Genomic DNA, 144,179 nt, shown 5'->3' with positions numbered 1-144,179 from the left:
TAAATGGGTCAATTGGATTAGTGGCATCAGTTTTGTGAATGATTATGAGAGTAAACTATATTATGACAATAAAATACATTGAATTGTGAAAATTATAATTTAAACATGCTCATAAATTTTGGATATATGACTTTCGTTGTTGCAAATTTCTTAAATTAACAATTAATTATTACTATGAGTAATGTGGTAAGTGTGAGATGTGAATGTCAGTAATAACTGTTAGTTATTACTATCAGTAAAGTCACCAGTAAATGTGAGACATTAATTGGAATTTGCAGATATCATTTTACATGGGTGGTTATTATTTGTTAATTAAAATTTAGGAGTTTTAATTTTATGGGTTAGTGGGGAAAACGTAAGGGAAATGTGGGAAAAACATGAGCATGAGTATAGGATTTGTACGAACAGTTATAGGATTAGTTGTGACATAAACATTTCTTAATTTTAGAAATGTAAAATTATAATAAAATAGTATTCAGACTTTTGACAATTTGGAAAGCTCCTTATCCAAAATTCCCTCTGCAATACATATTGATAGATATAGATGTCTTTTTTTTAGTGGTTCAATCTCATATTCGTGAACTATCTGCACAAAAACATAAAATTCTAGACTATACTAATTTTGTTATACCAACTCTATTATTCTTATTATTGTATTAATTGTTATGCTATTTCTCTCATTTTGTTAGGTCTACATTAATACAAGTTTAATTCTTATTATGTCTCGTGTTCCAGAAAATACAAATTATCCTATTTAGGTGGATACATCCAACAGATAATCAAATTGATGCTAAAAATTTAGAATGAATAAATTGCTTTTGCATAACGGTTGTAAAGGTTTCTTGAGACTTTATGAATTAGGTGTCTTGTGTTTGCAAAAAGAATTTCTAGCATATTTTTGTAATGGAAATGGACTTAAAACTTGCTATAGGTTATTTTCCTGTATTTCAATTTTATCGTAAAGGGTAATTTGCTGTTCAACCTAATTTTATTCTGATTTTATCCAACTAATAAATTAACTTACGAAAATAGATAATTTATGGGGGAAAGCCATAAGTAGCTGGTGCTTTATTGAAAAATGGATTTATTTTTATTTTATCCAATAAATAAATTTGTTTATGAAAAATGGGTACTCTGTTCTTATAATGGAAGAAAGTCATAAAGAGTTAGTGTTTTATTGAAAAATGGTATTTTATTTTGTCCGACAAATAAATTTTTTAATGGAAAAATGGGTACTCTGTTGTTATAATGGAGAAAAGTCATAAAGAGCTAGTGTTTTATTGAAAAACGGGTTTATTTTTATTTTATCCGATAAATAAATTCTTTTATGAAAAAATGGGTACTCTGTTCTTATAATGGAGGATAATCATAAAGAGTTAGTGTTTTATGAGAAAATGGATTTATTTTTATTTTATCCGATAAATAAATTGGTTTATGGAAATACGGGTACTGTATTCTTATAATGGAGAAAAGCCATAAAGAACTAGTGTTTTATTGAAAAACGGGTTTATTTTTATTTTATCCGATAAATAAATCATTTTATGAAAAAATAGGAACTCTATTCTTATAATAGAGGAAAGTCATAAAGAGCTAGTGTTTTATTCGAAAATGGATTTATTTTTATTTTATCCGATAAATAAATTGCTTTATGAAAATATGGGTACTCTGTTCTTATAATGCGGGAAAGCCATAAAGAGGTAGTATTTTATTAGAAAACAGATTTATTTTTATTTTATCCGATAAATACATTTTTCTATGCAAAAATGGGTACTCTATTCTTATAATGCAGGAAAGCCATAAAGAGCTAGTATTTTATTGAAAAACGGGTTTATTTTTATTTTATCCTATAAATAAATTTTTTAATGGAAAAATGGGTACGCTGTTCTTATAGTGGAGGGAAGCTATAAAGAGCTAGTGTTTTATTGCAAAATCGGTTTATTTTTATTTTATCCAATAAATAAATTTTTACAGGAAAATGGGTGTTAAAGAGGTGGTATTTGATGGAAACATGATACTTTAGGATACCAAAGGACAACAGTTAAAATACAATCACAGATTTGACATTTTAAATAGTGAAGAATCGGTTCCATTTGGATTACATATTTTTTGGGGTATTTTTCAAAAACAGCACTGTAGTACATATCTGCTATTCCTTTCCCTTTTAGACCAATTCTTTTGACTTATGTGCTTTCTGATAAAAAATTTTCATTTTTTTAAAATGCAAGAAACAATTTAATTCTGTATAAATCGAAAAATTTACTATGTCAACTATTGGCACTTTGCTCATTCTTTGGAGGTCTGATAAGAAAGCCGTGAAGAGTTGGTATTTTTATTATGAGAATTTTTTCCATAAATGGCCTGCTTTTTATGACTTTCCTTTATTATATGTCAAAGTACCAGGTTTTAACCAACATTTTACATCTATTTGTTTAGTACTTTAAATAATGATATTTAGTTGTATCCTTCCCTTTCAAACCAACTATTTTGACTTGTGGATTTTTGTGCTCTGCGCAAAAAAAATTTCGCTTACTTTTTTTTAAACTGCAACACAAAAAATTTAATTATGTATAAATTTCAAAAATATTAATTTATTCACATACGATCAAGTATTTATACAAGTATATAAACAGTACTTACCAAGTAAGGTACTCAGTTTTAATCATTAATAAAACATTTTAGTGTTATTTCAAATAACAATAAAATATGGGCTTGGCATAAGTTTTTTAAGCATAATAGAATATTTTTGCCACAAATTAGCATGTTTTTGTCATTAATCAAATTTACTATGTTATAAGTAAAAATGATTATTTATGTATAAAAACATACTATTACTTCAAATAAACTTACTCCCTCAAAACTATATTCAGGATAAAAATTGTAATTTATCTCTTTAAAAAGTATGTTTCATAATACTTTCAATTCACCTTTTGGGCTGCAAAAGTTACTAGTTTATTACGTTAACTTTCTATTTTAGATGACAAACTTACTTCCTTATTTTTTCGCATAATCCCATTCAAGTGGATAAGTCCAACAGGTAATCAAATGGTTGCTAAAATTATTATAACCTATTATATCATGTCTAAAACTGTTTTTTTACCGTAATGATAGTTACTACTCCATTTTTCCACATGCTTAAGCTCAACACTTGGTACTAAATTTATATATGTATATAAATTTAATGAAGGCTTGAATCCTTTCGTTTACCCCCACTTTTCCTTCTTCCAAATTATTATCCCCCACGCGTGTGCGATAATTATTTATTATTTCTTAAAATTTCAGTACCTTTTTTACACACATTTTTTGTCCAAGGCATTTGCAGCATTTTTCCATTGGTAATGGGTATATTTGCAAATACATAAATGCTTCTGGTTTTAACCTGCAATAACACTTCCGCCCAACTTGTACGGAAGTCAGTGTGCTTCTTGATTGTATCCGCAGACGATTCTATCTAATTTCCTCTCCACGCGCTATGCAATAATTTAACATCTCCGTTTGGACTGTATGCACCCCAATACATGTTGCTCTCTACCGGCCTTCCTATCATAGGCAGGTTCCTACCATAAAGGTATCCTCCCCTTCTCTCTCTCTCTCTTTAAAATTTTAACCTTCCCTTGACTTAACTTTGACAAAGCAAAAGTGTTTTCTCGTTATAGTTCGGTGCATTGGCCTACTGGGAGTGAGAGTGGATTCCCTGAACTGAACTTTGATAGAGTTTAGGACAGGCAAGAATCCTCTTTTGGTGTTTTTTCTGGGGTTCATCTCCTTGAATGTAATGGTTTTTAGGGGTAATTGTGTTCTGATTTGAGAAATTGCGGATGATGAGAATAAGGGAATGTAGCAAGGAAACAAGCAACAGAAAGAATGAGAGATGGAAATCCCTATTTAAAGGTTATTACTTTTTTATCCTTTTATTACTTAATTGTGGTTAATTCCTAACAAAGGATTTTATGTTGTCGACATTAATTGTGGTTAACTCCTTTTATCATGCTCTCAGGTCAAGAAAAAGGGTTAAGCACAAGAAAACCTCTATGAACTATTGCATCAGTTGCACTTTGCATGCCAAATTAACTCCATTCAAGTAATTGATTAAGTAACCGATTTATACTTCATTAAAAGTTCAAATGACAAAAATAGCCTTTTAGTGAGAAAAAGTTTTCACTTTAGATAGACTAATTTTTGTTTCATTATAAAATTCTAATTGAAAACACATACATAAAGGGGACAAAAGTGTTATCTCATAATGTAATTGGAATTAGATTTTTGGTTTGTTATTCATGGAATGATGGGTGTAGGTTTAAAATATACAAAATTCTTAGGATACGATATAATGAAAGAGAGGAATTTTTTAAAAATTGGACAAATTTTTATGAGCAATTGTAAGAATATTTGACAATTAAACACATGTTTTAGAAAATTTCATAGTTTTTTTTTTTTTTTGCAAGTTCATGAGTGGAGTTTTTTTTTTGTTCCTTTGCTTTTATTCATAGTAAACGTTTTGATAGAAATGCACACCATCTTGAATTTGTGGCTTTTCCATTACAAATAACTTTTTTGACCAGAATAATTTTACTATTTTGATTCAAAATGTTAACCCAGTACGTTTCAAAATTCTAGTAGGTGTGATATTTAAAACTTTAAGAGCGCAAAGTGAAATAGTCAGAAACATTAAAAGTTTCTAAATAATTCTGTCCTTGAAAGTTTAAATTTCTACGGAAGAAGGAATTATGCGTGCCTCCTAGCAAAATGGCTTCCCCCGGGAATGAGTTTTATGGTTTTCCTTTCTCTACTAACTCTTTTGTTGAATTAATTTAAAAGTCTTAATTGTATTACCTGTGATAGGATGTTACTCATAAAGGTCAATATGTGACTAATGTTAAATAGATAATACACAAAACATGTATTAGGCAGTGAAGCCATTGTTACGAGTCATTGATTGATTCCGTACGCCTTTGTTTTTTTTTTTTTTTTTTTTTCCCAATAGAATAATATACCTACTAGAAGCTTTTATTCTATCTCTTACTAGAAAAATGGCCATAAAGATGGGGAATAATTTCAGAAATCTCCCTTGAGGTTTCCGACAAAATGGACAGTTTTCTTGTGGTTTTGACAATTACACTTACCTCCCATAATGGTGCAAAATTACTTCAATAACCCTCACAAAACACTTTAACCCATTTATAAGAAAACAAAAAGAAGATTCCTGATTAGCATTAAACCCGCAAACCAGTTTATTCCTTTCTACTCTATGGTATTCACCAATTTGCTAGTATTTATTTCCTCTTCCTCCTTAGACCAATTTCGAGCCTAACTAATTTACCAACAAATTTTCCTCTTCTTCATTGCCAAATTATCTTCCCCTTTCTCTCTTCTCATGAAAAAAATGTATAGAGATTGGTAAATAATCAATTTTTACATGCGAAAAAGTCAGAACTCATGTCAAGCAGTTAAACCATATTAATTTGATATGAACAATGTCAATTACACAAATAAATTGTTTTGCCAAAAACCCAAATGTGAAATTACTTTTCAATTTGCTTCTAATGTCATGATAATCTTTCTTTTCCTCTTTTTTTATTTTCTTTCTTGAGTACAAGCAACATATAACATAATTGCCAACATTTCTAGGATATGGTATTAGGTGTGGGATATATGGGTAAATCATAATAGGTTTTTAATGAGTTAGATTGGGTTTAAAATAACAAGTATGTTTTTTATTTTGATTATTTTGAATATCAGAATAGATTATTGATGGCAAGGCCAAAAAGGGAGAATGATATAGAGGCAACTTGGTTATGAAAGAATGTTGCTGAATAATTCTTCCTCCTTACCTTGGGGATGAAGAGAATTGATCTTCCAAGTATTGGTGAGCTAGTGATGGACGTTGGCTAGCTAAAGAAAGAGATGAAAGAAACTTTTTTAAAATTTGAAAGAGAGCATTATAGGATAGTCAAATGAAAAATTGGACAATACTATTGGATCTACTTTGTTACATAAACCATCAAAAGAATGGAGGTGGTTGTAATTTCTCAAATCTTAGGAGAGCTGTCTACTATTGTCAGAAGGTTTAAGGGAGGTTTCTGAAATTATCCCTAAAGACGGAGCATCAGAGGGTATTTATAGATTAGGTTGGATATCCTTACTTGTAAATATCAAATTCTTAGGGTTTATACATTAACTAAAATCTTACTATAGAGAATAATATCTATGACTTAATTGATTGATTAATTTGATTGAATGAAATATTAATTAATAGAAGATACTAATCCTTTTTTTTTTAACAAAAGATACTAACCAATCATCAATTGGTGAAAAATATTAATCAATCATTGATAAAATGTCGATTAATTAATCAGGATTCAATCAAATTCGGATCAATCACATGGGATAGAAGTACATACTCTTCAAAAGATATTATAAAGGTCAAATTCTTTCAAAAGCACAACAAATCACAAAGATTTGATCAATTGCTTCTCATTTATCTTTGATAATCTTTCTGAAAATCAGGCTCGGTGAGTACTTACCAATTGAAAAGTATTATGAATGTCATACTCTATGTGCCAGCAAAATGTCGCATTCTATATGCCAATCAAAAACCAATCACACGATTTTATCCATTTTTTGTCATTCCCAAATTTGGTAAAAGCTTAATCCATACTTAATTAGGATAACAACTTTAAAGGGTGTGTAGCTCTTCTGTTCCTTTCTAAGTTATGGTTAGCACCTATGTCATTACCGGCATTCAGGCAAACTATTAATCTATGCTCTCACAACATAACTTATAACCTGAAATACTAACTCGTGAAAATTATGTTTTTTTCATCGCTTTATTATTGGTTTAGAATTCTTATTTTCATCAACAAAATTTTGAGTTGTTAAAACTTTAAAAAGTGGACAAATGAAAAGAAAAATGCTAGGGATTTATTACGTTTCTGCCAAAAAGAGTATTTAGAATAAAATTGTGCCAATTTGAACCTATATAAGCCAATAAAATCAGCACTTTCCTTCACTGTTTTTATTAGTCATTTAACTCAGCTTAAGAGGGGTTATAAGTCTTAGCCACTTCCTGTCTCACATGTTCAATTTTACAATTACTACACAAGGAAAAGGAAATTCTTCTAAGACCAGTTTTAACGAGGTTATACCAAATTAATTGAAATCCCAAGAATATTGGAGATTGAAAGAATAGGGATTTTATCTTACAGCACATACCAAAAAATCACAAAAAGATTCTGTCACTGCCTATATAAATAAAAAAAATTTGCATGGTTGACCCGTATGCTTTAATTTTTTTTTCTTTTTGCAGTAGAAAATTCACTGTTGTGGGAGTTCTTAGTTTGTTCACCATGGGTGGATTTTTCTCTAAGGTATGTAATTTACCTTTGTCAATGACACAACTATAAAGTTCTTTTTCTTAATTAAATTTTATTTTCTAATGGCAGAAAGTTGAATTAGGTTCAAGTTTATTCATTGTGTTTTTTTTTTCCCTCAAAAGCCATCATCTTGTTCATGCATATTTGTGAATCTCCACAAGTTTATACTTAATTATCGATTTTTTTCCCACGAAGGCATAATGCTCAAGTTTATACCTTTAGGAATTTGATTTTAATTTCAACCTCTTTGGTGTATCATCCTATTAAGCTTTCAGATTGAAATTTGAAAGCAATTCTATTTCTTTCTAAGTGAAAGCAGAACCGCGCAAGGCTCTGTTGATTTTGTCTGTGGAGTTCTTAATGACTTGATTATATTTACCACCATTTCTGTAGGCTTTTCTGAAGATGTTTATACAATCATAAACGAAAAGCCCTTATGAAAGGACTCAGCCAAGGAATCTTCCAACCTTTAAGAGAAATTGACAATTATGGAAGTAATGCTATGCATTGCCTTATAGACTTTGCATGATTCACTGTGTATATCTCCCTTCTGCGTCCAAGAATTAATTATCCGAAGGTATCAACTAAGCATACAAATAGTTCTATTATTGCCAAATTCCATAATTAAAAGAGTAAAGGTAGAAATTACAGGTAGATTTTGTTATTCCTTTATCATTTGACTCGAAGAGTATTTGGAAATTATTTTTATATTTTACTGTACCATTTTTTGTGCTGTGATATGCATCAAAGAAAAAAATCTGAAATTTGTGCATATAACACAAGATATTTATTTTCAAATAATGAAGAATCGAAGCACATATTTATTTATTTTTAATTATATTTCTCTTATTCTTCGTTAAATGCCAAACTTTTTTAAATTGTTTCAATCAAAACATGTTTTACTGCGCCGGCATGGGAAACATGTAACGCCCCTCTAACGCCCCAAGCACCGAGTCCAAGTCCAGCAGCCCCTTCACCAGCAGCAGCCGTAATTCGCGCTCCAGCACCACCAGCTCTGGCTGAATCAACTTATTCTTAAGCACCCATATGCCCCTACGAGTAGCGTTGTGCAAAATCGAAAAATTCCGATTTATCGACCAAATTCGAATTGAATTCGGAATTTTGAATTCGATAATTCGAAATGGAAATCGGGATATCCGATTTCGAATTAGTCGAATTCGGGTCGAATTCGGTAATGAGATTTTTCGAATCGGAAATTTCGATTTTGAATTCACAATTCGAAATCGAAAGCGAAATTGAATTCGGAATTTCTATTTCGATTTCAAAACTGTTTTTCGTATATATATATATATAATATAATATTTATATTATAATAATAATTTTTATATTCATGAATTCGGTGAAATCAGAATTCCTATTTCGATTTCAATTTCATTTTCACACACATATATATATAATATTTTTTTATATATAGTAATATAATATTTATATAATAATAATAATTTTTATATTCATGAATTCTGTGAAATCGGAATTTACCGAATTCCAAATTGAATTCGAAATTGGTGAATTCAAAATCGAAATCGATTGAAAATTCTGATACCAAAATTTAAAAAAATTCCGATTTCAAAATTCCGAATTACCGATTTCGATTTCGATTCACACCCCTACCTATGAGCCCCAGCCACTGGCAGATTTAGTATTATTAGCCCACCCCAAAAGTATTATTATTACGAATGTAATTTTAATAAACTGGTACTTTTGCCCCCATTAAATTTTTGGAAAGGTAATAATTATATCTCTAGTTTTGTTATTTGATAATAATAGAGTATTAAATAAAGCAAAACTCACTTAATTAATCATTGGATTTTTCTAATTGGTGCTAACTGGGTATTCGTTTAACACATCTAAAATTCACCTAACCTACCATGTATGTACACATATTAATAATTATTATCCTTTCTTGCTTTTATATACTTTTCCTATTTAATCTTACATATCTTCCATTATACTTATTTACTTTTTTCAATTAATCTTATATTTTTAAAAATATGACACCTGAAATATATTTTAATGAAGTTGGATATCTAACATATAGATCCTTAGTCATTTAGTTCATTTGAAACTTGGTGTACTTTATTATCGATTCACTAAATAACTTGCATGGGGTGTTTTTTAAGGAAAAAAAAGGTATTACTTCGACACATCATGTGATGGTTAACTTGACTGTTTGCATCCTTAAATATATATATTAATCATCAAAAGTAGGTCAAATGCTATTATTATTTGTTATTCCTATTCTTACAGTCTTTGCCTTTTTTTTTTCTCTTAAGCACAAGGCTCCATTTTTTTTATTTGGTGAAATTTTGCAGTTGTTGTAGTGACTAGTGATGAACGAATGGGTTATCAAATGTTTCTTCGGCAATAATTATTTTGTTATTTAAGTTAAGAAAAATATACTTTTTGCAGTTGACAACGATGAAATTATAAAGCATTATAAAAATATGAACATCACAAGTAATTGCAGAAGGTACTGCCCCCACTACAAAACATTTCTAGCTAATGACGTTTTTTTTCCCTATTTGGCACCATTAGGACACCAAATAAAAATTAATATCCAATTCCCTAAATTGTAATATTTTCTCAAAAAAAATTATACTTTTGCCTAAAAAATAACTTCTGGCTGAGGGAGCCAAATAAACAAGCCCATTGTTAATTAGCTACCATTATTTTGTTTTCCTCTTTAGTTATCAGGCGCTAGTTTAATTTTGCTTTTTTTTTTTTGTCGCATGCTAACTTAATATATGGATGGAGTAACACACTTTTTCTTAAGATTTTACCAATTTTGAGATATATCTTCTTTCATTTTTTGAGGTGCCCTAACAACATCTTATGTTTGAGGGATCTATGTGTAGATTTATGGTAAAAGGTTGCTAATCTTGTCTTGTCTTCCGACATTCGTACTGAATTATTGTAAACCAACTTCGAAAGACCTTTGCAGAAAACATAGAAAAACAATCTGAGTTCTAAGTTTTTTTTTTGTTGACAAGAGAATTCGCAGCCGCTACTCGAGAGTTATCTAACCGAATTTCAAGTTAGATGGAACTGTATTTTGCATAATTCAATCCCACTTGTTTCTTTTTTTCCTTTTATGGGGAAATCAGAAACTTCTATTCCGCAATAGTCAGTAAATCAGCCATCATGATAAAGATAAGCTGGAAAAGCTTGGAGCATCAAACAATTTGATTGTTGGCAAACTCAGCATGTCTAGCAAAGATAGTGCGCCGCCTTGTCATAATTACAATTTAACATCGTAACTTATAGCCTGCAAGTTGCTCTAACAAAAAAGGCTACAATATTATTTGAACAATATTTTCAATTAATCTTCTATCCAAGCACACTATATTGCAGCGGCGGAGTTAGGACTTTATATAAGAGGTGCAATAATATTAGTTTAGACTTACAATGTGTTGATTTATAGATTTTGGACCAACTAAAATCTAGTTAAGCTAAATGTTTAGATTGATCACTAAATGCTTCAATAGTGAATCAATTTATTCAAAATCGTCTACAGCTTGAGATTTATCATTTTACAAGTCATCTAATTGTATAATAATTAAAGATATGCCTAAGAATACACGATGCAAAATTTTATTAGACATACACTTCACAAAGGTTTTATGAAATATAGAACATTTTTAAGTACATTATGTTATCATAATGGGAGGGGGGTGGTGGGAGCGCGTGGGGAGGAGGGAGGAGGGGAGGGGAGGGGTGGGTGGTTGTAAGATTTATAAAATTTTAAAAATATTCCATTAAAATTTTAAATTTTAAAAATATCCCAAAATATATTTTCAAAAACACCTCAAAAATTCCATTAAAAACATCTACCATAAAAGTTTTTCACCTACATTATTACAGTAAAATATTTTAAAAACACATTTAAAAGCAGCTAATCCAAACAGAGCCAAATTCTAGGAAAAGATTCTGCATTTTCATAATTTTCGGGGGTGTTTGGTTGCAATTTTGCAACTTTGTTCCTTCCTATCCTACCCTCAAAACGGTTACTTTTTATGACTAATCACCGCAACCACTCTGTTCTTTCTTTGACGGCTGCAAATGCAAATAAATAGCAGGACTTTGAGAGACTTGCAATGCAAGTTACAGTAGTAGTATGTCACTAATTGATTGCAAATCCAGTGGTCACTTTCATGCGACACCCAACCAAAACCCCCTGCCACAAAGACGCTTTTTTTTTTTTTTTTTTAGAATTAAGAGTAAAAGCCTTTTTAGTATCTCAAAATACAATTTCAGAAGATAAAAGCCAACCCCCTTTGGGTTGGTGGTGAGTCTGGTGACCGCTAAGATTTAAAATCAAAGATTCAATCATTGTTTTTCATTAATTTGTCACTATATGCGGCTGTCACTTTCGATGGTTTCCTCAGATAATAATTCAACTTCTGTCGGCTTTTTCCCCTTCTAGATCAGATTAGATTAAATTATAGAGAAAATATCATTACAGTGTAAATGCCTTTTTACTTTAGACCACAATGAATGGATCCATAGAAAGAAAGGATTTGGAATTGGAAGGATAACGGATTACTCACTCCACGTCGCACGGACCTCAATTATTTTGTAATAATTCAACAGGACGACAGCCTGGACGCCTGAGTGACAATTTATTACAGACAACCAAACCAAACCAAACCAATTACTACACTGTGAGTGAGTGAGTCCGTCTCTGTCTTGTTTTGCTTCCATTTACTGCAATGCCATGGTGTTTTGGAAGGTTGGTCGATGAATTGAATTGATGATCATGCTAACTAGGGGTGGGCAAAATTATTCGTTAATTCAAAAATCCTTCTTATCCGATCCGATCTGATTCAAAAATTAAGATATTTAATATGTATTATTTGAGCAGCTCAAAAGAGGGCCGGGTATCCACTTAAATATGGGACGGGTTAGAATCACATAATTAAAAACTCGCGGGTACCCAATTCACCCCACATGTATAATTTTTTAATTTTTTATACACATACTATAAATAATATTTTTAGAGCTAAATAAGCAATTTCATTGAACAAATTGCATTACAAATATGAGAGACTATAGTTTATTTATAAAATTCATTTATAGAGGTCATGATCTTATGTTTTATAGAAAAGATTTTAACTAATGTGGAACATATATTTAAAAAAAATGTGCTACTTATTTCAAATTTTTATTGATTTTGAATTCTTTTAACTTTTTTACTTTTTCTTGTATTCTCTTCGCATGCTCATTTCTTAGTGGGAGGCTTTTTTTGAGGAAAAAAATCTTTATTAAATCTTAGATAAATGTGTAAAATACATAATTAAATTAGTATAAATTATTTTTTTAAAAAAATTAAATGATAAGTGGGACAAAACAGATACCCATTGATTTGATCCTATTTCAGCAGGTAACCTACCCGCTAATATGCGGGGCGGATAAGAATTAGAAAATGACTAACTAGTAACGTGTGAGTCAAATCAGCCAAATGATGGACGGAATGAGTACCCGACTTGCGCCCACCCCTAATACTAACGTTGGTTCTTTTGTTGACCAAACTTAACATTATTATTGCATGAACCAAAAAAAAAAACATATTATTGCATGCGGTCGGTTCATTTGGAGGACGTTGCTTCAATCACCCACCCGAACCAAATCCTACTATTCATTTCGCCAAACGCTCACATCACATCATACCAATGCCCCTTTTTTTTTTTTTTTTTTTTTTTGAAAATACATTCACCGAAGCACACATTCCACGTCCATTTAATCTAACCCCGAATTCACCCGCTGAATGCATCGAGAGATGGCATGCAAATTCATATGCGTTTTTACTTTCACCAAATGTTAAGTACTACTAACTACCTCTTTTCTGCATTCCTTCCATTACACTAGCACATTACTACTTTTTTTCTTTTTTGTAATTTTATTCTAAATTTTATTTCTGGCAAAAAATGGAGAGATTTAAGAAATGAGGAGACAGGAAAGAAGATGTGTATCCGAAACCTCTACGCTAGCACATAGTTACAACCACTGCTAGTACTACTATAGGACAAAGCGAGAAAATGAAATCCAAAAGAAGAAGAAGAAGAGAGTACATGCACTTTTAACGCATGCATGTCAATGATGATCGAAAAGGACTTTTATTATATTATTATAAATATTGAAAAAGAAAATTTGATGTAACAACATTCTTTTTTTCTAGAAACAATAGAAGCTTTTATTGATATATCAAAATTATACAATATTTGAATAACAACTCAAATATCTTTACAAAAGTGTACCTTGACACTTAAGAAAATTTATTCATTTGGATACAAACAAAAGCTTATTCTAAGTGACTTCCAACTTGAATAAGCCCCACGTCTCTCTCTCTCCATAGTCCATTCTCAATAATCATAGAGTACACATTAGTTTTATTTTCTTCTTCCATTTATAAATAGGTCCTATGAGGGGCCTAAGGCCCTTACCACACAATACTAGTATTATTTTGCTTCAATGCATTCGCATGTACCTCTCACCAAACAAAATTAATTGATTAATTTGGACGCTGTTCACATCATATCAGTAGAATCACACTAAGGTCATCCCATCGAATTCTCTACTCTGGTCTCACATAATCGTGCAACCCTCAGTGTTCTCATCACTGAAATAATCGCAGCAGTTGTACCGATACCGCTTCCCATACCCGCACCCGCACCCGCACCCGTATCCATAGCTAACATAACAGGGTGGCGGGGGCATGGGCCGCCCGTACCCATAGTAACATGGTCCCCCGCCGTACCCTTCCGAACATGGGACACAGCAGAACCCCTTTGGAACTGGCGGGTGCAAGCACGGTTCAGGTGCCCTAGGAGTTTTTTTGGGATGCTTTTCTGGCGATGGCTTTGACTTTTCGTGCACTTCGGGCTTTGCGTGTACTATTGGTTTTCTTCCATGTTCTACTACTCTTTCTGGTACGATCTCAATGCTCTTGATGACTTTGCCACCCTTGCAACATAATTTGTCGCGGATTTTCTCCGGGCTACAGCACACCACGGTGATGGTCACCAGATTTTGCTTCTCATCATATACCTGGTCTCGGATTTCTCTTGTCCAAAAAAATTGAGCATCGCCCAAAAAAAAAAAAAAACTCAAATTCTTGTCCACACAAAATAAAGCCCCTAACTGATCACTAGTAGTTTCATAAGCCACACTACCTAACTTCTGCTGAAAAATGACCCCAAAAAGGAAAAAAAGAAATTGTAACTCATGGTGGTGCACATGCCTATGTACGTAGTCGGTGGAACGGTGGATGTCCTCCAACCAACTGTACTTGCACTAAAGAACTACTAGTATACTGGTGATGAAAACATAAGAGATAGAATTGATAATTATAAGGGACTCACGAGGAAATTTGCAGAGGATGTTCTTGACCTTCTTGTAGCAGCAGGGGCATTGAAGATCAACCTTGAGTCTCATTTCAGTGAACTGTATGGTTGCATATTATCGGAGCAAAATAATCAAACTCGATCCATATATATATATATATAACAATCAAGAAATGTAAAATTAAGATGTACAATTATATGGTACTACTAGTTTACGCTGAGACATGTGGTAAGAGATCTTAACATAAAACGAAGCATATCTGACGTTGTATGTGCTGTTATAGGCTTGCAATTAAAATTTCCAGATTGAGCAAACACTAAAAAAGGGGGGGAAAAAGATGCAAAACAATATCACGAACATTTGAGGGATGGTTTGGAAAGCTAGCAAGAGAATTGGCTTACCTTCTCAGCCATAGTTGATGAGGGAGGCAGTCAGCGGCGATGGGTGGATCTGATCAAGAATCCGCAGCCCAAATGATAAATGTCGGAAATGAGAAGTTTTTTTTTTTTTTTTTTTTTTTTTGGGGTGGGGAATTGTCGGAGAAGGAAGAGTAAGGAAGTGGGGAAGGGATGTAAGCAGCAATATACTAAACTCGATGCTGATAAACGGCTGAATCAGATAGTAGGAGCCTATTAGGTAGAAAAAAGTGCGAGGACTTCATGCAGAAATATAGCAACCGGATAGCATGCAGTACTAGTGGAAATGAAACCAAAGGTGCGTTGAATTTTGATGCCATCATCAAGATTGTCAGCTTTCTAGTAGTATGACGTAAGGTAAGGCAGGCATATAGTGCTGCTAAATAGTTCAAGCAGCTCGAAAACAAACTCAATTGAATTTGACTCGATAAGGTTTGAACTCAACTCATGAATTTTAGTAAACGAGTCAAGTTCAAATTAGAAATTTATTCGGTTAATTAGTGAATTGAGTAAGTTGGAATCGTTTGTTATTCGAATAGCTGACTTGGACTCAATAAGGAAGGACTTATATGTCATTTCATAAGTCAGAAGAATAGAAACTGGAAATTATAGGTTTCTTGAACTCGTGCGAGTTCGGCTCGTTTGTGGTAAACGGGTCGAGCATGAGTTCGAACTCGAGTCATGTCCCATTTGGCGAGCCGAGTTCGAACGCATTCCAAGACCCGTTCGTTTAGTCAAGCGAGCTCGAGTCTAGCTCGACTTAAGCACGAGTCGAGTACGGCGGTCAAATACTCGGTTCGATTAACAGTACTAGTTATATACAGTGGGGCTAATTCCTTAGATTATATCTGAAAAGAAAAAAGTCGATCAAATATTGCTCTGACAAAGATGATGTACCAAACTATACCTGCCGTGTTGACGAAATACGGTAAGGCAAAAATTTTTTTTTTTTTTTAAACATGGCTGACACTACCTTGCTTAGTCAACATTGTAGCACAGGTCAATTAAAAAGAAAGGGCTTGACAGATTCTTTTCTGGTAGAGGATATCACGATCGTGCAGGTTTTGATCGGATTTTTAAAAAAAAATTTGGCCTTTGCCGTGCTGAGTCAGGGGTGTTTTTTTTATTATTATGAGCGGGTCGGATGTTGAAGAGGGTGGAGAAACAGTTTTGGAGGTTATTCCAGTAGTTCTGATGGCAGTAGGACTCAACTGATTTTCAAGTGCTCGTCTTTTTTCTTTTTTTTTTTTTCCTTCTCCTTGTACTACATTGAATGATTGCCATTTTTAACATCATTCTCATGAGTTATTAGATGTGTAAATTGTTTATGAGTACAAGGTGTAATTTACTGGGCACATAGTTATTGGTATATGCATTTGACTCTCTTCTTCAACAATTGATCTATTTTTTTTTCCAACTATAATCTAAGGAATTAGCCATATATATGGTGGCTTTGAATTGCAGAATTGTGCGGAGGAGTGACACTGTATCCTCCCTTCATCAACATCCATACTCCATTGCTGGCTTTGATAAGCCCACCTCTCACCTTGCAAAAAATTACCTCATCATTCACATATTCTCCCAATTCCCACAAAAGCACGACTCTAATCACGTAAGGTCTTAGAGTAATGAAGGTGAGGTGCTTATTATTTTCTACTGATAAGGTAGTTTGATTGATTTAGTGATGGACATTAAGAGGGAGCCTATCCATGCATCTCCCCCACATGGGCCAACCATCCACATGGTGCTATCACTATATATATTTTTTTTGGGTGTGGTAAATGTGCAAATGATTTAATTTCTAACTCTGCATATTTGTTAAGTAGACTGTTAACAACACATTTCAAAAAAAAAAAAAAAAGTACTCTAATCATGCTGAGATTTAATTAAGCAAACATTCAAAGAGGACGCGTAATTCAATAATGGTCCGACGAGTCAGTACTCTAATCATGCTGAGATTTAATTAATGGTCACAAAATTATTATTATTTTAAAGATAATTTTTTCTATACTGACATGTTTAGATTATACTACATAATATGAATACAAATCTTACATATGCGACATACATTCAAAATTGTTAGTATAAAAAAATTACTCCCTCCCCTCCGTCCCAGAAAGTGTGTCGCGCTTTGAAACTTGTAATTTTTATTAACAGTGCAAGACTTTTAAATGATTTGTGTTTAAATTCCGGCAATACCCCTTGACTTTCAATGTTTTCATACGTGATTGAATGATAAAAGGGCCATAAGTTGTGATAAGACATGTGAGACCCAAAAGAATAAAAAGTCTCCACACTACTTTAGGGGAAAGTGTCATGCACGATTGTTGTTTGCATTTCACGTGAGAATCACGAACTATCAAGTGCAGTGTTGGTACTTGGGAAGTGCATAATTGGGTCCACTAAAAGATAAGAAAAGGCTGTCACATTGAAGGGTATGGAGCGGAAATGTGTGAGAGTTTTTATTGCCAATTTTAGTAAGTGATAATCATTTTGGGACGGATAAAAAAGGAAAGTACGACAATATCAATGAGACAGAGGGAGTACTATATTTTCAATGTACAAATATTAATCCTTATTTTAAGTAGACAATGTAAGAGTTTGCTAGCTAGCTCCAAAGGCTTTTTATTTCTATGTTTCCTGATATGCTCCTAAAATTACATTTACCTTTACCGGCAGCCAAAAGAAAAAAAAAATGTAAATGGTACAAAGTACGAAAGAAAGCCAAAAGCAAATGAGGAAGGCTGAGGAAAGACTTTTACACGCACGTTTAACGCATGCATATCAATGATGATCATTGATCAAAGGACTTATATTATATTAATAGGTTTGTTTGGACTGCGATTTATTTGTCAAAATATATTTGTTTACATAATTATTATAATTTCCAACACACCTTTTTATCTTTTTAATTATCTTTTTATCTCACATATATCACATCACAAAAAATGTTACAGTAAAAATATCTCTAATAATTCACAATCCAAACAAACCCAATTATTATTATTATAAACAATGAAAAGAAAATTTGTTGTAAAGACATTCATTTGGGTACATACCAAAGCTTATTCTAATTGACTTCCAACTTGAATAAGCCCCAATGTCTCTCTCTCCATACTCCATAATCATATACACATTAGTATTATTTCTTCTTCCTTTTATATTATAGGTCCTATGACCGGTCTAAGGCCCTAACTACACAATACTAAGGAGTATTATTTTGCTTCAATGCATTTGCATGTACCGCTCACCAACTGCTCACGGCTTTGCTTGTACTGGTTCCTTCGTCTGCGAAAATGGGAGGAATATGGCATGCGTGCAATGCATGCACATGTGAAGCATCAGTTTTTTTTTTTTTTTTTCCCTCCAAAGAAAAGAGTTGGGCCAATGGGCCACTTTACTTCTAGGCTTTTGCTGGGTTTTCACTTGGATTTCATTTGGATTTTCGATGGGTTTTTGTATGGGCATTTTATGGGATTAGAAACAAATGAAAAACTTTTACTATTTTTCCTCCATTTGAACATCCATTTTTCCTTTCCTTTTTTTTTCCTTTTTGCATAAACTTACAAAAAAAATTAAAATAATTACTTAAATAATTTATAAGTGAAAAATAAAAATAAAAATAGTATTTGAAATTGAGAAAATTTTGGTTTCTACAACAACTATTACTAGAGAACAAAGTGAGAAAATGAAATCCAAAAAAGAAGAAGAATAAGAAGAGAGTACATTCACTTTTAACGCATATCAATGATAATCATAAAGAACTTTTATTATATTATTATTATAAACATTGAAAAGAAAATTTGATGTAATGACATTCATTTGGGTACATACGAATGTTTATTCTGATTGATTTCCAACTTGAATAGGTTTGTACATAGGATTGCAAACAAACCGAACAAAAACTTGACTTGAACTCGATCAATATCAAGTTTGAGTCGAGCTCGAGATGGCCAAATTGAACTCTAGCTCGAGATCGAGCTCAAATATTAAACTTGGCTCGCGAGCTCGAATATATATATATATATATATTTATTTATTTATTTTAATAGTAAAATTAAATATATGTCCCTAATTTTTAATTATTTATTAAGAAAAAATATTATTTTATTCATTTTTTAAAAAATAAAATATTATTTTTAATTTTTTCGAACTCAAGCTCAAACTCGACTAGAATTTGAGTCAAGCTCGGGTTCAAGCTTTAGATTGGCGGCTCGTGGAGCTTGAACTCGAGTTCGAGCTTGATAAATTAATTGAAGATCCGACTCGATTAGGTCAAAACCAGAGTCGACTCGATTCGTTTACAGCCTTACCTACACATCTCTCTCTCTCTCTCTCTCTCTCTCTCTCTCCATAATCCATAATTATATGCACATTATTATTTCCTTCTTTCTTTTATAGGTCCTATGAGGGGCCTAAGGCCGTAACTACATACTAGTATTATTTTGCTTCGATGCGTTCATTGTATGTACTGCCCAACAAGCAAAATTAATTGATTAATTTGGATGCTTTTCAGTTTTCATATCATATCTTACCATATAGTAGAAGAATTACACTAAGGTCACCCCATCAAATTCTACTCTCACATAATCGTACAGCCCCTAGTGTTCTCCTCATTAAAATAAATCGCAATGGCAGTATGGGTACCCCTTCCCATACTTGTAACCATAACTATCAGAACAGGGTAGCGGGGGCACCGGCTGCCCGTACTCGTAGTAGTATGGTCCCTCGTTGTACCCTTGCGAACATGAGACACAGCAAAACCCCACTGGAACTGGCGGGTGCAAGCACGGTTCAGCTGGAACTGGTGCTAGTGGCGGCGGTGGTGGGATTATTGGGGCCAGTTCAAATGGGGGCCTTTCGGGATGTTTTGGGTTTTCAACCACAACCACTGGGGGCTTCTCGGGCTCTTTGGGCTTACCTGTCTCTTTGAGCTTCGCGGGCTCCTTAGGCTTCTATGGCTCTTTGGGCTTCTCGGGCTCCTTGGATTTCTCGGGCGGCATGGGCTTTGGTGGCTCCATGATCTTAATGCTCTTAACTTTTTTTTTTGGTGAAAATAGGGATTAAACATTAATAAACAACAGAGTTTCGCCCTATCTATTACATTGCAAAAGAGATAGTGCGGGGAAACAGATCCCTTTCAAGTCCTCATCATAGACAAAAGCGAGGTCTTGAGGACAATTAGCAAAAGTTACAAAGTTGGATTGTAATCTGCCTCCCATTCTTGCGAGTGCGTCCGCGCATCTATTTGCCTCCCGGTATATGTGGGATATTTTAACATGCCGCAGCTGCGAAAGGAGGAATCTGCAATCCGAAATGATAGAGTTCACAAGGTGATTAGGATTGGCAACAGCTGTTAACAAAGTAATAATGGGCCTGTTTGGAAGCTAGTTTTTTGGCCAAGTTTTTTACCTACAAGTTTTTTAACAACTTTTGCTACAGGAACTCCAAAAAATCTTCTCAAAGTTTTTTACCTACACACTTCAAAATACCAATAACACAAAAAAAAAAAATTCAACACAAAAAAAAAATTTCTTTCCCTTTTTTTCTTCCTCCACCCCCATCCCAACCCGCCACCACCACCGGTGTCGACCACCACCGCCGTTTCGTCCCCCATCGTGCGGAGATGCACATGGCTTGTTGATGGCTATGGAGAAGGCGCATGCTGGGGAAACGGCAGGGGGGAGGGGGGAGGGCTGGGGAAAGGACGGGGGGTGGTGCCTGGGTCGGGTTGGGGAAATGGTAGAGGGGGGTGGCGGGGGGAGGGGGTCGCGCTGGGGCAGGGGGGTGGCAGGGGGAAGGGTCGCGGCAGAGGGGGGTGCCGGGGGGAGGGGGTCATCAAGTTGGGAAAGGGCAGGGGGAGTCGCAGGAGGAGGGGGTGGCGGGGGAGGGAGTGGGAAGGCAGATGGGGGGAAAAGGGGAAAGGGTGGAGAGGGGTGGCGGGAGAAGGGGTCGGTGCTGGGAAGGAACGGGGAGGCTACACAGAACGAAGAAGAAGAAAAAGGAAGAAGAAGAGAAGAGAGAAAAGAAAAGAAAAAGGAAAGAAAGAAAAAGAAAAAGAAAGAGAAAGAGAAAGAAAAAAAGAAAGAAAAAAAAAAAAGAAAAGGAATCAAAAAAGTTTTTCATTTTACAAAAACTCCTACAAAATTTTTCACCTTACAAAAACTTCTACAAAAAAAATTTTCACCTTACAAAAACTTCTACAAAATTTTTTCAAAAACTTCTACAGTGCACTACAGTAAAGTTTTAGACAAACTTCCAAAAAACTCAGGTTCCAAACAGGCCCAATAGCTTCGCAGTCAACTTCAACTTCAAGTTGAGAAATTTTTAAGGAAAGGGCTATTGCTAGTCCATCTCGGATACCCCAACATTCTACCAGCATGATGTTTGTAGAACCTAAGTTTCTGCAGTATCCTTTAATCCAACATCCGGAGGCGTCTCTGATAACACCTCCAGCTCCCGCTGGACCTGGGTTTCCTAAGGCTGAGCCGTCTGAGTTGAGCTTGAACCAATGGAGGATTGGGGGAATCCATCTGATAAGAATTTGGGATTTTCTGTGAGGGGGATGGCCAGAATTTGGGCCAAGGGAGTAGAATTCAATAGCCAACTTGATGCTGGTTTTGGTTGGTGGAGGTTGTGTTCTGTTGGGCTCAAATATCTTTTTATTCCTGGATTTCCAAATGGTGGAGCAAGTAAAGGCAAAGAGTGTGCCCCAAGGAATATTGTAGAAAGGGGAGGGTGTGGAAAGTTTACATCCTTCCCTAATCCAGATATGAAAAGGAATGTGTAGAGTGGATAGATAGTAGTTGGGATTGAGCTCCATCCAAACAGCTTGGGCGTGGACACATTTACGCAAGACATGATTAGTATCCTCTATCTGTCCTGGGCAGAAAGGGCAGATATTATCAGGGAGGATGTTTCTATTATGAAGGAGGTATCTTGTTGCTAGTTTGTCTTGTGAAGCTAACCAGAGGAATAATTTGGTTCGATGAGATGTGTGAGTAGTCCAAATCCAAGTGAAAGACTGGCTTGGAGGATGGGGTGTTTGAACATTGGGTTTGGCCTGAATATATAGCATACGAGTGATCTCATATGCAGATTTGAGACGAAATTCCCCATCTGGAGAATTCCTCCATATAAGGTTGTCTGTTTGTTTAGAATGGTGAGGTCTAGGAATGGCTTTTAACAGGTCCGTAATGGAAGGGGGTAATGCTCTTAACTAGTTTACCACCCTTGCAACATAATTTGTCGTGGATTGTCTCCGGGTTACAGCACACCAGGCGATGGTCACCAGATTATGCCTTTCATCATATACCTGGTCTCTGATTTCTCGTTAAAAAAAATTGAGCATCACCCAAAACAAAAAAAAAAAGAAAAACTCAAATTCTTGTCCATACAAATTAAAGCCACTAACTGATCACTAGTAGCTTCATAAGCCACCTAACTTGTGTGTTCAACTCGATTAACAATTATGGAGAAGGGGGGAAAAAATTTTGTAGCTCATGGTGGAGCACATGCCTATGTACATAGTCGGTGGAACGGTGGATGTCCTCCAACCAATTGTATACTTGCTCCAAAGAACTACTACTAGTATACGGGTAATGAAAACATAAGAGATAGAATGGATAATTATAAGAGACACACGAGGAAATTTGCAGAGGATTTTCTTGACCTTCTTGTAGCAGCAAGGGCATTGAAGATCAACCTTGAGTCTCATTACAGTGACCTCTATGGTTGCATATTATCGGAGCAAAATAATCAAACTCGATCCATATATATATATTAAGAAATGCTTTTCAGGCTCTTTGAGCTGTGACATTGATGCTCCTTTTATTAAAAAAAAAAATTGATACTCCTATATATCTTCGATCCGGATGAATTAGTGTAGCCCAATACATCAGTTCATGTTTGTTGATAATCAGATCTAATTAAAACTGATTCAAATCCAAAGAGAAATTTAGATATGATAATAATAAAAAAGTTGCAAATTTGAGAAACTTGTTTCTAAATTTACAAAATTTAAAATTTCATAAAGATAAAAATCTAAAGAACTCTCGTCAGGAAGAACTTATAAGAGAATAAAACTCTCACTAGAACAATCTAGAAGTGAAGAAACTCTCACTAAAACATTTTAGGAGAGAAAATTATTCATTAGAAAATCTTAGAAGAGAATTTATTCAAATAAAAGAAATTAAAAACTATAAAAAGTACTTCCCAGATTTGGTCTCTCTCCCACGAGAGAGATGAAAAAGATCTTCGTGCGAGCACGATGCAGGCAGAACCGGTGTTGATGGTAGTGGTGGTGGGATTACCGGGGCCAGTTCAGGTGCCTTGGGAGGTTCTTCGGGCCCCGGAATCTTCAGCCTTTCAACTACTCTTATGTGGTTTTTGGCTTGTTTTGGTTTCTCAGCCAGAGCCACTGGGGGCTGCTCGTGCTCTTTAGGCTTCTTCGGCGGCTCGGGCTTCCTGGGCTTCTCAGGCTTCTCGGACTTCTCATTTACTGGGTCCTTTTGGTTTTTCAACCACAACCACTGGGGGCTTAGGTTCCTTGGGCGGCTTAGGTTCCTGCTTAGGTGTCTCGGGCGGCTTGGTGGATAGCGCCATGATCTTAATGCTCTTAATGACTTTGCCACCCTTGCAACATAATTTGTCTACGGATTTCTACAGGTGCTACAGCACACCACGGTGATGGTCACCAGATTTTGCTTCTCATCATCTACCTGGTCCCTGATTTCTCTTGTCAAAAAAAAAAAGAAGAAAAACTCAAAATTTTTTCTTTTTTTTTTTTTGTGGAGGGTGGGGGAGAGGAAGAGTAGAGGAGTGGGGAAGGGATGTAGGCAGCAATATACTAAACTGATGCTAGTAAATGGTTGAAGAATTAGACAGTAGGACGCAATTGGGTAGAAAAAATTGTGAGGACTTTATGTAGAAAGATAGCAACCGGGCAGCATGCAGTACTAACTACAAGTATGGAAGGAAGGAGGGTGGAAATGAAATGAAAGGGGGCGTTGAATTTTAATGTGAGTTGTGCGGAGCAGTGACAGTTTATCCTCCCCTCCATCAACATCCATACTCCGTTGCTGCCTTTGAATTGATAAGCCCACCTCACCTTCCAAAATATATTTATATTACCTCATCATTCACGTATTCATAATCCCCACAAAAGCACGACTTAAGCAAAATTTGAGATTTGAGAGCCGGCACCACCTACCGCGTCGTTTTCCTTCATCCAACTCCAATCGAGAGAGAGAGAGACAGAGAGATCAGACTTCACCAGTACTGCAAATAGAAGGACTTCAACTTGAGGGACTTGCAAGTTATAGTATTATGTCACACTAATCGCAAGTCCAGTGGCGGTCACTTTGATGCTATACATAAGTGGCAATCAAACTCATTTAATTAAATTTACTCATACCCATCTATAAATAGGAGAGTATGGATATTTTAAGTTTTTACGTATAAGTATAGATGAGTTACCTAATAATACCCATTTAAACTCAATTAACCCATTAAAATTGTCTTTCCCCAAATCTCCTTTCTTCATCCACCCATTTTTTTTTCAGATTCTTAATTTTATCATGATGTTAACTACTTTTGTTTCATTATTATTATTATTTATTGATTTTATCTTTTTTTTTTTTTTCTCTTAGTTTATTAACTTGCTCATTTTTCAGCATTATCAATTTATGACAAGTTTTAGCCTTTTTTCCTACCTTTCCAAAATGAAAATTTTAATTTACACAAGAAAAAATGCTAGGAGTTCAAAATTTTTGGAATAAGTTTTCATGTTAGCTTTTATAGTTCTTAGTTCAAATTTCTATATTTTTATCGTTCAATTATTAAATAGTATATAATTTTGCGTTATAGAGTACGGATGGAGAAAAAATTGGTAATTAGGCTTATTGTGCATTATAAGCAAATATTTAAAACTAATGCTGGATGCAAAGGATGGTATAAATTGATAACTTAGTTTGCAAAAATGAATTTAAATGAGTTTATAAAAAGTTAAAATAAATGGGTTATAACTGAATAATTGGGTTACTTAATTCATTTTTTGATTTACCTATTTATACCCATCTAATTAAATGTGTATAAGTAGATTGATTCACTTATACTCATTATCCATTTTATTCCACCCAAACCTATCCAAATCAGCCATTTTGACACATCTATCCAAAACCCCCAGCCACAAAGTCGCATTTGAGAATTATGAAAAGCCTTGTTAGACCAAAATGGAAGGATTTGGTAGGACTGTCAATGGGGCTGGGCCAACCCAAACTCAGCTCATTCGCCCCGACAAAAAACCCGATAAGCCTGATCTTTTAGCAAGCCGATCTGAGTTTGAGCCTAAAAAATAGGCCCAAATTAAATATGAGCCGAGTTTGGACCTTATTAGGCTCAAACTCGATATAGGTCCGGCCCTTTAAATACCTATAGATATATAATATTTATATTTTGATATTATTTATAATTATATATCCAAATATATTATTACTAAATACTAAATATATATATAAATTACAAAATACAAAAATATATCTAAAGACTTTTCTTGAGAGCCAATATTAGTAATGCATAATTAAATCTCTAACTTTTCTTATTGGTTGAGTAAATTTTTGTGTTGGTATAATATTGATTGATTTCTTTTTGGTCTACAAACACAAATCATCAAACATGGTTGGATTCAAATCACAAGATTATAAAAAAAAAGTTTCAACTTTTAAAAATGTATTGGCTTATGATTGCATGTTTTATTACTATTTTTCATGCATTTTGAATGAATTAAATATAAATATTATTGATAACTTTTCGGTTTATATACTTTTTAAGAATTATTATTTGTTCATGTTTAGTTTTAATATTATAATCTTGTAAATGTTAAATTAGTTTTACAACTTGATAGCTATAGTAATTATATTAAGAAAATTATGGAGTAATAAGTGAGTTTGGACTAAACTCGATTAAGGCTCACAATCCGAATATTATGCGAGTTGAGTATGAATTTCATATTTATGAACCTGAAACTCATAGCTCAAAACCCAAAAATATTCTAAATTAAATGAGATGTGTTTGAACTTATGAAAGCCCAACTCATTAGGCCTGATTGACAGGCCTAGGATTTGGAAGAACAACGAATTACGTCGCCCCTCAATTATTTTTTGCAATAATGGACGGATTGGCATTCTGGACCGTTGACAATTTATTACAGACAACGAAACCAAACCTAAATTAATTAATTAAATCTAGTAGAGTGAGCGAGCGAGGCTGTCCGTTACTATATACTTATCTGGAAGGTTGGTTGATCATTGATAATGATCATACTAACGTTGTTTTTTTTGTTGACCACATTTTATTATTACATGGGGTCGGTTCATTTGCTCCAATCAACCACCGGTCCCGAACCAAACCCTACTCATTTCGTCAAACGCTCTCATCATAATTCATATATACCAATGCCGTTTTCCGAAAATACATTCAACCAAGCATCCATTGCATTGCACGTCCATTTAATCTTAACCACAATTTAACTAAATTCAACCGCTGAATGCATCGACCATTTAAGATGGCATCATGCAAATTAATATGCGTTTTCACTTTTACCAACTGTTTGTTAAGTAATACTAGCTAGCTCTTTTCTGCATTCCTGTTACACTAGCATATTACTACCTTTTTTGTAATTTTTTTAATTTTATTTCTGACAAATAACTGTATTTCTAGAGAACAAAGCGAAAAAATGAAATCCGAAGAAGAAGAAGAAGTAGAAGAGAGCACGTTCACTTCTAACGCATATCAATCATGATCGTAAAGGACTTTTATTATTATATTATTATTATTATAAACAATGAAAAGAAAATTTGATGTAACGACTTTCATTTGGATACATATGAAAGCTTATTGTAATTGACTTTCAACTTGAATAAGCCCGCACATCTTTCTCTCTCTCCCACCCTCCATAGTCCATAATCATATACACATTATTATTTTCTTCTTCCTTGTATAGGTCTTATGAGGGGCCTAAGGTTCTAACTACATAGTACTATTACTTTGCTTCGATGCATTCATTGCGTGTACCACCCACCAAACAATAATATTAACTGATTAATTTGGACGCTTTCAGTTTTCATATCATATCATACTATATAGCAGTAGAATCACACTAAGGTCACCCCATCAAATTCTCTACTCTTCTCCTCTCACATAATCGCACAGCTCCCAGTGTTCTCCTCACTGAAATAATCGCAGCGGCTATATGGGCACCCCTCCCCATACCCGTAACCACAGCTATCATAACAAGGCGGCGGGGGCACGGGCTGCCTGTACGCATAGTAGCATGGTCCCCCGTTGTACCCTTCCGAACATGGGACACAGTAGAACCCCACTGGAACTTCTTGGTGTAAGCACGGTTCAGGTGGAACCGGTGCTGGTGATAGTGGTGCAGGTGCCTTGGGCTTTTCAAGTACTATACCTTCGGGTTTTTCGGTTTCTTTTGGTTTGTCAACCACAGCCACTCGGACCTGCTCAGGCTCTTTAGGCTTCTCTGGCTCCTTAGGTTTGTCGGGTTGCTTGGGCTTTTGCAGCTCCACGATCTCAATGCTCTTAATGACTTTGCCACCCTTATAACATAATTTGTCGCGGATTTTCTCCGGGCTACAGCACACCACGGTGATGGTCACCAGATTATGCTTCTCATCATATACCTGGTCTTTGATTTCTTTTGTCCAAAAAAATTGAGCATCACCCAAAAAAAAAAAGAAAAGAAAAACTCAAATTCTTGTCCATACAAATTAAAGCCACTAACTGATCACTAGTAGTTTCATAAGCCACACTACCTAACTTTTGTTGTTCAACTTGCTTAATAATTATGGCTCAGTGGCCACCAAAAAAATCCCTCTTTAGACTATGAGTCAAGGGTTCAAACTCAATCTGAAGTGAAAAAAATTCAAAGGTGATGTCAGAACATCTCTTTGATGTAGTTTAGTTTGTATACTTGCTAATTTCTTACATATCCTCTTTAGGCTCCCCTTCTCTAAAATAGGATAGATTAGATTATACAAATGATATTAATTGTTGCCGGCAAAAAAAAAAGTCGCTTAATAATTATGGAGAACGGGGGAAAGAATTTGTAGCTCATGGTGGTGCACATGCCCATGTTCATAGTCGGTGGAACGGTGGAACGGTGGATGTCCTCCAACCAACTGTACTTGCTCCAAAAAAGTGAAAGAACTACTGCTAGTAAACTGGTAATGAAAACATAAGAGACAGAATTGGTAATTATAAGCGACTCACGAGGGAATTTGCAGAGGATTTTCTTGACCTTCTTGCAGCAGCAGGGGCATTGAAGATCAACCTTGAGTCTCATTTCAGTGACCTGTATGGTTGCATATTATCGGAGCAAGATAATCAAACTCGATCCATATATGTATATATATGACAATCAATAAATGTAAAATTAAGATGCACAATTATATGGTACTGCTAGTTTAGCTGAGAGATGTGGCTAGAGATCTTGACATAAAGAGAAGCATATCTCACGCTGTATGTGCTGTCATAGACTTGCAATTAAAATTTTCAGATTGAACAGACACTAAAAAAGAACATTTGAGGGTTGGTTTGGAAAGCTAGCAAGAGAATTGGCTTACCTTCTCAGCCATGGTTGATGAGGAAGGCAGTCAGTGGCGATGTAGGGCAGTGGGGAAGGGATGTAGGCAGCAATGTACTAAACTCGATGCTGATAAATGGCTGAATTAGATAGGAGTAGTCAATAGGTAGAAAAAAGTGCGAGCACTTTATGTTAGCAACCGGATAGCATGCAGTATTAGTACGGAAGGAGGGTGGAAATGAATTTTGATGCCATAATCAAGATTGTCTGCTTAATTTATAGTAGTATACTATAAGGTAAGGTAAGGTAAGGTAAGGTAAGGTAAGGTGGGTGCATTAATATACTATAATATATGGGTGTATTAATATACGGTGGCTTTGAGTCATGCGGAGGAGTGACGCCCTATCCTATTTAAAGTTATTAATGTAAATAACCACTACATTTTTAATATATAAAATATTAATTCTTATTTTAAGTAGACAATGTATGAGTTAGCTAGCTAGCTTCAAAGACTTTTTGCTTGTATGTTTCCTGATATGCCCCTAAAATTACATTTACCTTTACCGGCAGCCAAAAGAAAAAAAAAAAAAGGTAAATCGTACAAAGTATGAAAGAAAGCCAAAAGCAAATGAGGAAGGCCGAGGAAAGATAGCTGCTCACAATCAAAACTATGACCAATAATGATAGCTGCTCACATAAAGCTTCATATTTTTTTGGGTGAGTGGGGAGTACTTCTAGAGTTGTCCATGCTATATTAATTAAGTTGGGATGGAAAGAGTGCAGAATAGAGTGGAAAGATAAAAATGTATGTATATATATATATATATAAAGAAAAAACAAAAAATTCTTTTGGTTATTATGTACTAAAAGGTTACAAATATTGTGAGCAAAATTGAACAAATAGCTTTTCAAGACCATTTACCATAACCACTGTCATAAACCCCCTTTTTTTTTTGGAGGTTTGTTTTGTGTGTGTGTGGGGTGGGGGGGGGGGGTGGAGGGGAGCAAAAATTGAAAAGAATTTGATAGAGCAGTGGTGAGAACCTGCTAATTAATTAACTGCTTTTATCACCGATTAAAAAACAACAATAGGTAACACGGCCTTGTTAGCTACCATACTACTGTACAGAGCCATCAATCCCATAAATTAAAAGACTAGGCCAAAAGTGTTGTTGTGCATGCGGTGTAATCACAATGTACACATATTAACTAATAGAGTAAATCTTATATACATTGACAGTGTATTCACTGTTAACGTTAAATGAATGATAATTATGCAAAATTTAAATTTTGTATAGTTATCATTCATTTAACGTTGATAGTGTATACACTGTCGGAGCAGGAAAGATTGATTCTAATATTAATGACAATTATTATGATACCTTGAGCTTATATACTTTTTCTATTTAACTCTATTTAAAAAAAAAAAAGATTGTCACCTTCGATGTATTGTTCTCCTCGATGCATCTGGTCAACTTATCAAGTTCTTGAATTGGTGCAATTGAGAATCATTACGTTAAGAAGACAACCACAGAATCTCTCATCAGGCATTATGCCTAAACCCAGCAGTCGATCAAGAGTCCTAATAACCCCATCATCTAGACTTTGCTGGGTTTAGGACTCTTGATCAACTGTGGATTCAGCCTTGATCGACTTTGCCGATCAAGAGTCCTAATCCACAGTCGATCAAGAGTATATGCGGTTGGCCTTCCCATAACACTGCATCAGTGAAGTCAAGACATAGATATTAGGCTTCAAACATCTCATTTAATGTGGATTCAGCCTCTTAGACTTTGCCGCTGCGGGAATATATATATATATATATATATATATTGTGATCATGGAAGAATACGCCCAGCTCTCAGAACCTTTCATATAGCTTCAAAAATTTCAACAGCTTCATCAGTAAATCCCACATCAGCAGACATCGACAACAGAACACTCTGAACACCAAAGGCGCAGTTAGGTAACATTATACAAAATCATTTCTTTCTTCAACTTAAGCCTTTCCAGAAAGTATCTGAACACCAAAGGCGCAGTTTCAGAGTTGGACATGTTATTGAGCACAACGGCAGCATCTTGTTCTACAACTTTGCCACCCAAATTACCCAAAATACTAATAACGTCAGCTTCTACAGGGTCACACGAGTCCAGTTGTTGGGAAGCTTGGACAAAAGAAGCACACCTGAAATCGTAGGAATTGCGCCTGAGCTTTGACGCCCTGGAGCTATCGGGGGTTGACCCAGATATAGCTTTTTGAGGAAGAAGAGATGGTTTTAGCATCTGGACTGGGCGGTGAGGAATTTGGGAAATTGAGGGTTGTGGCGGGGATTGTTGTTGTTGTTGGGAAGCCGGTATAGAGAGGGAAGGTTTTGGATGGGGCTCGAGAGGAGGAAAAGTGAGGGCGTTATGATAACATAATGTACTTAGAAAAAGTAGGCTCGTAGATTTAGGAGGAGGAACAAGACATCCCACTTAAAAAAAATGTACTTTTACAAAAGTTAGGAGGAACAAGAGCAGGGTAATACTAAATTTTTAAAATTTTTATAGGCAAATTAGAGTTTTCAAAAAATTGAGAGGGTGCAGTTGGGTAAATGTGGCTCCGCCACTCTTATGTTGCATACTCGAATTTCACAACTAGAGTCGGTTTGGACTTTGGGCCTTCAACTAAATATGAGAAATCAAATTGCGAAGTATTCAAAATTTTAACAATCAATAACGTTCAAGAGTAGAGTAGTGGCTCACTGAAAAAAGTGAATAACAATTTAAATCATGCAAAGAAAATTTGAGTTTAATTACCAAATGCTTCCTTAAGTCAAACATAGGAATGAACAAATAATGAACCATTCAGTTCTTCCAGCAGGCAACCATATAAAATACTTGCTAGTTACAACCATGTTCTTCAATGTCTATTCCTGATTCTATGCCGATCAATAGGTTAAACTATTCCAGATTTCTAAAGACAGCTGTTTCATTTCATACAAGTTGGCTCACAATATTAGTTGACTTTGAATTTTTCTCATGTTTGGGCTCTAATTCAGGGTCTTCTAGTAAAGATACTCAGTTTCATGGAAAAGCTCAAACTTGGAGAAGTCTCGAGAGCAAAATTTTACCATGACAAGAACTTAACTTCACATTTCCAGCTGAAAGTCTGACACCTTCTTTGAGGTTAGTACCTCTACAGCAGTCTCTAGTTTCAATGCATCAGTATTAGTCATCTAGTCCTTTCATTCAACATCTTTCCTCATACCTTGGATCCAGGAAGACGTACTTAAGGTATAACTCTAGCAGTTAAATTGACTCTTGCAATAATGAATCAATCGTTGCAAATTTGTCTCTGGACTTTACTTGAGTTGTTTGCACTGTTTAGCTATGCAATATCTGATATGCCCGTTTACTTTGATGATCCTCCGGTAGTCCATACATACAACCGGTTACCTGAGATTGAAAAGGAATGCAGCCCTTTTCTATCTTCAGCTTCCGAGTTAAAACCTGATGATGTTAGAGGTTATAAGATTAGAGAGGAGCTTTCCTTCTTCCAAGGTGACTGGACACAGGAACTTGGTAGATCACTGTTAGGACCTTTTGATGACAGTGATCTTCCAGGAGATAGTTTGTCTGTCTCTTCTCCTCTAAGACTTGTAGGATTTGAGGTAAAGGATGTTAATCCAGTCCATCAGTTGAAAAATGCTGTCAGTCTCCGCGGGGACTATGTGTGTTGGCATGGCCAGGAACAGCACTTTGCTTTATGATCCGCGTTCCAACTTCCATATGGCGCCTGGTATGTCTGTCCTCAAAATTGACTTTGAAGGAGTTTATATTGAAACCGAAAAAGATGGGGGACAACGTTTACACTGCATGTTGGGGAATACAACTCTGAGTTTCTGGACCTCAGCTCCTGGTACGTCAAGCTTTACAGTTTCTTTGAGCAACAACCGGCCCAGACTCTTGCAGGACGGTCGCGTGTTGTTGGTTCTTCTTTATCCTAATATTTTGAGTTTGACAAAAAGAGCAATTTTCGGAGAACTTAGAAGTTTGAATGAGCCAAAGAATCCTAGGTACTTTGATGTCATTCGCATATCTTCTCAGCTGAATCCTTTCTCAAGATACAAGTTCAGCTCTGAAAAGCTCAAGTCAAGACCTTGTGATTTAAGATTGTTTATGCAGGATCTTGATGAAGATGGCGCCAACAGATTTAACAAGACTGAATTCAGTATTGTCATGCGTAGGTTTTCAGGATATCTTTTCAACATTGTACCAAACTGGAGATTTTTCAACACTGGTAGACTCGGGCCTTTTTTCCTAGGACGAGGTACTCACAAAAATGTTAGGCTTATCATGCAGAAATTCATATGTGAAACTATGAGCAACAGCGCCAGGATTGCTGCACTTTTCAGAGCATTTCCTGGAGAGATGGAGTGCGATATAGCAGGTATAAGTACTGGGCTTTCAGACATGACAATTATTAGGTTAATGAGTAAAGAATTATGTTTCACATTGGTCTGAGAGATGGAGAAAAAGCAGTTAATATGTAAGTAAGGGTCCAAGATCTAATAACTTAAACTTTTGGGTCAGAGTTGGGTTCCTGACTTACATATTGAACTTTTTAGTAGACTCTCTCGAGGTGTTTCACCTTATCAAATTGGTATCAAGGCTTTAGGTTGCGAGACTGGACTATTCATGGGTAAGTGGATTCTTCTCGAAGTTGGACTGGTGGAAAATCTCTTCTTGATGGTGGATTGAAGTGCTAAGGAGTTTGGTTAGCTAGTGTTGGACCAGCTACGCTATGGTTTGGCAAGGGGTCCAATTGGTGTGAGATGGAGCCAAAGGTTGGCAGTAGTCCAAAAAAAATCCAGTTTGAATGTTGAAGAAGAGTGGGTTCATGTTTGAGAGAAGAAGTGACCTTAGGTGATAAGGTGGACTTGTGTTGAGTATTAAAGTGGGATCGAAAAAAAAAGATTTGTAAATTTGGATTTAATGTGGTTGTTACTCATGAAGGGGGAGGTTTTTTAGATTCATGAGTAAAGGATTATGTCCCTCATTGGTCCAAAAGATAGAGAATGAGCGGTTAATATGTAAGTAAGGGTCCAAAATCTAATGATTTAAACTTTTGGGTCAGAATTGAATTCATGACTTACAAAACCTAATGACTCAAACTTTTGGATCAGAATTAAATTCATGATTTACATATTGAACTCTTTAGTGGATTCTCTCAAGTGTTTCACCCTATCAACAATGGCTGTTGAAGGAATATAGCATCTTTGTCTCGTGGGATGTCCTAGGGTCAGTAGTTCTGGACTTCAAGGATGTGATTCTCAGATCTCATTGTACTTTCCTCATTCATTTTCCATCAAGCAGAGGAGCATCATCTTTGGAAGCATATCCACCATTAGCAGTGAAGACAACTCACATGATCCAATATTGTTCGAGTTGGAAATGTGTCCTTTAGATCTCCGATTTGTCCATAGTTGGTAGGGTAGTTATTTTCTTTTATACAATTACTCAAAGATTGAACTGGCTGAAGCTTTCTGGAAAAGAAGCCAAATTGTTGGATTGGTCAATCTTATCAAACCATTTTTCTTGTCCTATCCTGCGAAAATAATCCAGCTTCCAAGATGGTAGCTGATGTCAAAAGGTTGGTCCTGAGGTATTTAGCTTTGTGGAAAGCCAAAGATGTATTTGCTCATTATGAGATAAATTCTCTCTCCTATGACCTTCGTATTTCATGCTATGGAACTCCTGTATCTTCGTATAATAGCCATAAGCCTGACGTTTTCATTGAGCTTGAGGTCCTCGCTTTGGGTCCTCTAGCCATGGGTCGCCGTAGTCCCCGGTTGCACGAACATACAGCTTTTTCGGATAATCATGTCAAAGTCTCTAAATCTGAGGTCCTGAATGTTTCACTTCCTCTCATGTTCACACAAGAACCTCTCAAATTCACGGAGAAGGATTACAAGAATGTATCAAAGTTGTTTCTAGAGGGCGTATATGATCCGCTTGCAGGTGAGATGTACTTAATTGGTTGCAGGAGGGTCACAGTTCAAACTAGTACATTGAACCTTGAGAGGGGCTATCACTGTTTGATTGAGGTAAAAATTCTATACCCAGCTGAAGCACTGAGGTGGTTGGTCAATCCTGAAGCAGAAATTACCAGAATGAAGATGATTCCTTGTGTTTTCTGTTGGAAATAGTTAGTGATGAATCCTATATTGAAAGTGTGTGAAGAATGGAAGAGGTTTATAATCAAGTACACACTTATTCAAATAAATTTGGATGGTGGGAAATTTTGGAGGGAAGTTTCAAAATTGCAAATACATTTGTCATATTGACTATTAATTAGAATATAAATTTAATGGTCCAAAGATTGGCACTTCGGCGTATAATTTCGTTTTGATATTTCTTCTTAACTAAACGGTTTTCTTTTAGGGATTATTTCTAATGATATAACTCTTAAATGTCTGTTAAGTATCTATTCATTTTAAAAATGTGCCTACTCATGAAGAAATATGTTTTCAAAAAACATGACATTTCTTTTGGGGTATTTGAACGTTATAAATAAGGATGTCCAAATATCAGAAAACACACTTTTACTTTTAATTTTACTATTCTTCTACTTCTTTCAAACGAAATTCTCTAAAACCGTTCTTGGGAGAATTTCTACATACTGCTGTATGGAAATGCTGGTTGGCTTTGTTATTCCTAAATGGAATTGCCGAAAACCCGGTAGTAGAATAATGGGGGCAAATTTCCTTCACGAAAATGAATCTTCATGCCAAAGCCATTTTCTATAGTTATAATTATTATAATTTCCTATATGCTTCCATATAACGAACACCAAGAAGATGCAGTCTTAAGAAAAGTTTTTGAAGAGATCCTACGGAATCTGATGATCACAATTCACAGCATCGATTGCACTCATTTCAAGCCAGCTGCTTTACATGAAGAAAAATATAGATGGCATTCCTTATATATCTGTTGCCATGCTCTCCCTGCAATGTCTTGGCTATGTATACCCAGTGCTCTCCAACACCAAATTTCTGCTGCAAGAAAAAGAGTGCCAATTCCCATATGGCCTCCTTGGATATGACCAACTGTTGACTCTGCTTGATTACACTGCCAAGCTTCTTGTTTCAACTGCATTAGTGATGACCGCAACTCTTATGCGCAGGGTGACAGAATTTCGCAAACAACCTCATCCTGGTTCCCCTTCCAAACCCATAGGAGTTCCTCGAGATAAAAGGGTTTGCCAAATTATTGCTGAAATTCTTGTACCTGGGATGCTGAGTTATTGCCTTCTCTATAGGAGTATCTTAGAGAACGAGGACATGAGCAGAATTGGAGATGCACAACCGGAGAAAAGTTGGGCATACAAAACGCAGGAATTCATGGGCTTCATTCAAGATCTATTTCTGCTTCCCCAAATCGTTGAAAATGTGATATCCCATTCTCCTTTTAGACCCCTGCGGAAACTTTACTACATTGGATTTACTCTGATGAGGGTTGTTACACATCTTTATGACTCTGTAAGAGATCCAGTAACAGATCCCTACTCTGATGAGGCTGCATCTGTGAATTTGGACTTGCTTTTCCCTTCTAGAGCACACAATGTTGCATTTGTAGTCATCATGACTAGATTAGCGATAGCGTTGTACATACAGCAAGAGCGGAGCCACCAGAAGTTCGTCCCAACGGCAAGAGACAATCACAGCCAAATCTATGTAGTGAGTCAAGTTCTAGTGAGTGGTGGAATTTTTACTCATTTTAGACTACTTTTTGTATGCCTTCTGATTTCGTGTAGAAAAGTAGATTGATTTATCAACTTCAATTTCATTAGAACAATTATGATATAATGTTGATCAGAATTTCATTTACACCCAAGTTTGAGTTCATTCCTTCCTCCTACAGAAATTTAACATGATCTGTCTTTTTTGCTTTGTAGACTTTCTTATTCCCTCATATCTTATTTCTCCCCTTTGCCATTTTGCCTAGTAGATTTTTTTTTTAACTTTTTGGGTATAAAAAAAATTTGAGTGGTTCAATTAGTCACCACCATGTTTTCAAGATTATAAGTCGTTTACAAGTATTCTTACATATTATCTACCATACACTTTTTGCCCCACTAGTAATACTTATAATAACCCACATATAACATCTTTTTGATACTAAATTCGTTGTGAAATATTGATTGTTTACCTCGTAATGCAATATCTTTATGAATTTTAGTTGCTTTAACTGATTGTTATTATAAATATTATTTAAACGTGAACTCTTTGATCTAATGTTTCTTGAGCTTTTCTTGAGATTTTTTTTATGCATTACGGATCGGACTTTGATCAAAATTGTTAATAGGGATAATTTCAGAAACCTCCTTCAAGGTTTCTGATAATTTCATAGAAACACCTTTTAATATTGGAAATTGCATTGACCTTCCCCTTCACGTGGATGTGACCAAATGTCTCCATCAGGAGCCTTCAAATGACCAAATTACAGTCAAAACTTTGTGCCAAAAAATATTGAAAATATGAGAAAAAGAAATTGCTTGAAAATACCTTTCTTTGCTACTTGGCGCCAAATAACCGGAGGTATATATGCCTAATGTGCCAAGTAGCTTTTGTAATAGCATTATCTAAGAAAAACTAAAATAGCTTTTTAGAAAATAAAAAAAATAAAAAACTAGAGGCTCAACTGTTTGTGATTCTTCATCTGGTGAAGAGTTTGTGCAAAAAGGTGATTAATATACCACAATTTAGACTCCATCGAAATCATTAGAAGTAAAAGATCAAAACTTTTTCGGTTTATTAAACCTATTTACAAGTTTTCTAAGTATTGATTGTTATTAATCATGTTAATTCTTGTAACGGGTAAGATTTAAACTTCATAGAAGATCATGTGTTGTGCTTGTGAATGTGCCTCTATACTACTTGGTGATGATTAGAGATGGCTTGTTTATAGATACCTTCATTTAAAACCTGCATGAATTTTTTTGGCACCTTCACCAGCCTTACGTGCTGGCATGAAAAATCCATTCCACTACAATAAAAATGACATTTAGCGGCATTTAAAGATGTCAGTATAGACAATCTAACCTGACACTTTACCTTTTCTCACACCTCGAACGAGTGTCGTCCCTTCCAATGTAGGGATAGCCTCGTAGCATTCAAATGTATCAGGAAAACTATACTATTATAGCATCCCATCTGCCAACAAAAATCCTTTTTCTTGATAATCGAAAGTGTCAAGATAGCTATAGTACCACATTAGGATATTGCTTTAGATGCTGAGCTATGCTGACACTTTTAATTGCCAGGAATACATAGGTAAAGAGAAATTAATCACACCATACAATAAGACCGAGATCCAATGTGGAACAACAGATAATCTTTCACTTCATTCCTGCCACAATTATGTCAGATATACAAGTCTTTGAACTTTCCATTGAAACTATAAGTTCTTTCAGAAGAAAAGAAACTATACTAATGTACTATCTTTGCTATAGATGCCGTTCCGTACCTATAAAAAAATCAAACAAATAAAAGAAGGAGGACCACCATTGCCTAAATTCAATGACATAACAATTCAAAAAAAAAGGCAAAAAAAGTTGATATTTAACTCCATAGGTCATCCCATCCCTTGGGTCCCTCTCTTTTGACAAAGTTTATTATTGCCTGGATAGCTTCCTAAACTCGGTTGGATAGGGCATGGTTTCCCCATTCAATTTCAACTTTTTCTGCACCACCCATTGCTCTGCATAATCTAAAGACGTACAAGAAAATATAGACAAAAACGGCGGTTAGAATAACGACACAGATCAGGTGAAACAAATTAAATCATGTTCATCATATCTAACAAATATTAGACACACGATTAAAAACTTTGATCAGATTACAAGTCTTACCTCTCAACAAGCGCTTTCTTGTCAACATACTCCGATTCATGTTCATCGGCCATGGAAAATATGATCTGCAAAACACGAATATTAGAATGGCACTCTAGACCATTACAAAGCATCTTGTATAATCACATCACAACCAAGAAATGGTGATCATAGGCACACAGTAGCCGTATAAATGAAATCTGCAGGTGTAAATTCAGTTTACGTTCAAGCAATTCAACCTACTGGAAATCATGTCATGCTAGAAATATAGCCTTTAGTCTATCAAATGCGATGGAAAAAATTACAGATATTGGACATAACTATGTACTGCAATTTCCTACCTGACAAGGTGTGCGGGACATGTGTCCAAGTCTTTGCCTCAGCTGGTCCTCACTTAAGTCAGAGCTAAACAAGTCATCATCACCATTATATGCACAAAACGAATGATATCTACAAGACATGTTGCCATTTGGTGTCATTTAGGTAAGATGACCCTATTCAAACATAACTTTATTGGTAACCATAAGCCAATAACAGGTTTATCGATAACCATAGGCCAATAACGAGTTAACAATATGCATTTAGTCACCTATAGGCGGTCATAAGGACATCTGGATTTGCTTTTCACACAAACATAACCATAGAATTTGTCCAAGTTCAAAGTTATAAACTCGTACATCAAATCAAAGCACTTCTTCAAAATCAAATTAAGGGATCATGGTTAGAACCTCACCAAAGGCAACCACGACAAGGAAACAAATTAAAGTTTCGGCATTTTGTCTATATACTCTCTCACATGAAAAGATAACTTTTAACTTCTATCCAAACAACATGATAAACAAGTGCTGATTGTATCACCAATTCAACATCACAGATGCATCAGAAGATACAATCCCCATGACTCAAGCCTCTCAAATATCCATGTGAGACTCATTATTAATACACCCTTATGCTGCCAAAGCCTACCAGTACTTCTTATAACACTCAAGAAACTGAATCAGTTCCCAGTGATTACCAAGCACTAAATTAAATTATACAAGTCTACATTCGGGTAGCGAATAAAGCAAGCTATGACTTTGATAAAAATATATTTTACGTATTTTTAGTGTGTTTTATTAGTTAATTTTGGTTTGATTATTTAGTTTTATAACTAAAATAACTAAGGTTTTGGTAAAAATCTATATTTTATGTTAAAGTGGCTAACATTGCATTTCTATTGATTTTTATGGTAAAAACTTCATATTTTGTAAGTTTAATGATTCAATCATCAAATGAAGTCCATTGAGAAGATATTTGGATGATTGATGATGGATTAACGTGGTGAAAATAAAATATGAAGTGTAAAAGGAAGAAATGCAATTTGAGGACGAAAAAATCAAGAAAAGTCAGCTTTGACAACTCAGACATATTTTTATATTTTGACTATATCTGGAGCTACATATATTGGATTGAGGTGATCTTTATATCATTTTGAAGCTAAGAGATAGATCTAAATTCGGTATGAAAATATCAGAATCCAATTCAGCCGATTACTCAGTCAAAAAGTCGAAATACCAAAATTCAACACTGCTGTCCAAAGTTGAAAACAGGGGTTTGATCAGGTGTTAGTATTTCGGTCATATATCAGTGTACAAAGCTCCGATTTGGATGATTTTTGAAGAATTGGAAATCTAATTCAAAGTGCTAAAACTTTTGTGTTTTACACAAAAGCTAGTTCGGCATCCATCCTAGAGAAAATTGCAGTTGAATTGAAGCCAAAAACACAGAATTGAAAAAGTGAGTTGATAAAACGCGACTGCAAGCTGCGTTTTGTAGCCGAAATTCTGTAATTTGTTCAGCCATTTCTCTTGTGTTCAGACTACTTTCTAGCTATAAATTGTAAGAGAATTCGGTGCACATGCTTCAGAAGACAAAAGGGTAGACAATATGGCTTATTTTCAAGTAAAAAATATTTGTTATTGACTATCTTAACAATTTTAGATTTGGGAATCAAGTGTGGAAAGTTTGGCCAGTGGAAAATGAGCTTTGGAGTAGTTTATATGCAGAGACATTTGGGAGGTCTGAAAGGATCATACGGGAGAAGTTAGAAGAGTGCAGAAATGTAGTTCTTCCATTTCCTTAGTGTAGGATAGTTTTAACTAGTTAGTTCATCTTTCTTGTTTATTAGTTAGATGAAGAAGAGGTTGGAGGATGAAGAAGGCAAGGAGATGAACTCATGTGACAAGGGTTACATTTCTTTCCAACTCTTTATCTTTGTACTTGATTCCAAGTTTAGTTAATATACAAGTTCTGGAATTTATGTTATTTATGTGTCTTTAAAGTTTATGCCTTGGGTTCCGCAAGGTTCATCCACGGAGGGTGAGTCAGGGCCTAAGATCAGGCCGAAAGGCGTAGTCGATGGACAACAGGTGAATATTCCTGTACTACCGTTTGTCGGTCCCGAGGGACGGAGGAGGCTAGGTTAGCCGAAAGATGGTTATCGATTCAAGAACGTAAGGTGCCCCTACTTTTTCAGGGTAAGAAGGGGTAGAGAAAATGCCTCGAGCCAATGTTCGAGTACCAGGCGCTGAAAAACACAGGTCGTAGTAACCAGGGGTCGCAGTGACCATGCCCGGGCGACTGTTTACCAAAAACACAGGTCTTTGCCGAAAAAACAGGAGACTAAGGGAGCGAGAAAGTCGGAACCTAATCAAAATGAAAATATTCAGAAGTGGTTGAACTTCTATGATTGTTAGTGCTTATTATTTGGCTATTTGACTGCTATGAGTTGAGCAAGTTATTTAGCACTTTAGCTCTTTAAATTATGATTAATCTGGTACCATTAATTGTGATTATCTAAGGTGTTATTTCTGCAATGAAAATTGAGATTTAACATTAGTTCAATAAATGCTAAATATGGGGAGTACACTCACGAGAGTAGAGGTGCACCTATAGGGTTTTGGTGATTAATTTCATGTAATTTCATTGAATAAATGAACTTGTAGCTAATTTCATAATCATGAGAATAGGTATGGATTAGTTACGAGTATAATTGATTCACTACGAAAGTAGGATTTAAATGCATAAGGAAATTACACCATAACTAGCTTAGATGTAGTATTCAATGATCCAAAAATGGCAATTGCAAGAGTGGTTAGGGATATCATAATCTAAGGAGCATTCATTTGTTATTTTGTATAATTTCAATAGGTTAAATTTGTTATAATTCATTGATAGTCTAAATAATAAAGAAGCTTTAGTAATACCGGTAATTGTTCACTCTTTCTCGTGGGATCGACCCAATATATATCCTAAACTACTAGTTGACCTGTATACTTGCAGTGAACGGGTGTAATTCGATTTTTTAACTTGTACATACATGTAAAATACCCGTCAAGTTTTTTACGCCTAATCATTCTATGGCTTTATCAGCAATGATCAACTTAAAACTCTGAAAATTAGCTGAAACTTCAACAAAAATCCTGCACTGAAATAGAATACAAAGCATATAGGGGTGGCGAAGTTGATGTACCCGCTTGAGATTTATGGACTGAAGATAACCATTAATTACAACAACAGAATACTCAATCAATGCAGTCGAAGTAAAATCTTCAAGCAATGTTCTTTTTGACCCAAAGGCATACATCAAAAGCCCAAATCCACACTTGTTAATTATCCAACATAATCTAAAATTAGTACCCAACATTTCTACAATGACAGTCTAAATCAATACATTCACAAAAATAATTAAAAAACATTACATATATATTTATATCCCGTGTGAGAATCCGTAAAAAAATCCTAATCTTTTCCGAGGGTTTTATTTCCTTTAATAGCATGTTTTCTGCATTTCCTGGCTTAGGAAATTTTCCTGAGGAATTTTTATGAGTAATTATAGTTTTTAGATGATTTTTCTAGCCTTGGAGAGTTTTTGGAAAATTAAGAATATATAATGGACGTGGGACCCACTAGTGCGAAAAGTTCGGAAAAATTCGGCCAATTAGGTTAAATTTCGGATACTGTGTGAAATTTATCGGATGTTAAGAGATAAGTAGAGTATGTGAAATGATTGATGTGAGAGGAAAAAGAAGGGATAGGAATGCATTAATGGTAGTGCCAAGTGTCACCATTGCATTGGTTTTGACTTAAGATTTACTATTCCATTTTTTTGACTTTTGACCAAATTGGTTAAATATCTTAAATTTAACAAAAAATCACCATTTTCTCTTACCATTGTGGCCGGCTCTCTCTCTTGCAAGAAGGAAGAAAACTCTTCAATATTTCAAGCTTCCAACTAGCTCAAATCAACCAAACCAAGTGTTTGAACTAGTTTCTACTCCATACAATCTTACCATTTGGTGTTAGTGGTTAGTTTGGTGAAGTTCTTGAAGAAGCTAAGGTGTTCTATACCTCTACCTCTCTTGGTTACTAGGTGAGTGGTGTGTGAATTCCCTCTTACACTTAATGAAGCTTAAGTTATGCTTAGTAGTGGCTAAAGTGATGATATTTGTGGTTTATTTCTTGGTTTGAAGTGATTTGGTGAAGTTTTTATTTTTTTGTGGAATTTTCTGGTTTAATATGAATGTGATGTTGTGGTCATCTATGATGGTTGATAATGAGGGGTAATGACTCTAGTAGGTGTGAATTAGTGATAATTGCAACCAATTTTGGGTTTAGATTGAAATGAGAAAAATTAGGGTTTCATAACCCCCCTTTTCTGTCTGGCTTTGGATCATAGGGTTAGAGGCCGAATTGGCTTTTACTCAAAACATGAAAGTTGTAGGTATTGATAACTTTGAGGTGCCTGTAAAATTTCAGGTCATTTGGAGTAGTATAGAGTGAGATATGTCGATTTTACTGTTGCTGTTCTGGGTTGATCAGGATGGCAGAACTGCACTTGTATTTGGCTATTTTGACTAGAATTGCTTTGGATTTGGATGTTGGTGTCTTCTGATGAAATGTAGCTGGATGTCTTAGCTACCATATGCCTTTGGAATCAATGCATTTCGACCTGTATAGACTGAGTTGTACGAATTACAGCATAGTGTGATTTGTAAACCTGCAATTACGGTTCTGGTTTGGTATTCTGCATTTTTGACCTAGTTGTGCTAGGATTTGGACTGAGTGGCCTTCTACATTGTTGTAGCCCTGTCTTTTAGCTTCGAGATGGTGGGTTTTACACCCTCATCCGATAAGCGTAGCGCATTTTGTGCCATTACCGCATTAGGAGGCCAAAACTGTTTTTGTTGTTGGGTCAAATGAGTTACATTTCCTGATTTTCTGGTTTGCTATAATGCTTGTATATGTTTGTAAAACCCTATTGGGGTTGTGATTGGCATTGCTTTATGACTCGTTATCGAGTCTCATTGTACTTGCTTACGTGTTCTAGGGCGTGACGGTGGTTCACGACATTCTCCTGACGGAAGTGCATGAAATAGCACTTAATTGATTGGTGAGTATACTACTCACTTAAATGTTACAATGTGGCTTTGGTATATGTGAATTTGATGCCTTGACGGCTAATATGGCTATTGAAAATGATTGAGGTGAGGGTGTACTTGACCGCCCTCACCCCCTTGTGATTCCATTCATGACTATTTACCGTTTTACTGAAATACTGCACTTGCTATATGAGATATTGAATTCCATTCATGGAAAACTGATTTGCTGTCGTTTGGACGAATGTCCAACGGCCTTACTGTATTACTGAGCTCAACCCCGTAGGTAGTCAATTGGATCGAGCCGGCGAGAGCTTGGTCGTGAATATTGACGTGCCACGGGGACTGTACTGGGGAATCTTGTAGTAATGAGACTCTTGGTTCCGGTATACTCGAGTATTACCAAAATGATTGATTGGAGTGCGGGCCCGGTTGGGGTATGTTTGGTGGAAGGAATGGAGTGAAGTGAGGTCTACGGTTGGTACTCATAAACGTTGACGGAGAGTCAATGAGATTGGATCAAGGATGTAAGCGTGGAATTGGGCTCTTGAGAGCCGTCCGTATCCTTTTACCGACTTGTTTTACTTCTTAATTGTGTACTTGAAATGAAAGATTATGCTTATGTGATCTTTGTTGCTTATGTGGTAGTAACTCACTGGGCTTAAGCTCATTCCGTTCCATTTGTTTTCCTTACAGGAAAATGATCACTTTTGGAAGAGTTGTACTAGCAAGTTGAGCTCATGTAAATGTATCTTTTGAATAGCTCTTCGAATGAAACCCTAATGTGTATAGGGTTCACTTTCTTTTGATTGGCAAACCGAACATGTATATTCGTAATGAATGGTTTGATATGCCGCTTTGGCTTGAAAATGTTACATTTCAATGTATGTATATTTGGTTGAATTTCGGATCAACTCGTATTTCAAACTACAAAAGAAAAAATTTTGGCTACTCTCGGCCTAGTATCTGGATTCTGACATGGCCGGTACTGTTCATCACCGGCTTCGATTTTTTCTTCATTTTTTTTATTTTTATTTTGTGATTTTGACTTGGTTGCGCGCATCGGTAAGTTCCGGAACGTATTAGATCGACGTAAACTGATCCGTTAGTCCTAGCGAGAGTTGGGCAGGCAGTCCGCTAACCCCTTTGGTTCGCCTTAGGGGAAGGTGGGGCTGTTACATCCCGCCGCACCTTAACTCGCAAACCCATTCTTGATACGAGCTCTTGTAACTTTTGATTAATTCATCAACTTTTTTCTCATGTTTTTGCTCAATATTGGCCAGGGCTTCCCTTAGCTCCTACATTATTCAGTAAGGAAAAGGCCCAAAAAGGTAACTCTTTTTGCAGGAAACCACTAACCAAAATTTACATATAGAAAAATTGCAGAGTATAACCTGTTCATTGACGACATCGATTTCTGTGAGCTTGTGGCCGAATTTCTTACCGGAATTGCCTAATTCTTTTGCTAAGAAATAATTTCTGGAGAATCCGAATTCGTTCTCTTCGATGTCATGTTGTTCCATTTTCTGGTTTTGTCGAACCTAAACATGATGATGAGAGGGAAGAAGTAGGGGCGACGGGACGGCGGAGGTAGGGGACAGAGGAGAGGAGAGTGGCCGAGAGAGGCGGCGAGCAAAAATTGGTAAGATCCTGCAAAAAACATTATATCAGATTCAAGTAAACAACCGAGAGAAATCAATTTAGGACAAAAATTTATCTGCAATTACAGACCTTCAATGGGAAAGCAAGGGTAGTTTGATTGCAGAGAGATTCAACAGAAAAAACTCTGTGGAGAAAGCAATATTTTGGCCAAGAGTTTTGAGAGATTGTTTGCCGAGAGAGAGAGAGAGTTTGTGAGAGAGATAAGAAGAAGCAAAATTTCACTGGCAGGCAAAATGAAGTTTTGAGATTTCACTAAGCGTTTTGGCAAAGGAATCTTTCGCCAAAATCAAACGACCTCGTTTTGTGTTTTTTTTTTTTTTTTGTGTATCTCACATTTTCGCAAGTGTCAGGATAGAGAGTCTAAAGGTACATTATTATTTTTATATCAGATAAAATAAAAAAAATTAGAGTATATATTATTGAGTTGATAACAAGTGTCATGATAAAAGTGCTATAATAACACAAACCAGCAGGTGTCCTTATAGACATGTCAGAAAAGACCATTTTTGTTGTAGTGTTCCATTACCAATAGCTCTTGCAATGGATCTTCTTGGGCAGAGCAGTTAAAAGTATAGATTATTGTGTTTTTTTTTCTTTTTTGCAGTCATGAGAGGATTGGACTGGTGGCAATCTTTTGTCTTTTTATTTTATTGGCATTTTTTTCACCAAAAAGTGTAATTATTTTTTTTTCTACAGACAAGGAGGCTAAATTTGGAAGAAAATTATGTGTAAAGTACTTTGCTTCACTTTGAAGTTATTTTTATGATGGGGCTGACTTTGATATCAAACATGTCAATCAAGGGGAGGCAAGCGTAGTTTTCAATATTAAAAGGTATTTATGTGAAATATTTAGAAACTTCGAGTGAGGTTTCTGAAATTATCCCTTATTAATTTTCTCTTGTTTTTACTAATGTTGCTGTTCTTACCCTTAATTGTTAATATTATCTGAGTTGAATTTGTTAGCATTATGCTAAAATTCTTTATTATGAAGTGAGCTACACTATTTTTTTGCACCATTTTATATTTCGTATAAATATATACTTTTTTGTATATGTGTCCTTTGTGTTTACTTAATTAGGATACTTATGATATATCATATTTAACTATAATTATATCTATATGGCTATTCTTTGTCATCAATTAAAATTTCATTGGCAAAGATATCTGGATTTTTCCTTTTTTATTTATCTTTTATTGTTCCTATAATTTTGTTTGAATATAATGCCACATAAAGCACAAAACAACAAGGACTCAATTCTCCTATTAATCTTATAGAAAAGAATAAATTAAAGTTTTTTTTTGTTTTAAAAAAGACTTTTTCATTCATGTGAAAGACAATACAACCACAACAGTACCAAACCACTGACGAACTAGCCTCTCCTCCTACGGAAGCTAGGGAATCCTAATCTATCCATTCGTATATCTCCGCGGACCATGGGAGGTAGCATGGCAAAAGAAGTAAACAAGGAATCCTCACCACTAACGACACCCCATTTAGCCAACCTGTCCGAAGGTTTGTTAGCCTCTCTGTAGCAATATGTGATGGACTAGAATAGCCGCCTATGTTGCAACAAGTCATCCACTTCCAGCTGCAGTTGCCAGGGACAGGCTTGATCACCTGACATGATGCGAACCAAAGATAGCGAGTCCACCTCGAGGTGCAGCTCTAAAAACCCCCAAGCAAAGCACTGTTGCACCCCATGGGCTAGCGCCTTCAATTCCGCATGTAGGCTCATTGAGACACCAAAGAAACACGAAAAAGCAAGAACGAAGCCTCCTTGAGAGTCCCTGACCACGCCCCCTCCTCCGCTGGCCCCTGGATTTCCAAGAGAACACCCATTCGTATTGAGCTTATAGCCCCCATTCGGGGCCACCCATTTAACTTGCAAAATGGTGATTACTTTGGGCCGGGCCACTAAGGCTAAGTGCAAACTCTCCCACGAACCACCAGGCCACCCTATAGATGGAAACTGAGCATGGAGTAACTCCTTTAGCCTGAACAGAACTTGGTCAACCACCCCTCCCCCATCTGTCCTTCCCCCATTCAGCAATGCCCTGGTTCTCGCACACCACAATTCCCAACAGATGAGGAAAGGAAGTATACGAGAAACAAAGGCCACATACCGCTGCTAGGCCGGCCGGATCCACCACGACACAGCCATGTGACGAACCAAGTAGATACGGTCTGAGTTCCCTGCTTGAGTCTCGAAGGCCCTCCATACCTGCTGCGCAGTTTCCCCAGTACAAAAAAGGTGATTCAAACGCTCCTCCTGGGGAACAGTGCAACAGAAGCATCTAGAAGGCTCGTGGACTCCCAACCGGCGCACCTAGTCTAGTAAAGGCAACCTACTCGATAGCAAGCGAATCATGAAGAATGAAATAGTGATAGGGAGCAACCCATGCCAAACACAGGCGGCCCCGAATGACCCATGCGAGTAGCCTCAAACAACCGACAAGGCCGAGGCAATTGTGAATTCCCCGCTGGGGGTTAGCATCCAAACCATCCTGTCCTCCCCTAGGAGAGATGGCGGCCTACAAGCCAAAACAAGTCGTATCAGCTCCGGTTGCAACACCTAAAAAAGGGAGCGGATGTCCCACTCACCACCTATGATAGGGTGCATTTTAGTGAGATATTTTGGACATTATTTCATAATTATTTGACTAAATATTTTATTAATTGGGTGGATTCTACTCAGATATGATTTTGATGCTAATTGCAGGAATTTATGCTGAAAGGTGCTTAAAAGCAAATTCCAGAGGATTTGTCGTACGTGGGGCACTTCAAGCAATGGGGCCCTCTTGAGAAGCTGAAGAAATTTAATTGTAATAGACTTTATTTTATTTGAGTTTTAGGGAGTCTTGTTTTATTTTGAATATTAATTCCGAGAAGAGGAAATCTTTTCCTTTAATTTCGGGAGCTACCAACAAAAAGGGGGAATTGGACGTCAGTAGGGAAGTTTTAAACTTTCGTTTGGCTGAGGTTTAATTGCTGTTTTTCTACTTGTGCGATTTCGGTGGGCCGTAGCTTTGTAAAGAAAGTAGAAGACAATAGCCATTATTGTTGACTTTTGCAAAACAACTCTTCATGCTTGGATTGACCGACAATTGAGAAATGAAGCAATTGAGAAACCTTTCTCTCGTGTATCTTGCTTAGCAATTAGGAGAAAAGAATAAGGGTCGCAATTGTTGACTCTTGGCTTTGCTTTTCAATTGGCTTTGACCAACATTGAAATAGGGCATCAGACCCTCTTTTACGTTGGCTTTCTGGAGACAATTGGACGCAATAAAATCTTGTGCTTTTTCCTCCTGGGGTTGGCCGAAGTAGGTGAACCGATTTGCAAACTTTTCCCAATTCTACACGCGCGGTTTGTCCTCTATTAATGGAGGGCTAATTCTCTAATTCTAATCAATGGGGCAACTGACGAATTGGTTCAACAATTACTGTGAGATTTAAACCATTTTTAATTATTTTCTTCACTTTTTGATATTTATATGTTTCTTGCTTTCAATTGCTATAGTCTTGTGTATGATTGGTTAGTGCGCAATAATTAATTATTCATATAGGCTATTTTCCTAAGTAGGGGTAATTGAATCCGTAATTGTTCGTTATCTCTGCCTTAGTAGCAACTGGCGTAATTGGGTTTATGTCAGGGGAACATACGATCTAGTTTAAACAAACTCTCGTAGCGTGTTTGTTAGTTAGGATTGGACCTTTATAATATTTAATGCAAGTTAGAAATTAAATCCTACGATCGTACCTAGGGTTGATTTTGGGTTAGGAAAATAGCTAACGGTCGTACCTTAGCTATCGATAAATTAAGGAAGAATTGGTTGTTTATCGCGTGCATGACAACTATAACCAGTCTATCAATAAATGTTGGAATTATCTGTGAATCGATGATCAGTGCATGAACCATTTGTGAAGTGTACTCTTGGCTAGAGTTTCTCTTAATTATTCCTGTTAATTAATTATTTTCTGCATTTAATTTATTTAGTTGGTATTTAATTCTAAAACCCCCCTGTTTGTTTTGACTTGAAAAGAAATAAATTCCTCTCGCTAGTCCCTGAGGAGACGACCCTACTTGCCACTGTCTACTAGTTAGTGAAATCAGTTAAATAATTGATTCAAGTATATCGGATTAAGCAAACTCTTCGGGAACAGGGTGAATTAAGTAACCCATTGCACACCTAGAGTTCCTGCTCCAGTACTCGAATTGACTATTGACTGTTTCAGGTGGTAGTTAGGTTTTATTTATTATTATTGCACAGGTTCGGCACCTGTCAATTTTTGTAGCCGTTGCCGGGGACTAGCGTTTGAAATATTTATTTCTTTTTTAGTTCAGTTTTTTTTCTTTTTCTTGATATTTTTGCTAGTTTATGCCCCATTCTTCTCGCACAGGTGAATTAATATACGATCCTGAGATTGAGAAGGCAGCGCGTAGGCGAAGGCAAAAGACCAAGCGACGAAAAGAATGGCACTTATCTACTGCAAACGAGTCAGTAGAAAACGAATTTAGCATGGCCAACGCCCAAACATTAAGGAAGTTGGCTATCCCGGAGTTGACTCACCATTCCTTGTGCATCACATTTCCCACTTTGGCTGAGAATACCGCCTTCAAACTGAAGTCGGGGTTGATTCATCTCCTACCCTCGTTCCATGGTCTCTCTGGTGAAGAGCCCTACAAACACGTCAAGGAGTTCGAAATGGTTTGCTCTAGCATGAAATCTCCTGGGGTCACTGAGGAGTAAATTAGACTTAGAGCCTTCCCCTTCTCTCTCAAGGATGCAGCAAAAGATTGGTTATATTATCTACCTGCAGGTAGTATCACCATATGGGTACAATTGAAAAAGAAATTTCTAGAAAAATTCTTCCCCGCATCCCGAGTTGCGAGTTTGAGAAAGGAAATATGCAGCATTAAACAGTATCCCGGAGAGTCCCTGCATGAATATTGGGAAAGGTTCAACAAGTTGTGCACTAGATGCCCGCAACATCAAATTAGTGAACAACTGTTGACCCAGTACTTCTATGAAGGGCTCCAGTCAATTGACAGGAGTATCATTGACGTTGCAAGTGGAGGTGCCCTGGCGAACAAGACACTGAAGGAAGCATAGGAGCTTATTGAAGCCATGGCAGAGAACTCTCTGCAGTTTAGGTACCATGAGAGTAACTCCACTCGTAGGGTTAACAAGGTAGAGACGTCATCCATTCAGCAGCAACTGTCAGAGTTGACATCCGCTGTTAGACAATTAGCCATGGGAAACACACCGCGAGTGAAGGTTTGTGGAATCTGCACTAGCATGGATCATTGCACGGACACGTGCCCCCTTTTGCAAGAGGATGGAACGGAACAGGTGAACATGGTCGGAGGCGTGCCCGCACCTCGAAGGCAGTACGACCCGTATTCTAACACGTATAATTCGGATTGGAGAGACCATCCTAATTTCAGTTATGGGAACAGACCACAAAATTCATTCTCAAATCGTCCACCAGGGTTTCAGCAACCATGGCAATCGAAACCCCAGCCTTCATCCTCCAACGTAGGAAGTTTTTTGGAGGATATTGTCAAAAGTCTGACTACGACTACCGCCCAGATCCAGCAAGAGATTAGACAGCTCCAGCAGGAGACCAAATTATTGACCTCAAATATGGCTCAATTCCAGCAGGAGACCAGATCAGACATGAAAGATATGGAGGATCGAATAAGCCAAATGACAATTGCCATCAATCGCCTGGAGTCCCACGCACATAAAAAATTGTCATCTCAACCCGAGGTAAATCCCAGAAATGTAAGTGCCATGACACTGAAGAGTGGCAAAGAACTGGAGGGACCTAAATTGGAAAATTCGAAAAGCAAAAGTGAGGAGGAAATAGAAAAAAAATTGAAGAGGAAGGATGCATTCGCGAGGATCCTAAGGTACCATTCACTTCTCCACCCCTTATTAAATCTAACTTACCTTCTTTTCCTTGCAGGTTTGAAAAGACAAAGAAGGTAGAGAAGGAGAAAGAGCTTTTGGATGTGTTTCGAAAAGTGGAAATCAACATCCCCTTGTTGGATGCAATCAAGCAGATACCGAAGTACGCCAAGTTTTTGAAAGATTTGTGCACCCAAAAAAGGAAGTTAAGGAGTGATGAAAGAGTGGCGGTGGGAGAAAATGTGTCAGTTATGCTTCAAAGGAAACTCCCACCAAAGTGTAAGAACCTAGGTATGTTTACAATTCCCTGTAAAATAGGGGGTATTCCAATTAGAAAAGCAATGTTGGACTTAGGAGCGTCAATAAATGTAATGCCTAAAACTATTTATGCATCTCTTAATCTTGGGCCATTAAAAGGCACGGGCATTATAATCCAACTAGCAGACCGTACCAATGCTTATCCAGAGGGGTTAGTTGAAGACGTCTTGGTACAGGTAAATGAGTTAGTTTCCTGACAGATTTTTATGTCTTAGATATGGGAGATAAGAGGGCATTAAACCCGTCACCTATTTTGTTAGGCAGGCCATTTTTAAGCACTGTTAGGACAAAAATAGATATGAATGAAGGTACTTTGTCGATGAAATTTGATGATGAAACTGTAAATTTCAATATCTTTGATACGATGAAATACCCGGATAAGGCTAACTCTATTTTTACTTTGAGTGTTATTAAACCCCTTGTACAGGACACATTTGAATTGAATAGGAACGATGCACTGGCAGTGGCATTGACCAAACATCTTAAGTTGGGAGCAACTCTTGATGTAGAAATAAGTGATAAGTTATGCTGTGCAGTTGAAACACTGCATTCGCTCCCACTAATTTCTCTATGAGCTTACTTCTCTCTTTGTACCAGAAATTCAGACGAAATTGTTGTCTTCTATTGTGCAGGCACCTGAGTTGGAGCTCAAGCCTCTTCCAAAGCACTTGAAATATGCATTTCTCGGAGACAATGAGACGCTACTAGTCATCATATCTGCTCACCTATCACCAAGGCAAGAAGACAACCTTATTCATCTTCTTCGGAATCATAAGGAGACAATTGGGTGGAGCATAACAGACATCAAGGGAATTAACCTCTCCTTATGCATGCATCGGATGTGACTTGAGAATGATGTAAAACCGGTAAGACAAGTGCAACGGAGATTGAACCCACTAATGATGGAAGTGGTAAAGAAGGAAATACTTAAACTCCTGGAAGTGGGAATCATCTTCGCCATCTCAGACAGTCCTTGGGTGAGCTCAGTGCAAGTAGTTCCAAAAAAGTCGGGAGTAACCGTAGAAGAGAACCAAGAGGACGAGATGGTTCCGGTGAAAAAACCCACAGGATGGCGTTAGTGCATTGATTACTGGCGTCTGAATGCTGTGACAAAGAATGATCACTTTTCTCTCCCTTTTATTGATCAGATGATAGAGACGTTAGCTGGTCGGGTCTATTACTATTTTCTTGATGATTTTTCAGGTTATTTCTAGATCGCGATAGCACCGAAGGACCAGGAGAAAACTACATTCACATGTCCCTTTTGTACGTTTGCCTACCGGAGAATGCTTTTCGGCCTCTGCAATGCTCCAGCGACTTTCCAAAGATGCATGGTAAGTATCTTTTCTGAATATGTAGAAAAGATTATTGCGATGTTCATGGATGATTTTAGTGTGTATGGGGATAGTTTTGATGAATGCCTTGATAATTTAGTTTTAATTTTGAAAAGATGCATAGAGACCAATTTAGTCCTTAATTGGAAAAATGTCATTTCATGGTAGAGTATGGTATTGTTTTAAGCCATGTAGTGTCGGTTAAGGGAATAGAAATAGACAAAACAAAGATCGATATTATTTCTATTTTACCTTATCCCGTAAGTGTACGGAAAGTGCGTTCCTTTTTGGGTCATGCAGGGTTTTACAGGAGATTTATCAAAGATTTCTCTAAAATTGGAGCACTCCTGTTCAAGCTGTTGCAAAAAAATGTAGCATTTGACTTCACCGAGAAGTGCAAGGTGACATTTGACAAATTAAAGGAGTCATTGACATCACTGCCTTTATCCAACCTCCAGACTGGAGTCTCCCATTCGAAATTATGTGTGACGCGAGTGACTACGCAGTGGGAGCTGCGTTGGGGCAAAGAGTTGGCAAGGCAGCACATGCAATCTATTATGCATCAAAGGCATTGAATAGAGTTCAGCTCAACTATTCTACAACAGAGAAAGAATTACTAGCTGTGGTTTTTGCGTTGGAAAATATAGACCTTATTTGTTGGTTGCTAAAGTAACAGTTTTCTCTGACCATGCAGCCTTGAGGTATTTGATGACGAAGAAGGATACAAAACCAAGGCTCATCAGATGGATCCTGCTCCTGCAAGAGTTCAACTTGGAGATAAAAGATAAAAGTGAGGCAGAGAATTTGGTTGCTGATCACTTGAGCCGTTTGTTGTCACATAAGAAAGAACAACCATTGAGAGAGACATTTCCAGAGGAGCAACTCCTTGCTGTTAATTCGTCGGCACCCTAGTATGCTGATATAGTGAAGTTCCTAGTGACTAATCGATTGCCGCAGGTTGGCCAAAGGTTAAGAGAGACAAGTTGAAAAGTGATGCCAAATATTACATTTGGGATGACCCCTACCTTTGAAGACAATATTCGGATCAAGTACTAAGAAGATGTGTAAGTGCAGGTAAATTCCACTCCATTTTAAATTTCTGTCATTTGTTTGCATATGGAGGGCATTTTGGGCCCAAGCGAACAACTCGCAAAGTATTGGAGAGTAGCTTTTACTGGACCACTCTTTTTTAAAGATACTTACTTATTTTGTAAATCTTGTAATAAGTGTCAAAGGGTGGGAAATATTTTTCGTAGGGACCAAATGTTTCAAACCCCTATATTGTTTGTTGAAATTTTTGATATTTGGGGAATAGATTTTATGGGTCCTTTTCCATCATCTTTTGGTTTCTTATATATGTTACTCGCGGTTGATTATGTTTCTAAGTGGGTGGAAGCAAAAGCTACATGTACTAACGATTCTAGAGTGGTTGCGGAGTTCTTAAAATATAACATATTTGTCCGCTTTGAAATGCCAAAAGTTGTGGTAAGTGATAGGGGCACACACTTTTGTAATAAGACTATTGCTGCCTTGTTCCAAAAAAATGGCGTGCTTCAAAAGGTATCCGCACCGTATCACCCGCAGACGAATGGTCAAGCCGAAGTGTCAAACAGAGAGATTAAATCAATCTTGGAGAAGATGGTACGCTTGGACAGGAATGATTGGAGTTTGAAATTAGAAGATGCACTACGGGCATACCGCACAGCGTATAAGACGCCGATTGGGATGTCCCCGTACATACTTGTTTTCGGTAAGGCTTGTCATCTTCCCGTGGAGTTCGAACACAAGGCGTTCTGGGCAGTGAAGCAGTGTAACATGGATCTTGAAGAAGCGGGGGTCCAAAGAAAATTGCAACTACAAGAACTGGAAGAAATTAGAAATGAGGCATACGAGAATGCCACGATCTACAAGAAAAAGAGTAGAATCTTCCATGATCAGCAAGTCTCAAGGAAATCTTTTGCAGTGGGGCAAAAAGTCCTCTTGTACTACTCGAGACTAAAGTTTTTTCCTGGTAAGTTGCATTCCCATTGGATTGGTCCATTTGTCGTTTCTAATGTGTTTCATTATGGTGTAGTGGAGATCCAAAATTTAAAAACGGAAAAAAAGTTCGTGGTGAATGGCTATCGTCTCAAACATTATTATGAAGATTTTTCTGTTGAAGAAGTAGAAGTTGTATACCTCCAGGATCCAATTTATCTTCCTTGAGGGTTTCGACCATGTTTAGCCAAAAACGTTAAAGAAAGGCGCTACTTGGGAGGCAACCCAAGACTATTTATTTTAGTTTTCGTACATTTTTTGAAACTTTTATTAAGTGTTGGAATCATTTAGTAGTTTGTTGTTTTGTGGCAAGAAGTTGGCAGTTAGACGTGCCCGCGCTAAGTGGTCACGTCTAAGGAAAAGAGTTGAAAGGCGACGGTCAAAAGACTCTATAGCAGTTAAGCGTGCCCACGCCAGGTGGTCAGGTTTAGGAGAAGAAAATTCTCATCCGCGGTCAGAAGATTTTACGGTAGTTAGGCGTGCTCACACCAAGTGGTCACGCTTAAGGAACTCAATTTTCGAAAACTGGTCAGAAGACTCTGTAACAGTTAGGCATGCCCACGACAGGTGATCACGCTCAAGGATCAAAAATTTTGACGGATGGTCAGAAGACTAGAGGGCAGTTAGGCGTGACCACGCCTAAAACAGGGGTCCATTGAACCCAAAAAAAAAAGGGTGAAAAAACGAAATTGTCCTTATTCAAAAAAAAGAGAGAAAAATTTCAAAGACCCGAAGCCCTAATCTTTTTGTTCTTCTTCTTTCTTTTCTTTTTCTTTCTTCTTATTCCTTCTTTTCTTTCTTTTTCTTCTTCCCCTTCTTTTGCTCTTCCCGCCACCACAACTCGCTATCCGCCGACGCCCCTTGCTGTTCGCCGCCCCATCCAGCTCGCTCGACATCCTCCAGCTGCACAAAAGCTAGCCCGACAGCACTCGCACGCCAGTCACGCGACCAGCGTGCGACGCCTCCCTCGCTGCCGCCCTCGCCGCGCAGTGCCTGTCCAAGTGCTTGACTAACACGCGAGCTTGCAGCAGGCAGGGCGAACTCCATCGCGCGCCCTTCGCGAGCTCCAACCGCACATTTCTCCCTGCCCATCGCGCGCGAGTCACCGGGCGCGCCTTTTCCGCGCAAGCACCAGTAGACAGCGCGAGCTCACAGTAGCTCTCGCCCAGGCGAACTCCCTCGGGCGCACCAGGCGTACCAGCGCGCCAGCCCCTGCCCACGCGCACGGGCCAACAGCAGCTGCAGACCAGCATCTCGCGCGCGATCTCCTCACCTTGCGCCCACGCTCCACAGCCACCATCTCCAGCCAAGCGCGCACCAGCGCCTCAGCAGCCTCCCTGTGCACCAGCGCGTGCAGTTGCGCGACCCCAGGCGCAGTCCACGCACCGCACCAGGAGGCGCGCGACCTTCTTGCCACCGCTTTGCCGCCACTGCCTCTCCAAACCCCCTCCGATGATTTCTTTCTTTATTTTTCTGTCATTAATTAGTTGAGGCCAGATTAATAGTTTTTAATTAGTTGAGGTCAGATTACTAGTTTTTAATTAGCTGACGCCAGATTTTTTATTTGCTAGCTGAGGACAGAAATTTTGTGCTTGTTTGGGTGCTGTGATATATCTGTGGTTGATTGTTGACTATTTGTTCGATTTTGTGCTCAACTAGTGATATTTGGATATTTTTACTCTGGTTGCCCGTTTAATTAGTTTTTGGGAGGAGTTTTGATGTGTTTATCTAACTAATTAATTTTGCGGTTGAATTGGTAGTATTTGGAGAAAATTTTACTGTTTACATGCTTAATTAGTTTTTGGGTGAGCTTATTATCCGTTTCTGCAATTATTTTTTGTTGAGAGCTGTGTTTAGAACCCTTTGCTTTGTTTGGTGGCTGCCTACTACCGTCTTTTGAACACCATTACCTTGCCTTTGCCTTGTTAGCTAATATCCAATGACTAAACCAAAAACTAAAGGCAAGAACAAAGCTTCCACCTCCACCCCATAGCCTACGGTCTCCTTGAGTGGACCTGCCCTAGCGACTGGTTTGGGAGGACCCGGACCCGCCTTGGACGGAATAGAGAGGTCCATATCTCCTTTCCGGCCCATTTTAGCGGTCATTTGACCTTCACCCGGGCTGCCGGCAAGGAGCGGTACGCCTCGGCTTGCACAAGGAAGATAATTCTTTGTAAATATATCCATGACCCTACACTTGATCTCCTAAATCTGAGGGATGAGGTCACAAAGCATTTAGCTGACATAGGTTGGACCCGTTATGCTGCTATCATTCTACCTGCTTTTACTGAACTGACGTGAAAATTCTATGCTACTTTTGAGTTCAATATCCCCGATGAATTCTCCGTTACCACTCTTGGGGTAGTGAGGTTTAGATTAATGGGTTGAGAGTTCACCCAATCTATCACTGAATTTAATTTGGCCATTGGGTTCATTGATATTCCCTACTCCCAGAGTGAGGAATGTATGCACAGTCTGTGCGAGTACACGGAGCCATTTTTCTCTCATAACATTGGTTATTGGAGAGATTGTCGGTTGACCGACACAACTATGACCCCAGCCAGTCTAAGGCATCTTTTCTTAAGAGTCCCGTCTACCGTTATTTACATAGATTTATGGCTTACAGTTTCTCTGGTAGAAAGGATAGTTCGGGTACTTAACCAAACCCGAGTTCTTTTTCATTTGGTGCATGGTTACTCGGACTAAGGTCAATTTGGGTTGCTGGTTTGCCCTCCACCTCTGAACTGTGTTAAGTAAGAAAAATAAGTCATTAATCTTAGACTCATTTATCACTCAATTGGCTGTAAATCTTTGGGTTTTGGACTTGAATAATCATAATTTGTATCGTGCTTGTACTATGGAACCCCTCGATTTAGTTTGTTTGGAGAAAATGGGTCTTGCGCAACAGGTGAATGGCGTTTTTCAGTTTGCTTCCCCGGGGCCAATCTTTGTTACTCCGAAGCACAGAGCTTCCAAATCCACCGCCCCGGAGGTCGATGGTCCTTCCACGAATGCCCCCGGACCATTCTCTTCGGCTCCTCCACCGTCTTCCTCCACCGATAGCCAGTTTGCAGCTCTTCGGTTCCAAATGCAGCACATGGACACTCGTATGGAGCGTCAAATGGCCGGAATGGCCCAGAATTTAGCGCAGTACCTCCATTACGTGGGTTTCCGCCCACCCTTCCCTCCACAGCCGTAGTTCATTTCTACCCTCCTCCGTTTTAAGGGAAGTGTCGTTACCTCAATACCTCTGTTTTGATCTTTCTTTACTTACATTGGGGGCAATGTAAGGTTTAGGTGTGGGGGAGGGCTAACTATGCATTAGTTGTGTTTTGAGTTGTTTGGTGTGCATTTTTCTTGCCTTAGTAGTTAACGGTGATAAATGCAATTGAGATATGAGTATAAGTAGTAAGTTCATGCCATGGGGTGTTCTACTATTTCTCGATAATGAATTGATTGATGAATATGCTGAACTTGACATTAATTTGATCACTTGTGCAATTTTTTAGCCTAATTTTTTTCGTTTGTTTGAGTGGTTAGTGCACATGGTTTGTCATTCTAGAATTTGCTCGGTTATGCATGTCAAGACCACATTTAAATGAGTTTAATGCATTAAAATGATAGGGCACCTAGGATTGAGCCATTTTTGGACTTTCTTAAAAAAATCCGACCTTTAGTTCATTTACCATTAGGAAGCCAAGTTGAGCCTTAACCCTTAATCTTCACTTGAGACCTTAGTTTTTACCCGTAAACCCTCTTTTTAGACTTTTTTTTGAATCTCGTGTAAAGAAGTGCTTTGATTTCATTACATAGAAATGTGGAGTATTATTTGGGAGGCATTACATATATATATGAAAAAAAAGAGCAAGAGAAGGAGAGGAAAAAAATTGTGAAAAGAAGAAAAAGTGCAAGGAATCAACAAGTGGAGTTGATTTTTATGGTGTTGGAACATATTGAAAAAAAAAAGAAGAAAAAGAGAAAAAAAGGAAAAAGAAAAAAAAAGAGGCGCAATAGATGAATGAAAAAGAAAAAGAGAAAAAAGAAGAGAAAAAGAAAAGTTAAAGGTTGTGGCGAGGGCCAATTTTTATTTCACTTGGGGGATTGTTGAGGTGCCTTGAAGTCTCAAATGTGCAAGAATCTGTGTAATGAACTTCTGAGCATTTTCTTTATATTTTTACACCCTTTGAATCCTTTTTATCCTACCTTCTTACCCCAGCCCCGTTACAACCTTGCAAAGTCCCTTGATTGTTGCATTTAGATTCATAAGTAAGTGGTGGCGATATGATATATGAGCAAGTTTATGGTAGTGTCATTCTATTGTATTGATTTAAGAGCCATCTTATATACATATCCTATATACTCTAGAGTGAATGAGCGCACTTGAAACTGCGAGAATTGTTGATTTGGTATATTCTGATTTCGATGAGGTTATTGAGGAATTTGGAATGTCATTTTTGGTATGAATTGCTGTAAATTGCTTGGCATCTTGATTGCACTTCTGAATTAATTATGCTTGAGGGCAAGCATAGTTTGGGTGTGGGAGAGATTGATAGGGTGCCTTTTAGTGGGATATTTTGGGCATTATTTCACAATTATTTGACTAAATATTTCATTAATTGGGTGGATTCTACTCAGATATGATTTTGATGCTAATTGCAGGAATTTATACTGAAAGATGCTTAAAAACAAATTCCAGAGGATTTGTCGTACGTGGGGCACTTCAAGCAGTGGGGCCCTCTTGAGAAGCTGAAGAAATTTAATTGTAATAGACTTTATTTTATTTGAGTTTTAGGGAGTCTTGTTTTATTTTGAATGTTAATTCCGAGAAGAGGAAATCTTTTCATTTAATTTCGGGAGCTACCAACAAAAAGGGGGGAATTGGACGTCAGTAGGGAAGCTTTAAACTTTCGTTTGGCTGAGGTTTAACTGCCGTTTTTCTACTTGTGCGATTTCGGTGAGCCGTAGCTTTGTAAAGAAAGCATAAGGCAATAGCCATTATTGTTGACTTTTGAAAATCAACTCTTCATGCTTGGATTGACTGAAAATTGAGAAATGAAGCAATTGAGAAACCTTTCTCTCATGTATCTTGCTTAGCAATTAGGAGAAAAGAATAAGGGCCGCAATTGTTGACTCTTGGCTTTGCTTCTCAATTGGCTTTGACCGACATTGAAATAGGGCATCAGACCCTCTTTTACGTTGGCTTTTTGGAGACAATTGGACGCAATAAAATCTTGTGCTTTTTTCCTCCTGGGGTTGGCCGAAGTGGGAGAACCGATTCGCAAACTTTTCCCCATTCTACACGTGCGGCTTGTCCTCTGTTAACGGAGGGATAATTCTCTAATTCTAGTCAAGGGGGCAACTGACGAATTGGTTCAACAATTACTGTGAAATCTAAATCATTTTTAATTATTTTCCTCACTTATTGATATTTATATGTTTCCTGCTTTCAATTGCTATAGCCTTGTGTATGATTGGTTAGTGCGCAATAATTAATTATTCATATAGGCTATTTTGCTAAGTAGGGGTAATTGAATCCGTAATTATTCGTTATCTCTGCCTTAGTAGCAACTGGCGTAATTGGGTTTATGTCAGGAGAACATACGATCTATCTTAAACAAACCCTCGTAGCGTGTTTATTAGTTAGGATTGAGCCTTTATAATTTTTAATGCAAGCTAGAAATTAAATCCTATGGTCGTACCTAGGGTTGTTTTTGGGTTAGGGAAATAGCTAACGGTCGTACCTTAGCTATCGATAAATTAAGGAAGGGTTGGTTGTTTATCGCGTGCATGACAACTATAACCAGTCTATCAATAAATGTTGGAATTATCTGTGAATCGATAATCAGTGCATGAACCATTTCTGAAGTATACCCTTGGCTAGAGTTTCTCTTAATTATTCCTGTTAATTAATTATTTTCTGCATTTAATTTATTTAGTTGGTATTTAATTCTAAAACCCCCCTATTTGTATTGACTTGAAAAGAAATAAATTCCTCTCGCTAGTCCCTGAGAAAACGACCCTGCTTGCCACTGTCTACTAGTTAGTGAAATCAGTTAAATAATTAATTTAGGTATATCGGATTAAGCAAACTCTTCAGGAACAGGGTGAATCAAGTAACCCATTGCATACCTAGAGTCCCTGCTCCAGTACTCGAATTGACTATTGACTGTTTCATGTGGTAGTTAGGTTTTATTTATTATTATTGCACAGGTTCAGCACCTGTCAACCCGTCACAAAATCCGCCACCCGGTGATCCTGGAATTCCTCCACACTTCGGCATAGGGGCCCGGATCCCAGCCAATTATCATGCCAGAAGTCTATAGCTCCTGCCCGTACGATCCAACCTATGTGATCCTTCGTAACCCCCTCGACCTCGCACATACGTTTCCATGTATAAGAATTACCTATTCTCTCCTCTGCCAAACAAGGATGCATGTCCCTACAGTACTTGAAAACAATAAACGTAGCCCAGAGAGACCTCCCCTGCCTAAACTTCCACCACAACTTCATGGAGAAGGCCTGGAACACCTCAGACAACCGCCGGAGTCCCAGCCCCTCTTCATCCTGTGGCCGACACAGATCCTCCCACTTCATCCAATGAAACCGTGGGCCATACTCCAACTCACCCCACAAAAAGGCTGCCATAGTTCTCTCGAGCTCCCTTAAGGCCCCCTTAGGAGGCGCCGCCGCTGCCAGTAAGTGAATTGGCATGGAGGACAGAACGTGCTTGAGTAAAATCACTCTCCCCCCCGGCGATAGGATACGGTGCTTCCAAGATAGGATCTTGTGAACAACACCCTTGCACAGCTCCCTAAAGTGGTCCCTCTTCCATCTACCCACAATCAGCGGGCACCAGAGGTACTTGATGGGGAACTCCCGCTTTCGGAACCCTATCATCTGCCCGATAAGCTTACAGCGGTGCGACCTATGGCGTGGGTGCACTAAGAAATAGCTTTTCTGTTGTTTATCTTCTGACCCAACACTGCACAGTATCCCTCCAGAACGTACATTATCGATTGCAAAGAAGACTTCAATCCACTTGTAAATATGACCACCTCGTCTGCAAAAGACAGATGAGTAATCGCCGGGGCACCCAGGAGGAACCCTAAAAGGTTGGACCTGGCCCTGATCACTAATGCATTCAAGGCTCTAGAAAGAGCTTCAACTCCGATTACAAATAAGGCCGGAGATAGTGGATCCCCCTGCCTCAAACCACGTGTAGACCGAAAGAAACCTCGAGGTGCGCCATTGACCAAGACAGAGAACCACACGTTCGAGACCAATCGCCAGATAACATCAATCCAGGTCTCAGAGAAACCAAACCGTCTCAACACCTGCAAGAGGAAGCACCAGGACACCCTGTCATAGGCCTTCATCATATCCAACTTGAGGACCACATTTCCCCCTCGGGATGTTTTCCCGATATCCGTCACAAGTTCCTGAGCTAGCAAGAAATTCTCCGATATCTGACGCCCTTTAGCAAACTAAATTAAAGTTTGAAAAAACTAAATTAGAATCAAATGGTTGTTTATAGGTGAAGTAATCAAATGTTTTTGTTGTATTCTTGAATTTGGGTGAGATGAATTGTCATGTCAAATTAACTAAATTTCTGGTATGTTCGCTGGTTGCGTTAACATTTAATGCTTTCTTTTATTTCCTACTAGTTGTTCAACTTTTTAGTTTTGTTATGAATTTGAATTAAGTGAAGTGCAATGTTCATTGAATTTAAACCGTTTGCAATTTATCTACTTGTTGTGCCTGTTAATGAGAGTGCAAATAATTCATAATGTTCAATTATCTTAGGCTGGTTGTTTAGCTATCAATTGAAACTAGATTGGTAGAATAGTTGGGTTTTTTCTGTTTGCTTTTGTTTTTGTTTTTCTTAATAAAGATAAAAGGTACATAATTGTACAATTGGCTCATGACTTTTATATGAAAAAAATTTAGATGAATATGAACTCTTTTCTTTTCATACGTTTCTCTTTGTTCCTAAGAGCATCTAATTTTTTATATGATATTCTTTAGAATCTCAAATTGTGCTAATGAAAATTTTTTATGATTGGTTTGAGTGAGAAATTTTGACACATAATAAATGGAGATAGAGCGTTGTAAATAGTTTTAAAGGGAGAGTTTTCAATTTTAATTACCAACATTATTGAGATGTAATCAAGTGAAATATTTCATTTTTTTAATTATTACCACAATTAAAATACAATAACTTTAATTAGAAAACATGAGGGTAGGCTACTCTCTCCCTTTCCTCTTGTCTAACATTTTTCTACTTCTTCTCTTCTTTTTAGAAGGCCTTTTTCCTATGGACTCAGTTTTACTTTGTATTACTAATAAAGTCACTCCTATGATTTCTTAACAAGAGATTTCTATTTCTACGGGAGACTCCTAGTGAGAAATCTCTATTCTCTTAAGAGTTTCCAGTGAGATTTTTATGTAGTTTCTTTTTGGTTCTCTTATATATTTTGTTGTTAGAATTGAACTTATTCCAAATAGGCTTGTTAGATATGATCTTCGGTCTATCTTGACACATCTTATTTTCATTATTGGAGTTTAAAGTAATTGATTAGTTCGATTTGATAATTATAACATGTATAGAAGTGAGTTGCATCGATTTATCTTATTACAAGACATTTTGGAATTTCTTTGTATATTTCAGATTTGATCATAATTTTTGTATTATATTTCTTAAATTGCAGATTTGTTATTTCTAGTTAGTGCAGATTTGTGTGATATAAACTAAATCATGGTAAACGATTTGTAACAATCTCGTTAATGAAATTTGTTTTTTAATAAACAATACACAAATATAATTTAGGTATAATAGAAATTAAAATCCCAGAGTGTTTACACTCAAGGATCGACATAGGGGGACAGGCAGAGGCAGTCACCTCCCTAAAAATTTTCAAAAGTTTAAAATTCTCCCTATAATTTTAGTTGATATTTTAGTTGTCAACTAAAATTATATTATTTTGCCCCCTAAACATAATTATCAGTAATTCTTTTCATTATTTTGTCCACATTATCTTAATGAAGTGTCGTACACCAAACTAACAATTAGTTTTCTTATGAAAGTATACCATTAGTATTTATTTTATAATATAATTAGTACTACTTTTGAATGACAATTACAAAAAATATTGAGTTTTCTTTTAACCAAATTTCTTATAACAAACCAACTCTTATTTTCTTTGATTACTATAACTTTAAAATAGCAACTAAGGTAACATTGTACATGTTATATAGGAAATCAAAGATTAAATATATAAATATATATATTCAACTATCATACAAATTGAAAATTTTCAACTACGGTTTTGAATGCTTCACATTAATAGTGAATAAAAAAGTATAGAGTCTATTCCTTCCCATTTTTAATGTATTTTTTCTTTATTTTTTAAAAATTTCTTGTTCCTAATTATAGTCTATTGAACTTTCATTTTATATTTAGTATGTTTTATGTGCTATAGAAATTTTTTTTTTTTGCTATAATATCATTGATCATTCGCCTCCCCCTCCCAACTAATGCTTAGACTCATCATAAGTAATGAAAATGATAATGATAAAAGTTAACGCAAATTGATAGGAAAAATCACACGCTAACTAAAATTTACCATGAAAGAAGCATTAATTTGGCCATCAGCAGAAAGATCAATCTCGAGTAAATACTAATTGATAAACAAATAAAGAAAATTCAAGGGTCAGTGGCTAAATTGCTGCGAAGTTTCTTCGTACGTATCATCCATTTTCACATTAAAACTAATCGTTTGGTCAGCACATCCATGTTCTTGACAATATATATACATATATATATATATATATATATATATATATATATATAAATTCATGCAGGCACTAATTTAACACAATCAAATAAATGCCCAGTTTTTGCATTTAAATGGACAATTTAAAAAAAAAAACATCTTTAGTCGAACGTTATCTTGACTTTAATCACTTCCAAGACAGATCATTCGAATAAGTCAACCTGATTTGGCTAATAGGGATTGATGATTGGCTAGCTAAAGAAAGAGATGAAAGAAACTTTTTAAAAATTTGAAAGAGGGCATTATAGGATAGTCAAATGAAAAATTGGACTATACTATTGGATCTACTTTGTTACATAAACCATCAAAAGAATGGAGGTGATTGTAATTTCTCAAATCTTAGGGGAGCTGTCTGCTATTGTCAGAAGGTTCAAGGGAGGTTTCTGAAATTATCCCTAAAGACGGTGTATCAGAGGGTATTTATAGATTAGGTTAGATATCCTTACTTATAAATATCAAATTCTTAGGGTTTATACCTTAACTAAAATCTTACTATAGAGAATAATATCTTTGACTTAATTGATTGATTAATTTGATTGAATGAAACATTAATTAATAGAAGATACTAATCCTTTTTTTTAAATAAAGGATACTAACCAATCATCAGTTAGTGAAAAATATTAATCATTCATTGATAAAATGTCAATTAATTAATCAAGATTCAATCAAATTCGGATCAATCACATGGGATAGAAGTACATACTCTTCAAAAGATATTATAAAGGTCAAATTCTTTCAAAAGCACAACAAATCACAAAGATTTGATCAATTGCTTCTCATTTATCTTTGATAATCTTTCTGAAAATCAGGCTCGGTGAATACTTACCAATTGAAAAGTATTATGAATGTCATACTCTATATGCCAGCAAAATGTCGCATTCTATATGCCAATCAAAAACCAATCACACGATTTTATCCATTTTTTGTCATTCCCAAATTTGGTAAAAGCTTAATCCATACTTAATTAGGATAACAACTTTAAAGGGTGTGTAGCTCTTCTGTTCCTTTCTAAGTTATGGTTAGCACCTATGTAATTACAGGCATTGAGGCAAACTATTAATCTATGCTCTCACAACATAACTTATAACCTGAAATACTAACTCGTGAAAACTTATGCTTTTTTCATTGCTTTATTATTGGTTTAGACTTCTTATTTTCATCAACAAAATTTTGAGTTATTAAAACTTTAAAAAGTGGACAAATGATTATTACGTTTCTGCCAAAAAAGAGTATTTAGAATAAAATTGTGCCAATTTGAACCTATATAAGCCAATAAAATCAGCACTTTCCTTCACTGTTTTTATTAGTCATTTAACTCAGCTTAAGAGGGGTTATAAGTCTTAGCCACTTCCTGTCTCACATGTTCAATTTTACAATTACTACACAAGGAAAAGGAAATTCTTCTAAGACCAGTTTTAACGAGGTTATACCAAATTAATTGAAATCCCAAGAATATGGCAGATTGAAAGAACTTAGGGATTTTATCTTACAGCACATACCAAAAAATCACAAAAAGATTCTGTCACTGCCTATATAAATAAAAAAAATTTGCATGGTTGACCCGTATGCTTTAATTTTTTTTTCTTTTTGCAGTAGAAAATTCACTGCTGTGGGAGTTCTTAGTTTGTTCACCATGGGTGGATTTTTCTCTAAGGTATGTAATTTTCCTTTGTCAATGACACAACTATAAAGTTCTTTTTCTTAATTAAATTTTATTTTCTAATGGCAGAAAGTTGAATTAGGTTCAAGTTTATTCATTGTGTTTTTTTTTTCCCTCAAAAGCCATCATCTTGTTCATGCATATTTGTGAATCTCCACAAGTTTATACTTAATTATCGATTTTTTTCCCACGAAGGCATAATGCTCAAGTTTATACCTTTAGGAATTTGATTTTAATTTCAACCTCTTTGGTGTATCATCCTATTAAGCTTTCAGATTGAAATTTGAAAGCAATTCTATTTCTTTCTAAGTGAAAGCAGAACCGCGCAAGGCTCTGTTGATTTTGTCTGTGGAGTTCTTAATGACTTGATTATATTTACCACCATTTCTGTAGGCTTTTCTGAAGATGTTTATACAATCATAAACTAAAAGCCCTTATGAAAGGACTCAGCCAAGGAATCTTCCAACCTTTAAGAGAAATTGACAATTATGGCAGTAATGCTATACATTGCATCATATACTTTGCATTATTCACAGTGTATGTCTCCCTACTGCGTCCAAGAATTAATTATCCGAAGGTATCAACTAAGCATACGAATAGTATTATTATTGCCAAATTCCATAATTAAAAGAGTAAAGGCAGAGATTACAGGTAGATTATGTTATTCCTTTGTCATTTGACTCGAAGAGTATTTGGAAATTATTTTTATAATTTGAAAAATAATTTACAGGCAGAGATTACCATTTTTTGTGCTATGATATGCATCAAAGAAAAAAATCTGAAATTTGTGCATATAACACAAGATATTTATTTTCAAATAATGAAGAATCGAAGCACATGCTATTTCTTTTCTTTTTTTTTAAATTCTATTTCCCTTATTCTTCGTTAAATCCCACACTCTCTTTTAAGCTGTTTCAATCAAAACTTGTTTTAGTGCGCCGGCATGGGCAACATGTCTAGACCCTCAAACTCCCCAAGCACCAAGTCCAAGTCCAAGTCCAGCAACCCTTCACCAGCAGCAGTCGTAATTCGCGCTCCTGCACCACCAGCTCTGGCTGAATCAACTCATTCTTAAGGGCACAGCCAGTGGGCGGATTTAGTATGGTGGCAGTATGAGCCCACGCTAAAATATTACTATTACGTATGTAATTTTAATAAAGTAGTAGTTTTGCTTCCATTAAACTTTTGGAAGGTTAATAATTATATGTCTAGTTTTGTTATATGATAAGAATTGAGTATTAAATAAAGCAAAATTTTGGTTTTCCTAACCGGTGCCAATTGGATATTCGTTAACACATTTAAAATTCACCTATCATGTATGTGCACATATTACCAATTATTATATTTTCTTTCATTTATATTCTTTTCCTAGTTAATTTTGCCTAACTTCCATTGCATTTATTTACTTTTGTCAATTAATCTTAGATTTCTAAAAATATGATACTTGAAATATATTTTAATGAAATTGGTACTCGTCAGATAGACCCTTAGTCAATTTAGTTCATTTGAAACTTGGTGTACTTTATTATTGATTAACTAAATAACTTACATGGGGTGTTTTTTAAGGAAAAAGAAAAGGTATTACTTCGACATATGATATGATGGTTAACTGGACTGTTTGCATCCTTAAATATATATATTTATATATTAATCATCAAAAGTAGGTCAAATGCTATATTATTATTTGTTATTCCTATTCTTGAAGTCTTTGCTATCTTTTTTTTTTTTTTTCTAAAGCACAAGGCTCCATTTTTTTTTATTTGGCGAAATTTTGCAGTTGTTGTAGTGACTAGTGATGAACGATGTGTTGTCAAATGTTTCTTCGACAATAATTATTTTGTTATTTAAGTTAAGAAAAATATACTTTTTGCAGTTGAAAACGATGAGATTATAGAGCGTTATGAAAATATCAACATCACAAGCAATTGCAGAAGGTACAGTCGCCACTACAGTACATTTTTAGCTAATGACGTTTTTTTCCCTCTATTTGGCACCATTAGGACACCAGATATTCACATACAAAGAGAAAATTGTACCCACTATTTAACCTTTAAAATTAATATCCAATTCCCTCAATTGTAATACTTTCCCAAAAAATTTATACTTTTGCCTAAAAACTAACATCTGGCTGAGGGAACCAAATAAACAAGCCCATTGTTTATTAGCTACAATTATTTTGTTTTCCTCTTCAGTTATCAGGGGCTAGTTTAATTTTGCTTTTTTTTTTTTGTCACATGCTAACTTAATATATGGATGGAGTAACATACTTTTTCTTGAGATTTTACTAATTTTGAGATATATCTTCTTTCATTTTTTGAGGTGCCCTAAAAACATCTTATGTTTGAGGAATCTATGTGTAGATTTATGGTAAAAGGTTCCTAATCTTGTCTTCTCTTCCAACATTCGTAATGAATTATTGTAAACCAACTTCGAAAGGCCTTTGCAGAAAACATAGAAAAACAATCGAGTTCCAAGTTAGATTGAACTATTTAGCATAATTCAACCCCACTCGTTTCTTTTTTTCTTTAGAGTAGATTTTATATACATTGACAGTGTATACACTATCACCATTAGATTCATGACACATGTCCAAAAGTTGAATTTCAAATTTAAATTTTACATAGTTGTTATTAATTTAATACTGACAATATATACACTGTCAATATAGGAAAGATCAATCCTTTTCTTTACGGGAAAATCAGAAACTTTTATTAGGCAATAGTCAGTAAATCAGCCATAATGTGAAGCTGGAGAAAGCTTGGAGAATCATACAATTTGACTGTTGGCAAACTCAGCATGCCTAGCAAAGATGGTGCGCCACCTTGTCAGAATTACAATTTAACATCGTAACTTATAGCCTGCAACTTGCTCTAACAAAAAATGTTTTCAATTAATCTTCTATCCAAGAACACTATATTGCAGCGGCGGAGCTGGGACTTTATCTAGGAGTTGCAATAATATTAGCTTAGACTTGCAATGTGTTGATTTATAGATTTTGGACCAACTAAAGTCAATTAAACATTTTGATCACTAAATGCTTCTATAGTGAATCAATTTATTCAAAATCATCTACAGCTTGAGATTTATCATTTTACAAGTCATCTAATTGTATAAAATTGTATAATAATTAAAGATATGCCTAAGAATATAGGATGCAAACTTTATTACACATACACTTAAAAAAGGTTTTATAAAATCTAGAACATTTTTAAGTACATTATGTTATCATAATCCGGCGGGGGGGGGGGGGGGGGGGGGGGAGGAGGGGAGGGCTAGGGTGGGTAGTGGTGGGTGGTTGTAAGATTTTATAAAATTTTAAAAATATTCCAAAATATATTTTCAAAAACACCATTAAAAACATCTATAATAAAAATTTTGCACATACAGTAAAATATTTCAAAAAACCCTCCAAACGGAGCCAAATTCTAGGAAAAGATTCTGCATTTTCATAATTTTCGGGGGTGTTTGGTCGCAAATTTGCAACTTTGTTCCTTCCTATCCTACCCTCAAACCGGTTAGGTATTATGACTAATCACCGCAACCACTCTGTTCTTTGTTTGCCGGCTGCAAATGCAAATAAATAGCTGAACTTTGAGAGACTTGCAATGCAAGTTACAGTAGTTGTATGTCACTAATTGATTGCAAGTTCAGTGGTCACTTTCATGCCATACCCAACCAAAACCCCCAGCCCAAATACAATTTTAGAAGATAAACCACCAAGAACTTAAAGTGGTGCGGGAGGTTAAGAATTCAATTTTTGCCTTTCACCAATTTATCCACCATGGATCTTCTGTTTCACTTTTTATTATATTACTATTTATCTTCCATAAATATTATATTTTAGTTCTTTTTTGTTTCCTTAAGATCCAACAACTATTAACTGAGTAAAAATATAAATAAAATAGCCTTAAAAAAGCAATGTATAATAAAAAAATAAAAAAATAGTAAAAAATTAATTAAAAAATCTCATTTTTATGCATTTTGATTTTTTGAATTTGCTAAATTTTGTGTATTACTCAGTTAATAGTTATTCAATTTTAAGAAAATAAAAAAGAAATAAAACATGATATTTATAAAGGAGAAACAGCAATATAATAAAAACTAGGATAGATAGTAGTATAGCAAGTGAGACAGAAAATCTGTTGCTCAATTTATCACTATATGTGACTGTAACTTTCGGTGGTTTCCTTTGATGGTAATTCAACTTTCGTCGGCTTTTCCTTCCCCTAAACTAGGTCAGAGTAGATTAGATTACCGAAATATTACCGTTTGAACAAAAAAAAAAAAGATTAAAAGCCTTTTTACTTTAGACCACAATGGATGGATGAATCCACTGAAAGAAAGGATTTGGAATTGGAAGGACAAGACAACGAATTACTCAATCCACGTCGCACGGACCTCAATTATATTGTAATAATCCAACAGGACGATAGGCTGGAGCCCTGAGTGACAATTTATTACAGACAACCAAACCAATCCTACATTAATTTATCAATCAAACTACACTGTGAGTGAGTGAGTCTGTCTCTTGTCTTGTTTGCTACTGTATACTCCATTTACAGCCATGCCATGGTGTTCTGGAAGGTTGTTGGTTGATGAATTAGAAAATTGATGATCAAACTAACGTTGGTTGCTCTTTTGTTGACCAAACTTTAACATTTGTTATTGCGTGAACATCAAACTTTAACTACTACTACTACTACAAGAGAGCAAAGCGAGAAAATGATATCCAAAAACAAAAAAAAATAGAAGAAGAGAGTGCATCCACTTTTAACGCATGCATATCAATGATGATCGAAAAGAACTTATTATTATTATTATAAACAATAAAAAGAAATTTTGATGTAATGACATTCTTTTTTTTTTCTTTTCAAAACGATAAAATTTTTTATTAATAAGTCAAAACTATACAATATCTGAACATTGACACAAACATAGTTACAAAAATGTAACTTGACACTTAAGAAAGCTTATTCATTTAAGTACATACAAAAGTTTATTCTCTCCATACTCCATAATCATGTATACACATAAGAGGGGCCTAAGGCCCTAACTACACAATACCACTAGTATTATTTTGCTTCAATGCATTTGCATGTGCCGCCTGCCAAACAAAATTAATTGATTAATTTGGACGCTTTTCATATCATATCATACCCCTCCTCTCCTCTCCTCTCCTCTCCTCTCACATAATCGTATAGCTCCCAGTGTTCTACTCACTGAAATAATCACACCAGCTGTACCAGTATCCCTTCCCATACCCGTACCTGCACCCGCACCCGCACCCGCACCCGTGTCCATAACTACCATAACAGCGTGGCAGGGGCATGTGCCACCAGTACCCACAGTAGCATGGTCCCCCTCCGTACCCTTCCAAACATGGGACACAGCGGAACACCACTGGAACTAGCGGGTGCGAGCACGGCTTGGGCTTTTCCGGCACCGGGGGCTTCTCATCGGGTTTAGGCTCCTTCTTGGGCTTTTCCGGCACTGGGGGCTTCTCGTCGGGTTTAGGCTCCTTCTTGGGCATTTCCGGCACTGGGGGCTTCTCGTCGGGTTTAGGCTTCTTCTTGGGCTTTTCCGGCACTGGGGGCTTCTCGTCGGGTTTAGGCTCCACGATCTCAATGCACTTAATGACTTTGCCACCCTTGCAACATAATTTGTCGCGGATTTTCTCCGGGCTACAGCACACCACGGTGATGGTCACCAGATTTTGCTTCTCATCATATACCTGGTCTCGGATTTCTCTTGCCCAAAAAATTGAGCATCACCCCAAAAAAACTCAAATTCTTGTCCACACAAAATAAAGCCCCTAACTGATCACTAGTAGTTTCATAAGCCACATTACCTAACTTCTGTTAAAAAATGACCCCAAAAAGGAAAAAAAAAAAAGAAATTGTAACTCATGGTGGTGCACATGCCTATGTACGTAGTCGGTGAAAAAGTGGATGTCCTCCAACCAACTGTACTTGCACTAAAGAACTACTAGTATACTGGTAATGAAAACATAAGAGATAGAATTGATAATTATAAGGGACTCACGAGGAAATTTGCAGAGGATTTTCTTGACCTTCTTGTAGCAGCAGGGGCACTGAAGATCAACCTTGAGTCTCATTTCAGTGAACTGTATGGTTGCATATTATCGGAGCAAAATAATCAAACTCGATCCACATGTGTATTAACACTGACGGAGCCAAGGGGATTGATGGGGCCCGTGGCCTCTTAATTTTTGAAAATTTTAATTCATAGTGTGTAAATATATGCGTAAAATTAAAGTTGGCCTTCCTAATTTTTTATAATTTTAGTTTATATTACGAGATTTTATATATGTGTGCGTGAAAATCATTTTGAGCATAACATCTTGAGATAATTTTATTATGAAAAATTTTGGCCCTAGAAAAAAAAATCCTGGTTAAATCACTGTATATATTTGTAACAATCAAGAAATGTAAATTATATGGTACTAATAGTTTAAGCTGAGAGATCTGGCTAGTGATCTTAACATAAAACGAAGTATATCTCACGTCGTAGGTGCTGTTATAGACTTGCAATTAAAATTTCCAGATTGAGCAAACACCAAAAAGGGGGGGGGGGGGGGGGGGGGGGGGGGGGGGGGGGGGAAGGATGCAAAACAATATCACGAACATTTGAGGGATGGCTTGGAAAGCTAGCAAAAGAATCGGCTTACCTTCTCAGCCATGGTTGATGAGGGAGGCAGTCAGTGGCGATGGGTGGATCTGATCAACAATCCGCAGCCCAATGCTAAACGTTGGAAAAGAGAAGTTTTTTTTTTTTTTGTTTTGGGGGGAGGGGTGGGGGGGTGGTGGGGGTTGTCGGAGAAGGGAAGTGGGAAGGGATGTAGGCAGCAATATACTAAACTCGATGCTAATAAATGGCCGAATCAGAGAGTAGGAGCCTATTAGGTAGAGAAAAGTGAAAGGACTTCATGCAGAAAGATAGCAACCGGATAGCATGCAGTACTAGTCTAAATGAACCGAAAGGGCGTTGAATTTTGATACCATCATCAAGATGTCTGCTTTCTAGTAGTATGACGTAAGGTAAGGTAGGTATTAGTGCCGGTAAATAGAACGAGTGGCTCGAAAACTCGATTGAACTCGACTTGATAAGATTCGAACTCAGCTCATCAACTTTAATAAACAAGTCAAGTTTGAGCTAGAAATTTCTTCAGTTAATTAACGAGCCAAGCAAACTCGAATCATTTGTTATTCGAATAGCTCACTTGGGTTCAATAAGGAAGGATATATATATATATATATATATATATATATATATATATATCATTTTATAAGTTAGAAGAATAGAAACTGGAAATTATAGGGTTTTGTTCTCGAACTCATGCGAGCTCGGCTCGTTTGTTGTAAACGAGTCGAGCATGAGCTCGAACTCGAGTCATATCCTATTTGACGAGTCAAGTTCAAACGCATTCCAAGACTCGTCTGGTTAGTCAAGCGAGCTCAAGTCTATTGAGTTCGACTAAATAAGGCTCGAACTCAGCTCATCAATTTTAATAAACGAGTCAAGTTTGAGTTAGAAATTTATTCAGTTAATTAACGAGCCAAGTAAACTCAAATCATTTGTTATTCGAATAGTTCACTTGGGCTCAATAAGGAAGGACATATATATCATTTTATAAGTCAGAAAAATAGAAACTGGAAATTATAGGTTTTCGTTCTCGAACTCGTGCGAGCTCGACTCGTTTGTTGTAAATGAGTCGAGCATGAGCTCGAACTCGAACCATGTCCCATTTGGCGAGTCAAGTTCAAACGCATTCCAAGCCTCGTCTGTTTAGTCAAGCGAGCTCAAGTCTATTGAGCTTGACTAAATAAGGCTCGAACTCAGCTCATCAATTTTAATAAATGAGTCAAGTTTGAGTTAGAAATTTATTCAGTTAATTAACGAGCCAAGTAAACTCGAATAATTTGTTATTCGAATAGTTCACTTGGGCTCAATAAGGAAGGACATATATATCATTTTATAAGTCAGAAAAATAGAAATTGGAAATTATAGGTTTTCCTTCTCGAACTTGTGCGAGCTCGACTCGTTTGTTGTAAATGAATCGAGCATGAGCTCGAACTCGAGCCATGTCCCATTTGGCAAGTCGAGTTCAAACGCATTCCAAGCCTCGTCTGTTTAGTCAAGCGAGCTCAAGTCTAACTCGAGTTAAGCACGACGGCGGTCAAATACTCGGCTCGATTAATAGCACTAGTTATATATGGTAGGGCTAATTCCTTAGATTATATCTGAAAAAAAAAGTCAGTCAAACATTGCTCTAATGAGAATGATGTACCAAATTATGCCTACCGTGTGCTGACGAAATACGGCAAGGCAAAAAAGTTTATTTAAAAAAAAACGACTGACACTACCGTGCTTAGTCAACATGGTAGAACAAGTCAAGGAAAAAAAAAAGGGCTTGACAGATTCTTTTTTGGTAGAGGATATCACGATTCTGTAGCTTTTGATCGGAATTTAAAAAAAAAAATGCTGTCCTTTGCCGTGCTAAGTCAGCATGGCAGGGGTGTTTTTTTAATTATTATGAGCAGGTCAGATGTTGAAGAGGGTGAAGAAACATTTTTGGAGGTTGTTCAAGTGTGTATTGAACTGTAGTTCTGATGGCAGTAGGACTCAACTGATTTTCAAGCGCTTGTCTTTTTTTTTTTCTTTTTGTTTTTCCTTCCCCTCGTACTACATGGAATGATTGCCATTTTAAGCATCATTCTCATGAGTTATTAGATGTGTAAATTGTCTATGAGTACAAGGTGTACAGTTTGAGAATTTATAAAATATCTTCTATCGTTTCCGGAAAAAAAAAAAAACACAAGGTGTAATTTACTGGGCACATAGTTATTGGTATATGCATTTGACTCTCTTCTTCAACATTTGATCGATTTTTTTTTCAACTATAATCTAAGGAATTAGGCAAATGGTGGCTTTGAATTGCAGAATTGTGCGGAGGAGTGACACTGTATCCTCCCTCCATCAACATCGATGCTCCGTTGCTGGTTTTGATAAGCCCACCTCCTCACCTTGCAAAAAATTACCTCATCATTCACATATTCCCAATTCCCACAAGAGCAGGTCTTATAGTAATTATCCATGCATCTCCCCCACATGGTGCTATCACTATTTTTTTTTCTTTTGGGTGTTTTGGGGTGTGGCAAATTGTGCAAATGATTTAATTTCTTACTCTGCATATCTGTTAAGCAGACTGTTAACAAAACATTTCAAAACAAAAAAATAGGCACTCTGTTAGTGTTAACAATATCCCCCCACCAAGCCCTCACAGGAGTGGTCCAGCGGTAAGCGGGTTCTTAAGGACCCTTGAAGTCCTGGATTTGAAACTTACCCTGGACTACTTAAACCTCTGTGACTTGCCCGGGGTAGGGGTGTGCAAAATCGAAAAATTCCAATTTACTGACCGAATTCGAATTGAATTCGGAATTTCGAATTGAATTCGGAATTTCGAATTCGGTAATTCGGAATGGAAATCGGAATATCCGATTTCGAATTGGTTGAATTCGGTAATGAGATTTTCAAATCGAAAATTCCGATTTCGAATTCACAATTCGAAATCGAAATTGAATTCGGAATTCCTATTTCGATTTCAAATATGTTTTTCATATATATATATAATATAACATTTATATTATAATAACAAATTTTATATTCATGAATTCGATGAAATCGAAATTCCTATTTCGATTTCAATTTCGTTTTCACACATACATATATAATATTTTTTTATATATATGTAATATAATTTTATATAATAATAATAATTTTTATATTCATGAATTCGGTGAAATCGGAATTTACCGAATTCCGAATTGAATTCGGAATTGGTGAATTCGAAATCAAAATCGGTCAAAAATTCTGATACCAAAATTTCGAAAAATTCCGATTTCAAAGTTCCGAATTACCGATTTCGATTTCGATTCACACCCCTACTTGGGGCCGTGGTGCAGCACTCCGGTTTGATGTGCCGACTCGGATCCTAAGGATCCGAGTCGAGGCATGTTTCAAGTTACCCAAAAAAAAATATATTCCCCCACCCAAAACAAGGCGCTGCGGAATTTAATTGGGACGCTTGTTATATAAGCAAACATTCAAAGAGGATGCGTATTTCAATAGTAGTCGGACGAATCAGTACTCTAATCATGCTGTGATTTAATTAATGGTCACAAAATTATTATTATTTTAAAGATAATTTTTTTTACGTTAACAAGTTTAGATTATACTACATAATATGAATTCAAATCTTACATATGTGACATATATTCAAAATTGTTAGTATAAAAAATTACTACATTTTTAATGTACAAAATATTCATCCTTATTTTAAGTAGACAATGTATGAGTTTGCTAGCTAGGTCCAAAGGCTTTTTGCTTCTATGTTTCCTGATATGCTCCTAAAATTACATTTACCTTTATCGGCAGCCAAAAGAGAAAAAAAAAAAAAAAAGAAGTAAATCGTACAAAGTATGAAAAAAGCCAAAAGCAAATGAGGAAGGCCGAGGAAAGACTCTTACATGCACTTTTAACCTATGTTTTCAGAACCGGACCGGATAGCGACTCGGCCAAGATCAGGGGTCAGGGGTCAATGGGTTCGACCGGGGGTCGATAGGGGTCGAACCGGATGACGTCATAAATAAAAATTATTTAAAAATTAAAATATTATATATATCATATCTAATAATATATTGATATTAATAAATGTATATTCATATATATTTGATGTTTCAAATATATTTAACAAGAAAATACAAAGAAATTAGAACAATCAAGTAGCAATTTATATTATTTAATAAATATTAACAAGTTTAGAATTAAAATTATGAATTCAATTGAAAAATAACATCAAATTGTAGGACAATATTTATAAAGTATCAAATATTTGAGGTATACGAATAAGTTTTAACAATTTAGGGGGCCAAAACATAATATTATAAAGTTTGAATTTTTTAAAAAAAAATTACTGTTGAACCGGAAAAACCGATTTTTTTCCGATCAAACCTGGATTTTGACCGGCTTTGACCGAGTTTTAAAATTTCCGGTTTTCTAAGTTGACTCGGACCGGTTACCTGGCCGGTTCCCGGTTCGACCGCCGGTCCGGTCCGAGTTTGAAAACAGAGCTTTTAACGCATGCGTATCAATGATGATCATTGATCGGAAAGGACTTTTATTATATTATTATTATTATAAACAATAAAAAAAACATTTTGAGGTAACGACATTCATTTGGATACATACGAAAGATTATTGTAATTGACTTCCAACTTGAATAAGTCCCCACGTCTCTCTCCATACTCCGTAATCATATACACATTAGTATTATTGTCTTCTTCCTTGTATATATTATAGGTCCTATGAGCGGCCTAAGGCCCTAACTACACAATGCTAAGGAGTATTTTTTTGCTTCAATGCATTTGCATGTACTGCCCACCAACTGCTCACGGCTTTGCTTGTACAGTTGTTTTTTGTTTTTTTTTTTTTATCAATACGATAGATTATCCTATACTAAAGGAGAGGGAGAGGACCTAAAAAGGTTCAAGGATAATTTGAAGGGGACTGAACTACCATCGAATCAGACGGGTGCATTACGCACCCGCTTGTACTAGTTCCTTCCTCTGCGAAAATGGGAGGAATTCATGTACTGTTATGAAACAACTAAAAGTATGGATGTCCCTTTGTATTTCTAAGAGAATTAATTCTTGATTTATTGCTACGATATGTATAAAAGTTACAATCCATAAATCTATTTATGTAGCGGAGAAACCGTTTCATAGGGTTCTTCATATTCTTGTACTAATGGGTGTTTAGTATAATTGATGTACCTTTAATCTTGTAGTACATATATATAGAGGTATATTGACATCTTTTTGGTGGACTTTTGTATTAGTTGGAATACAAGAAAATCACTCTTCATTGCTCTACTTCTTTCTCCAATATTTTACTTGATATTATAGTAGTTTATTTTATTAATTTTACAACATTTGCTTGTGAAACATCAATTTTTTTTTTCTTTTAACAAAAGAGTTGGGCCAACGGGCCTCTTTACTTACAGGCTTTTGCTAAATTTTTTCTTGGACTTTGGATGGGTTTTCGTATGGTCATTTAATTGGGTTAGAAACAAATGAAAATCTTTTACTATTTTTCCTCCATTTGAACATCCATTTTTCCTTTTTCGTTTCTTTCTTTTTGCATAAACCTACAAAGCAAATTTAAAATAATTACTTAAACAATTTATAAGTGAAAAATTAAAATAAAAATAGTATATTTAAAATTGAGAAAAATTTGGTATTTACAACAACTACTGCTAGATAACAAAGTGAGAAAATGAAATCCAAAAAAGAAGAAGAAGATGAAGAGAGTACATTCACTTTTAATGCATATCAATGATAATCCTAAAGGAATTTTATTATATTATTATTATAAACAATGAAAAGAAAATTTGATGTAACGACACTCATTTGGGTACATACAAATTAGGGATGGCAACGGGGCGGGGTTGGGGCGGGGGACCCCTCCCCCGTTCCCCGCCCCGTCCCCCGCCTCCCGCTCCCCCCACCCCGCCCCGCCTTGCCCCGCTTCCCCCACGGGGGCACCCGCGGGGTTAATAAAATTTTATTATAATTAAATTTTAATAAATAATCAAGTACTAAAATATCAACACATCACCAAATTATTATTCATTGTAATTTTACAATTGAAACTCATAAAAACAATCAAACAAAAATTATTTGAATACAATCCAATATGATGAAATAAATATAACTAAAATAGTCAAATTTTCACTTTTAGTACAAATGCAATCACTAATTCATCATTGTGTTTGTGCTTTTTTTTGAGAAAAAAGTGTTATTCTATTAAGTGTAATTAGAAATTTAGTATAAATGTATTAGTAAATTTAGTATAACTAATTAATAAATTCTATTAGTAGACATGTATAATTATTCATATAATTGATAATATCAATTATATTACATAAACTAATATACATTATATAATACATCTAACTAATAATATCATTATCATAAGTTTATAATAATTAACTTACATATAATATATAGTCATTTATATATATATATATATATTTTTTTTGCGGGTGGCGGGGCGGGGGATGGGCCGGGGGAGTATACCCCCGCCCCCCGCCCCGTTTCTAAGCGGGGGGAAAAAATTCCCCCCCCCCCGCCCCCGCCCCACCCCGTGAGCCCCCCGCGGGGCAGGCACCCGCCCCCATTGCCATCTCTAATACAAATGCTTAATCTAATTGACTTCCAATTTAAATAGGCCTGCACTCTCTCTCTATTTCTCTCTCTTCAGAGTACATAATCATATACTTTTTTTTTTCCGGAATCGAAATTAACACACACACACTTAATGTAAACGAACGCAGAGGTAACACCGAATACACCAACCCAAACGAGCAATCTAAGGTGAGACCTACGAGAAACATCCATCCAGCTAATTGATGACAGGAGGATGCTCCATGGACCTTAAACCCATAGTACGTAATCATATACACATTATTATTTTCTTCTTCCTTTTATAAGTCCTATGAGAGGCCTAAGGTCCTAACTACATGCTAGTATTATTTTGCTTCGATGCATTCCTTGCATGTACCGCCCAGCAAACAAAATTAATTGATTAATTTGGATGCTTTTCAGTTTTCATATCATATCTTCCCATGTAGTAGAAGAATCACACTAAGGTCACCCATCAAATTCTTTGCTCCTCTCACATAATCATACAGTCCCCAGTGTTCTCCTCACTGAAATAATTGCAGTGGCAGTACGGTTACCCCTTCCCGTACCTGAACTCGTACCCATAACCATAACTATCATAACAGGGTGGCGGGGGCGCGGGCCGCCCGTGCCCGTAGTAGCATGTCCCCTGCCGTAAACATGGGACACAGTAGAACCCCACTGACACTGACGGGTGCAAGCACGGTTCAGCTGGAACCGGTGCTGGTGGTGGTGGTGGTGTAGGCACCTTCGGCTTTTCAACTATTATAACTGGGGGTTTTTCTGAAGGCTTTTAGGCGGTGGTTTGGGCTTTTCTGGCTCTTTGGGCTTTTTCGGCTATTTGGGTTTTTCAGGCTCTTTGGACTGTACCATTGATATTCCTTTTATCACAAAAAAAAAAAAAAAAAATTTGATACTCCGTTATATCTTTCATCCAGATGAATTAGTATACCTCAGTTCATCAGTTTGTCTATTGACAATTAGATCTGATTAAAATTGATTCAAGTTCAAAAGAAATTTAGTTCTGTCAATAATGAGGAAATTATAAATTTGAGAAAATAGATTCTAAATTTACAAAATCTCAAATTTCACAAATATTAATATCTAAAAAACTCTCATCAGACAAAATCTATAAGAGAATAAAACTCTAATTAGAATGATTTAGAAAAAAAAACTCTCACTAAGACATCTTAGGAATCATTCTAAAAGAGAATTTATTCAGACAAGAGAAACTAAAAACTATAAAATGTACTCCTCTGAGGGAAAAGACTAGATTTGGCCTCTTTTTCGTGGGAGAGATAAAGAAGATCTTGGCGCGAGCACGATTCAGCTGGAACCGGTGCTGGTGGTAGTAGTGGTGGGATTATTGGGGCCGGTTCAGGTGCCTTGGGAGGTTCTTCGAGCGCCAGAATCTTCGGCCTTTCAAGTACCGTTAACGGGGTTTTTCTTTTGCTTTCTCAACCACATCCTTAGGCGGATTAGATTCCTGGGGCGGCTTAGGCGGCTTGGGCTCCTCTGGCAACGCCATGATCTTAATGCTCTTAATGATTTTGCCGCCCTTGTAACATAATACGTCGCCAATTTTCTACAGACTACAGCACACCACAGTGATGGTCACCAGATTTTGCTTGTCATCATATACCTGGTCCTTGATTTCTCGTCCAAAAAAAATGAAAAAACTCAAATTTTTTTCCTTTTTTTTTGTGGGGGGTGGGGGGGGGGGGGGGGCGTTGAATTTTGATGCGATTGTCTGCCTTGTAATAGTACATAAGGTAATAAGGTATATATGCTGGCTTGGAAAGGGGTGCAATCGGGTTGAGTTCGAGTTGATGGGTCGGGTTGAGATCCGGATATAACAGAAAACCCGTTGATCGAACCTGACCCGTCAAGCCGAAACGGGTTAGGATACCTGACACGAATCCGAAAATTTCGGGTTGGCGGGTCGACCCGAAATGACCCGAAACTTAATTTTAATTTATTAATTTATCACTGTAATTTCTAATAAAATCAATTTCTCACAAAATTAATTACATAATTAAGTAATAAAAATTTAAATAAATAATTCCAAACCAAATCTAAAATAAATTAAACACCATAAAAGTGTTTTATCCCAAACCAAATATAAAATAAATTAAAATAGTATATAAGTAAAAAATAATATAATATATTATTTGTCCAAATATAATAATTTCAACTTCACACAAGTTAAATAAATTCATTTAGGATTAAGTAATTAATGCCTTCGAAAAAAAAAAGAATAACTTAGTTTAGTATAGTTAGATAAAATAATTTTTATGTTTATTAAATTATTTTTAATTCGTAAACGGGTCATATTACGTCACCCACGGGTTGACCCGAAATCGATCTATTTTCTTTTCGGGTTCATCGGGTTCGACCCGATTCTGACCCAAACTTTTGAAACCTCAACCCAAACCCATTAATTTCGTGTTAGTTTCGTGTCGTGTTTTCGAGTCGTGTCGGAAATTGCCACCCCTACTTGAAATTGCTGAGTTGTGCGGAGCAGTGACAGTTTATCCTCCCCTCCATCAACATCCATACTCCGTTGCTGCCTTTGAATTGATAAGCCCACCTCACCTTCCAAAATATATTTATATTACCTCATCATTCACGTATTCATAATCCCCACAAAAGCACGACTTAAGCAAAATTTGAGATTTGAGAGCCGGCACCACCTACCGCGTCGTTTTCCTTCATCCAACTCCAATCGAGAGAGAGAGAGACAGAGAGATCAGACTTCACCAGTACTGCAAATAGAAGGACTTCAACTTGAGGGACTTGCAAGTTATAGTATTATGTCACACTAATCGCAAGTCCAGTGGCGGTCACTTTGATGCTATACATAAGTGGCAATCAAACTCATTTAATTAAATTTACTCATACCCATCTATAAATAGGAGAGTATGGATATTTTAAGTTTTTACGTATAAGTATAGATGAGTTACCTAATAATACCCATTTAAACTCAATTAACCCATTAAAATTGTCTTTCCCCAAATCTCCTTTCTTCATCCACCCATTTTTTTTTCAGATTCTTAATTTTATCATGATGTTAACTACTTTTGTTTCATTATTATTATTATTTATTGATTTTATCTTTTTTTTTTTTTTCTCTTAGTTTATTAACTTGCTCATTTTTCAGCATTATCAATTTATGACAAGTTTTAGCCTTTTTTCCTACCTTTCCAAAATGAAAATTTTAATTTACACAAGAAAAAATGCTAGGAGTTCAAAATTTTTGGAATAAGTTTTCATGTTAGCTTTTATAGTTCTTAGTTCAAATTTCTATATTTTTATCGTTCAATTATTAAATAGTATATAATTTTGCGTTATAGAGTACGGATGGAGAAAAAATTGGTAATTAGGCTTATTGTGCATTATAAGCAAATATTTAAAACTAATGCTGGATGCAAAGGATGGTATAAATTGATAACTTAGTTTGCAAAAATGAATTTAAATGAGTTTATAAAAAGTTAAAATAAATGGGTTATAACTGAATAATTGGGTTACTTAATTCATTTTTTGATTTACCTATTTATACCCATCTAATTAAATGTGTATAAGTAGATTGATTCACTTATACTCATTATCCATTTTATTCCACCCAAACCTATCCAAATCAGCCATTTTGACACATCTATCCAAAACCCCCAGCCACAAAGTCGCATTTGAGAATTATGAAAAGCCTTGTTAGACCAAAATGGAAGGATTTGGTAGGACTGTCAATGGGGCTGGGCCAACCCAAACTCAGCTCATTCGCCCCGACAAAAAACCCGATAAGCCTGATCTTTTAGCAAGCCGATCTGAGTTTGAGCCTAAAAAATAGGCCCAAATTAAATATGAGCCGAGTTTGGACCTTATTAGGCTCAAACTCGATATAGGTCCGGCCCTTTAAATACCTATAGATATATAATATTTATATTTTGATATTATTTATAATTATATATCCAAATATATTATTACTAAATACTAAATATATATATAAATTACAAAATACAAAAATATATCTAAAGACTTTTCTTGAGAGCCAATATTAGTAATGCATAATTAAATCTCTAACTTTTCTTATTGGTTGAGTAAATTTTTGTGTTGGTATAATATTGATTGATTTCTTTTTGGTCTACAAACACAAATCATCAAACATGGTTGGATTCAAATCACAAGATTATAAAAAAAAAGTTTCAACTTTTAAAAATGTATTGGCTTATGATTGCATGTTTTATTACTATTTTTCATGCATTTTGAATGAATTAAATATAAATATTATTGATAACTTTTCGGTTTATATACTTTTTAAGAATTATTATTTGTTCATGTTTAGTTTTAATATTATAATCTTGTAAATGTTAAATTAGTTTTACAACTTGATAGCTATAGTAATTATATTAAGAAAATTATGGAGTAATAAGTGAGTTTGGACTAAACTCGATTAAGGCTCACAATCCGAATATTATGCGAGTTGAGTATGAATTTCATATTTATGAACCTGAAACTCATAGCTCAAAACCCAAAAATATTCTAAATTAAATGAGATGTGTTTGAACTTATGAAAGCCCAACTCATTAGGCCTGATTGACAGGCCTAGGATTTGGAAGAACAACGAATTACGTCGCCCCTCAATTATTTTTTGCAATAATGGACGGATTGGCATTCTGGACCGTTGACAATTTATTACAGACAACGAAACCAAACCTAAATTAATTAATTAAATCTAGTAGAGTGAGCGAGCGAGGCTGTCCGTTACTATATACTTATCTGGAAGGTTGGTTGATCATTGATAATGATCATACTAACGTTGTTTTTTTTGTTGACCACATTTTATTATTACATGGGGTCGGTTCATTTGCTCCAATCAACCACCGGTCCCGAACCAAACCCTACTCATTTCGTCAAACGCTCTCATCATAATTCATATATACCAATGCCGTTTTCCGAAAATACATTCAACCAAGCATCCATTGCATTGCACGTCCATTTAATCTTAACCACAATTTAACTAAATTCAACCGCTGAATGCATCGACCATTTAAGATGGCATCATGCAAATTAATATGCGTTTTCACTTTTACCAACTGTTTGTTAAGTAATACTAGCTAGCTCTTTTCTGCATTCCTGTTACACTAGCATATTACTACCTTTTTTGTAATTTTTTTAATTTTATTTCTGACAAATAACTGTATTTCTAGAGAACAAAGCGAAAAAATGAAATCCGAAGAAGAAGAAGAAGTAGAAGAGAGCACGTTCACTTCTAACGCATATCAATCATGATCGTAAAGGACTTTTATTATTATATTATTATTATTATAAACAATGAAAAGAAAATTTGATGTAACGACTTTCATTTGGATACATATGAAAGCTTATTGTAATTGACTTTCAACTTGAATAAGCCCGCACATCTTTCTCTCTCTCCCACCCTCCATAGTCCATAATCATATACACATTATTATTTTCTTCTTCCTTGTATAGGTCTTATGAGGGGCCTAAGGTTCTAACTACATAGTACTATTACTTTGCTTCGATGCATTCATTGCGTGTACCACCCACCAAACAATAATATTAACTGATTAATTTGGACGCTTTCAGTTTTCATATCATATCATACTATATAGCAGTAGAATCACACTAAGGTCACCCCATCAAATTCTCTACTCTTCTCCTCTCACATAATCGCACAGCTCCCAGTGTTCTCCTCACTGAAATAATCGCAGCGGCTATATGGGCACCCCTCCCCATACCCGTAACCACAGCTATCATAACAAGGCGGCGGGGGCACGGGCTGCCTGTACGCATAGTAGCATGGTCCCCCGTTGTACCCTTCCGAACATGGGACACAGTAGAACCCCACTGGAACTTCTTGGTGTAAGCACGGTTCAGGTGGAACCGGTGCTGGTGATAGTGGTGCAGGTGCCTTGGGCTTTTCAAGTACTATACCTTCGGGTTTTTCGGTTTCTTTTGGTTTGTCAACCACAGCCACTCGGACCTGCTCAGGCTCTTTAGGCTTCTCTGGCTCCTTAGGTTTGTCGGGTTGCTTGGGCTTTTGCAGCTCCACGATCTCAATGCTCTTAATGACTTTGCCACCCTTATAACATAATAAGTTTTTTAAAAATTTAAACTACAATAATATTAAAAAAAATTTCAAAGTTTTTAAGATATACACTTCAAAATATTAAAAAAAATACACTTCAAAAATTTTTTTTAAAACTTCTACAATAAATTATAATAAAATTTTAGACAAACATCCAAAAAAATTCACTTTGCAAACGGAGCCTACATAGTACTACTATTATTTTGCTTCAATGCATTCATTGCATGTACTGCCCACTAAACAAAATTAATTGATTAATTTGGACGCTTTTCAGTTTTCATATCCATATAGTAGTAGAATCACAGTAAGGTCACCCCATCAAATTCTCTACTCCTCTCACATAATCGTACAGCCTCCAGTGTTCTCCTCACTGAAATAATCGCAGCGGCTGTACGGGTACCCCTTCCCAGGGTACCCGTACTCGTAACCATAGCTATCATAATAGGGTAGCGGGGGCACGGGCTGCCCGTACCAGTAGTAGCATGGTCCCCCGCCGTACCCTTCCGAACATGGGACACAACAGACCCCCACTGGAACTGGCGGGTGCAAGCACGGTTCAACTGGAACCGGTGCTGGTGGTGGCGGTGGTGGGATTATCGGGACCGGTTCAAATGGGGGGTTTTCGGGAATTTTTGGTTTTTCAACCACAACCACAACCACTGGGGGCTTCGCAGGCTCTTTAGGTTTATCTGTCTCTTTGAGCTTGGCGGGCTCCTTAGGCTTCTCTGGCTCTTTCGGCTTCTCGGGCTCCTTGGGTTTCTCGGGTGGCTTGGGCTTTGGTGGTGGGGGTAGCTCCACGATATCAATGCTCTTAATGACTTTGTCACCCTTGCACCATAATTTGTCGCGGATTTTCTCCGGGCTACAGCACACCACGGTGATGGTCACCAGATTGTGCTTCTCATCATATACTTGGTCTCTGATTTCTCTTGTCCAAAAAAATTGAGCATCACCCAAAAAAAAAAGAAAAAGGAAAAACTCAAATTCTTGTCCATAAAAATAAAAGCCACTAACTGATCACTAGTAGTTTCATAAGCCACACTACCTAACTCTTGTTGTTCAACTCGCTTAATAATTATGGAGAAGGGGGAAGAAAGAATTTGGAGGCTCATGGTGGTGCACCTGCCTATGTACATAGTCGGTGGAACGGTGGATGTCCTTCAACCAACTGTACTTGCTCCAAAGAACTACTACTAGTATACTGGTAATGAAAACATAAGAGATAGCATTGATAATTATAAGCGACTCACGAGGAAATTTGCAGAGGATTTTCTTGACCTTCTTGTAGCAGCTGGGGCATTGAAGATCAACATTGAGTCTCATTACTGTGACCTGTATGGTTGCATATTATCGGAGCAAAATAATCAACCTCGATCCATATATGTATATACATGACGATCAAGAAATGTAAAATTAAGATGCACAATTATATGGTACTGCTAGTTTAGCTGAGAGATGTGGCTAGAGATCTTGACATAAAGAGAAGCATATCTCACGTTGTATGTACTGTCATAGACTTGCAATTAAAATTTTCAGATTGAACAAACACTAAAAAAGAACATTTGAGGGATGGTTTGGAAAGCTAGCAAGAGAATTGGCTTACCTTCTCAGCCATGGTTGATGAGGGAGGCAGTCAGTGGCAATGTAGGGGAGTGGGGAGAGAGGGGGTGGTGGGGGGAAGGAAGAGTAGGGGAGTGGGGAAGGGATGTAGGCGGCAATATGCTGATAAATGGCTGAATTGGATAGGAGGAGTCAATAGGTAGAGAAAAGTTTGAGGACTTTATGTTAGCAACCGGATGGCATGCAGCACTAGTACGGAAGGTTTTTTTTGGGGGGGGGGGGGGGGGGCAGCAGTGGTGGGAACCCTGCTAATTAATTAACTGCTGCTATCACCGATTAAAAAACAACACTAGGTAACAAGGCCTTGTTAGCATGTATGGTAATACTACTGTACAGAGCCATCAATCCCATAAATTAAAAGACTAGGCCAAAAATCTCGTTATGCATGTGGTGTAATCATGCCGTGCACATATTAATATTAAAAGTAAATTTTATATATACTGACACTACATACACTATCACCGTTTAATTCATGATATGTGTGTAAAAATTGAATTTTAAATTCAAATTTTGTATAGTTATCATACATCTAACGGTGATAATGTATATGCTGTTGTCAGTGTTGAAAAGATTAATTCTAATATTAATAACAATTACTATGATTACCTTGAGCTTATATACTTTTTCTATTTAACTCTATTTTAAAAAAAAAAGATTGTCAAATTGGGTAAATGTGGCTCCACCGCTCTTATATTGCATACTCAAATTTCAGAACTAGAGTCGGTTTGGACTTTGGACCTTCAACAAAATATGAGAAATCTAATTGCAAAGTATTCAAGATTTTAACAATCAATAACGTTCAAGGGTAGAGTATTGGCTCACTGAAAAAAGTGAAAAACAATTTAAATCATGCAAAGAAAATTTGAGTTTAATTACCAAATGCTTCCTTAAGTCAAACATAGGAATGAATATGAAGGTCATCAAACACTAGGTAACGCGGATTCACAAATACAATAAAAGAATAAGTAAATGATAACATAGTGAACCATTCAGTTCTTCCAGCAGGCAACCATATAAAATACTTGCTAATTACTACCAGATCTCTAAAGACAGCTGTTTCAATTCATACAAGTTGGCTCACAGTGTTAGTTGACTTTGAATTTTTCTCATGTTTGGGCTCTAATTCAATTTCTTTAGGTGGGGAAAGAGAAGAAAAAAAAAACTTGTAATTTCATGGTATGATACAATACATCTATATCTGCAATATCAGCTCTGATCTTAGGGAGGGTCTTCTAGTAAAGATACTCAGTTTCATGGAAAAGCTCAAACTTGGAGAAGTCTCGAGAGCAAATTTTACCATGACAAGAACTTAACTTCACAATTCCAGCTGAAAGTCTGACACCTTCTTTGAGGTTAGTACCTCTACAGCAGTCTCTAGTTTCAATGCATCAGTATTAGTCATCTAGTCCTTTCATTCAACATCTTTCCTCATACCTTGGATCCAGGAAGACGTACTTAAGGTATAACTCTAGCAGTTAAATTGACTCTTGCAATAATGAATCAATCGTTGCAAATTTGTCTCTGGACTTTACTTGAGTTGTTTGCACTGTTTAGCTATGCAATATCTGATATGCCCATTTACTTTGATGATCCTCCGGTAGTCCATACATACAACCGGTTACCTGAGATTGAAAAGGAATGCAGCCCATTTCTATCTTCAGCTTCCGAGTTAAAACCCGATGATGTTAGAGGTTATAAGATTAGAAAGGAGCTTTCCTTCTTCCAAGGTGACTGGACACAGGAACTTGGCAGATCACCGTTGGTACCTTTCGATGACAGTGATCTTCCAGGAGATAGTTTGTCTGTCTCTTCTCCTCTAAGACTTGTAGGATTTGAGGTAAAGGATGTTAATCCAGTCCATCAGTTGAAAAATGCTGTCAGTCTCCGCGGGACTATGTGTATTGGCATGGCCAGGAACAGCACTTTGATTTATGATCCGCGTTCCAACTTCCATATGGCGCCTGGTATGTCTGTCCTCAAAATTGACTTTGAAGGAGTTTATATTGAAACCGAAAAAGATGGGGGACAACGTTTATTCTGCATGTTGGGGAATACAACTCTGCCTTTCTGGACCTCAGCTCCTGGTACGTCGAGCTTTACAGTTTCTTCGAGCAACAACCAGCCCAGACTCTTGCAGGATGGTCGCTTGTTGTTGGTTCTTCATTATCCTAATATTTTGACTTTGACAAAGAGAGCAATTTTGGGAGAACTTAGAAGTTTGAATGAGCCAAAGAATCCTAGGTACTTTGATGTCATTCACATATCTTCTCAGCTGAATGCTTTCTCAAAATACAAGTTCAGCTCTGAAAAACTCAAGTCAAGAACTTGTGATTTAAGATTGTTTAGGCAGGATCTTGATGACGATGATGCCAACAGATTTAATAACACTGAATTCTGTATTGTCATGCGTAGTTTTTCAGGATATCTTTTCAACATTGTACCAAACTGGAGATTTTTCAACACTGGTAGACTCGGGCCTTTTTTCCTAGGACGGGGTACTCACAAAAATGTTAGGCTTATCATGCAGAAATTCATATGTGAAACTATGAGCAACAGCGCCAGGGTTGCTGCACTTTTCAGAGCATTTCCTGCAGAGATGGAGGGAGATATAGCAGGTATAAGGACTGGGCTTTCAGACATGACAATGGCTGTTGAAGGAATATGGGATGCCTCCAAAGGGCATCTTTGCCTTGTGGGGTGTCCTGGAGTCAGTAGTTCTGGACTTCAAGGATGTGATTCTCAGATCTCATTGTACTTTCCTCATTCATTTTCCATCAAGCAGAGGAGCATCATCTTTGGAAGCATATCCAGCATTAGCAGTGAAGACAACTCATATGATCCAGTACTGTTCGAGTTGGAAATGCGTCCTTCAGATCTCCGATTGGTCCATGGTTGGTATGGTAGTTATTTTCTTTTATACAATTACTCAAAGATTGAACTGGCTGAAGCTTTCTGGAAAAGAAGCCAAAGTGTTGGATTGGTCAATCTTATCAAACCATTTTTTCTGTCCTATCCTGCGAAAATAATCCAGCTTCCAAGATTGGTAGCCGATGTCAAAAGGTTGGTCCTGAGTTATTCATCTTTGTGGAAAGCCAAAGATGTATTTGCTCATTATGATTCTCTCTCTTATGACCTTCGTATTTCATGCTATGGAACTCCTGTATCTTCGTATAACAGCCATAAGCCTGACGTTTTCATTGAACTTGAGGTCCTCGCTTTGGGTCCTCTAGCCATGGGTCGCCGTAGTCCCTGGTTGCACGAAGATACTGCTATTCCGGATAATCATGTCAAAGTCTCAAAGTCTGAGGTGCTGAATGTTTCACTTTCTCTCATGTTCACACAAGAACCTCTCAAATTCACGGAGAAGGATTACAAGAATGTATCAAAGTTGTTTCTGGAGGGCGTATATGATCCACTTGCAGGTGAGATGTACTTAATTGGTTGCAGGAGGGTCACAGTTCAAACTAGTACATTGAACCTCGAGAGGGGCTTTGACTGTTTGATTGAGGTAAAAATTCGGTACCCAGCTGAAGCACTGAGGTGGTTGGTCAATCCTGAAGCTGAAATTACCATCACAAGCCTGAGGAATGAAAATGATTCCTTGTATTTTCATCCAATAGAACTCCAGACCTCTATGCTTCCGTATAACGAACACCAAGAAGATGCAGTCTTTAGAAAAGTTTTTGAAGAGATCCTGCGGCATCTTATGATCACAGCATCTATTGCACTCATTTCAAGCCAGCTGCTTTACATGAAGAAAAATGTGGATGGCATTCCTGATATATCTGTTATCATGCTCTCCTTGCAATTTCTTGGCTATGTATACCCAGTGCTCTCCAACACCAAATTTCTGTTGCAAGAAAAAGAGTGCAAATTCCCATATGGCCTCCTTGGATATGACCAACTGTTGACTCTCCTTGATTACACTGCCAAGCTTCTTGTTTTAACTGCATTGGTGATGACCGCAACTCTTATGCGCAAGGTGACAGAATTTCGTAAGCAACCTCATCCTGGTTCCCCTTCCAAACCCATAGGAGTTCCTCAGGATAAAAGGGTTCGCCAAATTGTTGCTGTAATTCTTGTACCTGGGTTGCTGAGCTATTACCTTCTCTATAGGAGTATCTTTGAGAACGAGGACGTGAGCAGAATTGGAGATGCACAACTGGAGAAAATTTGGACAAACAAAACACAGGAATTCATGGGCTTCATTCAAGATCTATTTCTGCTTCCTCAAATTGTTGAAAACGTGATATCCCATTCTCCTTTTAGACCCCTGCGGAAACTTTACTACATTGGATTTACTCTGATGAGGGTTGTTACACATCTTTATGACTCTGTAAGAGATCCAGTAATAGATCCCTACTCTGATGAGGCTGCATTTGTGAATTTGGACTTGCTTTTCACTTCTAGAGCACACAATATTGCATTCGTAGTCATCATGACTGGATTAGCGATAGTGTTGTACATACAGCAAGAGCGGAGCCACCAGAAGTTCATCCAACGGCAAGAGACAGTCACAGCCAAATCTATGTAGTGAGTCAAGTTCTAGTGAGTGGTGGAATTTTTAGTCATTTTAGACTACTTTTGTATGCTTTCTGATTTCGTGTAGAAAAGTAGATTGATTTGTCAACGTCAACTTCATTAGAACGATTATGATATAATGTAGATCAGAATTTCATTTACACCCAAGTTTGAGTTCATTCCTTCCTCCTAAAGAAGTCTTTTTTTGTTTTGCAGACTTTCTTCTTCCTTGATATCTTATTTCTCCCCTTTGCCATTTTGACCAGTAGTTTTTTTTTTTTTAACCTTTTGGGTAGAAAAAAAATTTAAGTGGTTCGATTAGTCACCACCATTCTCTCAAGACTATAAGTCGCTTACAGGTATTCTTACATATTATCTACCAAGATAGTCCTCACGTATCCTTACTTTGATAATATGACTAGAATACACCGTCTTTGTTAAATAAGTGGCTCGATCTTATCAACTAAACTTACTTGTTTCGTTTTTTACTAATAGATACACCATTTACTTTTTGCCCCGCAAGTAATACTTATAATAACCCAAATGTAACATCTTTTCGATACTAAAATTCGGTGTGAAATTTTGATTGTTTACCTCATAATACAATATCTTCACGAATTTTAGTTGCTTTAACTGATTATTATTACAAAAAGGTGACCAATATACCACAATTTAGACTCCATCGAAATCATTAAAAGTAAAAGATCAAAACTGTTTTGATTTATTAAACCTATTTACAAGTTTTCTAAATATTGATTGTTATTTATCATGTTAATTCTTGCAATGGATAAGATTTAAACTTCATAGAAGATCATATGTTGTGCTTGTGAACGTGCCTCTAAGCTACTTGGCACTTGATGATGGTTAGAGATGACTCTATTTATAGATACCTTCATTTAAAAATTGCACGAATTGTTTTGGCACCTTCATTAGCCTTACGTGCTAGCATGAAAAATCCATTACATTACCAATAGCTCTTGCAATGGATCTTCTTGGGATAACAATTAAAATCATAGATTATTTTTTTTTCCTTTTTTGCAGTCGTGAAAGGATCAGACTGGTGGCAATCTTTTTCCTTTATATTTTATTGGCATTTTTCTCACCAAAAAGTGTAATTAATTTTTTCTAGAGATAAGGAGGGTACATTTGAAAGAAATTATGTGTAAAGTACTTTTGCTTCACTTTGAAGTCATTTTTATGACAGGGGCTGACTTTGATATCAAACATGTCAATCAAGGGGAGGTATTTATGTGAAATTTTTAGAAACTTCGAGGGAGGATTCTGAAATTATCCCTTATTAATATTCTCATGTTTTTACTAATGTTGCTGTTCTTACCCTTAATTGTTAATATTATCTGAGTTGAATTTGTTAGCATTATGCTAAAATTCTTTATTATGAAGTGAGCTACACTAATTTTTTTGCACCATTTTTTATTTCATATAAATATATACTTTTTTGTATATGTGTCCTTTGTGTTTACTTAATTTTTTTTTGTCAAAATTGTGTTTACTTAATTAGGATACTTATAATCTATCATATTTAGCTGTACTTATATCTATATGGCTATTCTTTGTCATCAATTGAAATTTCATTGGCAAAGATACCTGGATTTTTCCCTTTTTATGTATCTTTCATTGTTCCTATAATTTTGTTTGAAGATAATGCCACATAAAGCACAAACAACAAGGCCTCAATTTTCCTATTAATCTTATAGAAAAGAATAAACTAAAGTTTGAAAAACTAAATTAGAATCAAATGGTTGTTTATAGGTGAAGTATATGAAATGTTTTTGTAGTTTTCTTGAATGTGGGTGAGATGAATTGTCATCTCAAATTAACTAAATTGTTGGTATGTTCGTTGGTTGCATTGACATTTAAGTGCTCTCTTTTATTTCCTACTAGTTGTTCAACTTTTTAGTTTTGTTATGAATTTGAATTGGATAAAATGAAGTGCAATGATCATTGAATTTAAACCATTTGCAATTTATCTAAATGTTGTGCCTGTTAATGAGAGTGCAAGTAATTCATAATGTTCAATTATCTTAGGCTGGTTGTTTAGCTATCAATTGAAACTAGATTGGTAGAATAGTTGGGTTTTTTCTTTTTGCTTTTGTTTTTGTTTTTCCTAATAAAGATAAAAGGTACGTAATTGTACAATTGGCTTATGACTTTTATATGAAAAAATATAGATGAATATGAACTCTTTTCTTTTCATACGTTTCTCTTTGTTCCTTAGAGCATCTATTTTTTATATGATATTCTTTACAATCTCAAATTGTGCTAATGAAAATTTTTTATAATGGCTTTGAGTGAGAAATTTTCACAAATAATAAATGGAGATAGAGGGTTGTAAATAGTTTTAAAAGGAGAGTTTTCAATTTTAATTACCAACATTGTTGAGATGTAATCAAGTGAAATGTTTCATTTTTTAATTAGTACCACAATTAAAATACAATCTATATCTATATAAATTTGAGAAGGTATTTTTAGCAACAAGCCTTCACAATCCTTCCCACTCTCAACTCTATTTTTATAGCATTTTATATTTAATTTATTTCGAAAAAAACATCATGAGCACATTACACCCCCACGTTTTTCTCAAACAAGAAGTTAATTCTAACTAAACATTCCCACGTTCCCTCAAACAAGAAGTTAATTTCAACTAACTCTCCTCACACATCTTCCCACTGCAATTAAACCTCTTCTAATCCAATTCCATGAGAAGATTGAGTAAGATCTCTTTCCACTTGCTGTTGGTATCCTTATTAACCCACGCGTGTCAGATGGTCGTCATGCCACTACTGATTCCCATAAAGGTAATTCAATTTATTTTCACTTTATTTTATTTAAATTTTATAGTTTATCAATAAATATAGCACATTGTGCAGGACCGTCACTTTATACTATTCGAGCAAGCAAATTGTATGTCAATTACTACTTGGATTTTGCTCAATACCTACACAGTTGGTAAGTTTTATAAATACCAAAATATTAAATTATTAATAATATTTCATACTCTTGCGAATATATATTTGAAAAATTTGCAGGTTTGAGAATGATAAATGTGCTCAGAAATTAGTGACGTGGTTGCGGTCATGCAGTTTTATAATGTCCCAAGCATTATTGATATCAAATGCTAAAAAATTATTGATATCTGAATATGCAGTTATACCTACGGTACAATTCCTCTCAATTAATTAAGTAATGAACAAGTATCTACATGTAGTTTCGAATTAATAATTGTAATCTAAACATTCTTTGGATTGTTTTAGATTAAATATTTTCGGATACTTGCTTACATTCAAAGTATCAACATAGACAATATGTTCCATGAGTTATGCAAAAATTTTGGACAACTATGTCAATCTCATTTTGCAAAAATGGTGTGTATCCATTGTAATGACGTAGTCGGCACTATTGTCAGGTAATTATTTTCATATATTTTGAATTTTAATATAATTTTACATCATACATCACAATTTCTTCTTAACAGATACAGTGTTAACATAGAAGTTAAAGATTTCAGTGGTAACCTATACCTCGCTTTTCAAGACAGACATGCACAATTCATGTTTCGTTGTGATGCTTTTTATCTTAGAGATTTAAAAACAAAGGTATACATTATTTATATGTATATATTTTTATACAATATTATTTACAAACTATCTAAAACAAAAGATAATTTTGAATTATGTATGCTTTTAATTGTCAGGAAAATGGAGGTGCATTGTTCGACCAACACATTAATTCATGCAAAAATCGTGCATTCTCATTTATAGTACGAACTCCACAAAAATCAACAGAATTAATTAAATCCCCAATACTGGCGTTCGTACTCAGAGTTGATTGGTGTGAAAAATATTCACGCCTTCGTAGAAGATTATCAAATTGAAGGCAAAATGTTTGTAAGTATTTCATTTATTTATCAAATTAAATATTTAATTATATTTAATTGGACCCTTATGTCGCTCAATTTATGATATAAATTTCTATTTTCTTTCAGGATCCAACCTTCATCAAAGTGATAGTTTATAAATAATAGAGATGTTTTTATCATATATTGAATTATTGTTACAAAGTTTCATTTTTTTAAATATACTTTCATGTGCCCGTGATTATAACATTTTACTATTTTTAAATTCCTCTATAGATTGTAATTTTTTTCAAAAATGTAATCTACTGTGCATAGCACGGGTATTTATACTAGTAACTTTAATTAGAAAACATGGGGTAGCCCACTCTCTCCCTCTCTACCTATCCTCTTCTCTAACATTTTTCTATTTCTTCTCTTCTTTTTAGAAGGCCTTTCTCCTATTGACTCAGTTTTTACTTTGTATTACCAATAAAATCTCTCCTACGACTTTTTAGCAAGAGATTTCTATTTCTACTAGAGATTCCTAGTGAGATTTTTGTGTAGTTTCTTTTTTGTTCTCTTATATATTTTGTTGTTAGATCGGAACTTATTTCAAATAGGCTTGTTAGATCTGATCTTAGGTTTATCTTGACACATCTCATTTTCATTATTGGAGTTTAAAACAATTGATGAGTTAGATTTGACAACAATAACACGTACAGAAGTGAGTTGCATTGATTTATCTTATTACAAGACATTTTGGAATTTCTTTGTATATTTCAGATTTGATCATAATTTTTCAAATGTATTATATTTGTTAAATTGTAGATTTGTTATTTCTAGTTAGTGCATATTTTTGTGATGTAAACTAAATCATGCTAGACGATTTGTAGTAATCTTATTAATGAAATTTGCTTTTTAATAAACAATACATGAGGGTAATTTAGGTATAATAAAAATTAAAATCACAGAGTGTTTACACTCAAGGATGGACACAAGGGGATGGGCAGGGGCAGCTATGTCCCTATAATTTTAGTTGTCAATTAAAATTATATTATTTTGCCCTCTAAACATAATTACCAGTAATTCTTTTCATTATTTTGTCTAAATTATCTTAATGAAGCGTCTTACACCAAACTAACAATTAGTTTTCTTATAAAAGTATACCATTAGTATCTATTTTATAATTAATTAGTACTACTTTTGAATAACAATTACAAAAATATTGAGTTTTCTTTTAACTCTTCGTTTCTTTGATTACTATAACTTTGAAATAGCAACTAAGGTAACATTGCACAAGTTATATATATACTAGTTTTTGGCCCCCGCGCCCAGCGCGGGTAGCCCGTGACGAAGCCAGGGAGTTAAACTTAATTTTCAAATGATTGCTGTAATATGAAAGAGTATTACTACAATTAAAAGTCAAACAATATTAGAATAGCTCCAAGTGAACACAAATACTGAAGTGTTATCAGAGTTGAATCTTAAAACTTGTATCATAATCACTTATCACTTGCTGCAGGCATGCTCTTCTTCCAGCTTATTTATCCACAAAAAAAAAAAAATCAAATCAGATAAGCTGGGTAAAGGAATTAAAAAAAAAATCCCTTGACAGGCGATAAAAGTAAGAATTCTTGTAAATGTTTTTCTAAAAAATAACTTGGATGAATATTTGGTGCAATATTAGTGCGACATTTAAGGATAACATTCCCTAAAGCAATAAATAAAAATTAAGGAGATTTGGTGTTTCCATAATGAAAAAAAAGAGAAAAAATTATTTTTCTTCACATATTTTTAAAGCTTTGCAATTGTAACATTAGAAGAATTCAATGTAGATAGCCAAAAGAAGAAAGAATGCGTTAGATTTATTAGAAAACAAAGGAAAGTCGGTCCAAAAGAAAAGGGCACATTTTTGGGATTATAGTAAATCTTGCACTTGCTTATACAATATGCAAGCGTTTAATTGTTAAGCATATAAACCACAGAAAAAGAATTCTAAACATAGGATAAGAACTCAAGTCAATTTGTTTTCAAAGTTTCATTTGCAGTTTGTCTTAGAAGTGTTTGGATATGTTAATACTAATATAACTATGTTTTCAACCATGTTAATACTGTTTGTGCAAAGTATTTAAATAATTAAGAGAAATGTTAGCGCAAGCCCTCCTTTATGTTATTATACTTCATGAAATGCAGAAAGGTTTATGTTGGATTTGACAAAGTTGTGTTTTGAAAATGTAGATAACTTAGCAATACATATTTTAAGAGAGTCTGAGATTTACAATAACGGTTGAATAAGTTGAGATTTATAAGTCGTTTTAAGCTTAACAACTTAACAATGATATTCATCACATATATAATTAATTCGTAAGATTATCAAGAAATAATTTGCAAATTTCAATAATAGAAAGGCTACAAGTGAACATAAATACTAAAGTCACAACCTATTACCCTCAATCTTAGTAAGTATAGAACATGCTTTGTGCTCTCCGCAACATGCCTTGAACCACAAATTCGAACCATAGTTGAGGATTTAAAATAATTGTTTCTTTTTTATTTTTCTTTCAATTTATCTAATTTTTAATATTTATTTTAAGATTTAAAATAATTATTGATTTAAAACTATTTATGGAAGCAAAGATATGATTTTTTTAAAATAATAAGCAAATTTTTTTTTTTATTTTTTTTGATTGCTTCAGGGTTAATAAAATAAAAATATGTTTTTCTTTAATGCAACATGGCCTCAATAAGGACATTTTCGATATTAAGGGGGTTTTTGTTAAATGTTTGATCATTCAAAGGGTGAGACCGTTATTTGGACAAATTACAGGGATTAATTGGTAATATGATCAAACCTCAGGGGAGGTAAATGTAATTAACCCATAAGAGAATGATTGATGGGAAGATGAGCTGAAGAGTGAGACAACGATGAAGAAATGAGAGAAAAAATGGGCATTTTTTACTCCTGGGGCTCAACCCCATCGGGTAATCCCGATAAGGTAAAGGAAAAGAACAATAAAAGAGCACACATATGGTCAAAATTATAAGAAAGGCTAACCAAACATTGATAAACGGACACACAAGTCTCCAAATTTACGGGCAAAACCTGACCACCAAGGGCATTATAGAGAAAGAAAATGTAAAGTCAATATCAGAAAATTCAGGAGCCACAAATTTGACCTTTATGCCACATTAGAAAGACCGAAATACCCCGTGAAGTCATTCGAATTATCATCGAAATCGGCTCATGGTTGCACTGTAGGGCGTTGCTCCTTTTATATATTTTAGATTAGATTAGATGTTAATAATTAATAATAATAAGGGAAAGACATTCTGGTAGGCTATTGTAAGCCATTGAGGGGAAAAGCTCCTGTGTTGACTTTTCCTTTCCTTGGTAGCAAATTGAAGTCCAGCCGCAATTGTGGACTTGTAAAGGAAACATTCTCGTAGGCTATTGTAAGCCATTGAGGGGAAAAGCTCCTGTGTTGACTTTTCCTTTCCCTTTCATAACTCTCAGTTTTTTGTATGAGTGTTTTGATAAATGGACCCTGCGAAGACACTTCAAAAGCCGGCAACTTTTGAAGTGCTCCGCAGCACTTAACTACTAAACCCCCCAAACCCCCCCAAGCGATGTGGGAACTTAACCCCACAGGGTGTCCTGCTGCTAAGAAGTAAAGACCCCCCAGACTCCCCGAGACAGGTTTTTCCCTTTCATAACTCACAGTTTTTTGTATGAGTGTTTCGATAAATGGACTCTGCGAAGACACTTACGATAGAAACAGGCCCATGCTGCACTGTAGTAAATGAACGTTCTCCCTTTTATATATTTAAGATATATATATATATATATATATATATATATATATATATTCATATTCAAGTATCATACAAATTGCAAAAGTTTCAACTATGATTTTGAATGCCTCACATTAATAGTGAATAAATTAAAAAGTATAGAGTCTATTCCTTCACATTTTTAAATGTATTTTTCTTTATTTTTTAAAAATTTCTTGTTCATAGTCTATTGAACTTTCATTTTATATTTAATACGTTTTATGTGCTATAGAATATTTTTGCTATTATATCATTGATCATTCACCTCCCACTCCCAACTAAAGTCTTGGGCTAATGCTTAGACTCATCATACTTTTTCTTATAGAGTAATGACAATGATAATGATAAAAGTTAATGCAAATTGAAAGGAAAAATCACACACTAACTAAAATTTACCATGAAAGAAGCATTAATTTGGCCATTAGCAGCAGAAAGATCAATCTCAAGTAAATACTAAATTGATAAACAAATTCAAGGGTCAGTGGCTAAATTACTGCGAAGTTTCTTCTTACTTCTCATTCATTTTCACATTAAAACTAATCTTTTGGTCAGCAATATAAAGTCATACACCTCCATGTTCTTGACAATATATATATATATATATATATATATATATATATATATATATTTATGTATTTATATATATATATCAAATAAATGCCCAGTTGTTGCATTTAAATGGACAATTTAAAAAGAAAAAAAGCTCTTTAGTCGAACGTTATCTTGACTCCAATCACTGATTCACTTCCAAGACAGATCATTCGAATAAGTCAAACCTGATTTGGCAAATAGCTATGGAGTCTTCGGGAATAAGCTTATATATTTAACTAGGCATTAGGTAGTTTCGTTTCGTAGTAATTTGACCCTAACTTTTAATCAAGGAATTGTTTAATATGGATGACCCGGGATCCACGGTACCATGATCTTCTTGTGATATATTTTGTTTTTGAGGGGAATCTTGTAAGATATTTTATTCCTTTTGAATTTGGGCAGCAAAATTTGACATCAAACTTTAGACCAATTCAATACTTAATAGTTTATGTGGGAACACCACCTTTTTTGACTGCAACAAGTATAATTGCGATTTCCAAAAAAAAATTTTTCAACCACCTTTTTATTTGTAATGAATCTTTTGTCTCGCTGGTGCCATCCTGTGTCCTATTTTTTATTACATTGCTAATTTTTTTCACAAAGAATGTATTTTAATTCTTTTTTGTTCTTTAAAATCCAATAACTATCAATTGAGTAAAAAATAAATACAAAAGTTAAAAATATATATATAATAGAAAATAAAAAATATAGCAAAAATTCATTAAAAAAATCTCATTTTTTTTGTGTATTTTGATTTTTTGAATTCATTAAATTCATACAATAGTTTCAAAAAAAAAAAATAGTATATAATAGAAAATAAAAAATGTAGCAAAAATTCATTAAAAAAATCTCATTTTTTTTGTGTATTTTGATTTTTTGAATTCATTAAATTAATACAACAGTTTCCAAAAAAATAGTATATAATAGAAAATAAAAAATATCGCAAAAATTCATTAGAAAAATCTCATTTTTTGTGTATTTTGATTTTGTGTATTATTCAATTAATACTTGTTGGATTTTAAGGAAACAAAAAAAAATTAAAATACGATATTTATGAAGGAGAAATAACAATAGAATAAAAAGTGAGACAAAGTGTAGTACAAGAAGTGAAATAGAAGATCTGTTGCATTTTTTTATCTCACATACATCACATTAAAAATGTAATATAGTATTTTTTTTTATTCAAAAAATTATCCCAAATAATCTACAATTCAAATACACTCAACGCCGTTGATGTTTGAAGGGATAACCCACTTGGAACAAAGCCTATAATTAAGTATAAAATGTAGTTCTGACGGTAAAGCAAGATAATGTATTAGTGCATCCCTCTCATGGACTGGTACCTTCTAGTCTCCTTGCCCCAGTTGGACCTCTTAGCATAAATTAAAGTGGGAACAGAGTGTAGATGTTTCCGCTCGACAAAAAAGAAAAAAAAGCAATCTGCTTAATTACTTGGGAAAATAACCCACACTATCATACTATCAATATAAACATTTTAAGTCACTCAAATTTGATCCCTCGCATTTTAGAATTGTTGCATTTTGGTCTCAATCTTCACTTCCATGTCTGGGAGCAAGAAGGGAAAAGACAGAGGAGCCTTTCCCCTTACAAAAGAACCCACCTTTTGGCTTATGAAATATTACACATGTAATTGTAATTTGACAATATCTTAATATTTTTTTAGGAGGCAATATCTTAATGTTTCAAGTTTTGGTATGTTAAGGACTTTTAAGTCTTAAAACTGTTTGTTCCATAAAAATTCTTGAAACTAAGAAGTCAACTCTATCCAAAAAAAAAAAAAGTAACTAGAAGAGTTCTTATCATCTCGAGTCAACCAACAAAACAGAAGAGGATCAAAAACAGGAGTGGCAAAACCAACACAAATCTCCACTTTTGGACATATCTCAGTTTTGTGTTCCTGTTGTTGCATTTTTAGCTATCTTGAGCTAGTTGAAGATATCCTTTCCTCAAGGTGATTGTTTGGTCATATACTGAACATAGGCAGCAAGAGAGGGGAGCAAAATAAAAGCTAATGGGCAATATTCTGTGCCTTGAGATTCATCATCTATGGGGTCTACTAGTGCTGCTTCTCATTGTTCCAGTTGCAATTTCATACCCACACTTTCGTGATGATTTTCCAACACTAGACAATCCTTCAAACACATATTCTTATGCTCGTTTCCCAGAGGTTGAAAAGCATTGCGGGTTTCTTATTTCATCTGCTTCAGAGTTACCGCCCGACGATAATAGAAGCGGAAGAATGAAGAAAGAGCTCTTCTTCAGGAATGGAGATTGGAATCAGGAACCAGGTGGAGTACCATTATTGCCAATTGATAGCAGGGAAATGCCTAGTAACACTTTTGGCTATGGCCCTCCACTCAATTTAGTCTCTTTTTGGGTCAACGATGTTGATCCGGCTCGTAGAGCTAAAAACACAGTTAGTGTGAGTGGTGTAATGGAAATTGGAAGAATCAGAAGTGGTTCTTTTTCATACAAGCCTTACGATTGGTCCCCAAAGCTCTACCTGGAGCGGGGCATTAATAAGCTCACAATTATCTTTGAAGGTATCTATCTTGAGTCCCAGGAGAATGGAGGGAGGAGATTGATGTGTTTGTTGGGGAATGCAACCATTCCAAAGGATTCTACTCAGAAACTAGATTCGTGTGACCATGGAGATCTGCAGAGTCCATGCCAGCCAAAAGTCAACAACCTGCCCTCCACCTTGCAGGATGATCAGATCATTCTTGTTCTTGAGTATCCCAAGACCTTCACTTTGACCAGCAGAGGCATCTCTGGAGAATTGAAAAGCTTAAACCAGGGGGGAAAACCAGCATACTTTGATAAAGTTCACATATCCTCCCAGCCAGGGGATGGATCGACGTACAGGTTTGGATCTGAAAAACTTGTGGCAAGGGCCTGCAGTCCTTATCCTTATCCTGATTCTTTGATCAATCAAGAAGTTCAAGATGTTGAGATGTTTAAAGGACATGATTTCTGTGAGGACTTGAGGCAATTTGTTTGGAACGAAGTGTTTGAATTTGCATCCACCTGGAAAAATGTTGTCAGAATTACAAATGGTAGCAGCAAGATTGGCCCTTTCTTACTTGGCAATGAGATAGAAGCTAGTTATAATAGTTCTGACAAACTCAGGCTTATGATTCAGGAATTAGTCTGCGAGCCTGGCACTGATCAAGAGGGGTTCCAGACCGCAATGGTATCTGCTGTTTTCAGAGTGATACAGAAATCAGAATACCTCTATAGGGAAGAAGAGAAAAGAACAGGGCTTTCCACCATGACACTTTCTTCAGAGGGAAGGTGGCATTCTTCTCATGGGCAGCTCTGCATGGTTGGTTGCATTGGACCTGCTGGTTATCTTTCAGATAGATGCAAGTCTCGGATCACTCTATACTTCCCTCTTACTTTTTCTATCAAGCAACACAGTAGAGTGGTGGGTACCATAAGCAGCATCAATCCAGCAGATGGTCATGCTTCTCTTATGTTTCAGAAGTTGACTACTCCCATTGAGTTTACGAGTACGCACCCGAGGGACAATCACTTCAAATGGTCATACACCTACACGAAGCTAAAGCAGGCAAGGGAGTTCCAGAGTAGAAGCCAGCCTTCCAATTGGGAAAGAATTTTGAGGAATTCAATTCTCCAATATCCAACATCTAAGGGCGAAGATATTGCCAGTTTCTCTTTCCTAACTGATGTTCTGTCAATTGAAGTCCGGGCTGCTCCACAGACTTTGACAAACAGCCAGGCTCCGAAGACTAATGTCAAAATGGTGCTTCTGTCCATAGGTTCATTGTTTGGACGCTATGATCCACACTCATATCAAGAAAATCCTGAAGCTGAAAAGGCCTTCCATTCCATTTCTGAAGAAATTGAAGTCTCAGGGCATCTCAAAGTTGAAGGTGGTCAATTTTCTAATGTTTCTCTTTTCTTTGAGGGGATATATGATCCAACCCTCGGACAGATGTATCTGATCGGCTGCAGGGATGTACTACAGTTTCAAGGCTTCAATAATGATGACAGAGACCTTGAAGGAGGGATGGACTGCTCAATTGAAATCAAAGTGGAATATTCTGCAAAAAACGCCAGGTGGTTATTGAATCCTAATATCAAGTTTTCAATCAACAGCCAAAGAACTAAAGAAGATCCACTTTATCTCTCTCCAATAAGCAGTAACACCTTTCTGCTTTCCTATAGCAAGAAGTTTGATTTTTTAATGGTACGGAAAGGCTTCGAGGAGGGGCTTCGTGTCCTGTTGCTTGTGATGGCAATTCTCTGTATTCATGGCCAATTACGTTACACTGAGAATCAGGGACACACCACGGCTTATATATCATTGGTCATGCTTGGGCTCCATGCTCTTGGTTTCAGCATCCCATTGATCACAGGTGATGAAGTGCTGCTCAGATGGAAAGAATTCGCACCATACAAAAGCTCAGCATATGATCAATTTCAGAACTTTCATATATTTCAATCTCTTGACCTTTTCATCAAGTTTCTAATGTTGATTGCACTTCTGGAAACCGCAAAGCTTCTGCAGAGAGTCTGGGAATCGCGAAAGCTACGGAAAGGTCAAGCTATAAACTTAAATCTAAGAATTCCAAGCGATAAATTGGTTTTCCTTTTATTCTTGCTCATTCATATGCTCGGATTTTTCACCCTTCACACCATCCGCAGAATATATGGAATTCCATTACTATTGCAGTCAGAAAACAGTGTTGCAAGTGCTAACATCAGAAGGCTGCAAAGATGGTGGACAGAGTTGGAAAACTATAGCGGGTTAGTTCAAGATTGCTTCTTGCTACCACAAATCATTGGAAATGCTGTATGGGGAGTCCAAGGTAAGCCTCTCAGAAAACTGTACTACTTGGGATTCACGACTATCAGACTGGTGCTCCAGGCTTACGATTATGCAAGTGATCCTGTTCCAAATCCCACCAATAGCGAGCTTGAATTTGAGTATTTGGGTGTGGAATCATATTACAAGCATGGCAACGTAACCATTGGCGTAATTGTGGTTATATTGGCAATGCTGCTATATTTCCAGCAGAACGGATGGTGTAAAATTAGGCCAATACACAAGTTAGAGGACGGTGAAAATGTGGAATCCAAGCCTGATAATATATACGAAAGGCTGCTTTCTGAGTAACTTGTAAATCTTCCTTAGCTAAGTGTTGAGGGGGCTGGCTCCGGTGTGCTTCTTTCGTTTGTTTTGCCTGTACTCATTTTAAACCCACTCTTCTCAGCTGAAGGAAATGTTTTGAGTATGTTATCATTATTATGCTGTCTTAGCAGAAATTTAGCCACATATGCAATGTACTTTATGTTGAAAACCAAGATCCCAGTCATTTTAATGCAAAGAAAGTGAGTAGGAGTTCCTGCAAAATCTGTGATGGAAGATGGACTTTGCTTGATTAAGTTGGGAAACGTTTACTCATCTAATTAAGCTGCCTTTTCTGCTTCTTGAACACAATTGAAAGGAATTAGTCAAAGAACGCCATCCACATTTGCCTTATGAGCCCAAACTCATGTTTGTTTTATCTTTATATGCTAACTGGAGTAGATTCAGAGGAACAAAAACTCACGTTTGTATTTCCTTTAATTAAATTATTTTTGGGAATACAAGTGCATGGGCACACACACACATATATGGGAACGGGACAAGTACAGTTGGGTTAGGTCAGATTAGGTACGATTAATATATTTCACGTATAATGTGGGTCCATACTTATAGAGATGGATATATTTTTTGCATTGATATGGTATACACAAATAAAATTTACTAGGAGAGGAACACTGTGCTTGCGCATGGTGGTAAAATTTAACCATGCCCAAGATTTAAAGGCACCGATGAATACTATATATAAAATAGTATGTTACAAACTGTTTAAGTTGGTCATAGTTTTAAATCTTGGCTTGGCCTCAAATGAAATATAAAAAATGTAATTCTGGTGAATTACATTTAAGTGATCATGTGAGGCTTTGATTGGGAAAGAATGTGCAAATAACTGCATCAGGAGTTTTCCAATTGGAAAGAAAATGTGAACCTGATTAAGGTATATAAATGTTGCAGAAAGTTTATGCATTAGATAAGTTGCAATGGACCAAAGATATACCTTATCTATTTTGTGAGTTCATTTATAGGCCTTTCTTAGTAAGTGCTAGAAAATACACTGCTCATTCAAGGAAGTAGCGGTTGCAGTACAATGAACCAGAGATGTTCTCTATCTGTCTGGTTATCCAGTTAATCTTGAAGTCTGCTTCAGAGGGTGTTAGATAGTACAATGAAAAAGCAAGAAAGAGTTATTTAGCATGCCTCAGAGAGTACATTGAAAGGAACGAACAAATACATCGAAAATGCCAGAACAACCTGTTTGTTTGATTACAAATGCATTTTGTGATATGTCAACATAAGAAAATTTAAGCCAACCCCCAGCAGATGGCTTTGTGCTCAGCAGAACATGTTTCAGAGTTCTAGAAGTAGATGGCTGAGACTTATCAAAGGTGATAAAGTAGGTAGATTCTCCTGTTAGTACACTTTGACAGCAGGCTAACAAAGATTAAAACAGACCTAACGAAATTGGCATGGCGAATTACTAAATATAGGGATTTGTTTTCATTCTGAAGCAATTGTAACACAAAACTTTGTAAAAATTCAGTTACTAAGTAAACCTGATGGTGATAATCTTTGAAGATGTAAACTTTATGACAGAGCTTTCTAAAAGTGGAGTGACCAATTTAAGCTACTGCCAGCATTCTCTGAGTATTGAAAATTGTTGCTGGCAGTTTTTGAAAACTAAAGGTCCGACAGGAATTCCGGGAAGATGCAAGACAATACAAATAAGATGTAGCAAAGAGTATACAAAAGTGCAAACACAAAACAATCCACTCCTAGAAGCAGAACTATCTGCAGCTCGAAATCTGTAACAATACTCATAGGAATGCATTGATTAAACAGTAGTAAGGGCTTCACTGAATGAAAACTATGCAGGAAAACAAAGCCAATGGAAACCATGAACAGCTCAAAAATGCAAGTATCACCAAAGAGTAGCCACTGGCAAAGCATTTTAAGAGACTTCTAATACAATATAAAGATGACAAGAACAGTTTTTTCTTTTTTTTCTTTTTTTTTTTTCCAAAAACAAAGAATAGCTGTACCTTGGCTATCAGATGGGATAGTAGTAACCGGACTGACAGAAGATGATGCATGCCTTTGAGTAGATTCTAATTCATTGCATACAGAGTCTAGCAACCATTCTAATTCATCACTGTCGATAGCATTTCTAGGCTCAGGGAAATAAGACAGACGACTTTCTAAATGCTGACCACTCACAACCTTAGGATGCTCAGCATAACAGTCCTGGTTAGAATCTCCAGGGACAGATACACCTGTTTCTATATGGCCTAATGGTGTTTTGCAAACATGACTCGCATGCTTTCTCTTACACGTGCGACCTTGAGCAGCAGAATCAGAAGCAGCAGAAGACATTTTATGTTTCTTTGCAGCATTAGCCTCTCGATGACAGTGCAAGAGGTCATCTTTTTTATCACGTGGCATTTTTGCATACCTTTGATGGCATTTGGTGCTTGTGTCCATGGAACTCACAGAGACTAAACTAATAGTGCGCAAACATTTTGTCATGTAAGGTAATGATTAGACAAAATATCTTCAACAAGACAAAAAATATCATCAAGGAATACCCAAAAAAAAAAAAAAAAATCAGCGGAGCAAAAGCTAAAGAGAATACGTAATTACGATATATAGTAGAAGAATTGTCAAAGTAAATTTAAAACCATCACACGAATTATCTATTTGATAGACTAACTTCTGCAAGCCACAGCATACTACCTTGAAGAAGCATAGCTTGCGAGCAAAAAAAATAAACTCCCCCTCCAGAAAATAAAAAAAAAAAAAACAGAAACAAACACCATATATTTCTAAAAGGAAACTTTCCTCTGAATAAACAGCATCAGGGTATAGCAAGCACGTAAACATGCAGCCTCAATAAATAACCAAGTTCATAAAGTTGGAAGGAAAGGAAGTACCTGGAATCCAGAAAACCAAGAGCAAAATATCTGGAAGAAAGGAAGACAGACAATGAGAACAACTAAAGAGTACAGCCTGATCAGTTTACAACTTCAGTGCGGAGAAACAAGGATGCGTAAAAACCAATAAGCGAATGCAAAGTAATGAAAGTAACTACCTTGGCTGCTTTCTTGGTTTTTCAAACATCTTCTGGTAACTCTTTCTGAAGTTTATTAATCTCCAACAGTTTTATTCATGTGAAAAGAGAATCTATATTGTCAAGTTACATAGTTCAATTGATTAAAATTTGAAATATGATGTCATAGAAGTGCTGATTCTTCGCACTCTATTGTCTCAAGTTTGGATTTTGGACGCAGTTTCCCTTTCTGCTGCAATCAATTAAGCAACTTAAGTTATTGATATAAAAAATTGTAAATTGGACAAATCTATTCTCTGCATGCAAAATTTCATAATTTCATAGACTACGAACGTAATCAGTCTGTTTCACTAATTTCAGTATTTAAAACTGTGGTTAAAGCGATATTGTTTTCTTTCTGGAACTCTGTAGTCATCCCTTCTCAATTCAGAATTTTTTCTAATGCATCACAGTTAACATTGCTTTTCTTTCCGTTCTCTGTGTTTGCCTATATATGTAGTTTCACCAAATCTCAGGAAGCAAGAAAATAATAAAATGCAAGACATGTAAACCACCATGTAGGATAAATGTGAAGTAGCGTGCAGATAAAAGAGAACCACGAAAAATATTCTAGATCACTTTTCACAGCTATAACAACGCGTCATCTGAGGAAAAATAAGAAGGGAAAAAAAAGAGGAAGATAATGAATAACTGTCTTCTGAAGAAACAACAGCAGTAGGCAGGAGGATGCTGAGGATAATGCGAAGGGCAAGAAACCAAAGCAGCAGAACACATGCAACAGAATAGAGAAGCTAAACACAGAACTGAACAATAAAAACGCCAAAAAAAAAAAGAGAGTAACATAACAGAAAACAAAAAATAGCTTTTCTTCCATGAAAAGCTGGGCAGAGAATGTTCTCCCGTTGGAAATCACAGAAAGAATTAAGTGGTCCAAATCTTGCTAATACAAACGAGGGCGGTGGAACTAAATGCGGAGCAGGTGTACTATTGACATCGAACATGTTTGAAGGCTGACATGGCACACCCAGGTAAGTGTGAGGAGAGGTCTTAGTAGTTAATCTGAAGCATTATCCCTAATGCTTTGCACTTGTCTCCTCTATTGAATTCTCTCGATTTTCTGCCATATACTTCTGGATGTATGATATGTGTCTTCAAAATTAAGTTAAAATGATCATGTTCATATCCCATCTAATAAATAAAAATACATATCATGTATTTAGATGTGCATTGTGAGAAAAAGAGAGAATTTCTCACCCATAATCCATCGGAGGAGAATCAAATTTATATGCTTTTTTATATAAGCACACTTATTTGTTTTCGGTCCCAAGATACAAAAGAGGGTTTTTCTCTTCATGAAAATCTCTTCTGCAGTCTTATCCTTGAGTTAATCTGGAAGCATCATCGATGAATTTTAGGCTTTTTATATAAATACACTCATTTGTTTTAGGTCTCAAGACACAAAAAGGAGCTTTCCACTTCATGCAAATCTCATCTGGATTTCATCTCAAAGCAAATTCTTCAACAAACAAAAATATCAATATACATGTGCAGTGCACATGGAGGAGAAGGACGATCATGATTTGGCAAAAACTCCTTGGCGCTTCATATTAATTTTCTAATGAGTATAACAAAATTATATAAATATACACCATATAGTGTAAAAGGTACAACAACTAAACAATTGTACGAAATCTCCAATTGTATCTGCCCTTGATCCCATAATAAATCCCGAGCTTTGCACGTGATTCTATTGTCCTAAAAATTTTATATTTTTTGATATTAAAATATTTTGACAAATGCTGATTGTTAACATCATAATTTTTTTTTCTTTTTCTTTAAAAGTGGTCTTTTGAAAATATCATTTACATCGAGACCATGAATCTAATATTTGTCAAAGTAGTTTTTGAACTACTTGGATAATATTGATACCCATAATGTCATTACATAAAATCATAATATTATGATATGTTATAAACAAAACAATATTGTTAAACAACGACCATACCTCTAGACACTAAAAGCTGAAGCAACCCATGGGAGCTTATAAACATCCATAAAACAAATATTTAGACAATAGTTTCGATTTCAAAAAAGACATTAGAGTAAATAAATCAGTTTGTTTTATTTTAATCATTCTAGGATGCTTTTCATGTTGTGCATTCATCTCCTAATTTCAATCTCCCGACGAATTCATTTATCAGTCAAACTTTAGATATGTCTAGGTTGAATGAACATCAATGGAGGAAGTTCCAATGAAATCATTTTATTTTGACAATTGAAAATATGAGTTTTGACCAAAATACTCAATTTTTTGACATAATTTCAATAAATTCTGACTACTTCTTGTACTTTTCTAAAAACAAATTGTATTAGTACAATTATAATAGGTTGATTATTTATAACTAGATTGTGGGACCCTTTTTTTCCAAAATTTGAGTGATAAATTTTCATGCCAAGTAAAACTTGAGTCTTTGTGCTGATGCTGTTCACATAGTTTACTGTGCCGATTTCATATGTTATATGAGTTATATTTTTTAGTCGACACTGTTCTAAAAAATTGTGTTAGTACTATAATAATAGGGGAATTTCGCCAATTTGGTCCCTATACATTTTCATTTAAACCAATTTCATCCTTAATGAAATATTTTAACCAATTTAGTACTTGAACTAGTTTTTTACTTCCAATGTAGGACTTTTTACTGCATTTTACTCACTTCGCATAGACCAACAGGGGTATAATTGTCACACTTCCTTAATCTGCTGCAATTATTCGAAAGACACAGATTAGAGATCATTACAAAAAGGGGCGAGCATCTGGGTTTGAAGACATTAGGTCTCATCACAATTTCCCAATTCTATCTGCAAAGATGCACATGTAAGATGCATCAAGGGAGAAAGTATTTCAATGGAGCATCAAGTTCGTGCAGCTACCAACACTCAAATCATAAGGATGAAGAAAGCAAAAAAATATCAGGGGTGAAGAGAGAGAAGGTAAATCAGTACAATGGAGATGAGACCGTGTTTTGTGATTGTAATGAACCATGTTGAATAGCTACTTCGTGGACATTGTCAAATCCAGGAAGAAGATTTCATGGCTGCAAGAATTATAGGGTATTTTTTCTATTTTGTTAATATATTACAGGGGAATTAATTTTTTTATTTTGGCAGTATAATCAAATATGGGTATTTAGTAGTAATTTCAGCTTTAGATTAATTCTGCAATCTAATTGGAGTATGGAGGCCGAATTAGACTTAACTCAAACCATGAAAGTTGTAGGAAATGATGTTTTATAGCTGCCTACAAAATTTCAGCTTAATCCGAGCACTGTAGCACATGAAAAGACAAAAATACCCTTGACTGCCATAGGTAGAGCTCTGTGGACAGTTTTGATATTTTACCATTCTGGCCGCATTTTTTTTCACCTTGCTCTGTGAGTAATTAGCATTTGGAAAAATACAAAAGTTTTAGTGCTATGTTTTAGCTTTCCAACGCCTTTGAAAATGCCTCAATCGAACTTTTGTAGCCTGAGTTATTGTCAGTTGAACGCAGTGCTGTTAACCAGCTTGGCGGTGAAATTCTGGTTCTGTAAATGATGAATTTGACTTGGATACACTATGAACTGGATTGAGTGGTCTTCATCAAAGTTGTAGCCCTTTGTCTTAGTTTCGAAATGGTATAAATTACACCCCAATCCAATAAGTATAGCTTCGGTTGTGACCGATACGCTAAGAGACGTCGAACCTGTCTTTTACTTTTTGCCTTAAACCTTATTTCCGATCATTTCTGTAGCACGGTTTTGTAATTGTATAATGTTGAGCCTATTGAACGGCCATTGTAATGAGACTCTTTGCGTGTGATTTTGGGACTGATTGAGGAAAAGAATGAAACCATAAATGGCTGAAAAATAGGTAAATACAAAGGGTGTGCTGCCCAAATTTGCGCTCTAAAGGTAGGTAGATATACTCGCAATTTGTGTAAGGATTTGAGAACGAATACCACTTGAACCATTTAGAATATTTGCGTCTTCTTTTATCAAGATATATAAGTTAGAACTTGGCCGACCTTGTACCCTTGGGAAAATGAAAATAACGATTAATAGAAATACATTTTTCCTCGTTCTTTCGATTCAAATGGTATTTTTAGGTATAATTACTACCAAGTCTTACCGTTTAAAAAGCGAGCAAGAGTTTTACGAATATTCTCTAAATGAATTTCAATTACTTGATTCTTGTTAAACGAAACGTTTAAATTTCGAATCTTAGTCGATTTTTAAAGTTCTTAAATAATGTTTTATCGCAGATTTGGACTCCAAACCAGAAGTACAACCGAGACATGATCACTAAAAGCACTACATTTTGGTGAGTGCTTCCAAATATCTGATTGAACTTGACATTTGTGTTTAACACTTGACCAATGTGATTACATGATACATAAGTGAATTGATAGGGTAAAAGTGTACTTTATCGCACTTGCCCTAATGTGATTTATCCTTGTTCATCGATTTTAATTGACTTGATATACATGCATATGAATTGTATCTTGCCTGGAATTCCAGAAACCCTGTAACTAGTTAGTCGAGTCGAGCCGGCAAGAGCCTAGTCGATTAGATAACGAACTCTGAATAGTTAGTGATGTCGAGCGGAGTGTTATCTCCTCGACTAATCGGCATACTCGAGTATTACCACCAGTGCTTATTATGGAGTTCGGGCTTTGTAAGGGGTTTGGTCGGTGGACGGAGATTGGAGTTAAGTGGTGATCTATTGGACTAGTTATCTTACTTGAAAGTTGACGGAGTGTCAACTACCTATCGATCAAGTTATGGTGGAGCCGATATATGAGCAATTGTATCCTTATATGTGAAATGCGGAATATTTATTGTTTGGCTATATGAAGTGTTATTACTCATTTCTTGACTTGTTTTGCTCGCTATTTCACTATCATGCTACTTTTACTTTATTTGATAGACAATTTGATATTTGGAACATCACTGAGTTTTAGTTCACTCCATTAGTTTTGTTTTCCTTACAGGGGTACGAGCGAGATGTGAGATGTGTACAGACTAACGTAGTCTAACTGTTTTGAATTTTGACTTGTACTTCGCGCTATCACTCGACTAGGGCGATTTGTACTTGAATTGTATACACTTTGAAGTATTTGGGTGTATAGAAGCTTTGTACCTTGGTTTGTGCATCCTTGAATATTATAAGTTTGAATTGCGATGTTATGTATCGTCTATGGATGTATGCTTGAGATACGAGTAAGTGAGTCCTGACAAGAGCTGAGCAGGCGACTCGCTAAACCCTAGGGTACGCCCTAGGGGGAGGTGGAGTCGTCACAGGTGGTATCAGAGTCTAGATTTGAATTGATCTGAGTAGATTGCGTGATATATACTTGTTATTCCTTAGTTATAGGATGGATATAATAGGCTAGGGTTTCACACTTGAGAATAGGCCTTTAGCCTCGATTGATATGTCTAACTTATTTCTTGTAATGTAGGCGATGGCGGGTACAGATGCTACTGGGGATGTTGGGCCATCTCAGCCTGTACCTACTGATCAGATACACCTTGAGGGGCTCGTATGTCGTGTACTTACCTACCAGAAGAGCCCCGGTGGGTCCGTGTATCGGTGGTCTCCGGCGCGCAAGATCCGGCGCTGCGACTGCTGGAAGACCTACTCCTACCCCTATCGGGTGGTCCTTGCAGTTGATGATGAGCGGAGACGATTGAGTAGCGCCAATCGTAGATACCAAACAGAGATAGAGCGTCTCCAGGCAGTTCTCCAAGTTCAGGGTACCCGGATCCGAGAGCTCGAGGTTTCGGTTCTTGAGGAGCAGGAGAGGACGAACGCCCATAAGGAGTAGGCTCAGGCGGCCAATGGTCGCCTTGTCCAGGTGGTTAGGAATGTCAGGAACCAGACCGACCGTATTCTGACCGAGTGTGGAGGACTAGTGGGAGATGTGGCTCAGGACTTGGTCGAGAAGGGTCAAGGGCCTGCGGCTCCTAGCGTGCCCGAGGAGGATCCCGAGGAGGATCCAGAGGAGGAGTCGACTACTCCTGCAGAGTCGGTTGGGTCGGCATCTAGCTAGACCTTTAGTAGGGTTTGAGGGATTTTTGTGAGGTAGTTAGGGACATAGTAGGGTGATACGTCGCTTTTGTTTTGGAATTTGACGTGTTAAGGTTGATGTATATAGTGCTCATTTTGTTCTATGTCCCTTGATTAGTATGAACCTTTGACTTGACTAGTTGGTATGTACAGTACTTTTAATTTGTTATGTGCCTTATTTTACTATATATATAAAGGCCATGTTTATTTTGAATGTGTTTTATTATCCCTGCTTTATGATTTGAAAATATTTTATCTGAGCTATAGCTTATTTTGTCTATATTTACATGATTGGTTAGTCAAGGATCATGGAAGGTAGAAGGAGTCACTGAGTTAGGATCAGGGAGCTACCCGAGGGTGTGGCTCTAATTGTGGGCGAGGGGATAGACAGGTCCAAGAACCAGTGCAAGAACCGAGAGGGGAAAGAAGTGGAACAACTGAGCCGCAACCTGGACCCCGAGTGGAAGGGGGGGATCAGGTGGCGACGGTAATTCAGCAAGTGACTAATATCCTTGCTCGTTTGGTAGAGCAACAGGGTCAAGACCCTGTGAACCAACCTAGAGATCCCGATATGAGGCAAGATAGGGCCCTAGAGAGATTTCAAAAGTTCTCTTCTCCTAAATTCCTGGGAGGGCCGGGCCCTGAGGGGGCGGAGAAATAGTTAGAGACCATGATCAATATATTAGTCGCTTTAAACTATGCGGAGGATAGGCAAGTGCAATTTGCTGTTTTTAGTTCGAAGGTCTGGCCAGGACTTGGTGGAATATAGTTAAAACTAAGTGAGAGAGAGAGGGAACCGCATGGACTTGGTTGAATTTCGTGCAGGAGTTTAACAAAAAATACCCATTCACCTATCGTTCAGGAGAAGAGAGAGGACGATTTTATTAAGTTTCGGCTGGAAACTTTGAGTGTAGCTGAGTATGAGACCTAGTTTACGAAGTTATCCAAATTTGCTCCTGAATTGATAGCTACGGAGCAAAGAAGGATAAGGAGATTTGTGCAAGGGCTCAATGTAGAAATACATGAGGCCTTAGTGGCGGCCCAGATCAATAGTTTCATTGAGATTTTGGAGAAGGCCTAGGGAATCGAGATTGCCAGGGCACAAGTGAGAAATGTTCACGCAAAACGAAAAGGGGCGCCTGATAGAAGTCAAAGACCGGCACAGAGTGATCGAAACATACCACCCCCTAAAGCCGATTGTGGAACTGGGGGTGGAAGGTTACGGGTACTTCGAGGGGAGGTACGTCGAGGGGAGGCCAAAGTAGAAGATAACAGGAGAGAGATGGTCCACAGGGGGGTTAGACCTCCACTCCCCGAGTGACGTATGGATATTGTGGGAAATCAAACCATATCGAAGATAATTGTTGGAGAAAGGCTCGGAAGTGCCTAAGGTGTGGAAGTACAGAGCACCAGATCGCTAATTGCCCGCTAATCAGCGATATTCAGTCTGCTGGCAAATCGAACTCGAAATCGACCAATGTAGGAGGGACCAGGTCAAGGGTACCAGTCAGGGTATATTCGTTGGACCAGCAATTGGTACTTGAGCCAATGGAGGTAGTGGAAGATACGATTCCTGTTTTCCATCGTTTAGCCAAAATTTTGATAGACCCTGATGCCACTCATTCTTTTGTTAGCCCTACATTTATGTTTGAAATTGACATGAAAGTTGAAAGGCTACCTTATGAATTAGAAGTAAGAACACCTACGGGTAACCAAACTTTACTTGCGAATGAGGTGTATAGAAATTGCGATATTTGGATTGGTGAGTGGAAATTAGTAGTCGACTTCATAAATCTAACCATTAAGGGGTGCGATGTTACTCTAGGCATGGATTGGTTAGTTCATTATCATGCTCGGGTAGATTATAGGATGAAGGTGGTCGAGTTTTGCATATCGGGTGAGGCAACTCTAAAGTTAGACGTGAGAGGTATGTTAGCCTCATTTGCGCTCATTTCGGAAATAAGGGTTAGGAAATTGCTTAGTTATGGAACACGCAGTTATTTAGCTTTTCTAGTTAACACCCCAGGAGAAAAGGTTAAGTTGGAGGACATGCCGGTGATTAGTGACTATCCGGACGTATTTTTGAAGGAGTGGGGTCATTGCCACCCGAAAGAGAAATTGAATTTAAGGTTGACCTAACATCCGGAACTACTTCCATTTCGAAAACCCCTTATCGAATGACACCCGTCAAACTTAAGGAATTAAAAATTCAGTTGCAAGACTTACTAGAACGGGGATTCATACATGAGAACGAGTCACCATGGGATGCTCCAGTGCTATTTGTTAAAAAGAAGGACGGGAGTTTAAGGTTATGCATTGATTATCGAGCTTTGAATGCAGTAACCGTTAAGAATAAATATCCTTTGCCCCACATCGATGAGTTGTTTGATCAATTACAAGGGGCGGTGGTATTCTCTTAGTTGGATTTTCGACAAAGGTATTATCAATTGAAAATCAGAAAGGAAGATGTGCCAAAAACGGCATTTAACACTCGATATGGGCATTTCGAGTTTGCAGTAATGCCTTTTGACTTAACTAATGCCCCAGTGGCGTTCATGGATTTAATGCATCGAATATTTACACCCTACTTGGATAAGTTTGTGGTGACGTTTATTGATGATATCCTAATATATTCAAAAACAAGGGAGGAACATGAGCAACACTTGAGGATAGTATTACAAACCCTACGAGAGCACCAGTTGTTTGCTAAATTTAACAAGTGTGAATTTTGGTTTGAGAAAGTGGCATTCCTAGGCCAAATAATTTCAAAAGATGGACTTACTGTGGATTCGGCCAAAGTGGAAGCTGTAGCCAAATGGAAACGGCCAGAGAATCCTACTGAAGTACGAAGCTTTTTGGGCCTAACAGGGTACTGCCGTCGATTTATAAAGAATTTCTCGAGAATTGCGGGACCCCTAACGAACTTAATAAAGAAACAAGGAAAGTATATTTGGGATGCTAAGTGCGAGAGTAGTTTCCAAGAACTTAAGAAGCAATTGACCATGGCTCCAATGTTGGCTTTGCCCAATGGGAAGGATAGCTATACGGTTTATACCGATGCTTCGAGAAAGGGGTTAGGGTGCGTTTTGATGCAAGATAGGAATGTGATTACCTACGCATCTCGAAAGTTAAAGCCTCATGAGCAAAACTATCCAACCCATGACTTGGAGCTTGCGGCTGTTGTGTTTGCTTTGAAGAAATGACGACATTATTTATACGGAGTAACATTTGAGGTATACACGGATTATAAGAACCTTAAGTATCGATTTTTCCAGAAGGAGCTAAACCTAAGGCAACGTCAGTGGGTGGAGTTCTTAAAAGACTATGATTGTACGATTAATTACCATTCAGGGAAGGCCAACGTTGTAGCAGATGCTCTAAATCGAAAGGCTCAATTAGCAAGTTCCATAGTGGGAGAGTGGAGCTTGTTAGAGAATGTATGTGAATGGAACCTGCGTATGAAGCCACAAAGTTATTTTTGAAAATATTGAGGTGAAATCGACACTGTTGGATCGAATTAAAGAGGGCCAAATGAAAGAACCGACGGTGCAGAGGTGGATAGAAAGAGTGAAGAAAAGGGAATTGCCTAACTTTAACCTAGATCCTGATGGGATTTTAAGGTTTCGCAATCGCGTCGGTATGCCTAGGGATAAAGAATTAAAGAGAAAAATTTTGGAGGAATCCCACATTTCTAGGTATACGGTGCATCCAGGTAGTGGTAAAATGTACTAAGATCTCAAAAGTCCGTATTGGTGGGATAATATGAAGGCGGAGATTGCCCAATTTGTACAAAAATATCTTACGTGCCAACAAGTGAATGCTGAGCATCAAAGACCATCGGGTCTGTTACAGCCTTTAGAGATCTCTGAATGGAAGTTGGAGCATATAACGATGGATTTCGTATCAGGGTTACCACGAACTCAAAAAGGTCATAATGCGATATGGGTGATAGTAAACCGATTGATTAAGACCGCACATTTCCTACCAGTTAATATGAAATATTTCTTGGAGAAACTTGCCAAACTTTATATAGATGAAGTGGTGAGACTACACGGGGTACCAGTGAGTATCGTATCCGATAGAGACCCCAGGTTTGAGTCTCAATTCTGGCAAAAATTGCAAGAGACTTTAGGAACTAAGTTGAACTATAGTACAGCGTATTATCCTCAAACCGATGGACAATCTGAGAGAACCACTCAAACTCTTGAAGATATGCTGAGAGCCTGTATTGTAGATTTTGGAAGGAGTTGGAGCCAGTATTTAACCTTGGTTGAATTCGCGTATAACAGTAGCTATCACTCTTCTATACAAATGGCCCCATATGAAATATTGTATGGACGAAAGTATCGATCGGCAATCCATTGGGATGAAATAGGAGAGAGGAAGATTATTGATTCGGCTATAATACCATGAGTTGAGGAAGCCTATGAAAGGATAAAGGTGATTCGTCAGAGGCTTCAAATAGCCCAAAGCCGACAAAAGAGTTATGCCGATCATCGGAGGAAGGATTTGGAATTTAAAAGAGGAGATAAAGTGTTTTCTAAAATGAAAGGATCAGTGTTTTCATTGATTTCAGAGGTTTATTCTTCCAATATGAATGGTTCTCCAGTATTTTTGTGCACAGGAAAAGGATTCTTGCTAACATTCGGTCCTTGTTTATCTCTCCTTCTTAAAACTATGTCTCTGACCTCAATCATATCTTGAATTTTATACTTAGGTGCCCAACAATTGATAGTAGAATATCCAGAAGCTCTAGAATGATATGTACAAATCGCTTGAGAATCATAACCAATAGGAATGCCCCCAGGGTAGGTTTTAGGAGGTATTGTACAAATTTTTCCTGCAGTTTTGAGCTGGTCATATAACTAATCAACGGGCCGACTTAAATTGGTGAAAGTTCTGTATGGGGTTTGGTTTTGGGTGTCATTAGTTTGTTGGTGGTTGTAGTTCTGATTGGCTGGTGAAGTAGGTCTTGGATTAAGGAAGGCGAGGTCTAGTTTGAAAATTAGGTAGAGGAATATGAAATGGTGTTGTGGGTGTGTTTGGGTAATTTGATCGGGGTCGAGGGTGGTTAATAGTGGTATGATAAACAGGTCGAAAGTGTGGCTAGCACGGGTAACGGCGTGAGTAGGTGGGGTATTGTTGGTATCTAAGTCGGAAAGAAGGGCCCTGGTTCCAGACAAATGAAGTTTCCTCCTCTTTCTTCTTGAATTGAAATTTCTGGCTACTGCTGCTTTGACTTTGCAACGCTTCTAGTTGTGATTTCAGAGTTGACACATTAACAATCTTTTCCGCTCTTACGAACTCATCATACTCCTCCAATTTGTTAGCAATTTCTGCAAATGAGCATCCAGTCATGCGAAAAATTTTCTCAAAATAGGGCGAGATAAATGTTCGAATAATTTCGTCCTCAATCATACGAGGTTCCACCTTGGCAGCCAGTTTCCTCCATCGATTTGCATACAACTTGTGATTCTTAAATGGTTTCCTTTTAGTCCCCTCAAGTATGGTTCTCGTCGGAGCAAACTCGCAATTATACTCGTATTGTCTTACAAATGCAGTTGACAAATCTATTCATGTCATCATCTCATCAGGCATCAAATTGAAATACCAATCTAGTGCATCGCCTTTTAAGTTTTTGAGAAACAATCGAACTTGCAGATTCTCGTTATCTATTGGCTTGCCTAATTTGGGTGCGTCTTGGGATTGCCCGTCCCGTCATACTTGCTGAATTTGGGTGCTTTAAAACCCACAAGCAATTGCATATCAGAAAATAGGCACAACTCGTTATAATCCAAACCTCCTTGTTTGCTCAAACCTTGATTCTTTCTCATGAATTCATCAAACTTATCCAACCTTTTTATCAATTGACGTGAATGATTCCCCTGCTTCAACTTTTCCTTGGACAGCGGTGTCTAGCATAAATGGTTCTGTAGTGGAATAATAATATAGTCCTTGAGCTTCAAGTGGCATGTTCAGACTAACAAGTGGATAATTTGGAGGAACTTGAGTGTAAGGAGGATTGGTTTGGATGTTGGGTGTATAGGTATGTGGTAAGTTATGAGTGGGATAGGTGAAAGTTTCATCAGGTGGATTGACGACATGTGGAGCAAAAGAGATTTGAGTATTGGGTAGGGGTAGTGGTTGTGGTTCAGTTTGACTAGCAGGTAAGGGATCAAACTAGACATCGCTGCTGCTACCAGCAACCAATTGATTAATCAAGCGCCGTTGTGCGGTCATTGCCATGTTTAACTCATTGAATCTATTTAGCACTTCGCTCAATTAAGCTCCCAGATTTGCAAGGTCAGTCGATGATGTCGTTACAGGCCTATCAGATGAATCAAGTTGTGTACTCATGTTTACACTATTTCTTGAAGCTCAGCTACGCGATCGTGTAATGATGGGGTTTTTTTGTGTAGTTATGTTTGCAATTACCTGAAAATTTAGGAAAAACCCTATTTAGATTCCCTTATTGATTAACTGTTGACAAAAGAAAGAAAAAGAAAAAGAAAAAGAAAAAGACACGAGTTAGTAAAAATTAAAGTAATTCGATGCATATCCTATTGAGGAGTCCTTTTTTGTGCCAAGGGTAGGTCTAGTATGATGCAACACCTTCAAAGTGGAACCCGTTTATCGAACTTGCTTTTAACCACCATTTTGTATGAAAGAAAAGTTATTTCAAACTTCCAAATTTCCATTTATAAATATTATTTACATCATTCCTCGGAGACGTTCTTGTACAAAGTCATTAAACCTCTTTAACCAATCTATTACAGTATCCTTGGATTCTCTGTCATAAGAATTTCTCATATGTTCCACTTCATCGTACAGTTCCCCGCATTTTCTTTTCAATTCTTGATGTTTCTCTTGTATCTTTTCACATGCCTCCTTATGTTTCTCTGTCATCTCCTTGTTAGCTTTGACGGACTCTTTTAGTTACAAAATTTTTCTGTCTTTGGCTTCAATAATGGCTCTCAACCTTTTGACCTCCTCAGATGGTTCGTCTTGCGATTCTTGCGTACCCAAACCCTTAAGCCAATCTTCACATTGCGGAGTTACTAAACCCTTTTACTTGAGTTCCAGAATGTACTTGACGTGCTCGTCGTCAGACAATGTCCCCCCAACCCTCAATGATAGGAATCTTCATCCAAATTTCATTTGGACACATCCTTTTGTAAAAAATAATAGTGCATTCGGTTAAATCAAATGTATGCGGTAATTCTTGAATACGGCCCAATTGTCGGAGTAACCTCTTCGGATTATATGCCATTATACCCTGGGTGTCCAGCAATGGAATGAACTCTAATACTTTGGTGCGAAGTAGGAGTTTAACACAATTAGTCCAATCTAAAACCCATCTAACATTCTGATCAAGCAAGTTCTTCAAGAAATCCACATATTTGGATGCATTACTCGGCGAACCATTTTCATTAACCCTCTTGTGATGCGTGATTATCCAATTATACCCAAACATCGGCAGACTATCGGGAATAGGTGAGCGTTTCATGAAGTGCTCCATATCCCATATGTGCAAAACCAAATTTGACCCATGAAAGAATTTTTCACCTCTCTGACATGTAGTGCAAGCTATAAAGATATCGGCTAAGATAGTCGGAACAATAAAGCATTGCCTATCTTTTATCCCTAGAAACAGATCAAACATGACTTTGGTGAGTTTAAAAGCTATCTTTTTGTCTTTCCTTGGAAAAAGATAAGTTCCGGCTATAACCAAACCATACACCCACACTCTTTTACGTTCCCACATTGCCTTAGCCGTAAATGAAAAATCTCCTATAATGCAAATCGGTTGAATAAGAACTTCACGTCTATGCTTTGGTCAAACCCCTGTATTACGGATTCCTTTAACCCAATAAAATGGCATAACTCGACTTTGTTAGACACAAACGGAAATATTACAGCAGTACCATGAATCGATAAATTAAGAAGGGCAGAAACCTCCTCAATTGTCACAGTCATTTCCTTCTTGTCTAGTCTAAATTTGGAGCAAATAGGGGTCCCACAAGTGTATCAAAGTTTCTACCAAGTAGCCGTCTGATTTGATATCTTTAAAATCCCCAATTAGTTCTAAGTGAGAGGCTACTTGGTTAATTTCACTAGGTTAAAGCAATGCGGACCACCTCTATACCTCAATCGGTGCTACTAACATTTGCTGGACTCATCGAGGGCGTTCCATCTAAAGACAAGAAGTTGGTGTCAAGTACCTTACCTACAGGTCCCACTTTTCCAGTTAAACTGGAATTTAAACGTGAAAATCCCAAAATAGGGTTAAATACCCAGGGGAATATAGGGTTGGCTTATTCTTAACATGGAATTCCCTCTAAAGTTTATGCATGATGCCAATTTATCAAAGTAATTTAAATATGCAATTTGGAGTGAAACATGACCTAAGTGACCCTTCGTATGTCAGGGTGGACCTAAAATGATGTGCAATTATTAACCTACAAATGCAATACATCGAAATTTAAACGTACAATAACCTATCTAAAATGGTAAGTTCTAAAGAGTATCATGCCAGAACTCTTATTTTCTAGCATTTATGAATACAATAGATGAGAAAACAAGGAAATATTAGTTCAACAAATAACATATAACACGTTGGGGCAATTTAGATGATACAAAAATTAAAAAAGGAAATTAAGGAAAGAGAGGTGAAATCCCTCCCTTCGTGCCTAGTGTTCTTAGTTGGGTACGGTTAACTCTATTCTAGGTGATTTCTAATATGGATGCATGAGGTTGGGTTCACTAATGCATCTAGACTCGATAAGGTTTTCAAGCTCCCAAACCTTTAGACCAAAGGCGAAGGGTCATCAATCCCAAGGCCTAAGAGTCGGTGGTTCGAGTGATCCCTCGGACATTGCTACGTGCACGTCATGCCACGGCCACATATCCAAGTAGATCGATTCTAATCCTAATGGGGTGAAATGGTGTGACAACCAGTAAAAGTAAAAAAATGAGGGGTTATAAAGTAAAACGTATGCACGTATGAAGTGCTCCTTTTGAAGGAAGGGATTAAATACCATCAAATGCGGGTGAAGGTTCTAAGGTGACTACCCCTCCAAGATGCAAGCGTGATATATAAACACTTTATTCATCACATACACGGATATCGAGACAATTGCGTGTGTTAAATGCAAGAACGGAGTACCGGCATAGGTCATCACCTTATAGCAATGTGCTATAAGGTGATGACCTATGCCCCTTGTTGGGTGGTTCGGGTGAGGTTTTAAAACACTGCAAAGTACTAGTGTCCAAACAAATCACTTAGTGTGATTATTCTTTAGGGAAAAAAAAAAAAGATATTTTAGTGTGTTTGGATATGTGATTATTCTTTTACACTCCTGATCCAACCCAAAATAATAATAATAATAAAAAATTAACCCTCATAGCAAAAGCAACAAATTGACGTGCCATCAATCACATCACAACTAATAAATGCCCGTAATTTCTATATGCTCTCCGTTAAAAACATGCAAATTTCTGTCGTTAGCTTTGGAACTAAATTGATAGTAGAAACACATATTATTGAAAGGGAGAAGAAAAATGAAACTACAGCTCTTTATAATGCAAATTGGAATGATGTAATACATATATCACACTAAACAACGAAGATCTAGAATTATTGCATCAGGCAAATCACTATACTAAAAAAATTGAACAATATAACATCTTTAAAGAGGAAGCACATATCAGAGTGCTTTACGATGCAGATCAGCTCTGAATCAAAGTTTCAAGAGTATCGGAGACTACCTCTACTTAATAGGATAGCGCAACTTTAATTTCTTGAAATTTTTACAGCATGCCAAAACTCATTGAAGAGATTTTTAATAAAAACGGATAGATATTTATGGTTTTTAGTTAAGAAAGAACTGAAGAGATTTTTTTTAGGGTAAAAAATATTGAAAATACAGTGAACTAAAGAGAGATTTTTTTTGAGGCAAAAAAGATTGAAGACTTAAATGGGATAGTATCTAATTAGTTGAGAATTCTGTGGGTTTTCATTGAGAAAAAAGAATTGGAGATATTAGACATTGCTTCTATATTGAAAAGTCTACCACAACTGACCCATCAATTGATAGTAAAAATAAGTACTATTGAAAGGTAAAAGAAGAACGAAATTGCAGCTATTTATATTGTAAATTTCAAAGATGTAATACATATATCACACTAAACAGCAAAGATCATTACATCAGACATCTTTAACTACAATCACCAACAGTAAAATAACAACCCCATAATAGGAGAGGAAGCACATACCGGAGTGCTTTACGATGTTGATCAGTTCTGGATCAAAGTTTCAAGAGTATCGGAGACTACCTCTAGTTAGTAGGACAGTGCTACTTTAATTTCTTGAAATTTTTACAGCATGCCAAAACTCATTGAAGAGATTTTCTAACCAAAAATGGATAGATATTGACAGTTTTCAGTGAAAAAAGAACTGAAGAGATTTTTTTTAGGGCAAAAAAGATTGAAGTTACAATGAACTAAATAGAGATTTTTTTAAGGCAAAAAAGATTGAAAACATAAATGAGATAGTATCTAATTTGTTGAGAATTTTGTGGGTTTTCATAGAGAAAAAAAATTGGAGATATTAGACATTGCTTCTATATTGAAAAGTCTATCGCAACTGGCCCATCAATTGATAGTAAAAACAAGTACCATTGAAAGGGAGAAGAAGAAAGAAACTGCAACTTTTTGTATTGCAAATTTGAAAGATGTAATACATACATCACACTAAACAGCGAAGATCCAGAATTATTACATCAGACATCTTTAAACTAAAACCACTAATCGTAAAGTAATAACCCCATAATAGGAGAGAAAGCACATATCGGAGTGCTTTACGATGCTGATCAATTCTAGATCAAAGTTTCAAGAGTATCGGAGACTACCTCTACTTAGTAGGACAATGCTACTTTAATTTCTTTTATAGCATGCCAAAACTCATTGAAGAGATTTTCAACCAAAAATGGATAGATATTGATAGTTTTTAGCAAAGAAAGAACTGAAGAGATTTTTTTTTACGGCAAAAAGGATTAAAGATTCAGTGAACTGAAGAGATATTTTTTTAAGGCAAAAAAGATTGAAACATAAATGGGATAGTATTTGATTTGCTGAGAAATCTATGGGTTTTCATCAAGAAAAAAAATTGGAGATATTAGACATTGCTTCTATATTGAAAAATCTACCGCAGCTAGCCTATCAATTGATATTAAAAACAAGTACTATTGAAAGGGAGAAGAAGAATGAAACTGTAGATCTTTATATTACAAAGTTGAAGATGTAATACATGTATCACACTAAACAGTGAAGATCTTGAATTATTACATCAAACATCTTTAAACCATAGCCACTAACCGTAAAGTAATAACCCCACAACAAGAGAGGAAGCATATATCGGAGTGCATTATGATGCTGATCATTTTTGGATTAAAGTTTCAAGAATATCGGAGACTACCTCTACTTCGTAGGATAGTGCTACTTCAATTTCTTGAAATTTTTACAGCATGCCAAAACTCATTGAAGAGATTTTTAACCAATGATGGATTGATATTGATGGTTTTTAACAGAAAAAGAACTGAAGAGATTTTTTATTACGGCACAAAAGATTGAAGATACCGTGAACTGAAGAGAGATTTTTTTAAGGCAACAAAGATTGAAGACATAAATGGGATAGTATCTAATTTGTTGAGAATTCAGTGGGTTTTCATCGAGATAAAAAAATTTGAGATATTAGACGTTGCTTCTATATTGAAAAATCTTCCACAGCTGACCTATCAATTGATAGTAAAAACAAGTGCTATTCAAAGGGAGAAGAAGAATGAAACTGCAGCTCTTTATATTGCAAATTTGAAAGATGTAATACATATATCACACTGATCAGCTCTGGATCAAAGTTTCAAGAGTATCAGAGACTACCTCTACTTAGTAGGATAGTGCTACTTTAATTTCTTGGAACTTTTATAGCACGCCAAAACTCATTGAAGAAATTTTTAACTAAAAACGAATAGATATTGACGGTTTTTAGCGAAGAAAGAACTGAAGGGATTTTTTTTACTGCAAAAACGATTGAAGATTGAGTGAACTAAAGAGATTTTATTTTTAAGGCAAAAAAGATTGAAAACATAAATGGGATAGTATATGATTTGCTGAGAATTTTGTGGGTTTTCATTGAGAAAAAATAATTGGAGATATTAGACATTGCTTCTATATTGAAAAATCTACCGCAGCTGGCCCATCAATTGATAATAAAAATAAATACTAATGAAAGGGAGAAGAAGAATGAAACCGCAGCTCTTTATATTACAAATTTGAAAGATGTAAAACATATATCACACTAAATAGTGAAGGTCTAGAATTATTACATCAAACATCTTTAAACTACAACCACTAACCGTAATATAATAACCCCATAATAGGAGAGGAAGCACATATCGGAGTGCTTTACGATGCTGATCATTTTTGGATTAAAGTTTCAAGAGTATCGGAGACTACCTCTACTTAGTAGGACAGTGCTACTTTAATTTCTTAAAATTTTTACCGCATGCCAAAACTCATTGAAGAGATTTTTAAACAATGACAGATACATATTGATGGTTTTTAGTGAAAAAAGAACTGACGAGACTTTTTTTACAGCAAAAAAGATTGAAGATACAGTGAACTAAAGAGAGATTTTTTAAGGCAAAAAGATTGAAGCCATAGTATCTAATTTGTTGAGAATTCAGTGGGTTTTCATCAAGAAAAAAGAATTGGAGATATTAGACATTGCTTGTGTATTGAAAAATCTACCGCAACTGGCCCATCAATTGATAGTAAAAACAAGTGCTATTGAAAGGGAGAAGAAGAATGAAACTGCAGCTCTTTATATTACTAAACAGCAAAGATCTGGAATTATTACATTAGACATCTTTAAACTGCAACCACTAGCCCTCAGGGGCTTGGTCTGGTGGTTGAGATTGCTGAAGATGGAGCCTCAGGTCCCTGGTTCGAACCTTACTGCCAGCAAGTTGTTGAGGGTGGTGAATAGTCTGCGGGGTCCACTCCCTGCGGGACACACCTAAAAAAAAAAAAAAAAAACTGCAACCACTAATCGTAAAGTAATAACCCCATAATAGGAGAGGAAGCACATATTGGAGTGCTTTATGATGCTGATCAGTTCTGGATCAAAGTTTCAAGAGTGTCGGAGACTACCTCTACTTAGTAGGACAATGCTACTTTAATTTCTTGAAATTTTTACAGCATGCCAAAACTCGTTGAAGAGATTTTCAACCAAAAATGGATAGATATTGATAGTTTTTAGCAAAGAAAGAACTGAAGAGATTTTTTTCACGGCAAAAAAGATTGAAGATATAGTGAACTAAAGAGATTTTTTTAAGGCAAAAAAGATTGTGGACATAAATGGGATAGTATCTAATTTGCTGAGAATTTTGTGGGTTTTCATCGAGAAAAAAGAATTGGAGATATTAGACATTGCTTCTATATTGAAATATCTGACGCAGCTGGCCCATCAATTGATATTAAAAACAAATATTATTGAAAGGGAGAAGAAGAATGAAACTGCAGCTCTTTATATTACAGGTTAATCACATTTCATCCTCTTAAGGTATACCCTATTTATCAATTTACCTCATAACCTTTAATTTTGCTCACTTAATCCCCTATAGGACAAAATTGTCCTTGCATAATTTTGACTTTTCATTTACCTTATTTTCTTTTCTTTTGTTTTTTTTGTAACGACCCCATCTCCCCCTAAAGTGTATCAAAGGGTTTGGCGGACCGCCTGCCCAACTCTCGCCAGGACTCACTCACTCGAATCACGTGTATATATCCATGGACCATAAATAATATCGCAATTCAAGCTTATAATTTACATTAATATAAATTCAAGGTACAAAGCCTCAGTATACCCAAACTGGTTCAAAGTGTATACAATCCAGATACAAAACATTCTATTCGAGAAATAGCGCGAGTACAAGTCAAAAGTCAAAACAACTATACTACGCTAGTTTTTACACGTCTCACGCCTCGCTCGTACCCCTGTAAGGAAAACAAAACTAACAGAGTGAGTCAAAACTCAGTGAAGTTCCAAATATCAATTGTCCATCAAACAAAGTAATAGTAGAGGTATAGTGAAATAGCGAGCAAACAAGTCCAATCAAGGAGATAATACTTCAAGTAGTCAAGAAATATATAGATCATGTTCACATGTAAGGATACAGTGGCTCATGTCTCGGCTCCATCCCAACTTGATCAATTCGTAGTTGACACTCCGTCAACTTTCAAGTAATAACTAGTTCAGAAAGAAAATCCCACTTCACGCCAGTCTCCGTCCACCGATCAACCCCCTTATCCGGGCCCGCACGGCACATGAAGCATGGGTGGTAATACTCGAGTATACCGATTAGCCGAGGAGATAACACTCCGCTCGACATTACTAGTTACCCAGGGTTTGTTATCTAATCGACCAGACCCTTGCCGGCTCGACTCGATTAACTAGCCACAGGGTTTCTGGAATTCCAGACAAGATAAAATTCGTATGCAAGTATAGTATTTCAAGTGAAATCATGGAACAATAGCAAATTTGATTAGGGCAAGTGCGATACAGTACACTCTTGCCCTAAAATTTCACGTATATAACATGTAATCACATTGGTCACGTACCAAATACAAGTATTAAGTGCAATTCGATATTTGAAAGCACTCACCAAAACAAGTATAGTGCTTTTAATGATCTCGTCCAGGTAGTACTCCTGGCTTGGAGTCCAAATCTGCGATAAAACGTTGCTTAAGAATTTGGAAAAATCAAGTAAGGTTCGAAACTTAGACGTTTCGTTCAATAAGAATCAAGAAATTGAAATTCACTTGGAGAATAGTCATGAAACGGTTGCTTGCTTTTCAAACTGAAAAGTTTTGTAAGATATATACTTGAAAATAGCTTTTGAGTCGAAAGTGCAAGGAAAATGGATTTATAGTGATTAGTACCGTTTTTTTTCCTAAGGGTACAAGTTCGGCTAGATTCTAACGTATAACCCTTGATAACCAAAGTAGCAAAAGTCCTAATGGTTCAAGTGATATTCATTATCAACTTTATCCAAGTCGCAAGTGTATTTCTCTAGTCTTTGAGCGTACATTCGAGCAGCATGCCCTTTGGGTTTACCAAATTTTCCAGCCATTTTGGCTTCATTATTTTTCTCATTCAAACCCAAAATTACACACAACACAAATCCATCTCAATAGCCGTTCAATAGGCTCAAGACAATACAAGTACAAAATTCAAGTTAATAACAAGTGCGGAAAGGAGCTTTAGTAAAAGACAGATTTGATAGGGTTTTGCAGAAAGGACACATCCGAGGCTACGCTTATCATATTGATATGCAACTTATACCGTTTCGAAACTAAGATGAAGGTCTACAACTTTCATGAAAATCACTTAGTCAAATTTCTAGTGTAATCCAGTCAAATTCCCAGTTCACCGAACCAGGTTCCAACAAATCGACTAATTAACTGTACTACATTTAAATGGTTATATCTCAGGCTACCAAAGTCCGTTTAAGGCGTTCTTTGAAGCGTTTAAAATCTAAGACAGATTACTAAAATTTTCAGGTTTTGGCAAATAGCTAAATCAGCATGGATCATAGTGAACAGATGGAGTCAACTAGATGAACTGTCTAAAACGGGTCACCGGAAATATCCTAGGGCAGCGAGGGTATTTTGGTCTTTTTACAGGCTACGTTTCTCCGATTGAGATGAAATTTTGTAGGCACCTATAAAATATCATTCTCTATAACTTTCATGTTTTATGCTAAACCTAATTCGGCCTCTAACATGATGCAATAAAACCGGACAGAACAAGGCTGAAATTTTCTAGAAATCTGAAAATTTTGGGATTCAATGAAACTTTCTTCATTTCTTGCCTCAATCCACCACCACAACCTTCTATATAAGCTTAGATACAACATATATCCTCCATATAGCAAGTATAGGCAGAAATCATCAAACCCTAACTTACATATATCACCTTAAAAATCATCACAACAACTTGTATCACAACTAATCTAACCAAAACATGAATTATATAACATCTTAATCAAAAATAAAAGAACCAAAGCTATGGGTTAGACCTTATACCTCAACAAAAGAAGCTTGCAAGAGTAATACCTCACCTCCTCTTGAAATTTTTTGTTCCCCTAACTTCCCAAAGTCACAACTCACAATTTAATCGGTTTAGAATTTTGGTTCCTCACTTGGATGGTGCAAATCAAGATGAAATGGTGAAACTCTTGCTCTCTCTTTCCCTCTCTCTTGTCTCGGCCAACCAGCAGAAAAATGGAGTGAAAATGAAGCCAACAAGATGATAAGAAGGTTGGACTTGGCTTGGTCAAGGAGCCATAAGGGTGTGACACTTGTCACCACCAAAGCCAACAAAAATTTCTTTTTCTTTCCTTGCATTTTTAGCCCTAAATTTCGGTCAAAGCCAACTGGAAATAAGGAGATATTTTGCTCAAATATTAATGAGCTTGTATGGTAAGAAAGTGGTGGTCAAGTGGTGCGTTTAATTGGTAGTGCACGGTATACATCGGTTCGCACCGTTTTTCCTTAAATCACACGTACTAGGGTTTTTACTTCCTATTCACTAACTTTATATCATTGCTTCTAATCACATATTATTTCTCACCTAAAAGTCACTCTTAAGCACCAAATTTGATCCTTGCTCCGTACCGGATAATTACAGTACGGATACACGTGAAAACCCTAACTTGCTCCAACTTGAAAATGAAAAGTGAAACCCTACTTTCTAGATTCATTTGCACTTATTGTGGAATGAATGGGTAGTAGGGCTATAATAAATGAATAATTTTCAAATAAAAGGGCATTTTTACGAAAAATATAAGGAATTTGCAAGTCCTCACATTTTTTCTCTTTCTTCTTTATTTAATTCTTTTTCTTTTCCACAAAAATCTTCACTTTAATGATTGAAATTAAAAAAGAGGAATTACAGAGATCTATTTTCTCCTTAAATGATTAAAAAAATATTCAAATCACTTTCCTAAAATACAATTTTTTTAGCCTTTCAATTCTTTTAATTTTGGATTTTTCTCTTTCCTTTCTAGTTTCTCATTTTATTCCCAAGAAAATATCTTAAGATGAAATTGTGACCTGATTAATAATCATCAATTGAAATTTGTGACACGTGGCATTATACAAAAAATGAAAATTAATTTTTGATGCATTTTAAACCTTCACCCAGAAATATGCAATTACAAACTCAAAACAAAAATTTTCATTGAAATGAAATTTTCTATTGGGAAGGATGAAAGAGAGAAGAAAAAGAAAAAGAAATAAAAAAAAGGAAAACAATTTCATCTTATGATATTTTCTTGAGAATAAAATGAGAAACTAGAAAGAAAAGAAGAAAATCCAAAATTAAAAGAATTGAAAGCCTAAAAAATTTGTATTTTTTTTAATCATTTAAGAAGAAGATAGATCTCTGCAATTTCTCTTTTTTAATTTCAATCATTAAAGTGAAGATTTTTGTGGGAAAGAGGAAGAATTAAATAAAGAAGAAAGAGAAAAAGAAATAAAAGAAAGAAAAATAAAGTAAATAAAAAGTCAAAATAATGCAAGGACAATTTTGTCCTATAGAAGGTTACGTGAGCAAAATTAAAAGTTAGGGGGTAAACTGAGAAATGGGGTATACCTTAAGGGGATTGAATGTGATTAACCCTATATTACAAATTTGAAAGATGGAATACATATATCACACTAACAGTAAAGATCCATAATTATTACATCAAACATCTTTAAACTACAAGCACTAACTGTAAAGTAATAACCCCGTAATTGGAGAGGAAGCACATATCGGAGTGCTTTACGATGCTGATCATTTTTGGATTAAAGTTTCAAGAGTTTTGGAGACAACCTCTACTTAGTAGGACACTGCTACTTTAATTTCTTGAAATTTTTACAGCATGCTAAAACTCATTGAAGAGATTTTTAACCAATGACAAATACATATTGATGGTTTTTAGCGAAGAAAAAACTGAAGAGATTTTTTTTTATGGCAAAAAAGATTGAAGATACAGTGAACTGAAGAGAGATTTTTTTAGGCAAAAAAGATTGAAGGCGTAAATGGGATAGTATCTGATTTGTTGAGAATTCTGTGGGTTTTCATGGCAAAAAAAGAATTGGAGATATTAGACGTTGCTTCTTTATTGAAAAGTCTACCATAGCTGGCCCATCAATTGATAGTAAAAACAAGTACTATTGAAAAGGAGAAGAAGAATGAAACTGCAGCTCTTCATATTGCAAATTTGAAAGATGTATACATATATCACACTATACGGCAAAGATCTAGAATTATTACATCGACATCTTTAATTGCAACCACTAACTATGAAGTAATAACCCTATAATAAGAGAGGAAACACATATTGGAGTGCTTTACGATGCTGATCGGTTCTGGATCAAAGTTTCAAGAGTATCAGAGACTACCTCTACTTAGTAGGACAGTGCTACTTTAATTTCTTGAAATTTTTACAGCATGCCAAACCCCATTGAAGAGATTTTTAACCAAAAAAAGATATAGATATTGACGATTTTTAGCGAAGAAAGAACTGAAGAGATTATTTTTAAGGCAAAAAAAGATTGACGATACAATGAACTGATGAGAGATTTTTTTTAAGGCAAAAAAGGTTGAAAACGTAAATGGGATAGTATATAATTTGCTGAGAATTCTATGGCTTTTCATTGAGAATAAAGAATTGGAGATATTAGACGTTGCTTCAATATTGAAAAGTTTATCGTAGCTGGCCATCAACCTGGACCCTTCGCACAACTATAACTTCTACTCGATTTCAAAACTCGTGCATGGGTTCAGACTTTTACTTGCATCTCTGGTTTGCCTACCCAACCTCAGTATAGGTTACTTCTGGATAGTCTTAACCACCATTGAAGAACCTCATAGCGCCATTTTAGAGCCGAAACAAAGCTAGTTGAAGCTTCAAATAATTGTCAAATCAGTCATCCCGCAGCATTTCTCTAGCACTTCCTGTGTTCTTCTTCTGCAATTGGTGGTGGGCTAGCCTATTTGTTGGAGAAAATGGGGATTACAAGTGTATGGAACTGACGAGTGCGGGGTATACATATAAATTAACTCATCCACAATCATGTTTTATATTTATAAGTTCATAAATACCCCACACGCGATTTTTCACAAGTATACGAGTTGTGTATTGAGTATAGGGGTATTAAGTGTCGATATCACAGGAAAGATTATCAATTACCAATGCTTTTCGAACTTCTTTATTATTTAGACTATCACTAGTGCAAGAAATTAAATATACACTATAAAAGTAACAAAAAGACAATAGAAAGCTCATAGAGATATGACATTCCTTACTATTCTTGCAAGTGAAGTTACTAGTTACGTGAATGCTATTATCTTGCTTAGTTATGGCATAATTTCCTCATGTATGTAAAACCTACTCTCGTAGTGAATCAACTATACTTGTAATTAAGTTATACCTACTCTTGTGGTTATGAATTAACTACAAGTTCATTTTTTCTATAAAATTACTTGAAACAAGTCACTATAGCCACAAAGGTCCTCCTCTACCCTCGTGAGTAAACTCCCTAGGTTTATCACCTCCTTGAACTAGTGTTAAATTCAAATTTTCATTACAAACTTAACACCTTAAAATTATCGCAATAAATGACTGGTTAATCATGATTAGATAAGCAAAAGTGATAAATAACTTGTTCAAAATAATATCATCAAATAATCAAGTAAATATCACTAACAAGATATAACAAATTTATCCATACTCTAGGCATAAATTTTAACTAAACATGAAAACAAACACCAAACTTGTATTATAGTTAAACATAAATTCAATTACAAAAGAGAAAGTGAGACGAGAGAAGTCATCCTTGTTACATGAGCTTCAAACTCTCCATCTTTACTCTTCAAATCTTCATCCAAATCTAACTACAAATACAAGAAGGATAAACTACACTAACTATACTATACTACCCTAACTCTAATGAACTAAGGAAACTCTAGTGAAAGCTACATTTTTGGTGAGTTTTTATAGCCTTCCCAAAGTTGTGAAAATGATCTCCAAAGGCTGCTATTTATAGAGAAATTCAAGAGCCAAATGAGTTGTTTCTAGTTGTCATTTTTTACTCTTGAAACTCCCAAGAGTTGTTTCTCTAACTTTCCACACTCTTCTAGGTCAGATACAACCCAAATTACTTGCTGGAATTGAGCTGGAAAGTTGTGTGAACAAAGAACAAGTTGCAGTAGAAAATGAAGAATACGCGACTTGAAAACGTGACCTTAGGTCACGCAATGTCTACCCACGTATTGCTTCTGCAGGTTTGCACTTTCTGGGCAGAATTCATCCTAGTTCTGTTTTTGATCAAATATCAACTAATATGAACTGGCTCTTGTGTAAAACACAAAAGTTGAAGCTCCTTGAGTTAGATTTCAAATGCATCATGAATCATCCAATTTGGAGTTTTGTGGGACCAATAAATGACCAAAATACCCTCAATTAGTCAGAACTCTTTTTCAACTTCCAACCATGAAAATGCACTTCTGTATTTTTACTTTTTGTTAATGAAAATGACTGAACTGGACTTCGATGTCCCATATCAAATGTAGATCTATCTCTTAGCTTCAAAATGGTTTAAGAATCACCTCAATCCAATGCATGTAGCTCAAGATATATCCAAAATACTACAAGGTGTCAAAACTGAAAAACTTCCTTTAATTGCATTTCATCTCTTGCACTTCATATTGTCTTTTTATCACTTCAAATCAATTATCTTCTCAATTCATGCCATTTGATGATTGAATTCTTAAACCTACAAAAACATGAAGTTTTCATCATGAAAATCCATAGAAATGCAATTTTTACCACTTAAACCACAAAATACATATTTTCACTAGAAACTTAGCTAATTAGCTATAAAAGTAAATAAAACACACCAAAACTAACTAATAAAACACACTAAAAACTCATAAAATATGCACTTATCAGGAACCTACTACAGAACTATTACAAGAATTATTTCAAGAACTTGACTAAACTAATTTTGGGGAATTCAAGAGAGTTTCCAAGGCATGTGATCACTCTCTTTAAGGTGTTATTTGCCTCCACTATCTTGCTTACTGGGTTGAAATGGCAAATTATCTTTAGGATACAATGGAAACAAAAACTAGTCTATAGCAAGTTTAAACTTGATTTTCACAAGAAAGGGATGCAAGAAATTGGTTTTGCAAATATAAGATACATTAAGCACAAGTTGCCACAATAGAGGTTTAGACTACCTCTATTTATAGGCAATCCAAGAGCAAAAGTACATATACTTCACTTAATGTCCATTTATGAATTTGGTACTCCAAGTTCATGAATTGAGTAGTATTACAAATGAACTAATGAATTTGAGAAGATACATCAATGCATCTGCACTTAATATTCATTTATGAATTTAGTACACAAAGTACATGAATTGAGTGGTTCCATAAATGAACTAATGAACTTGAGAAGATATACCAATGTACCAATGAATCTGTAGGAAATTCATAAATCAAAACTTCTAGACAGGAAAAGAAAAATCATTTCAAGTCATGATCAATTTTCATACTATAAACTAATTTCCAACATTTCCCCACTTAGTTTGTAGTATGAAATGCTAAACCAACACTTATGATATTATGCATAAAGAAAAGTAACTTTCGTGTTAAACTTTTTCTTATTGCAAATAATTCATAAGTTCCAATCAAATCAAGTTGGGTAGATTGCTTAAACCAAGATTTGAAATTAAAATAAAATTATCACATACATGAACTAATCAACTTGCATCCAACAATCACATATCATTTTTAGCACTATTATCGACCATGTGCTCATCCTAGTTCATGATCATGTATAAAAGATTACCCTAAACTTTTACTAGAAGCAGCACCATTTTTATGATCATATAGGTAAATTATATTTCTATCTCTAACAAATAAAGTACTAAAAAATATGTTTATTAAGAGAACACTTCTCAACCTGCTCAATTAAAAGTAATATGATGTACTACTAGTTAGAATGGTATACACAAAAATTGTAGTATTCACAATCACTTATTAGCAACTTGTTTTTACCTTTTAGACCTTTCTAACTACGGGTAGTACTAGAAGAAGGTTGGATTATTATTGCTAGTGATTTTAGACAAAATGGTTTTAATCCCATTCCCAATGTTGTCGAATTTCACCAAGTCTCTCACAAGAGTTTTAGTCAACGGATCCGCTAAATTATTATAAGTTCTTACAAACACTACTTTGACAACGCCATCATTCAACACTTGTCTAATATAAGTGTGTCTTAGACTTATATGTCTAGATTTACCATTGTACACTTTGTTCACCACTCCAAACATAGTGGCCTTACTATTACAATGCAATGCAATTGCAGGCATAGGTCGAGATCACAGATTTATATCAAGTAATAAATTTCTAAGCCACTCCACTTCTTTGCATGTAGAAGATAAAGTTATGAATTCAACTTCCATGATAGAATGAGTAATTACAATTTGTTTCTTTGAATCCCAAGAAATAGCTCCACTATCCAGCATAAAGATCCATCCACTAGTAGAATTTTGATCATCAATACTAGTTACCCAACTGGCATCTGTATACCCCTCAAGAACACTTGAAAAATTATTGTAAAATAGATCCAAATCTTTAGTTCTTCTAAGGATAACTAAGGATTCCAGTCACTGCTTTCCAATGATCCTTATTAGGATTCTTGGTATACCTAATTAGTCTACACACTGAATATGAAATATCTGATCTTTTACAACTCATTGCATACATTAAACTTTCAATTACACTTGCATATTCTAATTGAGCAGTTGGATTACCAGTATTCTCATATAATTTAAAGTTAGGATCAAAAGGAATACTTGCCTCTTTCACATTCAAATGTTGATTTTTTTTAAAAATTTTATCAACATAATGTGATTGTGAAAGTGTAAATCACCCACTATACCTCTTAACTTTGATATCTAAGTTAGTATCCACTTCTCCAAGATCTTTCATTTTGAACTTGACATAGATATACTTCTTAGTAACTACTACCGCTTGGTAGTTAGTACCAACAATTAGCATGTCATCTACATAGAAACAAATGATCATTCCATACTTGTCACTGCATGAATTTAGAATAAATGCACTTGTCAGCATTATTTGACAATTACAACCATTGTAACTTCTAGATAGTTGAGTTATCAACTCTTGAAAATTCTCGTCATATGTGTTATCCAATCTTTGTCTCTAAAATTTTATGACCTTGAGTGTATTCAACAAATCACAAATTTCAGTTAAGTCATACCCATTATTCTGAGATCACTTCTCATAACAAGAACTCCTCATTGTAGAGCAACCTTGAGTGTACTCAAACAAATTAACTTGAACATGATTTCATTCTTACTATAATAATGGAAGACAACTTTTAGTCTTGACTTAATATTTAGTTTGAGGCATTTTGGGCTGCTACTTTGTAAATTTGTTTGCACGAGGGTCTTATCATATCAAGAATAGCATGCATATTCATTCATTAAAATAAATAAATAAACATACTATAAACCGTGGATGATTATGGACTTTCCTAAACTAGTTTCCTTGAACTTTAGGAAACTAGATGGTCAATCTAAAAGGCAAAATATCTCCATGCCCTGTTCACATTTTGTATGTCGGCCATTTAGATATCATGCTGTATAATGAATCATTCACAATGCCTGTGCCTTTTGTGAGCCGGTAAGGGGTTATTATGCATTACTTTTTTGGGACAAGTTCAAGAAGGCAATTGTGTTACCTCCCTCGGTATCATTTGCTATTCACGTAAGGCCTACTGTCGGGAATATGTTGATGTCAGTGTAAATGAACTTCATGCTGAAGAGATGAATCTATAGGAATATCTGCATTTTGTGAACAGCTGGTGGGCAAAGAGTATGTCTTTCTAGATTTCTTAGTTATAATGTAAAGCTAATGTTCCTCCAAGTTTTACCTCCAACTTGATTGAGCACTTTACGTTTGCAGCGGCAACGACACTGGCCTTGTGCTGGACTTTGAACCATTCACTACATCAGTTCCCAAACTGCCCTAGTTAAATGTAACGAAGTCTAAAGGAAATGGAGTATGGTTCCTCTTCTTGAGTTTCTTTGATTCACCATTTGAAGGGCAAGGTAAACTATGACAGTCAATTACACTTGCTCATTCAATTAAAAGTAATAAATAGTGCTAGTTTCTCAGCAATACATTGAATTTTTTATGCACTTGTAGGAGGCTGATGAAAACTTGTATGTGACGTTTAATTATAAATTTGATAGTCGCATATAGACAATAACTATTCACCAAAATTTGTAAATGAAATTAGCTTGAGCAATAACTTAGTGTGTTTGTCCTTGACAGTTTCAGGTCGGATATGCATGAATTTGCATTTGATGACATTTTATAGTCTTTAGGCTTTTTGGAATTGGGCGCAACATCTTTGTTGTCTATTTGAACTCTTGATGCTAGATCTTGATGTCCCTTATGTAATTGTGTTTGGAATAATAATATTGATTGATCTGAAGCTTGGGTATGTGATGATAGATAAGTATTTGATTTGTTTTAGGATAAATTATACATAACTCCCCTATGGTTTCACCTATTATTATATATCTTTCTTAATGTTTAAAAATATCCACTTCGCCCCCTATGGTTTCATATAAACTGAAAATTTGAGAGAAAATAGCATCTATGACGTTGTTAAATACTAAATACGAGTAGTGCCCTTATTTAATACTAATTGAAATACGACTAGTGCCCTTACTTAAATACTAAATAGAAAAATGACCTAACCATCTTGCATAAAATCATAAGGAGATTAAGTAGAAAAATATAAAATAAAAAAAAATACAAGAGGGACAAAGTGAATAATCATGTAAATTATAGGGAGTTAAATTGATAGTATGATTCTTAGCATGTCTGATTCAATTGCCTTAACCTATGGTGCATTATGTCCATTTTTCACTTCACATGAAACTACATGAGCATATGTAGATATTTTAAAACCTTAGGGGATCATCTAGCATTGTATAAAACCACAAGAGATTATATGTAGTTTACCCTTACTTAACTAAGTGGCTAGGGATTTGATAGCAAAATTAGTTTCACTTGTATCAGGTTTTAAAGGATGTCAATAGGTTGGATCCAAAGCGGAATTACCAAGGTCCATATCCGGATCCGCCCCAAATGGGTCTAAATATGTAGTTCCAAATCCGAAACTATAATTTTAATGAATATAAATCTTTTTTCTTTTTCTAAAAAGAGTTAGTAACATATTTTAATGAATATATAATTCTTTTATTTAAAATATTTATGCTAATTGGATTAGGGTTCAAAATGGGTCAGAACATGTAAGTTTATGTTCAATCTATTTAGCTTATAAATCGAACAAATCTGGGTAAATGGAACAACGATCTATCCCGGATTTTAAAAAACGGACTAGATCCTGGTCAAGTGAAATGCAAGTCCCAAATGTTATAAGACCAAAACTACTATACTCTACCAAATGGACTTAAATATATTTTTCTTGTTATTGATAGCTGAAATTGACAATGAGGGTTCTGAAGGAAGTTTATCGAGGGCTAAAAAACGAGGTATTTGAATATGTGAAAGAGCGTGGAAGATGTGATTGAGTTTATTTGGAAAAATCCTGAAGATGCGAAGGATTTTTCCATATGAATATATAATTATTTTATTTAAAATATTTTATGATAATTGGATTATGGTTCAAAATGGGTCAGAACATGTAAATTTATATCTGATCCATTTAGCCTATAGATCAAACAAATCTAGGTAAATGGTAACCTATCCCAGATTTGAAAAAACAGTCTAGATCCCGAACAGGTGAAATGCGAGTACCAGACGTTTTAAGACCAAAACTACTATACTCTATCAAACAGACTTAGAATATATTTTTCTTGTTATTGACAGCTGAAATTGACAATAAGGGTTCTAGAGGAAGTTTATCAAGGGCTAAAAAATGGGGGTATTTGAATATGTGAAAGAGCATGGAAGACAGGTGATTGAGTTTATCTAGAAAAATCCTGAAGAGCCGAAGGAAAGGCTGAAAAATATAAGAGAGATTACTTTTCGGGATCCTGATAAGGATCTTTTTGCAAGGTAAACTTTCTGGAATTTTTTCTTTTGTATGAGGGACGAAAAAGCGAAATGTATAAAATTTTATAAGGACAATTAGATAGGAGGAAATAACTTTTTAAGAATTTAGAACAGCCATCTAATTATGGAAGAGAATTTTAGGGCAATATAACTATGGATGAGATTTTCAAAATTGACGGGAGGGGCAAATAAGTTACAAAATTAAATATATCATAAAATATGAAGCGTATTTCACCATCTTAAAACTTAGTGGCAATTGCCCAACCTCCACCTCAAGACAAAATAGCTTCACCCCTACTAGATATTAGAATTGTCAAACACATTAATAATAGAAAACAACAGCAACTATTAAACAAACAAGCAAAAATCATAGGTAAATTGCATGTGTACCACTTTATTTGTTTTGAAACTATACCCTCTCTTTGAATGAGCAGCTTTTTGTCTATTTTAGGAAAATTAAGTTTGTTTAAAATACCAATTACAGTGATACTTTAGTAGCAAGTCTTAGAAAAATATAAAAAGAAAAGTAAATTAACTATTAGTGGTGGTTGGTGATGGAGGTTATTGGCGGTTGATGAAGGATGGTAAAGGAGGGGAAAGATGGTTTTTCTAGAGGAGAATGTTTTTAACAATTTGAATAAATACCAACATTTTTTAAAAATATCTATATTGAGTTATAGTAAAAATTTAGACAAATATCCAAAACACACCATCCAAAAGAACCCATATATTTTTTGAGAATATAAGTTAAAAATCATAATGTTAACATAAAAGAATTTGTTCAGCCATATTTATAGTTTTTAACAATATTTGTTAATAATATGAAGATCTAGGTACTTACACTTATTTTATCACTTGATACAAGATTAAAAAGGCATGAATGATCTAAAGAAATTTATATAATATTTGAAAAACTAAACTGTCAAAACATTATGTTATTCTATAAAATATAGACATATATCACAAAATTCTAGTGTCAACATAATATTCTAGAAACCTTATGTTTCTCTGGGGGTCTCGCTCAAGCTTGCAGTTTTGAGTTGTAAATGCATGCACTAATGATCCTAATAGATTTAATTGATAATTTAGTCTCAGAAATATTATCTTATCTTATGAATCTATGAAATCTAGCTATTTCTTTTGGAGCTTTTTCTGCACAAGTGAATTAGATTCTCTTATCATATTTTTTTTCTTCAGAGAAAGAGTTTTTAGTTGAGATGAGTTAATAGTGTACTGCTTTGTTATGTTTGCATTTTATTGCTCTAATTCAGTATTTGATTCTTTGCTATTGAGTTTTAAGCAACTTTTTCTTTAGACTTTCTACATTTAGTTTAGGTTTCCTGATTCAAACTTTACGTTTTTAGTATTTTTTTTAAGTACATATAGATAAACAAAGAAAGTAATGCAATTTTCCCTAGCATAAAACACAAACCCAAATAATCAAAATTTGGTCCAAATTTCATTAATCATTCTCTGGGCTTCTATACAAAATCATTATGTATTATTCTCTAGCAACAATTCCTCCAAAATCAACATTGTCCGGCAGCAACATGAAATGATCTGGATTCGTATTCAATACCAGTAGGCACCACAATAACCCCAACTCTATTGTCCCCGTTGCGGTCAACTAAATGATAAAAAATTCATTGTGCAGGAAATATAATAAGAGAAATTTCAATCCTATATTGTAAATGAGCAAGAAAAGGTGCGAGCAAATCCTAGAGATTTCTCGCAATTTGAAGACTCCAAAGACCACAGTTGCGTGGGATATCCTACATAAACATTTACAATAATGACTTACTATGGATTTGTCAGTTTATACACACCTCTATTATAAAATCTTGAATATCAATCCCTTTCTTCAATTTGTGAAACAATCCAATTCCAACGACATTATTTTAGATAGAAAGAGAAAGCTAGAGTCTTGACAAAGAAAACCTCCTTGTTAATACCATTCAGATGCATAAACAAGTACATCTAAAATGGTTAATAAAAAACAAAATTCAAACAGCTTACTTAACAAGATATGTAAAATTTCTTTTCTGAAATTGATTCAGAGGCATCCCTTCTTCTTTTGAGTACCTAAATCAAGAGATTGCCATATATGCAAGTCAAGTATACGAGATAACAGGAAATTCTTGACTCATAGAGGATATAGTAATCAAAGGTTTTATAATGCAAATATTTTAGGATTTCGTTGAATATACTCTGGATTATCCAATATCAAGGATTTGTCATTAGCAAAACCCGATGGTCAAAGTAGTGTAACCCAAGTTTCAAGTTAATATCTTTTAGCAGCTAAGGGGAAGAAACAACTCCAACATATTCTTCATCAGTAGTTTCAAGCAAATAAGATGGTGCATCTCTTCTTTAGGATTGGCCGACGAAGAACAAGAAATCTGAAAAAAGTAACTAAATGACAAGGTACATCAAAATAAAGATAAGCTCCAATCCCAAATCCATATTCCTTCCCTCACCATAGAAGGATACAAAGACAAGGCAAGAGAATGAAGAAGGGTGTGGCTGAAAATTCCACGAGCAACTTCTTTCGAGTAAAAATTCACACAAAGACTACAAAAAAAGACAACTGCACAAAAGGTGGGTTCTATAATCTTCTAAAACATGACGCAAAAACCTTAGTTGTTCTCTTTTAAAAGCTACAACATTTAGTCCTTTAGCTGTTGATAATGAATTTAACTAGAGTGAACGAAAGGATCCTACATAATCATTAATGTATAACCACATAGATAGCAAAACCACTAATACTATTAGCAAGAAAGCTACCCAATGAGGAAATAAAATAAATAAATCCAAGTTGATATCCAGGGAGATAATGCACAATGGATCTTCTGTCCTACACCCTGTACCACTCTCTGTGCCACTTTTTATTATATTGCTATTTCTCCTATATAAACATCATGCTTTAGTTCTTTTTTGTTTTCTTAAGATCCAATAACTATTAATTGAGTAATACATAAAATTTAACAAACTCAAAAAACCAAAATGCATAAAAAATTAGATTTTTTATGAATTTTCTGCTACATTTTTTAATTTTCTATT

General features: G+C 35.8%; 7 protein-coding genes and 1 non-coding gene across 9 annotated transcripts; 3 read left to right on the top strand and 5 right to left on the bottom strand.

Annotated features, from left to right (window-relative positions):
- Positions 1–13,586: 13,586 nt before the first annotated feature.
- On the bottom strand, positions 13,587–15,251 carry LOC113707655 (uncharacterized). The gene is made up of 3 exons (XM_027229932.2): positions 15,134–15,251; positions 14,750–14,831; positions 13,587–14,449 (listed from the first exon to the last, which is right to left on the bottom strand). The coding sequence occupies exons 1-3, from the start codon at positions 15,143–15,145 to the stop codon at positions 13,974–13,976; spliced, it is 570 nt and encodes a 189-aa protein (XP_027085733.1). The 5' UTR covers positions 15,146–15,251; the 3' UTR covers positions 13,587–13,973.
- An 11,681-nt stretch (positions 15,252–26,932) lies between these two features.
- LOC140014378 (uncharacterized) lies at positions 26,933–29,131 on the bottom strand. Its single transcript, XM_072065181.1, has 3 exons — positions 28,789–29,131; positions 28,436–28,517; positions 26,933–27,860 (listed from the first exon to the last, which is right to left on the bottom strand). The coding sequence occupies exons 1-3, from the start codon at positions 28,798–28,800 to the stop codon at positions 27,343–27,345; spliced, it is 612 nt and encodes a 203-aa protein (XP_071921282.1). The 5' UTR covers positions 28,801–29,131; the 3' UTR covers positions 26,933–27,342.
- A 21,460-nt stretch (positions 29,132–50,591) lies between these two features.
- LOC113728295 (small nucleolar RNA R71) lies at positions 50,592–50,698 on the bottom strand. Its single transcript, XR_003458024.2, has one exon. It is a non-coding gene; the product is annotated as a small nucleolar RNA R71 (small nucleolar RNA).
- Positions 50,699–71,700: 21,002 nt separating this feature from the next.
- LOC113709349 (uncharacterized) lies at positions 71,701–73,614 on the bottom strand. The gene is made up of 3 exons (XM_027232093.2): positions 73,485–73,614; positions 72,839–72,920; positions 71,701–72,541 (listed from the first exon to the last, which is right to left on the bottom strand). The coding sequence occupies exons 1-3, from the start codon at positions 73,494–73,496 to the stop codon at positions 72,009–72,011; spliced, it is 627 nt and encodes a 208-aa protein (XP_027087894.2). The 5' UTR covers positions 73,497–73,614; the 3' UTR covers positions 71,701–72,008.
- An 11,714-nt stretch (positions 73,615–85,328) lies between these two features.
- Positions 85,329–87,921, bottom strand: LOC113707654 (uncharacterized). 2 transcript variants are annotated; one of them, XM_027229930.2, is made up of 3 exons: positions 87,768–87,921; positions 87,415–87,496; positions 85,329–87,090 (listed from the first exon to the last, which is right to left on the bottom strand). In XM_027229930.2, the coding sequence occupies exons 1-3, from the start codon at positions 87,777–87,779 to the stop codon at positions 86,501–86,503; spliced, it is 684 nt and encodes a 227-aa protein (XP_027085731.1). In that variant the 5' UTR covers positions 87,780–87,921; the 3' UTR covers positions 85,329–86,500. The 2 variants fall into 2 exon arrangements, with proteins under 2 accessions (XP_027085731.1, XP_071920403.1); XM_072064302.1 differs by having other exon boundaries at positions 85,329–87,083.
- Positions 87,922–89,279: 1,358 nt separating this feature from the next.
- Positions 89,280–92,318, top strand: LOC140014179 (uncharacterized). The gene has a single exon (XM_072064596.1). It carries the CDS (start codon positions 89,280–89,282, stop codon positions 92,316–92,318), a length of 3,039 nt encoding a protein of 1,012 aa, XP_071920697.1.
- A 10,135-nt stretch (positions 92,319–102,453) lies between these two features.
- On the top strand, positions 102,454–105,524 carry LOC113707883 (uncharacterized). Its single transcript, XM_027230266.2, has 2 exons — positions 102,454–105,166; positions 105,273–105,524. The coding sequence occupies exons 1-2, from the start codon at positions 102,613–102,615 to the stop codon at positions 105,377–105,379; spliced, it is 2,661 nt and encodes an 886-aa protein (XP_027086067.1). The 5' UTR covers positions 102,454–102,612; the 3' UTR covers positions 105,380–105,524.
- Positions 105,525–116,431: 10,907 nt separating this feature from the next.
- LOC140014178 (uncharacterized) lies at positions 116,432–117,022 on the top strand. The gene has a single exon (XM_072064595.1). It carries the CDS (start codon positions 116,432–116,434, stop codon positions 117,020–117,022), a length of 591 nt encoding a protein of 196 aa, XP_071920696.1.
- The last annotated feature ends 27,157 nt before the right edge of the window (positions 117,023–144,179 follow it).

Source organism: Coffea arabica, chromosome 9c, assembly GCF_036785885.1.
Source record: "Coffea arabica cultivar ET-39 chromosome 9c, Coffea Arabica ET-39 HiFi, whole genome shotgun sequence".
Classification (NCBI taxonomy): domain Eukaryota; kingdom Viridiplantae; phylum Streptophyta; class Magnoliopsida; order Gentianales; family Rubiaceae; genus Coffea; species Coffea arabica.
This window is presented reverse-complemented; position numbering and strand designations above follow the sequence as displayed.

Bases quoted from the DNA above. Each gene is read 5' to 3' on its own strand.
- LOC113707655 (XM_027229932.2), bottom strand. The intron at 14,450-14,749 runs GTGAGTCCCTTA...TTTGGACAAGAG, and splicing joins CATCCTCTGCAAATTTCCTC to AAATCCGAGACCAGGTATAT.
- LOC140014178 (XM_072064595.1), top strand. From the start codon at position 116,432: ATGGAGGTAGTGGAAGATACGATTCCTGTTTTCCATCGTTTAGCCAAA.
- LOC140014378 (XM_072065181.1), bottom strand. The intron at 27,861-28,435 runs GTGAGTCGCTTA...TTTGGACAAAAG, and splicing joins AATCCTCTGCAAATTCCCTC to AAATCAAAGACCAGGTATAT.
- LOC113707654 (XM_027229930.2), bottom strand. The intron at 87,091-87,414 runs GTGAGTCGCTTA...TTTGGACAAGAG, and splicing joins AATCCTCTGCAAATTTCCTC to AAATCAGAGACCAAGTATAT.
- LOC140014179 (XM_072064596.1), top strand. From the start codon at position 89,280: ATGAATCAATCGTTGCAAATTTGTCTCTGGACTTTACTTGAGTTGTTT.
- LOC113707883 (XM_027230266.2), top strand. From the start codon at position 102,613: ATGGGCAATATTCTGTGCCTTGAGATTCATCATCTATGGGGTCTACTA. The intron at 105,167-105,272 runs GTCAAGCTATAA...CACCATCCGCAG, and splicing joins ATCGCGAAAGCTACGGAAAG to AATATATGGAATTCCATTAC.
- LOC113709349 (XM_027232093.2), bottom strand. The intron at 72,542-72,838 runs GTGAGTCCCTTA...TTTGGGCAAGAG, and splicing joins AATCCTCTGCAAATTTCCTC to AAATCCGAGACCAGGTATAT.